This window comes from Bos indicus, chromosome 20 (assembly GCF_029378745.1).
Source record: "Bos indicus isolate NIAB-ARS_2022 breed Sahiwal x Tharparkar chromosome 20, NIAB-ARS_B.indTharparkar_mat_pri_1.0, whole genome shotgun sequence".
Classification (NCBI taxonomy): Eukaryota; Metazoa; Chordata; class Mammalia; order Artiodactyla; family Bovidae; genus Bos; species Bos indicus.
In genome coordinates, this window is record NC_091779.1 from 2,011,384 (window position 1) to 2,154,570 (window position 143,187).

General features: G+C 46.4%; 3 protein-coding genes across 19 annotated transcripts in view; 2 read left to right on the top strand and 1 right to left on the bottom strand.

The window, feature by feature from the left end:
- The first annotated feature begins 23,937 nt into the window (after positions 1–23,937).
- C20H5orf58 (chromosome 20 C5orf58 homolog) lies at positions 23,938–33,279 on the top strand. 5 transcript variants are annotated; one of them, XM_019982746.2, is made up of 4 exons: positions 23,938–24,062; positions 25,074–25,147; positions 26,414–26,507; positions 33,009–33,279. In XM_019982746.2, the coding sequence occupies exons 3-4, from the start codon at positions 26,414–26,416 to the stop codon at positions 33,152–33,154; spliced, it is 240 nt and encodes a 79-aa protein (XP_019838305.2). In that variant the 5' UTR covers positions 23,938–24,062; positions 25,074–25,147; the 3' UTR covers positions 33,155–33,279. The 5 variants fall into 5 exon arrangements, with proteins under 5 accessions (XP_019838305.2, XP_070630601.1, XP_070630598.1 ...); XM_070774497.1 differs by having other exon boundaries at positions 23,985–24,048; XM_070774498.1 differs by lacking the exon at positions 23,938–24,062 and adding an exon at positions 24,157–24,205.
- A 1,634-nt stretch (positions 33,280–34,913) lies between these two features.
- LCP2 (lymphocyte cytosolic protein 2) lies at positions 34,914–82,735 on the bottom strand. Of its 12 annotated transcripts, none has more exons than XM_070774486.1 (21): positions 82,384–82,731; positions 77,530–77,592; positions 72,491–72,537; positions 63,615–63,680; positions 63,224–63,255; positions 62,550–62,641; positions 59,881–60,079; positions 57,810–57,907; positions 54,881–54,947; positions 54,703–54,786; positions 51,086–51,111; positions 50,956–50,975; positions 50,756–50,863; positions 49,361–49,391; positions 47,010–47,022; positions 46,212–46,341; positions 44,712–44,761; positions 41,419–41,510; positions 40,742–40,819; positions 38,369–38,524; positions 34,914–36,211 (listed from the first exon to the last, which is right to left on the bottom strand). In XM_070774486.1, exons 1-21 carry the CDS (start codon positions 82,459–82,461, stop codon positions 36,089–36,091), a joined length of 1,653 nt encoding a protein of 550 aa, XP_070630587.1. In that variant the 5' UTR covers positions 82,462–82,731; the 3' UTR covers positions 34,914–36,088. The 12 variants fall into 12 exon arrangements, with proteins under 12 accessions (XP_070630587.1, XP_070630586.1, XP_070630591.1 ...); XM_070774485.1 differs by having other exon boundaries at positions 54,881–54,950; positions 82,384–82,730; XM_070774490.1 differs by having other exon boundaries at positions 62,604–62,641; positions 82,384–82,729.
- Positions 82,736–138,101: 55,366 nt separating this feature from the next.
- KCNIP1 (potassium voltage-gated channel interacting protein 1) overlaps positions 138,102–143,187 on the top strand; it is a 405,417-nt gene continuing 400,331 nt past the window's right edge. The window contains exon 1 of one of the 2 annotated variants that reach the window (XM_019983082.2): positions 138,102–138,224. Coding sequence is in view for 1 of the 2 variants with exons in the window: in XM_019983080.2 (XP_019838639.2) it covers positions 138,279–138,366 (88 nt within the window). In the remaining variant the exon portion in view is untranslated. The other variant, XM_019983080.2, reaches the window with a different exon arrangement.

Genomic DNA, 143,187 nt, shown 5'->3' on the forward strand with positions numbered 1-143,187 from the left:
TAGGAGTTAAACTCCTTTCTCCCTGATCCTAAAGCCCTACTTTTTGATCATATATATTTGAAGAAATGCTGTTTTTTGAAAAAAAGTTTATTAAGGCATAAGGGGGTGTAGGAAGGTGAAATGAACAACTCTGCCCAAGGGCAAGCAGATAATTCACTAAAATAGTTAGTGATCTTTGAGTTCTGTTGAGCGTGCATTTACTCAGTCATCCAAGAGCCAGACAATGTTTACTGAGCATATACTATGTGCCAGGCAGTTTACTGGAAACCAGGTAGATGATGGACAACTAGTATGATATCACTTGCTTTGTAGGGATGGGATATCACATTCCTAAGCAATGGAACTCCCAGAAAACGCTCCAGTTGGGATCAGGTGCTAGGAAGAAAGAGGAAAAGCAGGTGTCCCAGAAGTACGAGGGCTGCCCTAAGTGAGACTGAGGCATGTTGGGAGGTGTGGCTGAGGAAGCCACGTTTGAGCTGCCCCAGGAGTCCGGAAGCAGAGGCCAAACAGAGAGAGGGTGCAAGAGCTACCAGGCAGAAGATAGAAAACATTGGAAGACTCAAGGCAGGGAAGCAGCTGGGAATGGGAAGGTTGGGAAAAGGGGAAATGGGGAGGAAGGTGAGGCTGGGCAAGGTGGAGGTGGGTGGTCACAGGAAAGCAAGCCAAGTTAAGGGTTGGGCGTGTTAGTCTGGACCAGAGCTTCTCAAACTGGCTGCAGGAAACAAAACGCCGTTCTGTCCCCCGGTCCCCAATATACCAACACTTCTGTAAATTCAAAATTTGAAAAAGCAAAGATAGACACAATTACAACATAAACTTAGGATTCAACAGACTTAGAATTGCTCTGTCATGTTGCTATTTTCTGTACTTGTCTTCTTGTGGGCCAGTTACTGTTTGCAAACTGGTACCCGTCAAAGGCTGTCCTTTGAGAAGCACCACTTACAGCCTCGGGGAGCTACTGTATCTGTTTCTGGAAAGACAAGCAACATTCCTCCAGGGGGCATCGAGGGCAGAGACAGTGCCATGGAGAGCAATCTGACGAGTCTGGGGAATGGCTGAGTATAGGGTAGGTGGGCCAAAGCGCTGAGAAGCGAGGCTGGCAAGAAGACGCAGGTCTTGGAGGCTTTCTCAGCTTTGGTAAAGAGATGAGCAGTAAGAACTTCACTGAGCAGACCCTAAATAGCAGCAGTTGCCACGGTTATTGCTCTTTGAGTGTAGTGAAGTAGACATGGGCAGCTCTCAGTGTAAGAACAGCCATGGTTTGCCCATCTGATTGCCAACCTCAGCATCATCCCTCTACCAAAAGGAGAGAAGGAAGGAAGGGAGGAAGGAAGGGAAGAAGGAAGGAGAGAAAAAGCATCTGATTCGATCAGTACTAAAGTCAAAGGCAGCCATCTATAGTTAGATAAAAAAGAAGAAATGCAATCTTAGAAATGCAATCACTTTAACCAGCAAGATTGGCCCGTACTTGATACCATTTGATGCAATCTCGGGTATTCAAAATATTCATTTAATCATCCCAGGTGTATTAAGAGTTCCTCCAGAAAAGAAAAGAAAATCCTAAATCTAATAGAAATGACTTCCATTTCCAAGCCCTGGGTACAAATGTTTTTCACACTACATTTACAAATGAGAACACTGGGGCACAGGGCAATTCCTTAGAGTCCCGGAATTCACACACCTAAATAAATGGCAGATACGAGATTCCAGCACAGAGCTTGTCCTTGCTCCCAGTTGTCCACACAGCTCTGGGCTCACCCGCACGGCCAGCACAGTGGAGTGGGAGAGGAGGGGCCTGGGGGGCGCCATGGCAGGTCCAAGAGCCCCAGGGTAGGACAGAGAGGGCTGCTGCAGAAATATTCTGTATCACTAACACATTTCCCTTAGCTGGGCCACTGGTGGCCATGGGGTGGGGTTCACAAGCAATGACAAGGAAGCTTTTTAAATGTTGGGTTGGAGTAGAACTAGAAAACAACCTAAACGCCTGCTTTAGGGAAACAGTGAAATGCAAAGGAAAGATGATAGAGAAGGGGTGTAAGGGCTGTAAACCTAGGTTGTTTAAAAATTACCCTGCAGACCTTTCAAAGGAAAATCGGATATTTCCTTAAAATTGCTAGAGTAACACTTCATTGAGCATGCACCTGGTGCCTTACACTGTTTATCTTGTTTGGTTTAATCTTCACCATGACCCTAGGGTGTAGGTTTGAGTAGAGTCTTCCCCTGGCATCCAGGAAGGATTGGTCCCAGAAACCCCTGCAGATACTGAAATCCAAAGATGTTCAAGTTTCTTATTTAAAAAGGTATAGTACAATTGGCCCTCCATAACTGTGGGTTCCACATGTGAATATTCAGAAGGCTGATGGTATTCCCATTATACAGATGAAAAAACTGAACTCCAGGAAAATTAAGTGAGTTAGTTGCTCAGAGTCCCAGAGCTAGTAAATGGAGAATCCCGAATTTGAAAGAGGTTACCAGACTCCAGGGCCTAAACTCTCAAACTCAACATGGCCTGTCTCTCATGCTGATGAGAGACTGTGAGCCTTGGCCAGTGAAGTGGAGGCTAGACTATCCTCGAAAGAAGCTGGGGAAGTCCCTGGATTGCCTCTTGCTGGGAGTGCTGTCACTGTGTGTCTGAAGTGGGAGTCCTCCTTCTGGCACCAAATAAATGGAGGTCCCATGGCGCCTCCTGAACGGCCTTGGATAGATCATCTGGATGGACTCATGGATGAGATTTCCATTTCTTTTCACGTGACTCCTCAAATAGTGTTCAGCCAGACAATGAACATCCCAAGGACAGCAGCTGAAGGCAGATCATGTTCTGCACGGGTGGATTTCCTTTTCTAAAGGGCATTGCCACAGCCCCACAGCCCTATTTGGTGCACATACTCAACTTGGTTGAGAGTGATTTGATCTTGGCACAATGATATCTATGCTCCTGACAGTCAGCATCATGGCCAAGGGAATCATCCAGGACAAATCCTAAGAAGCAATCAGGGTCACCTTTGCTCTCACCTTAAAAAAGACTCTCAGGGGACCTTTCGATGGAGGTGGCCACCAACATTACCCTCAGTTTCAACGAATCATTCCAGAGGTCTCCCTGAAAACTCCCTGCAAAACTGACAGTTGGGCTGAAAAGATGGCCATCGTGATGTTAGGAGAAAATATTTGATAGTAAATCAATAAAGTCTTGGTCTTCTTGAAGCTGATATTGTAGAAGGGAGAAAAACATTAAGAGAGCAAACTGATAATATGTGAAACAGTTACTGATTGTGGTAAATTTGGGGAAGGAAACAAAGTGGAGGATGAGTCAGAGAATAACTGGGAGAGTGAATCAGTCAGAGTCCAGGTGGGAGACACTCAAACTGGGTGAAGGAGGAGAGACAGTTACAAAGACGTGGGCAAGACTGGATGAAGAAGAAGGCTGTGGGATATTGACACCATGGCTAAAACCAGTCTGGCACCACTTCTGTCCACAGCCTGAAGTGGTGCGGGGAGAAGACAGTTGCCAGAACCCAGAAGAAGACATCGTTGGAGAGCGTGATCAATGGAGGTGTGGTCTTTGGAAGCGGAAGTGGCCCCATTGCCTGCGATGGCCCAGCAGAGGGGGCGGGGAGAATAAATAAGACCTGCTATCAGGAACTTCACTTCCAAGATGACTTTCCATGAATGTGAGGCTTGACAAAGGCAGGTTAGGGAGAATAGATGACCAAGCGCAGAGCAGAAATAGCTCACAACTTCACTGTAACCCTGTAATAAACCACTTTCAAGTGCAGTTGCTTGGGAGTCACCTGGGATTTGGCTAATTTAAAAAGTTTTTTGCAAAAACCACTACAATATTGTAAAGTAATTCAGTTCAGTCGCTTAGTCGTGTCTAACTCTTTGGAACCCCATGAATCGCAGCACGCCAGGCCTCCCTGTCCATCACCAACTCCCAGAATTCACTCAGACTCACATCCATCGAGTCAGTGATGCCATCCAGCCATCTCATCCTCTGTCGTCCCCTTCTCCTCCTGCCCCCAATCCCTCCCAGCATCAGAGTCTTTTCCAATGAGTCAACTCTTCGCATCAGGTGGCCAAAGTACTGGAGTTTCAGCTTTAGCATCATTCCTTCCAAAGAACACCCAGGACTGATCTCCTTCAGAATGGACTGGTTGGATCTCCTTGCAGTCCAAGGGACTCTCAAGAGTCTTCTCCAACACCACAGTTCAAAAGCATCAATTCTTCAGCGCTCAGCTTTCTTCACAGTCCAATTCTCACATCCATACATGACCACTGGACAAACTATAGCCTTGACTAGATGGACCTTTGTTGGCAAAGTAATGTCTCTGCTTTTGAATATGCTATCTAGGTTGGTCATAATTTTCCTTCCAAGGAGTAAGCGTCTTTTAATTTCATGGCTGCAGTCACCATTTGCAGTGATTTTGTAATTAGCCTCCAACTAAAATAAATAAATTAAAAAAACAATTTTTTGCATATCACACCAGCAAAGGAACTCTTGTCAAACCATAGGGAGGTGGTCTCTGGACCTTGAACAATGACCTTGGGCAGGCCACTGTATTTCCAGGCCTCAGTTTCCTCATTTGTACATAGAGGGCCGTAGTCTTAATGATCTTTAGGTACCAGGCAAGGCTGTACAGAAGAAGCAGCCCAGGCTTTGAAGCCATGGTAGTATGAGTTCAAGTTTCACTCTACTCCTGGCTAGACAACCTTGGCCACACTGTATATCTGGGCCTCAGCTTTACTGTCTGGCAAACAGGTGTGACAGTGTCTACCCAGGCCAATCATGACGTTTAAATGGAACATGTAAAACCTCCAGTGTTTTGTGCAAAGAATAGGAGCTCCATACATATCTATTGCTGGCCTTCAAGGCAATGTCACAGGGGCCAAGAGAGCAGACTCCAAGGTAGACAGCATCAATTTGAAACCGACTCTACCACTTTCTGCTCCGGGAGCTTGGGCAAATCATTTAATCTTTCTAAGCCTCTGCTTCCACAACTTTTAAAGAGGAAAGAAAAGATCTGCCTGCCCTTATAGGATTGTTGCCAGAATCAAGTGAAATAATGAATGTTTTCTACCTTGAATATCTTCTCCATCACCAATCGGCACCCCTTTAGCTGTAATATTTTGCTGCTGTACATAACATTGCAAAGAGCTTTCCAATATGTTCTATGTGAGATTGTCTCAATATGTTTAGTTCAAACAAAGTTACATGGGGTTGGTTAAATATGGTATCATCAGACTTTTCGATATAGTTAAACTGAACCCATAAGCCTGAAGCTTGCCTTGCTTTGCCCTGGGTGACATGCATCCAAGACAGTGGACAGTGTACTCAGCAAAGACAGCGCCAGAAGAAAAGCCTCTGCATGTGCCTCAGACCCCCAGAGGCCGCCCACCAGCCAGCCTTCCAGCCTCAGTGTATTGTCCTCACTGCTTTTCAGCCCCCTGGCGAGGCACGGCATGAAGCAAAAGCAGCAGTAGCGACTGAGAAGGCAGCTGCTAATTTAAATGAATGGCTTTGGCAAAATGAGCCCCGCTGGAAAGCTCTGGGGGCGATAATGGTGACTTCTGTTCAGAGGCTGGGTCAGGAAGCTTGTTTATTGCACTCTAGGGCCAAGCATTGCTATAGCAATAAATGGCTTAGCAACAGTGTTGAACAGACTGCTTCTTTGAAAGAGTTTTCATAATAGGAATTATTGGGTTCTTTCTGGAAAGGATAACAGAAGGAACTTTTCCTTCCCAAATAGGAGGACATTTGAAGGAAAATTCTTTTTCTAGAGCTACAGAATAGGAGGAGGGAAAAGACTAGTAGACTCTGTGCAAAAATACCAGCAGTATCGTCCTATGAGGAGAAACCACTGGTGATCTGATCTCTTGTTTATCTTTGGGGGCACTTTTCTGAGTCTGCTAGGATAGTTTTGGTTTTATAAGTGGGAAAAATTTACATTAAAAATGATATATTGACTAGGTTAAGACATAAGCCTGGAAATATTAGAAAACCCAGGATTAATATGAGAGACTTTGCTAGTGGCCCCAAAGAGGGTTGACCTGGCCCTGGGGAAGGAAAGGCCCACATAGAACATCACTGACCCCTGGTGTGGGGTTCCCTGGCTTTGACTCTGGGCAAGCATCCCAGGGGTTAGTGCGTGACAGGTTAAGGCTTTGCTGTGGAGAGAATTTGAATCCTACTGTCCTTGGAATGGAGTAAGGGAGCCTAGCTCTCCCTTCATCACCACTTGACTCTGCAGAACATATGGGGCAAGTCTCCTAAGATTAAAACCGTTATTTCATTGCAAAAAGTGGCCATCAAGGAGCAGGGAAAAAAGGCAGTCATCAATGTGTGATACGACAGTTTACCCAGGAAAACACGACTAGAGGGACATAACGTTTGAAAGACGGCCCCATGCTGTGCAGATATTTATTTTTATATTGTGAATTTGATAATTTGTGAAGATCTTAGGATGTTTTTCTCTAAAATGGTTTTTCTGGTGATCAGTGTAATTGTGGGATGGGAGTGGGGTATTGAGGGGGCAGGGAACTTCAGAAGTGAGAAGTCTAAGGCAGTAAAACATTCAGCATGCATTTATTGAGCTCAATTTGTATACTAGGCATTTGCTTTAAGGAGCTCATAGTTATGCAGTAAATATTTAAGCAACAAGAAGGGGCTTCTCTGGTGGCTCAGTGGTAAAGAATCTGTTTGCCAATGCAGGGAATGAGAGTTCTTCTCCCTGGGTCAGGAAGATCCCCCAGAATAGGAAATGGCAACACTCTCCAGTATTCTTGCCTGGGAGATCCCACAGAAAGACAGAGGAGCCTGGCGGGCTATAGTCCATAGGGTCGCAAGAGAGTCATACAGGACTTAGCGACTAAACAACACTAATAAATATGCCGTACTATGTTCATAAACAGTATACATGATGGTGAAGGGTAGCAGAAAATGCCACCCCAAATTACGCCTTTTTGGCATAAGGATTATTTTGAACTGATTATTTTGAGAAACTGCAGACTCAAGAAAAGCTCTTAAACAGAGTAGTAACGCCCTTATGTAAGGACACTAACATTTATATAAAGGATATCTCTATTTGTAGACATCCCCTTCTTTGTACGAGGAAGAGGAAAAAAGTGAAGTCGCTCAGTTGTGTCCGACTCTTTGCAACCCCATGGACTGTAACCCACCAGACTCCCCTGCCCATGAAATTTTTAGGCAACAGTACTAAAGTGGATTGCCATTTCCTTCTCCAGGGGATCCTCCTGACCCAGGGATTGAAGTCGGGTCTCATGCATTGCAGGTAGATGCTTTACCGTCTGAGCCACGAGGAAATCCCAAGGATGACTCTAAATCAGAAAAAACTCTGGTCAATGAGGAAGGCACTGACTTAAGTCTTCAGAGCAAATCTCACTCATATTTACTGTGCCTTTCTTGGGAACCTCCCTTAACCAGCCTCCCCATCTTTCTTTTGTCTTTAGGGTAAGCTAGTATTTAAAGTGGAGGCTTGGGCCATCTCAGGGAGCTATTCAGCCACAGTGTACTATAGCCCACCAGGCTCCTCTGTCCATGGGGATTCTCAGGGCAAGAATACTGATTGGAGTGGGTTGCCATCCCCTCCTCCAGGGGATCTTCCCAACCCAGGGATCAAACCCAGTTCTCCCGCATTGAAGGCAGAATCTTTCACCATCTGAGCCACGAGGAAAGCCCATATACAAGGTATACATGTTGTTAAAAACAAAAGAACTGCTGGGAATGTAAATTGATACAGTCACTATGGAGAACAGTATAGGGATTCCTTAAGAAACTAAAAATAGAACTACCATTTGATCCAGGAATCCCTCTACTGGGAATATACCCTGAGAAAACCATAATTCAAAAAGACACATGTGCTCCAATGTTCATTGCAACACTATTTACAGTAGCCAGGACCTGGAAGCAGCCTGAATGTTCATTGACAGATGAATGGATAAAGAAGATGTGGTATACATATACAATGGAATATTGTTGTTGTTATTCAGTGGCTAAGTCCTGTCTGTTTCTTTGCAACCCCATGGACTGTAGCACACCAGGCTTCCCTGTCCTCCACTATCTCCCGGGGTTTGCTCAAATTCATGTCCATTGAGTTGGTGATGCTATCTAGCCAAATCATCCTCTGCCACCTCCTTCTTTTGCCGTCAATATTTCCCAGCATCAGGGTCAATGGAATATTACTCAGCCATAAAAAGGAACAATATTGGGTTATTTGTGGAGATGTGAATGGACCTAGAGTCTGTCATACAGAGTGAGGTAAGTCAGAAAGACACAAATACCATATGTGTGTGTGTGTTAGTCACTCACTCGTGTCCGACTCTTTGCAATCCCATGGACTGTAGCCTACCAGGCTCCTCTAACCATGGAATTCACCAGGCAAGAACACGGAGTCAGTTGCCATTCCCTTCTCCAGGGAATCTTCCCAATGTGGGGACCGAACATGGGTCTCCTGCATTGCAGGCAGATTCTTTATGATCTGAGCCATTGTACATTAATGCAAATATGTGAAGTCTAGGAAAATGGTACTGAGGAACCTATTTGCAGGGCAGGAATAGAGACAGAGATGTAGAGGACAGACAGGTGGGCGTGGGGGAGATGAGTTGGGAGGTTGGGATTGATGTGTAAAGTAAACACTAGTGGGAACCTGCTGTAAAGCACTAGGAGCTCAGCTCCAGGCTCTGTGGTGCTCTAGGGAGGTGGGGTGGTGGCGGATTTGGTGGGAGAGAGGTCCGAAAGGGCAGTGTTAAAACAAAGAGAACAGCAGACTTAAAATGGAGTTACTTATGCTAAGCCCCAAGTCTCCAGATTGAGACTTAATAAAATCATAGTTTTGATTCCCACGGAAGAGGACTCTTAAACTAGACCGTCAGGAATCACCTGATTGGCACTAGCGGGGTGATCTGCCTGATGGACCCCTGCCAGCACCTACAGGAAAGTAACCGTATGGTAATCAGCCCACTTCTTTACCTAGTATAGCATCCTTGCTCCTGCTCCCTTCTCCCTATAAAAGTCTTTCATCTTGTACAGCTCCTCAGAGCTCCTTTCCATCTGCTGGCTCAGATGCTGCCTGGTTCATGAATTGTTGAATAAAGCCAGTGGAGCTTTAAAATTTACTCAGTTGAATTCTGTTTTCCAACAGTGTTACTATACTTCTGTTTGTTTTTCTCTTGTAATAAAATCTGTCTCTTTATTGTTGTGCTTAGTCGCTCAGTTGTGTACGACTCTTTGCGACCCCATGGACTGTAGCCCATCAGGCTCCTCTGTCCATGGCAATTCTCCAGATAAGAGCTGGGGTGGATTACCATGCCCTCCTCCAGGGGATCTTCCCAATCCAGGGATCGAACCCAGGTGTTCCACATTGCAGACAGAGCCACCAGGGAAGCCCGTCTTTATATTACAGGGAGTTTTAGCCAAGAACTTAGAAGAGTAGAGGGAAAATTCTTTTTCTTCTCCTACAATGACTGAGAACCACCCACAGGTTTGAGTTCATCTTAATCCAGTTCTGCAAACAACCAGCTGTGAGACTGTGAGCCCTTGGCTCAGCTAACAGAAATAAGTCACGTGGCCAGGATTTGAATCCATGCATGTATGATCCCAGCTTCCCTGGTGGTTCAGACTGTAAAGAGTTTGCCTGGTAATGCAGGGAACATGGGTTCACTCTGGGTCTGGAAGATCTCCTGGAGAAGAAAACGACAACCCATTCCAGAATTCTCTCCTGGGAAATCCCAGGGACGAAGGAGCCTGGTGGGTTACAGTCCATGGGGTCACAAAAGAGTCAGATATGACTGAGTGACTTGCACTTTCATGTATGATCCCAGACTTCTGGATTCCTTGAATCTAAAGGAAGGACTTGCTGCTCTCTGGTGTGTGCGCAGGCTCCTCAGCTCCATCTGGTATCTACCTGTCTTGCTCCAACTGCTGTTCTGGCTAGGTATTGTTCCTCCCGCAGCCTTCTGTGTCCCAGAATCCAGACTTTGGGACACTTTGTTTTCTTAGGTCCTCCTTCTTGTCTCCATGTTTAATTTTGTGGGAGCCATGAATTAAACAGGAACCAGATATGATTTATTAATTCCTAACCTACGATCATGCCCAGAGGCTTGTAGGCACATGCTGTACATCACAAAGAATAATAATAACAATAAAAAGGAGTTCTCTGTTGAAAGCTGCCTTAAGGGACATCTGTCAGCCTGTCAGGGACCCCCAGAGAGCCAACTTCCTCCCTCCTTATTCCAGAATAAACTGCAGGAAGAGGAGTCTGTAAGTGACAGGAACTTTGAGGCAGATGGAGAGAAATTCGCAGCTTCATCCACCTTCTCAGCTAGCCATGTCACTTTGACCCTTTTTTTCCTACAAAATAAGGAATTTATATACCAATGTGCCAAGCCCTTTGCATAGATGATCAAATGCAATATTCAAACAACCCAATGAAATAAACACTCAAGCTATCCTCACTTTCTCCAGGAGGACATGAGCATAACTCTAAAATGATAAAAAGGATAACTCTAGAATGCACAGCTTATAAACTGATGAGCAAAGATGGAAGTCCAAAGGCATATGGTTTTGAAGCCTGTGCTTTTTAAACCATACTAGAAGCTTCTAAATCCCTCTTGAAAATCCATTTTGAACATTCTGATCTCTGGAGGTCTTGGAGACCACTCTGCAGCTTGGAGTGGGGACTTCAGGGACTTCAGCTCCCTGGCCAGAGACGGAGGCCAGGTCGTGGAGGTGCAAGCAAGAAACCCCAGCCACTAGACCAGAGGGCCCGGGCTTTTTGGCTTTGCCAAAAAGAATTCCTGCAAAAATGAAAAGTAGTGAAACAAGGAAAGTGTTTATTGGGAGGAAAAGGAGTATAGTATGTGTGGATAGACCACACAAGTGAGCTCAGAGAGAGGGTTCCTATCGCCCCCTCGTGGCAATTGAAGTCACTTACAGGGGGCATTTCTTCTGCGTTTCCTTTGGCCAATCATTTTGATTTGCCTGGTTCACAGTCCATATTTGGTGTATCTCAGGATCCTCCCATGTGAGCACACACATCTCTTAGCCAAGACGGATTCTACCACAACAGCCTGTGTGTAGCCTGGACTAATTAGCATCACTCTCCTTTGACATCCAAGGAGTCTTTCTGCATGTGTGTGGTCAGGGAGGTCTCCTGACTGCGAGAATGAGGAATGTGTGGTCTGGGGAGGGTCCAGCCTGCTCTCCTAATTCTCCTGTTGTTCTCATCTTAGAGTTCTGGTCCACAGGGAATGAATCTCCAGTCGCTTTATCCTGGGAGTGGGGCATCTACCTCCTGCCTCAATCCAACAAAAATCCCAAACCTGTGGTCCTGGGGTAAGAGGGAATTAGGTCAGTGAGAATACATTGCCCTGGCTCCCTTCCACAGGAGACTGATGAAAGTTTCTTATTCACTCCACAAAGTCTCCCTGGCTCCCACTCTGAGCCAGACACTGGACTAATCACTGACAGTCAGGACAAGGCCGAAGCTTCGACAGTCTAGCAGGAAAGAAAAACAAGGAAACAAATACAGCAAGCATTTTAGGGTGTTCTCAAGAAGTTGAAGGTACATTGAGAGTACATAGGGGAGATGAATTTGGGGTGAATAACCCCGAGGGATCTCAGAGACCCTGCAGTGGACTAATAGGCACATGACCCTGCCCACCTCCCAGCTGAGTAATCTCAAGCCCAACACTAAACCTCTCTGAGCCGCAGTTTTCCTCATATGTTAATTGGGGATAATGCTATTTTGCAAGGTTCTAACAATTAAATGAGATAATGCAGACCCTGCCCCTGTTCTTCCCACCATATCTCACTCATCACCAAGTCCATGTAGATTCTACCCCTTAAATGCTCTTTGATTTCATTACCAACTCTCTGCAACCATTTAGAAAAATTTTTTTTTTAAATTTTCTTATTTTTTGGCCTTTCCTCATATAACATGGGCTTCCCAGGTGGCTCAGTGGTAAAGAACGCACCTGCCAATGCAGGAGACCTAAGAGACGTGGGTTCGATCCCTGAGTTGAGAAGATCCCCTGGAGGAGGGCATGGAAACCCACTCTAGTATTCTTGCTTGGAGAATCCAATGGACAGAGGAGCCTGGCGGGCTACAACCATAGGGTCGCAAAGATTCGGGCACGACTAAAGCGACTTAGCACGCACACAGCACACACACACAGCATGTAAGATCTTAGTTCCCCGACAATGGGTCTAACCCGTGCTCCCTGGAGTCAAAGTGCAGAATCATAACCACTGGACCACCAGGGAAGCTCCTCTGCCACCATTTTAAACAAGGTATTACCAACTGTCACATGGACTATCCCACTAACTGGGATATCCTAACTGGACTTCTGAGCCTATTTGTCTCCGCTTTCAACCTGTTCCCCATCATGAAGCCAGGGTCATCTTTCCAAACCACAAATGTGATCCTATCAACCACCATCATTCCAATCCTCTACCTGGGAGCCCTTAGTAGCTTCCCGCAGGTGTCAGGAGAGACGCCATCCCTCCACACAACCTCCATGATCTGGCCTCTGCCCCCTTCTCCCATCTCCTCTTGCCCTAGGCATCCCCTTGCTCCTGGCACTCCAGCCTTGCTGGACATTCCTTCAAACCCTCTCGTGTACTAGGATTGTCTTCTGATCCTGAACATACAGTTGCCTCTGCCTGGAATGTCTTTCTCTCCTTCTGATCTTAGCCCAAGTGTCCCTACCCCAGGGGCATTCTCCCTGAAAGCTGCCTCAACCACATCACACGCCCTACATGACAGTGCCTAATTAAACTGTGCCATTTGTGAATTCTGGTGTGTTTCTTCCTCCAGACTGTGAGCTGTCCGTCTCAGACCAGCAAGAGACCTGTCAGTTTGGGCTCCCACTATATGACTGACACAGAAGAGATACACAGGAAAGATTTGTTGCATGAACAAACACATGATACTCGGTGAGTTTACCAAAGTGTGTTTGGTAAGAAAAAAATGTGTTTCTTTTTCTTTGCTTAAGACTTCTTACACATGCAGTTCAAAAAAGTGGCTCTTGCTTTGTGGTTTGTTTAATAAAGGATCTGTCAAGAGTCCTCAAGAGTGCATACTCCTAGAATTTTCCCCTGTACAAGGGATGGCCAGCAGAGGGCCCCACAGGAGCAATTACTGAAGGCAGGCCAGTGAAAATGGAGCTCGCGGGAGGCAGCAGACCCTGTCCCAAATCTGTCTATCCTCGATCACCAACAGGTTGCACAAGGCAATGGGACTCTGGCCAACCGTGTCCAAAATCCTTTTGATCTAGACTCAAGAAATACAGGAAGACTCAGAGCAAGAGATCGGAGGCCCGTGTAAACCATTTTAACACAGATTCATTCCTTGCTGCTTGTCAGTTTCACGGTGAAGAATTTGTAATCAAGAGCTCGCCCTGTTGGGTAGAATCATGCATGAGTGTTAAGGGAGATCTGCTTTCTTTGGGGGCCACTTTTCACTTGCCAGTCAGTAGTTTTATTTCCATTTTAATTTTCAGAGCATCTGCCCCCCAGCACAGCCTGCGGTTTGGAATTCATGGCTCTGTTGTGTGTTTATGCACTGTGCTTGCTTGTAATTGACAAATTTAAATGCTGGTCGTATTTCATTTATTACAGAGACCCAGGGAAAAATCCTCGGTGAAAACCTAATTACAGCGAAAATGCCACAGGGTAATTGCTGTGAAAGAACTCCTGCAGCAACAGGGCTGAATATTTCATCCACCCATAAAATGATTATGCTGACAAGATTCTGAAAAATAATAAAATCTGTTTAATAAAAAAGAAGCAAAAAATCAGTGTTTTTACACACAAAGTATTAAAACATCCTTCATTTTGGACAGATCCGAAGTCATTTGATTTTTATTCAAATGACGATCCACAGCCAGGAGAGTTCTTTCATAAGAGACAAGTTTCATGATTCTCCCCACACCACACGAGGCTGCTGTGAAGCTTTCAGGCCTGTTGCCTTCTAGAACAACCGTGAGTGTGCTTTTCATTGCTCTCTTGGAACTTTGGTCTATGCACCAGAATGAATCAGAAAGCACACAAAACTGAGAATATTCAGCGTTTAGATTCTGTGGTTCATCCACTGTCTCCTTGGCCACCACAGGAGCTGTCCCTCATTCAGAGGGCTTTAGAAGCCTCAAAGATGTGACTTCTGCTGCCAGAGCTTTGCTGAGGGCCCAGGACACTGGCAGGTATAATGCACACCCTGGTTTCTCTGAGTCTAAGGATACCACTGTAGCAGGCAACTCCTTCATTCAGTCACTGGACAAAGATCGTTTGTGCCCTCACTGTGATCCAGGAATTGTGCTAGGCACAGGCTACAATGAGAAGAGATGAGTAGACAAGAGTAAACAAGATGATAGCTTCTCGCCCTTATAAAAGAGATTCAGCAATAGCAAAAGAGCCCCACCCCAGTGAAACTAAAAACTAAACAGAAACAGAAACTTAAAAAATTAAACTTAAAAAATAAAGTTGCAAATGAAATCAAGTATTACATAGAAACAAATAAGGGCCTGGGAGAGATGGTGGGGTGATATTAGAGGACAGTGATGGCTTCTCTGAACCCTCAAGTATGAAGAGAAACCACCATGGGAGGGTCAGAAGGAAACAACTGCAAAACAGCTGTGGGTATGTTCTAGGAATGAAAGAAGAGTGAGGCAAAGGGAGCCTGGAACTCACATGGGCTTGTAGACCAGGTTAGGAACTCGGTGTTTCTTCCAAAGTGGCCATAGGAGACCACTGGAGGGCTTTGAGCAGGAGATGACATGGTCTCATCGACAGTTAAAAGGTACATCCAGCTGTCGTGTGTAGAGCACGCAGATCCTGGGGGCAAGAGCAGCAGTAGGAAGCCGGTAGGGATGTTACAGCAGGCAGCACAGAGGATGGTGATCTCCAAGACCAGGGCAATGGCAGCAGAGCTAGCAGCAGGGAGTGTTTTTTAGCACAAAATATTACACATAAAAATGTAAATCCAGTAGTTAGAACTCTCCCCCACTGCAGGGTGCAAGGGTTCAATCCACAGTCAAGGAACTAAGGTCCCGCAAGGTGCACCCCCCAAAAAAGTAAATATTAAAGAAAAGAAAATCATGTAAAATCTCAGACTTTGGTACCGGAGTTTGCAAGTAAAACTGGAAGCAGATAACCAAAAAGGCTAGGAAAGAGAAGAAACCAAGACCTAAATTAGGAAGAACCTGAAGCTGGACTATCCATCTCCTTTTTCGTACCTCCAAGAATTAATTAGCAACACTGTGCGTCTCTGTTGGCTGTGTGAGGGGGGCCTTAAGTGGACACGATATATGGCTGAAAACTATATACATACACGTATGTGTATATATAGTTGCTTAGTTGTTGTTTAGTTGCTCCGTCGTGTCTGAGTCTTTGAGACCTCATGGACAGTAGCCCACCAGGCTCCTTTGTCCATGGGGTTTCCCAGGCAAGAATACTGGAGTGGGTTGCCATTTCCTTCTCCAGAATATATATATAATGACTGAATTCTGTCATCAGTACCAAAATAAGTTTCAACTATGATCACACATTTGATATAGGTAAAAGGTATACCTATTGATATAGGTAAAAAATGTTCAGTGAAGCCATAAGTCATATTCCTTGAAATATGGTCCACAGTTCACCCAGATTAAAATTGAAGAGGAGGGATCTAAAATGCAGATATAGGGAGCCCTAAGAATAAATAAGTAAGCTGGAATAAATAAGTAAATGCAAAGAAAATAAATCACCCATAAATCTCACAATTCAGGGATAATCATTAAGATTTAGGCGTTTATTTTCCACACTTTTTCTTAAGCACATACGATGTTGTAGTTCAGTCACTCAGTCGTGTCTGACTCTTTGTGAGCCCATGGACTGCAGCATGCCAGAGTTCCCTGTCCTTCACCATCTCCGAGAGTTTACTCAAACTCATATCCATTGAGTCAATGATGCCATCCAACCATCTCATCCTCTGTTACCTGCTTTTCCTCCTGCCTTCAGTCTTTCCCAGCATCAGGATCTTTCCAATGAGTTGGCTCTTGGCATCAGGTGGCCAAATTATTGGAGCTTCAGCTTCAGCCCTTCCAATGAATAATCAGGGTTATTTCCTTTAGAATTGACTGGTTTGATCTCCTTGCAGTCCAAGGGACTCTCAAGAGTCTTCTCCAACACTGTGGTTTAAAAGCATCAATTCTTCTGCACTCAGCCTTCTTTACAGTTCAACTCTCACATCCATACATGACTACTGGAAAAACCATAGCTTTGACTAGACAGACCTTTGTAGGCAAAGTAATGTCTCTGCTTTTTAATATGCTGTCTAGGTTGGTCTTTGCTTTTCTTCCAAGGAGAAAATCTTTTTTTTTTTTTTCCAACTTTTGGAACACTTTCATCAACAGGATGGAAGTATACAAATGAATTTCAAAATGAAATCCATGCACCCAAGAGGGAGATCTAACATGAGAGTACCTACAGCTCACAATGAGAAGCCAGTCAGATGGAAGAAAGCCAGAGTCCAAAGCAGAGAGTGCTGAGGGATGTGTAAGAGAGGAAGGGCCCTGGGACCGGAATATCAACACGTGCTCAGCTGACATTTTCAACTTCCAGACGCCCCAAGGCCTTAGTTGGTGGTTTGGGACAAACATGGTATTTGGTCACAAAGAGCAGCAGTAGAGATCAGCTGTATCTGGAGTGGGGAGGGAGGTGAGACATCTGGGGAGACTGCAGACAGTCTATGATAAAGCAGACAGAAGTATGAGGGCACGGGCGCTAATAAGGCTCTGTGTCCCCTCACGACAGGCGCCAACCAAACCGCAGCAATGTACTATGAAAAATGACTCAAGTCACTACTTGAGTGGAAGATATGAAGTAGCTACGGGAAACTTCTGCGGGAAAGGTCCAGCTTATATGGAGAAACATACGCATTCAAGCACTGGTCATCTATAGCGCCATGTTCAGAGCTGGTGGAGGAAAGGAGCTCTTTCTGGGTGACTTGCAGAAGGCCATCTTTTCTTCATGGAGAGGACTGAAGCATTCAGCTCTGTACAAAGTTCTGTTAGCCTTCATCTTGTCCTGTTTTGCCTTGTATTTGGAAGCGTCCCTGGGCTCACCGCTGGGATTGCTCCAATCATCAGCCTCAGCTGTGCTCTTGTAATGGCAAAAAACCGGAAGTCTCTCAAATGCTTCACGTGAAAGCGCCTTCGGATAAATGACAGCATCAGTAACCACGCCTTCCACAGATCAGTGAGCAAGTGTCTTTCGATTTCATGGCTGCTGTCGCCATCCACAATGATTTTGGAGCCCAAGAAAATACAATCTGTCACTGTTTCATTGTGGACCCACCTATTTGCCATAAAGTGATGGGACTGGATGCCATAATCTTCGTTTTCTGAATGTTCAGTTTTAAGCAAGCTTTTTCACTCTCCTCTTTCACCTTCATCAAGAGGCTCTTTAATTTCTCTTCACTTTCTGCTGTTAGGGTGGTGTCATCTGCATATCTGAAGTTATTGATATTTCACATATATATTTTTTCATTTAAAATGTGAATATGCACTTAGATTCTATTGTCATTGACTTCATGAACATGATGTATTTTTTTTCATAAAAGCACTCATCTGTCATTTCATGGCTGGCTGATGCAGGTGAGGTGTGGGAGTTGGGGGCAATGCCCAGAGGGAGAAACATCTGATCAGGATCTATGTTTTAATAACAACGGAAGTATTGTTGGGAGATGGAGAGCTGACATAGCAGAATTAGAAACATCTTATTTAAGGACAGAGAAGATTTCCTCTGATTGGAGGATCTCTGAAAATAAATACAACGTGTGTCATGAATATGCCTTTGCTGGATGAAGGCATTTCCTAAAAAGCTGAGTGCAAAGAGTTTTCAGGCAAACAGGCATCGCGAGCAACTGTCAAAAATAGCACCGTGTTGAATATTGACAGCTTTTGTCCATCTGCTTTCCCAAAAACCCAGCCACTTTCCTGCATTGTAAGAATGTTGAAGGGAAGAAGAAGCCAAGTTCTGGCACAGTAAGTGTATGCATTTTTAAATTTTAGACATCAAGTTGGAAAGCCTCAGTATTTTCTTGGCTTCCATACCTACTGAATCTATAGTCCTTCAGACTGTTTGCTTTGCTTTTCAAGGTTGAAGTGTTTTGGACATAAGGTTGCCAGATTTAGCAAATAAAAGTGCATAATTCCCAGTTAAATTTCATTCTTAGATAAATTTTTAATATAATTATCTGCCAAACAATATTCAGGACATACTTACAATAATAAAATTATCTGAAATTGTTTAACTGAAATTCAAATGTAACTGGATGTCCCATATTTTATTGGAAACTCTATTTGGATAACTGCCTATTTCAGAAGAAAATGTTGGCACAGAACTTTAATTTCTTTTTTCCCCGGCTTAATTGAGATATAGTTGCATATAACATTATGTAAGTTTAAAGTGTACAGTGTGATATTTGATACATGTACATATTGTGAATTGGGGGCAGGAGGAGAAGGGGACCACAGAGGATGAGATGGCTGGATGGCATCACCGACTCAATGGACGTGAGTCTGAGTGAACTCCGGGAGTTGGTGATGGACAGGGAGGCCTGGCATGCCTCGATTCATGGGGTCGAAAAGAGTCAGACACGCCTGAGCGACTGAACTGAACTGAACTGATATATTGTGAAATGTCTACCACAATCAGGCTAGTTAGCTCATTCTTCAGTTCCCATGATGACCATTTTGTTGCTGTGATGGGGAGAATGAAAGCTCCACTCTCTTTCAAGTTCACAACGTGGGATTGCTCAGCTATAGTCACCATGCTGTACACTGGGTCCCTGGAACTTAACACTTGTACCTCCTGACCAAATCTTCCCATTTCCCCCACCACTCAGCCTCTGGGAATCACCACTCTACATTCCATTAGATTCCACGTATAAGCGATAGCATATAGTATTCATCTTTCTCTGTCTAAAAGATGAATTATGCTCATTTCACTGAGTATAATATCCTCAAGGTCCATTTCTGCTGTCACAGACAGCAGGATTTTTACATAAAATAATTTCTTAATTAGAAATCAAAATATTTTAGCTAATGCAGTGAGCTTATGTGTATTTTGTTAATAACTTCTTTCTGGTATGCAGCAAAGTGATTCAGCTATATATATATATATATATATATATATATTTCTTTGTTGGAATATAATTGCTTCACAACGTATGTTAGTTTCTGCTATACCAATGTGAATCAGCTATATGTACACATGTGCTAAGTCACTTCAGTCATGTCCGACTCTGCAACCCCATGGTCTATAGCCTGCCAGACTCTCCATGGGATTCTTCAGGCAAGAATACAGGAGTGGGTTGCCATGCCCTTCTGCAATATGTACACACACATCCCAATAACTTCTTTCTAAAGTTTGGAAGGGTTTCTTTCAGAGAAAAGAAAATGACTGTGTCCAATGTAACCTCAGCTGCTTATAGAAGACAGAAGGCAGGAACCCCCTACCTCCACTTTAGACCACCAGAGGCAGAAGCCATGCACTGTCTTCCTTCCTTAATTTGATTGGCCTTGAGGAAAGCATTGGCTCTTCTAATGCACAAGAATGTCCTTGATCTTTTGGACACTGGCCATGCTCCTCGGGTAATGATCTGAGCATGTGCTCATTGCCTGCCACATCTGCATACACAGGAGTTGTATAAAGCAATATTCAGGAAGGAGCTGATGCTCCAGCAGGAAATCAGCCCTCAGAACAGAGACCAGCACTTGTAATCTACAGTGAGCAGGGGGAGGATGGGAATGGGAGCTCTGAGAGCAAGGGGAAGACAGGAGATAATTTACTCAATTTGTTTTCCTAGAAATGAAGACTTTATGTCAAGAATTTGTAATAAAACTAACTGAGGCACTCACACCCGGCTCCATAAAATGCTTAATCACCTTGTTGTTCTGTAACAGCTCTTCTCTTCATGGGGGAATTTGCCAGCTTTTTAATCTCCCTTATTTGATTAACAATAGCATCAACAACAGCAACCTGTGTTGGGTTTCAGTAAACGTTGGATCTACAAACTTATTAAGGAAGATAGATTTATTTTAGGGCCTCATCTATAATGGTCTCAAGCCTTAAGTAGCAGATCATGCTTTTAAAGTTTTGTGTTCTTAGGGGGGAAAAAAAAAGAATCTATAGCTACTTGAGGAGGAAAAGCACATCAGCAGGTAGTCATCATTGTTCCAAGACATTTTTGTGGAGGAACATATATTATTGCAGTCTGAGTCCGGATATCTTTTTTCCTCTTTTAACATTAATTTAAAAGAAACACAAAGCTAATTCTTTTTTTTAAATAAAAGGTTTAATGATGATCTTTTCCCAAGTTTGAACCTACTCATAAGAAGTGATGAGCACTAGGCTGGGTAGAAGGTCTTTAAATTTAATTGAAAGTCCTGTGAACAGAATCCTAGTCCATAGGTATCTGAGCTGAAGCAGGCCCTGCAAACACTCACTGCACCCTGTGAATGAATGGATTCAGTGTGTTTGGGACAATAGGGCCCCAGAGACACCACATCCTACTCAGCACCAGCCCCCATCGCTACTTGATTTTCATCACTGTCGGCCTTAATGCTATCTCAGCCCGCCTATGTTTTTCCCCCTACTTCTTTTAAACACCTTCTTTTCTCCTGCTGTTGTCTTTGTGGAGTTTCCAAACACACATCTGAATTCAGGCAGGTCTGAGGTGAAGTTTTCATTAGCCTGCATCAATTAAGGAGAGGCAAAAAGACACATCCAGGAAGATATTTGTTAAGGTAGTTTTACCCTGAAATTATTATGATCTTCCTTCCTTTTCTTCTTTCCTTTTTGATGTTGAATTATCTCTGCTTGTATAGATCAGTGTAAGTTATTTTTGTTTTATTAATGTCCCTCATTCAAAGGTCACTCCATATTTATATGTTTCTGTGTGTCTGTGTGTGTTTGTGTGTGTGTTCACATTCAATGATCTGTGAAGCCCATGACATTATGGGTCCATGATGTATTTGTTTACATCATGTATCAAGAGATGGTATCCTGGTCTGGGAAACAATTTGGTTCAGCAAAAAGCACAGAAGGTTCTGGAATCTCACAGACAGGATCTGTGCTTGAGACTAAATCTGTTTCTTACAGCCCCTGAGCATGCACTAAGCTCAAGCTTCACTTTCTATACAACCGGGCTGATAACAGCTACCTGAGAGAGTTCCAGAAGATGAAAGCTTCTAACAATGTGCTAAGTTGCCTCAGTCATGTCTGACTCTTTGAGACCCCATGGACTGTAGCCTGCCAGTCTCCTCTGTCGATGGGATTCTCCAGGCAAGAATACTGGGGCGTGTTTCCAGGCCCTCCTCCAGGGGATCTTCCTCACCCAGGGATCAAACCCGAGTCTCTATGTCTCCTGCATTGGCAGATGGGTTCTTTACCACTAGCGCCACCTGGAGAGCCTCTAAAAGAATGTTTATTTTCTGAGCTTCTGTGCCTCTTTGTCCCCCTTTTCACCACTTGGAGAAATAGATCTAAAAATGCTCAGCACACATATCAGAAATAAGAAAATGCAAGACTCTGACACTAGCAAGTGTCCACAGTTAAAATGGTGAGTTAGGGAAGCGTTGGCAGAGAGTTTGAAACTGCAGAACTGGGTAGGGTTAATTCTGGAAAAGGCCTTCCAGGATTAAGTTCTGAAGATACCCATAGCAAGTTGAGGAGAAGACGATGGCACCCCATTCCAGTACTCTTGCCTGGAAAATCCCATGGACGGAGAAGCCTGGTGGGCTACAGTCCATGGGGTCGCCAAGAGTCCGACACAACTGAGCGACTTCACTTTCACTTTTCACTTTCATGTATTGGAGAAGGAAATGGCAACCCACTCCAGTGTTCTTGCCTGGAGAATCCCAGGGATGGGGGAGCCCGGTGGGCTGCTGTCTATGGGGTTGCAGAGTCCGACACGACTGAAGCAACTTAGCAACAGCAGCAGCATAGCAGGTTGAGTATGAAGTCTTTTTTTTTTAAATATAGTTGAAGTTGATTTACAATATTATATTAGTTTCAGATGTACAACATAGGATTCAGTATTGTTACAGATTGTACTCCACTTAAAATTATTACAAAGTAGTGGCTATATTTCTCTGTGCTGTGTTCTTGTTGCTTATTTATTTTATGAATAGTAGTCTGTATCTCGTAGTCCCATCCCCCTATCTTCCCCACCCCTCTCCCCTTTTCCCACTAGTAACCACTCATTTGTTCTCCGTATCTGTGCGTCTGTTGCTGTCCTGTTACATACATTTGTTTGCTTTCTTTTTTAGATTCCACAGAATGGAGAAGTCTTCAGGGATGGATGGTATGTTGGACAGCAGCTAATATTATGTTCAGCAATGTGTGGGACATATACTACCAAGGATCTGAGAGCTGTTTTATATGGTACAGAGGCATTAAACAATGTGTAATCACACTGTTAAGAGTTATTCCCCATCCAACTCTTTCAGTTCTTCTGACTACATCAAGAAGAAAGTCTCAGTGTGTACTAGACTAACTTTAATATTTCTCTAATATTAACACATTTTAACAAAGAGATAAGGCTTCAGGATTAGGGTCATCAAGAAGTAAAATATCTAGATGATTGTTTTATTTACATGGTCTTCATTTTCCCTATTTCCTCTGCTTAAACTTGATGAACTTCAGATTAACTTTTACTCCATACTAAATTATCATACTGAACTCCATGCTATTAAAAAAATTAAGTAATTTAAATGTCAATGAAAGTAAATTTAAAATATTAAAGTAATAAAACAGGTGTTACACAGCTAGGGCAAGCAATGGTAACAGCCCCCCAGTAAGGAGTGATATTTAGAAAACACTGATTGGCATCATCTCTCTCACAAGGAAACAGATGAGGAAACTGAGATTCAGAGAAAAGAAGTTACTCTTTTCCAAGATCGCATAGCTACCTGTCCTTAGGACTGAAGCTCAGAAGCTCAGCCCTTCTACGCCCTTCCTCATCTAACTCTGCACCAGACAGCAAATTCTAGTGTTAAAATGAAGGTGGTGAAAAAACTAAAGTGTTCATTGCACAGTCCCGTCCTATTCTTTGTGACCCCCAAGGACTGCAGCCCACCGTTCCTCTGTCTATGGAATTCTCCAGGCAGGAATACAGGAATAGGTAGCCATTGTTTTCTGCAGGGGATCTGCCTGACCCAGGAATCAAGTCCAGGTCTCCTGCATTGCAGGCAGATGGTTTACCATCTGAGCCTTCAGGTGGGATATAAAATAAAAACAGACTATATGTTGCAAGTTGTTGTGAACCCACTGGTTCAAGAGGCTGCTAAGTACAAATAAGGCAGCTTTAGAGAAGGTGGACTTGTGTAGAATCTGAATCTGAAGTTCATCAAGTCTAAGGCAATTCCTGAGGGCACCAAGAAAAATCTTTGAGTCAACTCAAAGGCAGTGGTGACAGAAATTGCTCTTGGAACCCAGCAGAGATGGCTTGAATCTCGACTTCTCTACTTGGCAAGAGACCAGTGTATACCTCTCAGCTCATCTGCACAGATTTATAAGAGTGATAATAGCTAATATTTATGGAGCACATCATCTGCCAAGCCCAATGTGATGCATTATCTCACTTAACTCTCAAAAGAAGACGGACAGTAGTTATTATTATCTTCATATGATAGCTGAGGACATCTATAGCTATACCAGCACTGGAGTAGAATTTAAACCCAAGAAGTTTCAGTCCAGAGTCTGACCTTAACCACACTCCTATTCCGTGAAAATTAAAGGCAAACAAGAGCTGTAAAGCACCTAGCCCAGCGCCTGGCACACAGTCGGCAAAATGCCTTCTCACCGTCCTCCTCTGCCCACGCAGTAGTGCTAGTCACTTCCTGCCACGCAGCCAGAACTTTCTCTGCAGGGGCCTAGCGTGGGACTACAACTCCCAGGATGCACCAGGAAAAGGACACTGACCAATCATGAAGCCCAATCTCACTTCCTCGGCCCAACTCTCGCTCTCCCCACTTAACAGGGAGAAATTGGTGCGTCCCCACAGGTAGGGGTTGTGGGCTGGCCTGGGTTACTGGGTTTCAAATAATCTTAATCCACCTTTGGTCTGTGTGGTGTAGGTGAAGACTGTTGACCTGTCCAGGCTGCCTCAAGTTGCATCTTCAGCCTGGACCCAGTGCAGTTCGCAAGGTCTCTCAGCCTGTGGCTCCCAAGAGCCCGCTTTCCTCACAGGCACAGTCGTGTGTCGAGTCAAGAAGGGGTGGTTGGCTGGGAGGGTCCGGGCGCGTCTGGTGGTCACGTTGAGTCTGTTTTGCTTTGTTCCGATCTGGTTTGGGAGCCTGAGGGCTGTGGAATCTTCGAGGCTGCCACAGGCGCCATCTTCAGACCCTAGACTGTGGCCCCAGACCTGAGGCTCCTCTGGGGCGTCAGACTAGAAGGAGGGCGTGGCTTTTAGAACGGGAAGAGGATAATGATCCCCCTTTTCGGGGACGGCCTGGCCTCCTGCCTTTGGTCCCGGGATAGTGCCTGACTTGCATTCATGCCTTCAGCCTATGTATGGAGGGCTCCAGGGCTACTGGGCCCCGATCCCGGTCTCCACGTCCCACCTCCTGGAGAAGCCTGCCGGCCTCTCCAGTCTCAGAGTGATGGCCTGACGGAGCTTCCTGGGGAAGGGGTGACCAGCTCTGGCCTCGATCTAGTCCAAAGGGGTCCCCTTGCCACGCTGCCCTTTGACCCCACCTACCTATGGACACCTGAGGGTCCTGGATAACTGAAACCCAGAGTGGGGAGGGTCAACTTTCTTGGTAGTTTCTACTTACCTCAGGGCTTTTACTTCTATTTTTGCGTTCATTTCTTTAAGGTTCTTGAACTGCGCCATCCCCACCCCACCTCCTTTGCTTTTTATCATCTTTACTTTCTCCTTAGACCTGTATATCTGGCTTTGCTATACGCAAGTAAGATAGCTGCCATTTGATTTTGAGCACCTAGGGGCTTGTAGGTGGATGCAAAGTGTATTTTATTCATTGTCTGGAGAGCAAACAATTTATTTCTTTTACAGTGGCTCTGAAGTGAGTGAAATAGGATAAATTTCCTTGACTCAGGAAAAGGCAGGGTCAAAGAATTGATTCCAAGGTTAGTTTGTTCTTTTTTTTTTTTTTTTGACAACCAACATAAGGCATAACTTCCCATACTCTTTATTTCTGAAGTTGTGTGCACTAATTGTGGTTTATTCAAGCTATTTTGAGATATTTGAATGACTAAGGTTAGTTTCTAGTGAATGACCTAGAAACATCTCCATATGTTTATATCTGATACAACTGACTAAACATATGTTTTGTACTATAAAGGAGTAATCTGTTGATTAATGTATCTTAGCTGAATTAAAATGTTCATTGCCCTAACTCCCTAAGCTAAAGTAGAAGTGTCCATGTTGCCATCTTCTTAGTCAAGGAATTATAATTGTCTTATTTTATGCTTTAGTATGTACTTAAATAAATCATATATGGACCCTGTCATTCAAACATAAGTTAGAAAATGATGCTTACATAAATAAAATTAGAGAAGATATTATGAGATTGCTAAATTGTAAGGAAGTTTATGGGCTTCCCCAGTGTTTCAGCAGTAAAGAATCCTCCTGCAACGCAGGAGACCCAGGTTGGATATCTGGAGGGCATGGCAACCCACTCCAGTATCCTTACCTGGAGAATCTGATGGACAGAGGAGCCTGGTAGGATACAGTACTGCTGCTGCTGCGGCTAAGTTGTTTCAGTCATGTCCAACGCTGTGCGACCCCATAGACAGCTGCCCACCAGGCTCCCCCATCCCTGGGATTCTCCAGGCAAGAACACTGGAGTGGGTTGCCATTCCTTCTCCAATGCATGAAAGTGAAAAGTGAAAGTGAAGTCGCTCAGTTGTGTCGGACTCTTCGCGACCCCATGGACTACAGCCTACCAGGCTCCTCTGTCCATGGGATTTTCCAGGCAAGAGTACTGGAATGGGGTGCCATCGCCTTCTCCGAGGATACAGTACACAGAAGGGCAAAGATCAGAAAGGACTGAAGCAACTGAGCACCCAGGCACAAGGTAGTTTTACAAGTGCTGAGGATTTCTGGAATGGGGACATCTGCATTTCCATTGTAAGGGCTCCATTGTATGGATATGGTTTGATTAAAGAAGCAGCCTCATCCTAAGAATTCTGGTTAGAGGTGTTTTCAGTTGGAAAAATAGTAACAAGTTGATGACTTCCTGTGTAAGAATTCTAACCATTTAAAGAAAGTATAATTTCACTAAAATTTTAGTAATAACAGATTTTCTTCTTCCAGAAGTGTTGAAAATTTGAGTGTTTTTCAAGTATACATACATACTTCTGATTTGTACATTGTTTCTCTTTTTGAACCAGATGATTAAGAATAATGTTACTGACCATAAACTAAATGTGGAAGCCATAATTAAAAACATTAACACAATTTCTTTGGAGCTAAAGAAAATGAATGGTAAGTAGGAATCACTGAATTAAAATGTTTGCAAGTCATTGTTATAGAGTAGTCAATTTGTGCTTCTGCTGGGTGTAACTGAATTTTGCCTATTCATTATGATTTCTCTATTTCTTAAGCAATGTTTACAATGTAGTATGAACTCTGAAGATGCATTATGTTTGAGCATTGACCTGAAAGATAGCAGACTTGAATTCTCATCCCTGACATTTTATAAAAAGCTTCAGTTCAGTCACTCAGTCATGTCCGACTCTTTGCGACTCTATGGACTGCAGCATGCCAGGCTTCCCTGTCCATCACCAACTCCTGGGGCTTGCTCAAACTCATGTCCATGGAGTTGGTGCTGCCATCCAACCATTTCATCCTCAGTGGTCCCATTCTCCTCCTTATAGAAACCTTATGATGTCTAACTAACCCCTCTAAATTTACTCCCCATCCTTTCCTTCAACAAACTTACACAGTGATGTCACAGTCTGCAAAATTCAGTATCTTTATCCATTAATCATTATAGTCTCTAAAGTTCCTTCTAAGTCAAAACTTGTAAGTTTGCTTGATTGTGTAAATTGATGATTCTAGTAGGATTAGACCTTATAGATCATGATATTTAATCACTCACCTTACAGAAATAGTCTGTAATTTTATTCCAGGTATGTAGAATTTCTGTGATTGAATATTTCATCTATTCTTGACCAAACATTTCCTGTGTTGGGAAAAACTCTCTCTGTGTTGGAAAACTCTGTTACCAGTCTATTCTATATTAGACAGTTTTTCATCATGGACTAGCTGAAATCTTTTCCCTATTCCTTTCACCCACTGGTCATTTTTCTAACCATGAAAATCACTGAATATGTAGTTATTGTTCTTATGACAACTCTTGATATATGAAGACAGCCTCTGTGTCAGTTAAGAGACCATTCTACAAGTAACAAAATACCAATTTAACATTTATTATGCAATAAAGAAATAATAATAAGATTCAAGGTTGGGCAACCCTAAAGTTAATTCAGGGTTTTAAAGGTTTCATCAGGTATTAGGTTTTCATATTTTCTGCTCTGTTATGTTCACTCTGTTTATCACTTCTCGTGGTCATTACCTGCAGACATGATCATATACAGATGCTCTCTCTGCCTGTGTCTCTTAAATAACCCTTTCTCCAGATCCCTCCAGCACATTTTCCCTTTCCTTTCATTGGCCAGATTTGCACCACATGTATATCCTACAGCAGTTACTACAAGGAGACTAGGACTGCCACAACCAGTTTAGACCAGTCAGGACGTACTGCTGAAACTGGGGAGAGGATCACCTCAAGTGCAATCAAGTTGTGTCCCAGGAAGAAGAGGGAAGTGGCTGTTAGTTAGGCACCAAGTCGGGAGTGCCTGTTATGTTTTTCCATGTATTCTCCTAAGCATTTCCCACATTTATGGCAGAAAGCGAAGAAAACTAAAGACGCTCTTGATGAAAGTGAAAGAGGAGAGTGAAAAAGTTGGCTTAAAACTCAACATTCAGAAAACTAATATCATGGCATCTGGTTCCATCACTTCATGGGAAATAGATGGGGAAACAGTGGAAACAGTGAGAGATTTTATTTTGGGGGGCTCCAAAACCACTGCAGATGGTGACTACAGCCATGAAATTAAAAGATGCTTGCTCTTTGGAAGAAAAGTTATTACCAACCTAGACAGCATATTAAAAAGCAGAGACATTAGTTTGCCAACAAAAGTCCATCTAGTCAAAGCTATGATTTTTCTAGTAGTCATGTATGGATGTGAGAGTTAGACTGTAAAGAAAGCTGAGCGCTGAAGAATTGACACTTTTGAACTGTGGTGTTGGAGAAGACTCTTGAGAGTTCCTTGGACAACAAGGAGATCCAACTAGTCCATCCTAAAGGAAGTCAGTCCTGAATATTCATTGGAAGAACTGATGCTGAAGCTCAAACTCCAATACTTTGGCCACCTGATGCAAAGAACTGACTCATTTGAAAAGATCTTGATGCTGGAAAAGATTGAAGGTGGGAGGAGAAGGAGATGACAGAGGATGAGATGGTTAGATGGCATCACCGACTCAATGGACATGTGTTTGAGTAGACTCCAGGAATTGGTGATGGACAGGGAAGCCTGGCATGCTGCAGTCCATGGGGCCGCAAAGAGTCAGACACTACTGAGCGACTGAACTGACTAAAGCATTTCCCAAGCGCTTCATGGACTGATCCAGGAACACCGCTGTCTCAGGTGATGTTAATAGATATTATAAATGGAATCAGTGAACTGATGATCAAATAATTTTGGGAAGGGCTTTATGCTAGATAATTCTGTCACAAATTCACAGTACATATTAACAGAGGCTGTGAGGAGTCTGATGTAAAGGAATAGGGTTACCTTTGCTTAATTCATCATCTCTCAAAAGCAATCTCAACAGCAAGGATTACCTTTCTGAAATATAAATCTGCTGAAAATGCTCATTGGCTCATCATTGTCTTCAGGACTAAGTCCAGACCTCCTAGAATGGACTATAAGACCTTGAGATCAGACCCTGCCTACCTCTCCTTTCTGCTACCTCATTCTTCATTCCCTACACATTCCAGATTCCAGCCACATTGAACTATCTGCATATCTACACGTTTGCTCTTTTTTTGTGGCTGTGCCTTAATTATTACATGCATCTTCTCCTGAAGTGCCCACTCCACCTCCACAGGCTGCCTCCCTACCTCCACCTCACCAGGTTTGGTTCAGTTCAGTTGCTCAGTCATGTCTGACTCTTTGCGACCCCATGAATTGCCTGGACAGGGAGGCCTGTCCATCACCAACTCCCAGAGTTCACTCAAACGCACGTCCATCGAGTCAGTGATGCCATCCAGCCATCTCATCCTCTGTCATCCCCTTCTCCTCCTGCCCCCAATCCCTCCCAGCATCAGAGTCTTTTCCAATGAGTCAACTCTTCACATGAGGTGGCCAGAGTATTGGAGTTTCAGCTTCAGCATCAGTCCTTCCAAAGAACACCCAAGACTGATCTCCTTTAGAATGGACTGGTTGGATCTCCTTGCAGTCCAAGGACTCTCAAGAGTCTTCTCCAACACCACAGTTAAAGGATCAATTCTTCGGCGCTCAGCTTTCTTCACAGTCCAACTCTCACATCCATACATGACCACTGGAAAAACCATAGCCTTGACTAGACGGACCTTTGTTGGCAAAGTAATGTCTCTGCTTTTGAATATGCTGTCTAGGTTGGTCATAACTTTCCTTCCAAGGAGTAAGCGTCTTTTAATTTCATGGCTGCAGTCACCATCTGCAATGATTTTGGAGCCCCCCAAAATAAAGTCTGACACTGTTTCCACTGTTTCCCCATCTATTTCCCATGAAGTGATGGGGCCAGATGCCATGATCTTCGTTTTCTGAATGTTGAGCTTTAAGCCAACTTTTTCACTCTCCTCTTTCATCAAGAGGCTTTTCAGTTCCTCTTCACTTTCTGCCATAAGGGTGGTGTCATCTGCACATCTGAGGTTATTGATATTTCTCCCGGCAATCTTGATTCCAGCTTGTGCTTCTTCCAGCCCAGCGTTTCTCATGATGTATTCTGCATATAAGTTAAATAAGCAGGGTGACAATACACAGCCTTGACGTACTCCTTTTCCTATTTGGAACCAGTCTGTTGTTCCATGTCCAGTTCTAACTGTTGCTTCCTGACCTGCATATAGGTTTCTCAAGAGGCAGGTCAGGTGGTCTGGTATTCCCATCTCTTTCAGAATTTCCCACAGTTTATTGTGATCCACACAGTCAAAAGCTTTGGCATAGTCAACCAGGTTAACTGCTACTTATTAGTCACAGTTACTTACATTGGAAAACTTTTTTAAGCCAGTATGTCATTTCTTATACTTTTTCATATCACCTATCATACTATATTGTTATTGTATATTTGCTCACTTACCCCATCTCTTAAGGTTATTCCTAGCACTTAACCCAGTGCCTTTATATAATAGGCTTTTGGCCAACATTTATTAAATGAATAATTGATTCTGGATGCTTGCACTCATTTAAAACAATTAGAGAAGCTTCAGATTCTTCTCAAACTAGATTCACTGTTCTAGTTTGGCAATTAGTCTTTCATGAAGTAAAATAGAATAAATATGATCAATGTTTTCCTGAAAAGTTGTGGGATAGGGAGGCAGTGAAGATACAAAGGCCTAATAGAGCCGGACTAGGAAGGTAGACTTCCGGTAAATATGGAAGATTAAACAAACACTCTGTTACCCTCACTTTCTCCCAGAAGTATTAATGTCAATAGCCAACACTTATAGCATTTACCATAATTCAGATACTCTTCCAAGAGCTCTACGTAAATGGACTGAATTGCTATAACAACCTTATGAGGTTGGAAATATTACCATTGACATTTACAGATACAGAAATAGATATAAAGGGATTAACTAACTTTCCCAGAGTTACACAACAGTCTCACAAGTTGAAGGAAATAGTAGTACTAAAAACAAGGGTCTTAAGACAATGTTTAATATTGACTTACAAAATCCATAGCTTTCTTTCCCCACTTGGCTACAAAACATTGGTGGCCAGATTTATACACTCCGGCAGATTTTCCTTTCAGGAATCTGATAAGCCTAAGAGAAAAGACCTAAAGATACTCAGAACTGAGTTTCCTCAACAAAACACCCAGCCAGATCAGCACACAATAATTGCCATGGGAAAGAAATTCTAATTGTCTTTTTGGTACAATAGTCTTAAATATAAGCAGACAACTATGGAAAAAAAGATGTTTGAGGAAAACATCTAATATGAAAAGCAGAGACGGAACCAATAAGTAGATTCAATCAGTGAGGAGAAAAAGATTACAAATGAAAATTAAAAACTCTAAGAAACTATCATTAATATCCACAGAGAAGTAAAAGAAAATGCTACATTTATGAAAAAGGAATAGGATACTATAAAAATATTTGGAGAACAAAATTGAAAGTGTGACAATAGAAATAAACTCTAGAGAAGGGTTGAAAGATTAAGTGAAGAAAATTCCCTTGAGTGCAGAGCAAAAAAACAGATGGACAAGGAAGTCTAATATTCTATAAGTAGAGTGTTGGAAAGAAAGAACACAGACAATGAATGAGGAGGAAGTCATTAAAGAAATAATCTGAGAAAATTTTCCAGAGCTGAAGGATATTTTTTTACAATGAAAGAGCCCAGCACAGTAGATAAAAATAGTCTTATACTAAAATGCAGTACTACAGAATTTCAGAACACTGGAAGAACAAAATGATTCTTAAATCTTTTAAAGAGAAACAATGACTAAGAATTAGACTTGTATGAAATTTGCCCATAGAAAGGCTGGAAGCTAAGAGAAAGCGCAGCACTGCCTTTGGAAATCTGAAGAAAAGTGATGTCCGGCTTAGATTGCTATAGCCAGTCAATCTATTAAGCATTGGTGTAGAGACAGAAACTTTCAGACTTGTACAGTTCCCTACCTTAGAAAGTTACCTTGGTTGTATTCCACCAAAGGAATAGACCAAAAAAAAAAAAACCAGAGAGAGAGAGACATGAGCTTCTGGAAGAGAGATACTCCACACGAGGGAAGGGTGAAGGGAGTCCATTGGATAGTGGTGAAGGGAATTCCCAAGGTGAGAACTGTATGGCTTTCTAGAGAGCTGTCAGTCCAAACTAGAGCTGATGAGAAGGCTCTAGGAGAGGAGAGACTCTCAACAGTAGAGCAGTAAAAGCTCTCGACTATACAGGGAGGAGGTTTACCCAACTGGGGAAATTTGGAATACATCCATGGTAATTAAGCAATGAAAAAAGGAAACAATTATTAACTGTGGTTGGGTGGAAGCTTGCAGGAAGGGAAATGTCCTACAAGACTCAACTGTAAAGAATATGTAATCAAAAAAATTAGACATTAAATACTGGGTTAAGAAAAATTATACTCAAATATATTGGGGGAATAGGGATAAATGGAAAGAGCTATATTTTAATCTTCTGTGGTCAGAAGCAAATACCTAAAATTGAGAAAAAATATAAATATCATTTAGAGATATGGAGGTTAAATACCACCCCTCCCAAAATAAACAAAAATGCAACACACACACACACAACCCACAAAAACAAAATGAGCTCCAAAAACATCAAAAGTGGTTGCCTCTGGGAGATAGGAACTGCTCTTTTTTGTCACATGCTTTATTTGATTCTTTATACTGTATGCATGTGTAGCAGATAAAACTAGTAATTTTAAAAAATACATAAGTTTGCATAAATCAAATTGCAATGTAGTAAAACAGCTGACAGTTTTAGCTAAAGAACCCTTCTAGTAAGCTTCTATATCATGTTTATTTTGCAGTGTATAAATTTGACTCTAAATCAAAATTTGGCACATCTAAATTGTGGTTTAAGCAATAATCACTTAAAAATTAATAATTAGGAAATAGCAACCTAAAGTAATAATAGCTGCCTGCGACATATGTGCTACAATATAGTGTCTCATATTATTAATTTTTTTTCTTTTACACAGAACTCTCCCAGTTACTGCTTTGTGACCTGACCCTACATTTTAGTCATCCTGTGAAGACAGATGACTTAAAGGAAACAGAAAGAAACAGCCCCCACTTTGAAGAGTCTAAAATGCCAGATTTATCCCTTGCTTCTGATAGTTTTTAATCTGATTTTTTATTTATATGTTGTAAATTTGTGACTTTTTATTGTTGAATTAACTCATTTCTAGGAGAATTGAGTTTACTAATATATTCAATTAAAAAAATAAAAATGTGTTGAATTGTAAATAATCATTTCATGCTCTTGTTTTAATGTTCCAAGAAATGGCTAATTTATTTCACCAGTGGCAAGAGTATTACATAGGAAGTTGGCCATGGAGCACTGCTCATCCTATCCTCTATGCTTGAATCTGGCTTAGATTGAAAGAGAGTTACTAAATTATAAATGTATGGGTTTATATTAATCAGGTGTCTCCTGGTAGCAAGTGTCCAAAACAACTCAAACAAATCATTTATTAGGTCATGTGACTTGAAAGTCCATGGTTGGGATAGATTTCAGGGCCTTCACTAATTCATCAGATCTCTCTGCCCTGGTTCTGTTTCTGTGCACTGGTCTATATCCTTTCCTGTTAAAAACTCATCACGTCATGTAACAGGTAGAAGAGAATAGAGGTGGGTGTACAGCATTATCTTTTGGAGACCCCAGAGAAAAGAGGGATCCTTTGTCTTAGCCTCTGTGTTTAACAATCCAGAGAAGGATCTTGACTGGGCCAGCTTCAATTAAGATGGGTTCTGAACAGCTGTGTTTGGGGAGGCTGGGATATAGGCCAGGTCAGTGGAAAAGCAGCAATGCGTGCCTGCTCAGTCACTCAGTTGTGTCCGACTCTTTTTGACCTCCATGGATTGTAGCTCACCAGGCTTCTCTGTCCATGGGATTTCCCAGGCAAGAATACTGAAGTGAGTTGCCATTCCCTCCTCCAGGGTATCTTACCAACCCAGGGATCGGACCTGCGTCTCCTGCATTGGTAGATTCTTAACCACTGAGCCACCTGGGAAACCCTCTAGAGAAAGAAAGGCCCCACCAAAAGAATAGAGTTGCCATGGCCTGAAGCAGGGGAGGAAGAATACTTGTCATAAAAACGTCAGATACTCACAACTCATTTCAGTTATTGCAGTGGAATAGGTTTTCTACCCCTTTCCACCAACAGCAACTTAAAATAATACGCATTTGTTTACCCTAGTGGCTCAGACGATACAGCATCTGCCCGCAATGCGGAAGACCCGGGTTCGATCCCTGGGTAGGAAAGATCCCCTTGAGAAGGAAATGGCAACCCACTCCAATATTCTTGCCTAGAAAATCCCATGGATGGAGGAGCCTGGTGGGCTACAGTCCATGGGGTCGCAAAGAGTCGGACACAACTGAGCGACTTCACTTTCACTTTACCTTGTAAACATTATTCACTACAAGATAGTTGCTTTGAAACCTACTGTGTTGTTGATTTTAGAAACTTTTGAACATTAAGTATAGAATACTGTGAAGCAAGGTGCGAGGTCAGCTCACTCCGTACCAGAACCTGTAGAGTTTTCTATGCTCAATGCCCAGCACCCAGCTCAGTGCACAGAATAAACATGAAATAAATGCTCACTGAATATCCTATTGAATAAACACGTTGTAAATGATGCAGGTTTTTCAGTTTTAGAATTCCTGAGTTCTGGGTCCTGATTTGAGAACTTCTAGTTTGTAAGGATGAAGTTTTGTGAAGCATCTTGTCTATCATCATTGATTAAAAGTCTCCACAGATTCGTTATCTTGGCAAATCATTACTTTTAACTAGATGACTTCCAGTATCTCTTCCAGTGGTCTTTCTAAAAGTTCATGAAAATGAAAGTACAAGATATTATTTGTGGCTTATAAAACTCATGGATAAAACCAAGAAGACAAAAAATTTTATTATTAATACAAGTTGTGAAATAATAACCAAGGCCTCAAAAGGGGAAATTTAAGTGAATGTGAAGTTTTCGTCTTGTGAAATTGCTTACTATTTTTTATTAAATGAGATATGTAAGTTGAAGGAAAGAATTGAATTGCTTTGAAGAATTTATAAAGGCTTTTGGGGAAGGGTGAAGATAATGGCTTTATGACAGATGGCAGGGGGGATAAAAATAGAAGAAAGGTATCTAATTGGAAAGTCTGATTAAACTTTTCCATGTACACATAAATTGCTCTTTCATCTTCCCAGGAAGATGTTGGTAAAAATCACATCACTTGATACTTTTGGAGTTGGGTGGAGGTGGAAGAGATAGGATGAGGATGTCAGATGTGATGAAATTAAATCTGGTGTATTTGATGCCAAAGCCTCATTCTAAATTTAAAATGTTTTCTTTTGGTATTTATAGCTTAAATTTGCTTTAAAACAGGAAAATAATAGTTAAATAATTTTAAAAAGTCAATAAGTTGTTTTAGGAACCAAAAAATGAAGCAGAAGGCAAATTAATTTTAATTCCACGAAGTTATTCCAACATGCATTTATCTTTTTCATAAAAAAAGTATACAAAAATCCCCACCCTCCAGCAAAAACATGAAATAAGAAAGGATGATATCTTTTGAAGCTTCTTAAATTATTGCTGCCAAGAAACTGAATTTTAGTAATTTCAAATTATACATATAAAATTGATGATTGCCTTTGACTGACAAAGGATTGGCTAGTTAAAAAATCAGTTTCATGTGTTACCAAAATCTGTTACCATTTCAGTGTTTCTAAACTTGCCCCAAATTGTTCCTATAGGTGTGCCAACTAATGTACTGGGACATGGGTATTCAAAAATACACATGTTTTTAAAATGAATCATTACAGTGCACTGTTAGACTTCAAGTGTGAACATTATTACTTATGTGCTTTACAAACATTGAAGAAAAATAAATAAATTATGGGATATTTGACAGTCTTCATTCCAAACACTTTCATAAGTGAAAGGACACAACCCTTATGTTCGTGTTGAAGGCGTTCAATTCAGCCCTAGGGGTTTGACCGTTCACCAAGGTTGATCTTCCCACGCTGGGACAGAGGCAGGAGGAAGGTTCGTTTGCTTGGCTAACTTGCTAGGGATAACCTGCAGAGTACGTCAACGTGCACTGGTATCTGGAACCTCGGTTTTTCCCGTCAATAAGCAGAAGCGGCATCTTTCTGAAGTAGTCGATAATATCTGACACAGACAGAAAGTCCTGAAAGATTCAAAATAGGAAGGAAATCAGCATTGGAATGTGTAGCATGAATTTCGCAGTTTTTTTTTTAATCTGCATAATATCCTACCTCTTGTACTGTAAGGATTATCAGTCTATATAAAATTTGGCAAAGATTTTAATGATTTCTGCTGTGGAACTTTGAAAAAAATTCTTCACCAACATTCAACATACTATGGATAAAAGACAAGTATGTATTTATGTATATGTTATTTAACTTCATGTAGGGGGTTATATATATTATATACAGAGAGAGATAGAGGGAGAGTCTAATTATGATAGCTTTACCTTAGGATTGTTGTTTTTTATTTTTTATTCAAGTATAGTTGAGTTATAATGTTGTGTTAGTTTCTGATGTATAACAAAGTGATTAGGATACATGTATACCTTTTTCATATTGTTTTCCATTATGGTTTATCATAGGCTATTGAATATGGGGCCTCATCGTTTATCTCCCTCTTTTTATAAGGACACCAATCATTGGACTTCAGGAAGACTGTTCTACTTGTGACTTGGTTTTGGTTTTTGTGTCCCTCCTTTAAATCGCTAATAATGTTAGGAGATACAAGGGATCAGGAGGTCAGACGGCATCTTTGCTGTCTGAAGATGGTATCTGCAGTATGGCATAACAGTTCCCTCCTGATATCTGCTGTGTTCCCACTGCTACCTCCACACGCACAAGAGCGCTGTAGCGAGTCCCTCTGTGCATTACCTGTATCACCCTTTCCCTGAGGGCCAAACTGAGAAACCCCCATCCGTCCATTTAGAAATGAGTCAGACGTTACCTAGGTACCCCAGACAGAGTTGTGCACTTCCTCCAAGACTACTCTTCTAGGTGCCTCCCTCCAGGGCAACAGCAATGAGAGGTTTGTATTTGTGTGCTTCCACACAAGCCTAGTAGAGATCCTGGAGGGCAGACATCTCTGCTTCTACGGGACCGATGCAGCTCTGCTGCTGCTGCTAAGTCGCTTCAGTCGTGTCCGACTCTGTGCGACCGCATAGACGGCAGCCCATCAGGCTCCCCCGTCCCTGGGATTCTCCAGGAAAAAACACTGGAGTGGGTTCCCATTTCCTTCTCCAATGCATGAAAGTGGAAAGTGAAAGTGAAGTCTCTCAGTCGTGTCCAACTCTTAGCGACCCCATGGACTGCAGCCTACCAGGCTCCTCTGTCCATGGGATTTTCCAGGCAAGAGTACTGGAGTGGGTTCCCATTTCCTTCTCCAATGCATGAAAGTGGAAAGTGAAAGTGAAGTCTCTCAGTCGTGTCCAACTCTTAGCGACCCCATGGACTGCAGCGCACCAGGCTCCCCTGTCCCTGGGATTCTCCAGGCAAGAGTACTGGAGTGGGATGCCATTGCCTTCTCTGATGCAGCTCTACCCACCCCGAACCAGTGATTCAAACATATGACCAAAATCATGTGTTTTTTCTACTGGTTTACATAATCATAACTTAAAAATATTTGGAGTGAAGTAGAAGTTATGGGTAAGTTGTGTTTCCTTCTGGAAATGTTTGATACAGCTGATCCTCCTCCTGGAACTTTGAACTTAAAAAAGCATTAGGTTGAGCCATAGTTTCCTTTGCAAAAAGCAGACCTGAAAGGTTTTCTTTACACGGTTCTCATTACTACCCCAAAAGGGACTAATATACACCTTGGGGAAACAGAGGGAAATGCTTTTGGCAATTTGCACACCTTCACTGGCCTAATCTCCATTTTTAGGGAGAAATGACCCAAGTCATTTTTCCAGATGTTCATTTAAGACACGGCCTTATAAATACACTGTATCCTTACATCAAAATCATGTCACAGAGGTGACTTTAACTCACTTCTGTGTCATAGAAAGGACTTGCCTTTGGCACCATCTAATGATATTTTTAATTTAAACATTTTTTTTAAGTTACGCATGTGATTTTAGACTAGTTGGAATAAAAGATGTAAAAAAGACACTGTGGCAGAGGTAGATACTGCTAACATTTTGTCTCCTTCCAGCAAATGCAGGGTTTCACTAATGCAACTTAACCCTAAAGTTCCCAGGCAGTGTGGACCCCCAAAGAAGGCCACAGCCAGCTTCCGTGCAGGTAAGTGTGCAGAGAGGCACACGCAGAAAACTGGGGGAAGTTTGACAACTTGAAACCCTTACCTCTTTCCCTCGGAGTCCAGTTCCCAACAAGTAAACTTGGCTTTCTTCCTGATAACGGATTTGGATGTTGTAAACTTTATCTTTGTACAACACCATGAGAACGTATGGATTGGATATTGTTTTTTTAGAGCTGTCTCTAACCAGGAAAGTGCCGTCCTAAAAGGATAAATTCTTGTTATTATGGAAGTAGCAAAAGTCAATACTTCTGTTGCCTCTAAGAGCAGCAGACAATCCTCTAGAGATCTTGAAACCTACCAGTTGACAATTTAGTGAACAGTTAGCTCCCCAAACAGCAGTAGTCCCATGTATCATGGATTTCTTGGTTGTCAAGAAGCAGGCAGCAGAGATTAGAGAAATTCCCAAATTTCAAAGAGATCTCTTTGAAGTCTCTCAATGAAAAAGGAATCTCTTTTACAATAATAAAACAAATAATAGATGGTTGAGTGGATACAGGGCCAGCAAAATAAGGACTTTAGTGGTTAACTAAAGATATCTCTTCCTGCTCCTGAAAGTTAATTCTATGCACTTTCTTTCCACGGTCAAAGTCAGAATACACCCAAATACATAAGACATGTACCCATTTTAAAACCTCATGGTGCCCAGATACTGCGTTTCATCATCAAACACCTGAAAAAAACCCAATGTGGATCATCCTTTTTTCCTGATATTTACCAAAATAATGTGGTGATCTGGCCTATACTTTAAAATTTCATTTCATAAATTAGCTACGTAATATTATAATATACTATAAAGATCTAATATTAAAATAGAATGAATTAGGAAGAACTTTAAATTACTCCTTCTTCTGTGTATTGAAATCAGGATGATCAATTTGCAATAATGCCTTTCCTTTGTTCTTTTTTCATTCTAGGTTGAATGAGTAAATTCTAGTCAAAACGTCTTAGACAAATATACCTGTGGATTCATAGCTCTGGCTTCACTTCAGAATTTCAAGTTTTGAAGATTTCCAGAGCCCACATAGCATCCCTAATTAAATTAATTAATTTAATTAATTAATCTGACTAATTAAATCAGAATCTCTCTGGGTAAAATCAGAATTTTTTTTAATGCTCCCCAGGTGATTTAAATGTGCAATCCCCTGGTGGTCCAGTGGTTAAGAATCTGCCTGCCAATGCAGGGCACATGGGTTCAATCCCTGGTCCAGGAAGATCCCACATGCCTTGGAGCAACTAAGCCCATGTGCCACAATTATTGAGCCGGTGCTCTAGAGCTGGGGAGCGACAACTGCGGAGCCTCTGTGCCTGGAGCCTGTGATCCGCGGCAAGAGAAGCCACTGCAGTGAGAAGCCTGCACATCGCAAGGAAGAGCAGCCCCCACTCACCGCAACTAGAGAAAGCCTGAGCAGCAACAAAGCCCCAGCACTGCCAAAAATAAATAATGTTTTTTTAAAGATGGGGAGATGAACACTAATCACTTCATATCATTAAAAAAAAATAAATAAATAAAAGTGCAACCAAGCTTGAGGCTCGAGGACTTTTGTTGTAGTCTCGAGATGTGAAGAATGCGAAAGGTGAAGGATCTTTGATATATAGGTTTAAGATTAGTGTTCAATACCGGAAGACAGGAGATCAGGTTTAAGACCTTTAATATTAAACGACAATTAGAAATTTCTAGGGAAAAGGACAACAAGTTGCTGTTCTCTGTCTCAATATGGGTTCTTCCACGTTGCTATGGATGGCAATTGGGTGTCAAGAGGAAGATACAACTAGTAAGATGTCGGAAATTTGGGGGAAAGAGTTTCCTTTTGATGCTGTGTGATTCCTGTGAAAAGATGGACCATTTTCATTAATAGAATCTCCTAAGATTCCTTCAATCAAATGACTACCTTAATTTAAATTTTTCCCAGGGTCCTAGGAGTCATTGCTATGGACATTAGTAGGTGAGAAGCTGGCACTAATTGGTACCCTTTGGTATAACAGCATGAACAGCACCCAGCAGAATTCCTAGCCCACAATGTATGTTCAGTCTGTCTGACTCTTTGAGACCCCATGACCTGTAGCCCACCAGGCCCTTCTGTCTATGGGAGCTTCCAGGCAAGAATGCTGGAGTGGGTTGCCATTTCCTCCTCCAGGGGATCTTTCTGACCCAGGGATAGAGCCCGAGCCTCTTGTGCCTCCTGCACTGGCAGGCAGATTCTTTACCACTGCATCCCCTGGGTTTTGTTTCATTGCATGATCTATCCAAACTGTAGGAAGACAGGTTGTAAAAATAAAAATCTGTTGTTAGTTGTTAGCAGCTATGAAAAGCAAGCTTGAAGCCAGTATCTAAAGCCCATCACTGGTACTCAGGAAAAATCAGTCCCATTTCTTTTCTCCTATTTATACTTAAAAAAATAAACCTGTAGCACAGTACCTGGTTTATCTTTCTAAGAGCCGCTTCTGCCTCTGTTCGGGTAACATAAGAAACGTACCAGTCTTCATTTAATGAATTCTGAAAATGCAAATTTTTAAAAATGGAATAAATTTTGTAGTTACATAAGTAAGTGAAAAAAAAAAAGCCTCCAAGTAATCATTTCCATAAATCACCACCTCAGTTCCATGAAATTTGAAACACTTGTGTTATTACTTTGAATATAGAATCATTCAGGTGAAGCTAAATAGAAGATATTTTATGTGAACTGCTTTTTATCATATGCTCATTCCCAAGGTAGAGGTGAATAAGCATTCATAGATAATCGAGTCTCTAATCAGGAAAGATTCAGATGTAATAATTTCTTCAGTTTAGAATAATAATATATTTAATGAAAAACACTGGGTTAATGAGCAGTTAAATGACTTATGCTATGTCATAAACTAAGAAATGGATGAAAAATAGAATTATTTTTCTGTTTAATGTGAAACACACATTTGCCATTGGAAGAGGAACATCAAGGAAAAAGAACCTATTTTTCAACTGAATTCTCCTCTCAATATTTTTCACTAAAAAAATTAAGACTAAAAGAAAATAAAAGTATAGGGGAGTATTCAGTGGAAGATTCTGATGATCCATTTGCTGGTGTAGAAATAAAATATGAACATATGCCTTATTACCTCTTCTTCCCCAGGGGATTGTGATCTAGGTTTGCTTGGAACTGGCGAGAAGTTCCTGCCTTCCATTCTGGGAAGTGGTCTGTTGCCGGGGCCTTTGAAAGTATAGCATTTTGAACGTTAATTTACTTGAAGCAATTTTTCACTAGTCATAGCCCATCATTGCCCACCCCCCACAATGCCCTTGCAGTTGTTCCCAGCAATTAACATTTCAAGAAACCACAGCTTCCAAAATAACTTTCACTTGTTCAAAGCCACAAGGGCTGCTCGGGCCCTGTTCCGCAGCCATGCCAGTGAAATTCTGAGACACTACACCACATATTTGATTGGTTGCTTAACTGAGCACCTTACGTATATACCATCAAGTGGTAACAGTGTGGAGGTGAAGATAATTATGTTCTCATTTTCACAAAAAGAAATGTGACTTACCCGAGATGAGGTGAAATTACCTTGAGAATATTCTTAGCTCTCAGAGCCAGCGCTTACTACCTGCTGTTCGTGACCAAATTTCTTACAGAAGCAGAACTGTGAGACTCACACAGAAGGAGGCCCTGACAGTATCTGATCCGTCAGGAAGCCTGTGTCGGAGTCTGCAAATTACCCAGCACTTGTGCCTCCCTTCTCTAATGCTTTGTTTTTCTTGTTGACAGTTCCATGAAATTTTTCAAGAGAATGTGTTTCCTAATCTCAGGAAAGGTTTGATTGTGTTGATTTGCAATTGCTAAGCCTGTCTCTATACGCCAGAACAGCTATTACAGGCTGGTAAATTCCGTGAGTTGAATGTTCTCTTAACAATTCATGCATCATTCGTTTGTTGATTCAACAGATATTTTTTCAGCACTGCTCTGGCCAGGCCCTGAGTAAGGCACCTGTGTACATGACCTTCCATCCTCACAGCAACCCCACAAGGTGGGTATTGTCTTCTTTTTGGATATCATGAAACAAAGGTTCAGAGAGTCTAAACAAATCATGTGTCTTAGTGGCAGGGCCAGAACTTGAACTTGCGATTCCCAAATATGACTGTGCGTAAAAGAGAATTCCAGGGGGACCCTGAATCACCCAGGCTCAAGAATCTGCATTTAGCAAGCACTCCGGGTGGTTCTGCACCAGGTCTGTCACCTCATCTAACACATCTAATACACCACAGAGGGTAAATCGCTGGCCCCAGGGCCCCTGAGAGGGGAGAGTTACTTGAAGTCCAGGTCTTCCTAGTCAGGATTATTCGCGATGCAGATGGGGCTGGCCTGAGCTGCTGATCTTCCTTCTTAAGGCTCCCAGCACCTGAACAGACCTTCCCCATGCTCACCTTTGCAGTGCAACATGCAGACACTTGTATAACGTTTGTTGAGGGAATGAAATCTAGCTATATGAGAAAGTCATGGAATGAAGGTCTATAGGGCATGGCTGTCTTAGAATTGAGGAATTATTCTCTATCTGCATCTGCAGGTCAGCACCACAAAGTCACTATTCATGACAGACAATATATTACTTTTCATTGCCGTCACCCTCCACCCTTAATATCTAGGTCCTCAAGGGAACTGGGACAGGTTTGTGGCCAATATAAAGCACATCCTTTGTCTTCCTGACCTTGGGGCAACCAGTGGGTTAGACTGAGGACCAGGTGTCCTGGCACTCTTAGGAAAAAAGGGATCAATTTTGATTAAGGTAGTAGAATAAGCCCTCTGCATTCATGGCTTCCACATCGGTGAATTCAGCCAACTACAGATTGGTTCAGCCAACGGGTTAGCCAAGTCTGTGGATGTGAAGGGCCAACTGTGCTACATCATTTTATACAAAGAACTTGAACATCCTGGGATTTTGTTATCAGTGGGGGTCCTGGAACCAATCCCCTCTCCTGTATTAAAGGGATAATTATATTCAAAAAAATAATAAAAGCCAACTGTTTATATTAATAATCTCTGTCACCAACTCATAGAAGCAGGGGTCTATGGAATTTACTTTGGGATATACTGCTAGAAGTGAAGTGTCTGAAGCTCAGATGCCTGGACGGACCAGGCAAGGGACCCAAAGTAGTTTTACAAAATGATGAGTTGTGGCCACTGAGGGGTGGGTGGGGGGAGGGCGGGGACTGTGGAAGCCATGTAGTGAATAAGGACACTATATCCTAAAATGTTTAGGAAACATTGAAAATACAGTGGGTTTCACTGGTGTCAGCAGTAGAATCTCATACATATATGGCATGATGTGCCCAAATAAATGTAATAGACATGCTCCTGAAAAAAAGAGTCTACTCTTAAGTTAAAATTTAAACTTATTAGTTTTCTGTTTATAACAATACTAGTGTTCCTGCATGTGTACATGACTACAAAAAAAAAAAAGTGTTTTATTTTTTCCTCACAGAATTTTTAAATCTTAAGTCAACCTTTAAAAATTAGGTAATTTAACATTAAAAGCCATATTTCTATTTTTTCTTGAAATCAGAAAATCTGGTAACACAAGATGTGTTTCCTAGCATGAGAAAAAAAAATTGTTTACTAGAGTTGGGTGACTCTCCATAGTCATTTGACAGTCATTCAACAAACATTTTAAAGTGCTTACCATGTGCTAGTCACTTGCAAGTCTTTAAGGATAAAAAATAAACACAGCTAGTCCTACCGTGTAGGCCTTTGTGTCTGCTTGAAGTGGTCCATGAACCAGCAATACCGCTGGGAACTTGGAACTTGGGAATCACATGGAAACTTGCTAGAAATGCAGAACCTTGGGTCCCATCCAAGACCCACTGATTAGAATCTGCATTTTAACATCGCCCCCAGGTGATTTTCATGCATTTTAAAGTTTGAGGACTCTCTCAAGAAATACTTACCATGGACACCCAAAGGAGGTATTATTAAAAAATACAGGTCTTCAGCCAGACTTACTGTTTCAGAATCCTGCGGGTTGGGGTCCCTTAATCTGTATTTTAAACATGGTCCTCAACTAGCACTCCAGGTTAGATTCATTATAGAAATCAAAACTACAGAGAAAGCTAGCACTGTCCTAAGCATCATATAAAAACAGCAGGGAAGACAAGTTCTGCGTGGGAAGATAAAGGCCACGGCCACCTTCCTGCGGGAGAGTGTGTGTGCGTCTGTGTGGTGGTGGTATTGTTGTGTGGCATATCCTGTCACTACAGCAACCTTTGGTACACTTCAGAAGCAGAAGTGCTGATTAAGGAAGTGCTGAATAAGGAAGTCAGATGCTTTTAGGAAACAACAAAACTTATGCCAAAGGCTTTGGGACATCCGGTCATGACAGCATATTGGCTAGAGTAGGTCACTAGAGCCCGGAGTACAAACCTTGAGAGAAGTATGGTGGCAGGGAGGCACTCTGCGAAAAGTTACTGTTACTGTGGAGGCAAAAAAAGAACAGATTTTAAGTTGGGTTGGGGTTAAGGGGTCAGAGAGGGAGCCTGAACTGGGGAAATGCTGCTTCTCTGGCTCTTCTCACCCCCTCCCTGAAACCACGGGGGCAGGGCAAGGGCAAAAAGAAGGAACTTGTTGAACATACTTCACTCCTGTCTCAGGAAGACCATGCCAGAGTCTAACAAGCTTCTCAAGACAAAAAACAAAAGCAACAGGAGAACGGCATGAAGAGCTTTAAAAGCTCTTTAAAAAGGCAGCAGCAGTCTGAGGACTTGGAGTCTGGAGCACGACTCAAATTCTCTGGGAGAACGCTTCTCTTTCTGTTAGGGAAATATATTCCATGGGCGTGTTGTTTGGGATGTTGAATCCCCAGAGCCTAGTGGTCTACAAGGAGAGGGGAGGGCATGAGAAACAGAGGGCTCGGCAGTGCTACAGCGGACAGTAATTGCATCTGCGGGGACAGTGAGGGAGGAGGGCCAGTGGGAGGCCCTGAAAGCCTGTCTGCTCCACACTGAGCAGCAGTTTCCCCACCCTTTAGGCCAAACTTTCGATAAAGGCCTGCTTTGTTCAGAAAGCTCGTGCGAGTGGTGTTTTGAAAGAATGAAGGATAGGGCGGGGCTCAGGGTGGGATGAGGTGGCATAAGAAAGTGGCAGACGTGGCAGCAGAAGAACAACTGGAAGAATGAGAAGAAGAAGCAGAAAATCAGAGCAAGAGGCACCCGGGGTAAATGAAAAAAATTGAGACTCTTTCCAGATACCTAGCAGAGTGGAAGGATCTTACTGGTGGGTGAGTTTCCTTCCATCCTTAGGGTAGGGACTAGGCCTCTCCCTTTGGATAGTAAAGGAGAAGAGGAGCTGGAAAGGCTGGTGGGTGAAGCCTCGGGGGTGCCGGGAGATAGCCTGAGGGCTTATTTATGAGAAATGCCCTGAGTCTTCCTCCTGTCTGTGCCTCTCTTTCTGGAGAGCCTGCCTCCTCATGGGTCCTGAGAAATACTCCTGCTGCTGAGAAAACAGACCTGCTGGGGACAGAGCCCGTACAGTGAATACTCCACACCTGCCAAGTGCAAGGTGCACTGGAGGGGTATTCCCATCCAAGGAGGGTGAACTCCAAGTAATTAATTGGGCTTCTTGAGTGTTTGTTTGTTTTTAACCTACAGAGTAAAAAACATTCCCTGTTTCCTGCCAGAGTCCATTCTGTCTGGGGCCATGACAGAGCAGGCAATTCTGTACCTTTCTTCTCCCCAAACACAACACAGAAAACAGCAGTGAGTTAATATGTGCATTTGTGCATTCTTTATGCTCAGTTTGGTTTTCTTTCCTAAGACCCAAAATGTTCTGACCCTATGACTGGTGGCTTATTTCTTTCTTCCTCAACCCCAACGTCAGTGGCCCCAGACGTTATGCTAGGTTAGAACTGAATGATTCAGCACACACCTTTCTGAGAAGGCTCCAGACGAGTGAGTTAATGGGAGGGAGTTCTTGGGCGATGGCTTGGTAGATCTTGAAGGGAAGGTGTTGGAGGTCATGGGGAGAGGTGATGGCTGGGGCGGAAGTCTTTGATGTACTTCAGAGGAAAAGAAAAAGGAAAGATTGTCAGAATCCAAGTGTCACAGGAACATATATCCCCAAACTGCTCCCTGGTTAGAAACAGCTAGTGTAAAGGGAGATACAAACATTCAAAAGATGAAATGTCATTAGGAAGAGGTGGGGTGGATGCCCACCCCACAGGGCTTTTCTCGATGGTTTACCACCTCAGAACACAGTTTCAAATGCTGCCATTCTCCATCATTCTTCATAGTACACTTTTTTTTTTCATTTTTGAAGTGTTAACTTGTCAGAAAATTGTCAGTTAGAAATCATATGAATTTCAGAAATGATTCACAAGTTTTTTTTAAATGAAAGACAAATTTTATGCCATGTCATTCATATACAGTTAGTAATCCTTTACCCAATGCTGTCTATCATACTGTATGTATGATTTTCAGTTTTGCTGCACTAGTAAGTATTAATAGTTTGCACTGTTATACATGAACTTAGCAGTTCTTTTTGGTAATCCAGCCAAGTAATTCCATTTTATTATAGTTATACAGTATACCAACTGGCATACATATGCTCAATACTAATTTTACAATGATAATGGATTCTACAGAGTTGCTATACTAACTAATTCCATCTGAACACAGAAAACTAAAGGAAAGGTTACAAGTTGTAAGAAAGTCTTTCTGAACATACCATCATCTTCATCCTGGTAAGGGGAAGAAAAAAAAGATATTAATTTATCATCAAAGCACAATTTCTCAAAGAAAAATGTACTTCTCAATCACAGAAATGCCTCTGTTTTCTTTCTTTAGCAGTTGCGTGTCTCCACAATAAAGGTACTGTGGACAGTAGAACTTGCCAAATAATTTATGATTTCTTAATACAAACAATCATTTAAAGACATTCCAATCTGAAACACTCTTTATATACTTAAAATAGGTTCTGAAGTGTCTAAACAGCCCTAGAGATAATAATAATGATGATATCTACTATGTCTCCCAAGATTCATAGGCAATATTTCATCCAATTCTTCAAGCAACTCTTCAAGAATTTAACATTTTCATTTTACAAATGAAAACACGCTGCCCAAGAAGCACTCCTACCTTGCCAAGGGTTACGGAAATTGATTCACACCTAATCCCTCTGACCCAAAGCCTAACCTTCTCCGGGTCTCGGCTTTGCACTGACCACTCTGGTTCAAAGCACCGTGGCCTTGTCGTTCCTCTGTCGCCAAGTCGTGTCTGACTCTTCACAGCAACCCTGGACTGCAGCAGGCCAGGCTTCCCTGCCCTCACCACCTCCCGGAGTTTGCCCAAGTTTATACAGCCTTATGATTTGAAAACAGCTTCCAAAGAGTGTCCACTTGGTGCAGCACATCTATCTTTAGGACAGCCTTCTGAAATAGATAAGGGAGGGGCTCTATGTTCTACTCCCTAGATAGGAAATGATGTTCAGAGAGGCAAAAATAATTTTGCCATTGACTAGTAGACCAGAATTGTCAACTTGGACTTGTTTTGTTAGGCTCGGACAGTAGCGATGAACGAGCACCTTCCTCAAGTGCTGTTGAGAGGATTAAGTTAGTTACTACTTGTGCCTGGTATGTTTGAGTGCTCGATAAAAGTTTGTTATCCTTAGTCCTACCATTGAGATGAGGCAAGATGGAATAGCCAGACTCACTCATCCAGGTTGGCCAGCTGGGAAGGAATCCTAACAAAGGGCTGCACAGATAGATACACATGGACTTATGGAATCCCCCAAATGAAATTGGTCTTTGACACTCCTGCAACCATGTCTCCTCTGGTCAAGACATAAGATTTCTAGGTTCTCATGACAACAAGTGTCAATCCTTCCAGAGATAAGGATCCTTGGGAATGTGATATTACCCTCATTTTCAACCTTCTCTCCTCTTTGCCCCTGTGGCTCTGAAACCAATCTGCTGTCCTCACTCTTCCCACAGGCTCCATGGGCACTGCCCATGCCTGCCTTAGTCAGGACACTCCTGAGGCTGAAGGCACTGACCTTTGCCTTGGAGGGACTATCCTGTGTCTCCCCATCATTCAATGACCACATTGCTAAGAAGTCACACTTAGCTCTTCAACCCTTATACATCTCTTCCTTCACTTCTCCTCTGTAGCGCATCCTGTGATCATATGCCCCTTAGCACACTGGAGCATATCCATTACATCTTATATCTTAGCACTTCATCTGCATTTTATCTCCATTATATCTCAGCACTTCATTGGAATAAGCGCACCGTTTAGCATAGAGCTACGAAACACCAGGTGCCTATGGACTGAGCCCTTGAGCACGGCACAGGTGTGATGGCCTTCTTTGGGCAGTTTACAGTACAGAGGAAGTCAGGCAGACCTGGATTTCAATCCTGGCTATCTCCCAGCTGTGCAACTTGCAATGAGTATCTTACCCTTCTAAACTTCAATTTCTTGTTAGTGAAAGGGAAACAATGACTCCTCCTAGGGATAGTCAATGCAAAGAAAATGTAACATTGGAATGATTAACTGTCCTGGTCCTCATTTGCCTAAGACTGATGAAGTTCTTGGGACATGAGACTTTCATTGCTAAAACTGAGCAGTCCTAGGCAAACAGTCAGTCAAAAGTAGCTAGGTTGGCAACATGTACACAATATACATTGCATAAATGCTGTTTCCTCTCTTTCTTAGGCCATAGAGGTATTTAAGGGGAAAATAGAGGCTTAAGAGACTTTCTGGGAGGCCAGACTCTGAAACATGCCTTACTTTATCCTCCCTTCTACCTACTCGCCACTCCCCTTGCTCACTACCACCTGGTAATAGGGTTGCAATTAACCCAGCCTCCCTAGGAACCTTCAGAGGGACAGGAGCTAAGCCATGCAATATTCTGTGCAGGAGGGAAAGACGGAGACCCCAAAAGACACCGGTATTCAGGAGCCTACTGTGCATAGGCCTGGCTTCCAGCACTGGACTTCACTGAAGGCTGAGACAGAGCCTCGACCTCTGCAGAGTCTACACTGGTTTCCAAGCATTTACCAAATGACATTCTGTACTTACATTTTCTCTTCTCTCTGGTCCCCGCATATGCCTGAAATGAATCAGGGCAAAGAAAAAGAACTGAGCATAAAGAGTTTCAAAGAATATAAATAGTTCCACTTAATCTAATATCGAGAAATCAAACCCACTGAGCCGTAATAAAATGGGAAGCAAAAAAAAGAAAAAACAAAACCCAAAAAACCCAGCAGAAAAGCAGGGGAGAGGGAGGCTAGAAGACTCAACATTCTGTCATTACTGTGAGCTGAGCTAGGCAAACCTCTGTTCTGTTTTGCAACTGCAGCAAATAATTACATTAAAGAAAAAAGGTTTAGTCAGCAAACTCTTTAGTAGCTATTAAATTTCCCTGAGTGGATGTTTCTCCAAGCAAATAAAAGCATTTGAGGAAACACGCTCCTTTGTTGATGTTTGAGAACAGCCGCCTTGGGGCTCACCCTTGGTGTGAAGGAAAGACAGCTGGGAAAAGCTGCTGCTTTGGTCCCTTTTTCCAGACGCACAAACTGGCCAAGCAGATTTGGTGGTGGTGACCTTAGACCTGTGGTGGGCAGCAGCCTTCATGGGCTCGCGTCGTGTCCTCACAGAGAGGGGCCCGAGGAGGACAGTTTGCTGGCAATTTGCCTCCCGATCAGTGATTCACATGATCTCATCTTGTTGTTTATTTAAAACTTTGCTATTTTGTTCACTATGATATTTTTGGCATTCATTTTGATTTTTTAGAATATACCATTAAAACATTAACTCAGTTGCTGAGGTTTTTACCAGTGCACCCTAGCCCCGGCCCTGATTTCATCCTCACATTAGCCAAGCAAGGATCATAATTTTGAATCCTGGTTGCGCAGATGAGGTTGATGGAAGCCTTGGTTTTCTCCTTAGTAGGGAGCAGAGCTGGGCCTACCCCAGCGATGTTTGTGCCATTTGGTTAATAGGTCCCTGGAGACTGCACAGTAAAGTTAGAAATGTTAGAGCTGACGGGTGCTCTGCCACTATAAAATGTGGTTGAGCGGTGAGGAAGCTGCTCACAGAGACCTACCGAGATGTCCTCTCCACCGCCTGCACGTTACAAAACGGTAGGTGCAGTGCTGCCCCTTGCGGTGGAAGGAAAATTCAACCAAAAATCAGACTGGCTGAGAAGGTCTCCACAAACGGGGCTGTTCCCGTGCTCCAGAGGAACCATCTGTTTATGCCTCTCTGTGCTAATCGCCTTGTCCTGTAAAGTGACCCAGGCTCTCTGCATCCAACCTGAGAAGCCTGAACATCTCTCAAGCCCCGGCAGCAAAATGAGCCCACTCCCACCCAGGAGCACCATGGTCTTGGGTCCCTACGTGGAGCTAACTGATCCAAGGCAGGAGTTCACGTCACCCCTTCTGTGCCACACCCCAAGCAACAGAAGACACTTACCTTGGCACGGGTGGCTTCTTCCCTGGCAGGGGGCTGCCTCTGTCATGCCTTTCCGTGGCTGGCGGTAATGGGGGCTTTTGTATCTTGGGCAAATGCTCCCCAGGAGGCCTGCGGTTTTGAGAGAAAGGATGGATGAGAAACAAACCAGAGTCACACAGCACATGCCCTGTACCCACACAGAGGCACCCAGAGTCACTCACCTTCCCCCTAGGACCGAGGACTGCAAGGCAGGAGAGAAGATACGTGAGTATTCTCAGCACTTTCCACAGAACAAGGACAAGATACAACACGGAGCAGAAACAAACAAAACAAAATAAGGAGAAAACTCACCTTGTCAGAAATCATTGGCTTCCTTCCTGTAAATTACAAACAGCAGATAAGCCTTGCATGTAACAGCTAAGCTTTGAAACGTTTGATGAAACTGAATCCCAGCCCCTAAGAGGGATAATTGGGTTTAAGCATTGAGGGATCATGGGCTTCCCCGGTGGTGTTAGTGGTAAAGAACCTGCCTGCCTATGCAGGAGACCTAAGAGACTCGGGTTCCATTCCTGGGTCAGAAAGATCCCCTGGAGCAGGGAATGGGAACCCACTCCAGTGTTCTTGCCTGGAGAACCCCATGGACAGAGGAATCTGGCAGGCTACAGTCCCTAGGGTCACAAAGAGTCGGGCACAACTGAAGTGACTTAACACACACAACACGTTGAGGAATCATAGGCTTTAGACCTGGAGGGTCCCTTACAAGAGCACCTAACTTTATAGTCTCAGGCAAATTAAGTGACTTCACGCAAGGCTCACGTAGTGCTGTGTACATGCAAGCAGCACCGTGAATTCTGAGCTTCTTTCCAAAATGTTTTAATATAACTGATGCTGAAAAGGATTAATGCCTTCCTGAAATTTTGTGCCTCTTTCATTGGCCAAGAGCTGCTCTGTACAGCCCAAGTTTATTTGCATATCTGAAATAAACTCATTTGCCACGGAGGGGTCAGTCTTCCTTCAGTCCTGTGGCCCACTTGCCATTGCATAAGGTATGGCATTTAGTTCCTGAAAAAAATTTAATTTGGGGTTCAGAGTTTCAGGAGATTCTTCCGGTGGGCTGCAAATCATTTTGCTTTGGCTTTTGTTTTTCTTTCTTTCTTTCCTCCCTCTCTTTCCCTCCCGCCCTCCCTTCCTTTTCTTCTTTTACTTTTCTCTTGTAACAGATGACATGGAGGCTTCCTGAAGAAATGGCAGGTGTACCTGAGAACCGTGCATTGCAAAATCATTCAAAACAATGTATTTTTTCTTCTGTCTGAAGTTCCCAGAGTAATACCCTATGTCTTCAATGTAATAAAAGCATTAGTTAACTGGATTCAGCCAGGTTTACATGCAAATCTTGTATGATTTTGAGCAAGTCACTTAAATTTTTTGAGTCTCAATTTCTTCACCTGTAAAATGGGCATTATGTGTTAAACTGCGTAGATTTGCTCTAAGGATCAGGTGACAATTTATACACAGGGCCAGCAATGACCCTGAGTGGGTGCTGAGAATTGTTAGATAGCTCCTCTTTCTTCCCCTCCATCCACCTCCCAGCTCAGTCAACACCCTGTAACAGTGGAGCTGCATTTTTGAGACACAATTTATTCCTCAAAGACTGAATACATGTCCAGCCCAAAATATGTCCTAAGAATTTTGTCTCACTGTGAAGAGCTGACTACCTGAGTAGTTTGGATGGTATAAAAATGTTCATTACTTATAAAATTTTGGTTTGATATGGAAACCCTACTTTAGAGGGATACCCAGGAAACGGATTTATATCATCAGGCCTGAATAGATTTTCTGAAAAACGTCTGCCGGTTTATGCATATTCCCAGGGCATGTTAGGAGCCTCCTGATAAAAGTCTGAGCATTTTAAGAGGTTAATTCTCCCAAAGCATCATGGATAAGGGGTTCAAGGGTAGAGCTAGTACTGTCAAGAAAAGGTTGTCTTTCAAAAGAAAACTAAATAAAAACAAAAATATTTTAAAAGGGTAACCTTTGTATAGGAAGTGACCCTGGAAGATTTGACATCAGTATTACAATTTTCTGACACTTCGGCTCGTGGTAGGTAAGCAGGGCTGGAGTCTGAAGTCCAGTCTCTGTCTTCGCCTTCATACAATGTGTCCAGCCGTCTGCCACAGGCCATTTTAAACTCGGATAGTTGACATAGCTTGGCATGAACCAGCAGAGCTATGACACAGTTCAGGGAAACTGTAGCAAGCTCAGCACCAAATCCGAGAACTGACATTTTGCTGACAGAAGAGGGGACGGAGGCCACAGAGGCTAAATGCTTTGCTCACTATGTAGCTGAAGAAGGGCTAGGGTGGGGCTGGACTCCAGGTTCCTTATCCCTCAAGGCTCAGAACTCCTTCCCCAGAGCTCCCCGGCAAGGAAAGTCCAGGGTCTCCAACTGCAGCAAGACGTGGTAGAACAGGGCACCCACTTTGAAGTCAGAAAGACTTGGGTTCAAATCCAAGTCGAATTCAAATCCTGCACCTAGTTCTGCAATTTTGGGAAATTAATTCAACCTCTCTGAACCTCAGCTTTATCATCTGCAAAGTGGGGATGATAATGCAGCCCCCTTTGTGGGCATGGGGTGACGACTAGAGACAATGTGGAAGTAGCTCTCCATATCCATGGGCTCCATACCCACGATCTACCCACCTCAGATCAAAAACATTTGGAAAAAATAACTCCAGAAAGGTCTGAAAAGCAAAACTTGAATTTGCCATGCACTGGCAACCATGTATGTGTATTTATATTGTATTTACAACTACATACAGAGCATTTATATTGTATTGGGTATTATGAGTAATCTAGAGACGACTTAAAGTTCATGGAAGGATATACAGAAGTTATATGAAAACACTACACCATTTTATATAAGGGACTTGAGTATCCCTGGATTTTCATATCCACAAGGATCCTGGAACTGGCCCCCCTGGAGACACCCAGAGATGACTATAACTTATTTGTGGTGGCTGAAGCACTTGCCCCATAGTAAGTGCTCAGTACACTGTAGCTAAGTTTTAGAACGGAATTAAAGATAGCTTTAAGTAGAGGTAGCTGCCATCCAAGAATACTCTGAATCCATTCTGGAGGAAAGGACTGTAGTATACCCACAGTTTGGTCAATGATACACACAACAAAAGACAACTCTGACATTTGAATAGCACCTTAGAGTTTCACTAAGTATTTTCTCATTATAGAGCATCCACCTTATAAGTAAGTAGACAGCTCTGAAAAAGCAACGTCCCTCTGGTCAGTGAGCTGCTCAGTTAGCAGCCAAGGCAGCCAACAACAGCTCTCCCTGGCCTTTGCCTCCTAGCCCAGATGCCTGCCCGTCGTCCTTCAGGAGGACCAGGTGATGGGTGTGTGTGCACAGATGGTGCCCGTGGAGAAGCAGGCTCAGCACAGGGCGCAGGACAGGAGCTCTGAGCTTGGGTCTCCACCCCCATCACCTGACATCTGAGTGACCTTGGGAAGCTACCTCTTCGTGTCTCGGTTTCCTTCTCTGTACAGCGAGGATGATTCTGACAGTCCCGTCTCCCTAGGACTGTGGCGACAGTGAAATGAGGCGGTGCCCGTGAACAGCACGCAGTAAGCATGCATTCATGGCGGCCACTTTGTTGCTTTTGTGTCGTTAGTGTCTTGATCGTGTCCAATTCTTTGAGACCCCATTGACCATAGCCCTCCAGGCTCCTCTGTCCATGGGATTTCCCAGGCAAGAATACTGGAGTGGGTAGTCATTCCCTTCTCCAGGGGATCTTCCTGACCCAGGGATGGCACCAAGATCTCCTGCATTGCAGGCAGCTTCTTTACCAGCTGAGTCACCAGTCAGCTACTATTGTTGTTGTTCTTCTTCAGCTGCCAACCCGTGCCCACCTCTTCTTGGCCACTATCACTGAGCGACAAATATGAAAGATACCAACCTAGTGTGAAGGGCTCTCTGTCAAACGGAACTAATGAACGATCTAGGGCTGGTTTCGTGCTTCTGTCTATGGAAGGAGCAGGGACTGGAAGGGAAAGAGACTGAAGTCAATTCACAGAAAAGAGCACTGGGCTGGGGGAGGAGGGCAGGTGGGCAAGAGAGGGTGACCCCACACTCACGCTTGGCCGTTTTGTGGTTTCTACTTCTGCTAGGCTCCTCGTGGTTGGGCTGGGGTGGGGGTAGTGGCTGCTGTAACAGAAAGCCACATGTTAGCAAGCATTTCCAACCCGTCAGTAAGTCCTGAAAGCTTTATACCCCCGAATAGGTCTGAATCTGTTCACTTTTCTCCATCCCATGGACAGGTACACACCTGTCCATTTCTCACGTGAACTGAGCTCCCTGTTCCACATTCTGGGAGAGCATTTTCTGCATGTCACTCCTCTGCCAAGCTTTCTAGTGGCTCCTATGACATTAGGAACAAAACTAAAACCACCATGGCCCGCAAGGCCCTGCCTGGGCTGACTCCTGTCCACCCTCCCACCACCTTTGTGTGCTCCTCTCTCCAGGGCCCACTGGGCTCTCACCCTAAGTACCTTCTGGTGGTTCCTGCAAAATCTCATGCTTGTGCATCTTTGGAATCTCCACACTTGTATCTTCCTCTGCCTGGAATATTCTTTTCCCAGCTCTCACCAGAGCTGTCTCACACTGTCCAGCTCAATGTCACCTCTCCACCCACCATCACCTTCCCTGGTCTCCTGTCTCCCTAACTACACATCACTACGCAAATTACCCTGTTTATGCATCTCTTTACTTGCTGATTATTCATCTCCCCCAACCCAAATGAAAATTTTATGAAAGCAGGGACCTTATTTGTCTTGTTCATGCTCTATTCCCAGAACACTGCTGGGTGCTGCTGCTCAGTAAGTATCCGTAGATTGAATGAATGAAATTCTGAATCCCAAGAGTGAGCTGCAGATTTCCAGAGCAAAACCCATGTGTAGATAAATTCAGCTCCATGAGCTCCCTTTGTAATAAAACTGCAAAAGCAGGAGGAAGTCATCTGTTCTTAGACAGACTGTCCCAGTGGTGGTGTGGTCTGGATTTCGAGCTTTGGGGAAAACGTGTCCTCTGCATCCCTTAGCCCTGACACCTGGCATTCACCACAGCTGTCCGAGTGCTGCGGTCCCTTGTGGAGAGAGCGCATTTCCAGCTGTGGACTCCTGAGCCTGAACTTCTCTGGGTCTCTTTGGATACAAACAGACCTCAGAGATATTGGGGGTTTGGTTCCAGACCACCACAATGAAGCAAAAATCAAAATAAGGCTCAGTTCAGTTCAGTTCAGTCGCTCAGTCGTGTCCAACTCTTTGCCACCCCATGAATCGCAGCACACCAGGCCTCCCTGTCCATCACCAACTCCCAGAGTTCACTCAGACTCACATCCATCGAGTCGGTGATGCCATCCAGCCATCTCATCCTCTGTCGTCCCTTTCTCCTCCTGCCCTCAATCCCTCCCAGTATCAGAGTCTTTTCCAATGAGTCAACATTTTGCATTAGGTGGCCAAAGTACTGGAGTTTCAGCTTTAGCATCATTCCTTCCAAAGAATACCCAGGACCAATCTCCTTTAGAATGGACTGGTTGGATCTCCTTGCAGTCCAAGGGACTCTCAAGAGTCATCTCCAACACCACAGTTCAAAAGCATCAATTCTTTGGCGCTCAGCTTTCTTCACAGTCCAACTCTCATATCCATACATGACTACTGGAAAAACCATAGCCTTGACTAGATGGACCTTTGTTGTCAAAGTAATGTCTCTGCTTTTGAATATGCTATCTAGGTTGGTCATAACTTTCCTAGTAAATGGGAAAGTCATAAATTTCTCTGTGGCAGGATAATCAGACCAACTCAGGACTGAAACACATATAGTATGTGCCCGTTTGTGATGGGCCTTTCCTACTGTGCAATATACATCTGCATTAACCAGACCTCCGCAAGACAGGAGGATATAAACAAATTTGGGGGGGAATGGTCCCTCTCTTCTGATACCACCACTGTGATTTTTAACTTTAGTATTTCTTTCTCATCCTGTCAGGGGGTTGCACTGACCTAAAGGCTTACTCTGCATGCACACCTGACCAAAACAGCTCTGGTGAACTTTGGGTATAATGTTAACTTGTGAGTATGAGACATGAGTCTTTCTCTCAAAAATGTATGAAACTGAACCTCCAGCTCCTGACTGGAGGAGCAGTTCTCAGCACTTCTGAGAGTCTGTCCCCCATGTTAGAATAAAACTATCTTTTAATCTTCTCGGTTTGCTTGCTAATTGGATTTTCATCAACACTAGTCACACATTTTTATTTCCTACTGTATATAAAAGCTACATTTATACTATATTAGAATCTATTAAGTGCGTGATAGTATTATGTGTAATAAAGCAACATACATATTTTAATTGGAAAATATTGCTTAAAAATGCTAAACATCATCTGACCAGGCAGGGTTGTCACAAATCTTCAATTTATTAAAAACACAGGATCTGTGAAGTGCAATAAAGCAAATGCAACAAAACGAGGTGTGCCTGTTACTTAATTGGTCCATGGAATCTGGAACTGTAAGCTTGAAGCAAGAGGACCAGGGGTTTGGTGCCCCTCTCTCCCTGGATTCATCACGTCGCACACTTTGGTCCCAAGCTTTCTGTCCATGGAATTTCAGCTGTTGGCCAGCAGGTGGTGCCAGTCTTTTCTTGAGAGAGAAGGCCTACGACCACCATTCACTTTTTCCTCTTAGATTTTATTTAACAGTTTTCACTTATTTCAAAAGTGGGAGATAATAGCACAATGAATATTAGAAGGAAACTTTTTATTATACAAACAACTTGTATTGTTTATGGTAAAGAGAAAATACCAGTGATAAAAAGCACGATGCTGTGTATAAAAATCACCAGTATTTCACCCCCCACAAAAGCTCACTGTACTTGGGTATGAATTTCCCAGCCTGCATATAATTTTTTCTTACTGGCTGCAGTTGGATAAAGATGTCTACAGTCTGTTCTGTCCACAGAGGAAGTTATTGAGTGGACGTGAGTTAGCATAAGAGAAAGGATGGCGCCTACCTGGTGAATCCGGCCGGCCGTGGGCAAAGGAGGGAGGGAGGGCATCGGCCTTTGTGGGGGCACAGGCGGCTGCTGCACTTTCCCAGTGGCGGGGCGGTCTGTGGAAATAAAGGCGTTCAAATGGAAGGAGAAATTCTGCATCCAGGTGAGTGGGGCCACCGGCCTGGTGTATCGCCAGATGCGTGGCAGAGATGTGCCCACACCTGGGCCCTACAGGGCGGGGCGTCCTTGGCCCCTTGCCTTCTCTGTGCCTGCCCAGTTCGTCTTACTCTTATACTTGGAAGCAACTCTCCCCTCACCTCTAGGGACTGAGTATTTATCAGAGGTTTTGTTGATGAAGGCATTAAAAAAAAAAGCCTCCTGATAATGAACTCAGCTGGTACCATAAGGGAGTGTTTTCATACAAAACTGTAAAGAAGTAGACATACATGCCCCTACACATACAGGCAAGTGTGGGTGCACACACGTGTACACACATGTACGTGACGTGCAGAGCCGCACGCACGGGCACACCCAGCTGCCTGGGGGCAGGGTCAAGTCCCCCGTCATGGCTCACGAAGATCCTGCTCTAGGTCCCTTTCCTTCCCTCACGCGTGCTCTGCATTGTCCTCCCCTCCCACTTCCTCCTTCCTTAAAGGGAGGAGTCAGTCACCAGCTCCGGTTACCAAACCACAGGTTCTGCATAGAAACTCACATTACTCTGATCATCACAGAAGCATCCCCGGGCCAGGCTGACAGACTAACAGTGTTCCGTCTCTGACAGCGAAAGCCCAGGCCAGGACTGTGAGTAATTCCTGCATTTTGTGCCTGACCTATTTTGCCTCACCCAGTCTCAGCCCTGGGGAGGCAACGCTCCTCCACCTGGCCTAACCTCATACCTCACCCACCCTAGCCATCTCTCAGCCCCTCTGACCTTCTTCGAGCCTCAGTGCCTTTGCACGGCCATTTCTATGGCTCAGAGTGCTTTCTCTTTACACCTCTACCCCCACCTAGACAACTCCTGCTCATCCTTTAAATTGAAACTGAAATATCATGCCCTCAGGGAAGCAAGCCCAGACTAGGAATAGCCTCGGCCTCATCTCCCACATGTGTCTTCCTGAGTGTACATCATGGTTTAGTTCAATCATTTTGTTGCCTCACCCACTGAACTATAAACTCTTTCTGTGTGCTCAGAACTGGCGTGTATGGGACACTCAACGACAGTTACTATTTCTTCTCTGGACCTCAGTTTCCCTAAATATGAAACAGGCTTGGTAATTGTCGTCTGTATCATACAGGGTGCTTCAAAACACGATATTCTGACAAAATTTGAAATGACTTTAAAGTTGCCAAGCGTTCTACAGCCTAAAGGATTCGTGGTATGAATTTCCGTGGTGCTGATCATCAACTGTTTGGCTGACTCCTTGATGTTACACAAGTGTACACGCGGCTATTTCCATTACCACCACTGGTAGGATGTGAGCCCTGTGAAGCAAGGGCTGTGTCTTCTTTCCAGATAACTTTGAATTTCAACATTTAAAATGATTCCTGGATCATAGGAGACCAATAATTTTTGTTGAATGGATGAAGGAATAAATGAGCGAGGGAGAAATGTGCTGACAGGAACAGATGGACAATGAAAATCTTAAATACTGTTGAAAGTGTTTAAAGTTATGGTCAAACCACATTCAATACTGTTGCTTTTATCCTGACAATCTGTGGGTAGTAGTGCCACGTCTCATGAATTGGTCCAAGACAGGGAGGAACAGGAAAGCACTTGAGTTCCAAAGGAACACACAGAATAAGCTGTTCCTTCTAAATGCCCTCAAGCAGCACTTCATCCTGATATTAGCCACCACCAGCAATGGTTTGGCTGCAAATCATAAATATTAAACTTCACAGCAAACCTATATGGCCTGTATTATTACTGTCCTATCTCACAGATAAGGAAACTGAGGCCCAGAGAGGTGGAGTCACTTGCCCAAAGCCACACAGCCAGTCAGCTGGCATCAGCACGCAATGCTCTCTGCTGCGTGGGTGTTGGCCTCCCGTGCATCAGTGGGGGCTGGGGGCTGGGCTCCAGGGCCCTTACCTATGTACATGGAGTTGGGGTTGGACAACGGCTTGGCAGGCAGGATGGAGTTCTGCAGAGCTTCCTCATCGTTGGAGGGTGGTGGCTCGTAATCGGCATCATCTTCCAAAGGTGCCTCTTCCTCTTCGTTGGGGGACTCGTAGTCACCGTCGTCCTCCGCGTCTGCATCATCATTGGGACTTTCATAGTCATCTTCTTCCTGCCAGTGTGACGGGGGCAGTGTGGTGTGTAGAGGCTCCTCGGCAGTGGGCGTGCCCACATCTACTCTCTCTCTGCCAAGCCTCACAGTGGTCCTCACTTGGTTCCTCCCACTTTCCAGATGAGGACACTGAGCTCAGGGAGCACAATTCACGTGGCCAGCAAGCTGTTGTCTTAGGACCCAGTCAAGGTCTTCAGACTCCCTAGGCAAGTGCATTTTTTCCCTGTATGTCTTTGCATAGCAGATAAAAGTGGAAGAAATGAGGTGGACACAGCAGTAGAGGGATGGGAGGGCCTGCTGTTTTGAATAAACACATTTTGCACTTCAAGCATCACCAAGAGTTAGACTAAACACTAGGAGCATCCTGGTTAATTGTCAGTTCTCTTCTCGGGGTGCGCGCTCAGTCACTCAGTCGTGTCCGACTCTTTGTGACCCCGTGGACTGGGGCCTGCCATAGGATTGTCCCAGCAAGAATACTGGAGTGGGATAAGTTTCCCTGGAGAGGGGATAAGCTACCCGCTCCAGTATTCTTGGGCTTCCTTAGTGGCTCAGACGGTAAAGAATCTGCCTGCAATGCGGGGGACCTGGGTTCGATCCCTGGGTTGGGAAGATCCCCCGGAGGAGGGCACAGCAACCCACTCCCAGTCTTCTTGCCTGGAGAATCCCCATGGACAGAGGAGCCTGGTAGGCTACAGTCCATGGGGTCAAAAACAGTTGGACTTGACTGGGTGACTAAGCACAGCACAGCACATATATCATATGTGTGTGTGTATACATACATGTATATATATATATTCCTATACATATATATATATATATATTCCTATACATGTATATATTCCAAAGCATATACACATTGGAAGCCAAGATGAGGTTGAGTTCATCTTCCTGAACACAAAAAAGACTTCGTCCTGCCGTCAGTGTCACTGCAGCTCGAGAGCAGAGGATGATGAACAGGAGAGACTTGAGAACCACAGCCTCACACCTCCCCAGGCCTTGCTGACTGCCCCTTGGACCTGCAGGGCCTCCCTACCGTCTCCCAGCCTGCGTACCTAGCCCCATGGCTCCTGACTTTCCACCAGGCCTTTACCTTATCAGCCTTTCTCAACAATAGACTTTTCCTCTTTGCTTCTAGAACAACTAGTTTCTTCAGTGATTCGGCTCGTATATTCCTATGTGTGTTTTTGTTCCAAATCACATTCTGATCTGTGTGTGTGTTCTCCAAGCTATAAAATGGTCATGGGGTCATTTGTCCTTGCCCCCCGAGTGCCCTGTGCAGTGCTGGGCACTTCATGGAAGCCCGAGTGTCGTAGCAGCAGCTGGTGGGGGCTCCCTGTTTAAAGACGAGGTGGAGGAGGCCAGCCTGAGACTGAGCTCACAGGAGGAACTGCATGGCAAGCAGTGGCTAAGATACAGTTTCTATGTGAAAATGTAAATATTTGAGAGGAAACTCTGGTCAATTATCCCTTGGGAACAAAATTAATCTGTTACATTCCTTTGTTCTCATGCAAAAAGCGCAGACTTAACTAGCAGGTTTTTTGGTGGGTTTTTTTTTTTTTTTTTCAAATTCAATGCTTGCTTTTACCAGAATCCCAGTAGAACAGGGGTGTTTAGTGTCTGCTACCTAAAGGCACTAGAGGCAGCCGCTTACCAGAAGGACCCCTGGACTAAGGGTGGGTGAGCTGCATCCTCAGCCTGCCTCTAACCGGTCATGGGGCTCTACATAAGTCACGTCCTGCAGGGAGCTCAGCTGCTTCCTCTGTAAAAAGAACAGACTGGGCTACGAGCCATAACAGAGTTCTTAGCCCAAGTCCGGCTTCAAGTGTGCTGATGATAATATGCAGTTTTCTGGGGAGAAGCTGTACAGAATTCATCAGACTCTCAAAGGGGTCATCATGACCCCCAAGTATACAACCCCATTGGGCCGTCCCATCCCTGAGGTCTTTCGAGGGCGGATAGTTCATTCTGAGCTCCCTTTCCCTCTGTCACTGCTGCTGCTGCTGCTAAGTCGCTTCAGTCGTGTCTGACTCTGTGCGACCCCACAGACGGCAGCCCACTGGGCTCCTCTGTCCCTGGGATTCTCCGGGCAAGAATACTGGAGTGGGTTGCTAATGGGGACTTAAGCCTATGAGAAAAGCTACTTTAAAGCTGCCTTAGTGTAGACCGTGTGAGGAGGGCTTCGGGGGAGGGCCTGCTGTGGGGTGCTGGTGAACAGCGGCGGGTCAGCACCCCGCAGGCCTCAGCCGAGCCCAGCCCGCCATCAGCGCTCGTCACAAGGTGGCTCATGGCCAAGCCTTTCCCCAGGTGTCCTCCACCACCGCTCCTGTGCCCCGAGGGCAAGAGGGCCGGACGAGACCGGCGACCGTGTGGACTGGAAGCCAGAAAGTCACGCTCCGACCGCCACAGAGCACACCTGAGCCCCGCGGGGCTCCGTCAGGGCCTCGCTCCCCGCATCACGCCAGTGCCTCACCACAAAGGACCTCCGGACTCTGCTGTAAGCTGGGAGGACCTGCCCTATACTCACAAAGGACGACCAGCCTCCGTTGTCCTCCTCGTGGCTCTCTGTGGAGGAAGGCAACACCGTTATCAGTGCTGACTGGAGCCACAGAGGGAAGTCGGCCACTCCCCAGCCCGGTGCCCTCCCCGTCCCCCGCCTTCATCCCGCGCAGCCGGGGGTCAGCAACTCAGTGCCAGCTCTCGACTTCCCACCTGAGGGGCTCATTCTACCAGACAGAGGCGGTGGTTCTTAACCTTTCACGTGTGTGAAAGTCACTTGAGAGAGCTTCAAAATATGCAAATTCCCCGGGCCCTATTCTTTGAGCTTCTGATTCTGCAGGAACTGGGAGGGACCCAGGAATCTGCGTTTTAACAAGATGTGGAATTTAGCAGCGGAATAATTGCTTTAAAGACTCAGAAGCAGGAGGACTGGCTGTGCTCGGGTGCTCAGTCAAAACCCAGGTTGTTCCAGGCACCGGCCGAAGAGTCCCTCCCTGTGTCTGTGCAGAGGGCCTCAGTTGGAAGGGGATCATGGCCAGGTGCCTGGCATAGTGATATCTCTCCTCCCCTCCAACTGGACCAGCAGTCAGAAGAACCGAAGAGCCTCCCATCTCCAAAGCAATCGTTTTCACCCCCAGAGACCTTTACCTGTCTCCTCCGGAAACCGCTGGACTTGGGGTCTGCAAAGGCAAGCAACATGGCATTAACGGCCCTACTGACTCGGGGAGATATCCCTCTTAGCCCAGCCCTGCAAGAGGAGCCCCCAGGGGAGGGTATGTCTCACCACCCAGGACTCTTGTCCTTGTTGCTTTGAAACTCGGGCCAGGCTACCCGAAAATTCTGGAAACCGCTGAAGTCACATTGGTGGTACAACTAGGAGCTCATGACTGCCTGCCTTTCTAGGGGAAGCTCCCCTGATGCAGGGGCAGGATGCAGGGCGGATCAAAAATTAAGGCAAAACCACTCCCATTTAGACTTGAGTTTGAAAATTCTTCGCATCTCATTAAACTGACCCTGGACACTTGGCTGCCCCACTCACTTGCGTGTGAAAATGCTCCTTCTCTCTTCATTCTTGTTGATTTCTTGACTTAACTTACTCAGAATCCTACAAGACAAAGGGACAGGTGAGGTGATAAAAGCATTTTCTCTCTCCACCTTCAGCCTTCCTCCCCTGAGTCCTGAAGATTCCCGGTCGGTGTGACCTCAGGCACTTGGACCAACCTTAGCCGGCCTCTTCCTTTGGCCTCCAGCCAGTCCCCTCCCTCTGCGCCCCACTTTCTTGCCACCTCCATCCCCTTGCTCCTGCCCAGGAAGCTCTCGGCATGGGCTCAGCCTCCTGGGGGGCCCTCCGTGGGGACTGGCCGGCTCACACCGGCTCCTCCTCCTCTGAAATTCAGCAGCCTTAAGATCAGGACATGACCGCAGTGTATCTTATTGTGCTGGTATTCGCAGGGCTGAGCTCCCCTGACTCTTGGTTTGACATTCCTGTAGCGATGTCTAACAAGAATCTTCAATCCACCTCTGAGACCTGGAGGAATCGGCTGCTCGTTGCAGAACTCTTGACAAGAGCTTCAGTGCGCTTCTTGGGCCTGAAATCTCCTTCCATCCTCTGTTCCCTCCTTGGTGGCATGGATTCTTATAAACACTTGGTGAAGTATTCCCCATCTAGGCACAGCCTGCAAAGCGGGAGACTCCCTGAATCATCCATGCCCACAGGCCTGCCTTGGCCAGGACCCTCTCATTCCTTGGATGTTGTAAAATAGCAAATCTGTAAACCCCAGGGCAGGAAGGGCAGAGTGGGACGGCAGCTCTGGTATGCCCTCTGCAGTAAACTCTAGCTTCCCTTAGCACCACTGAGGAGACCCAGGGTCCGTCAGCTGACAGGCTACTGTTCCCGTGAGATCTGGGGCAGCTGGAGGAGGCTCAGAGGTGGTCTCACCCTACGTCATTTTACACGTGGGGCCACAGGGGCCCAGAGAGGAAGAGACTGAGCTGCACAGCAGGCCCCTCCCCCAGCGACACGCAGCAGCCTCAGAAGCCAGGCTCCCTCATTTCCAGAGCGCACACTGTCAGCACACCGTGTCAATGCCCCTGATGCCGGAAGCCCCTTGGGAATGGCGCTATGGAGCCTGTTGCCCTCTGGGAAGGACCCAGAGTCCACCCTCCTTCTGCTGCAGTGACTGCAGCAAGGTCACAAGTTTGGTCTAAAACAAAATTGCTAAGTTAGCAAAGTAGTCTTGGCCCCCACCATGTCTTGCTTCCCTCATCATCCCCCAGGCCCCCAATCCCCATCCCCCCACTTCTCCACGTTCCCCGGGAACCTGCTCAGAACCTCTCAACTCATTCAAGTGAGAGGATGTGCTGTGCTGTGCTTAAGTCGCTCAGTCATGTCCAACTCTTTGCAACCCCTCGGACTGTAGCCCACCAGGCTCCTCTGTCTATGGGGATTCTCCAGGCAAGAATACTAGAGTGGATTGCCATACCCTCCTCCAGGGTATCTTCCCAACCCAGGGATAGAACCCAGATCTCCCACATGGCAGGCGGATTCTTTACCATCTGAGCCACCAGAGAAGCCCAAGTGACAGGGTGAACAAACTTAATAAATGAGCTGGGCCATTAGAGGAGAGAGAGAGAGGAGCCTGTAACCCTTCCTCCGATGTCATTGCTGGGATGTCACACGTCACGGGGAGATGCTTTAAAGTGGGGGTGGGGAGCTTCCCAGTGGAAGCTCCAATCACACCACCAGATTGCTTGTTTCTGGTTCCTCTGTCTCCTTTAAGCGGTTGTTCAAGAAGCTGATGAGCGTCCCTCTGCTCCCTCCTCTGACAGAGCATCAGTCAGGGCACCGTCACCCCCATCCCTTCACTCAACAGTGCCCACTCCAGGCTACCTAAGCGCCAGGAGCTCTGCTGGGGTTCAGGGCACCTTGGTGAACAAAACAAAGATCCCTGCTCTCGAGGAGCTTACTTGCTAGGGGAGACGGACAGACGACAAACAGTGAACACTGGAGGAAGTGAAATTCAAGGTGAGAGCTGTGTGGACACGCAGGCAGCAGAGGTGTGGGCTGGGCGAGGGGGCGGGAGTGCAGGAGCGGGGTGCGGTTACAATTGAAAAACCACCCAGCGGGCCTCTGGGAGGAGGTGACATTTCTGCAGGACCTGAAGTAAGGAGTGCTGGGGAGCGGGTCCCCCGCACAGTAAGGGCGGTAAGGGAGGGCACAGGGAGAAGCGGGGTGGCCCTGACTGGCTGGCACAGCTGCTTTGATCCTGAAAAGACCTGCTGCTCTAGGCAACTCCTTATGGTATCTTCAGCAGCCAGGAGGGAGGCTGCTGGGGCTCTAACTGGCGAAGGAAGGAAATGGCAAACCGCAGCCCCACAGAGCTGAGAGCAGCAGGGCCGGAGAGGGGCCGGCAGCCCAGCCTGTCGCAGATGTGGGGCCCCTGGGCCCCCTGCTTTGGGGGCCTCAGAGCAACCCCTCCCCGCAGCTGGGGCCACTGGCTGTGGGGGGCGCGTGCGCAGGGCGGCAGTGCTGGGGACCAGAGCACGAGGTTCTTGCACCTCTGCCTGCAAACTTTCACGGCTGTCCCCCACTCACTCCCACGCCCCAGAGGACCAAGCGACAGTGAGTGGCCGGAGGTGACTCATTCTCCCTCCTTCCCACAAACCCCAGGCCGCACTCAGCCCCAGGAGAGACCGACAGGGCTGGGCCTCGGGTAGACACGGCTCTCTCTGTCTTTAGCCGCAGAAGCGGAGCGGACCTTTCCGCAGGAAGCCAGGTCGTGGCAGCCGAGACCCCTAGCTCGCTGTGTGATGGGGGCAGGCCTCTGACTTCTCAGGTAGAGGCCTCCTCCAGTCATGCTGGATGGTACAGAGGTTGGGAGGGGGGTCCTGCTGAGTGTGACTGCAGCCTCCTGCCCACGGACAGTGCCCACAGCCTGACCTCAGGCCGGGTATTGCCCTCTGTAGTCCTCCTTTCCTCATCAGCGAAACAGGAGGGTTGGCCCTAGCTGGAGAATCCCTGACTGGCTTGACCATAGCCACAAACACTGATGACCAGGCCCACTGGAGACTTAACCCATCAGAGCGTCCAGGAGAGGCTGGGAGCCACTGGATGCAGTCGCAACAAGCACCCCAGAGACATGGGTGGGTCCTATGGGCTGAAAGCTTGTGCAATCACTCCTGTGATCTGCTCTTCTTGGACTTGTTTTTAAAAGAATAAAAATGGAGGAAGCGGAGTGAGGTGAGGGAGCAGAAGCAGAACTCAGGGTCTCTGTCCTGTTGTGGCCCCTGCAGGGCTCTCCCAGGACACGTGCGGCTCCCTTTCCACGGTCCCTGTGTTCTGCCAATGGGGGTGGAGGCTCACAAGTGCGTCTTGAAATCAACTTCGCTGGCCACACAGAAGTAAGAAGGAAACTGGGAAAGAAAGGCAGGCAGGGAGGAAGGGAGGAAGAAGACAGAACAGAACGGAAAGTGTAAGAGCCCACAGTGCGAGTAAGAGTCAATGTTATTTCCCGAACACTCTGTCTTGTTGCCTGTGTGATTGTATGTCTCATGCACAGCTGAAATGTTTTTCTTGCCAAATTTCGCATAATGTGAGCTGTAGATGAGTTTCCCTGTCTCCTAGAGGGCTTGGGGGGACGGGGAGCTGCTCCCTTGACCCCAGTTTCAGAGGCACACTGGCCTGCCCCTCGCCCGGAGGCCCTCCTCCACCCCTCACTCCCTCCCTGCTCTCTGACACCACCCCGACCCCTGTCCCACCTCCCAGCCCACGTTCTCACACCCGATCTGGCTTTCACTTGCATTTCACCTTCCTTTAAAGGAACAAAATTCCTCCTTAAAGGCAAGTCTTCTGTGAACCAAGAGTCAAACCTTCCAAAATTCTGTCCTGTCACCTGAGGAGACAGGGAGAAGCCAGGACATCGGTCTCAAGACTCAGGCCTCCAGGGGCAATCAGGACACATGAGCGGGAAGCAAGAATCTGAGGGTCTCCCACTTCTCAGTCATGCCCTCCCCCTGACAGATTTACAAGTCATATGTTACTTGTGCTCCAGTCATTTTGTGTAGTAGCCAGGAAAAGCTATCCTGTTTTACTAGCAAGGACAGCAGGGCGCTGGGGGAGGTGTTTGTCAAAGGCCCCACGCGGGTTTTTCACTTGGAGCTGAGCGGAAGTTAAGCGCTCTGGGCTCCCACTGAGGAGGAGGAGCGGCAGTCAGTGGGGTGGAGGCACTTTCCGTGTAGGGAGATCGGGGCCCCTGGACAGGGCTTTGGCCAATGAGCGGGAGAGGAGAGGCATATCGGAGAGGCACCTGGCACTGTCCCCAGTCTGCTGGGAGTCGAGCACGTGTCATGAACACAGTGCTGAGTTCAGCTCTGTACCCTCCCTCCATCCTGCCCACCATGCTTTGTATCTTAGGTAGGCGCTGAGCAGATGGGACAGGGAGCTGTCTCTGAGGTTAGGAGACGACGCCTTTTCAGAAGACAGACAAATCAACAGGCACCTGCCTTGTCTCTCTAACTGGATCTTAGCTTTTTTCCATCCTAATTCCACTATGGATGATGGGAACAGTGATCATTGATGTTATAAAGAGAATCATCCAATACCTATCTGTTACCTACATTACCACCACATCCCTGCCCTCTTCTTCTATTTTTTTTAAGTTACACTGTATTATTTTAAACATAAAATTTATAGCATTGGACTTCCCTGGTGGTACATTGGATAAGAGTCTGCCTGCCAGTGTAGGGGACATGGGTTCAATCCCTGCTCTGGGAGGATCCCACATGCTGTGGGCAACTTAATCTCAGGCACCATTAACTACTGAGCCCTTGCACCCTAGAGCCTGTGCTGTGCAACAAGAGAAGCCACAGAAAGTGAGGCCCACACACTGCAACTAGAGGGTACCCCCCCACCCCCACTCAGCATGATTAAAGAAAGCCCTCAAGCAACAACGAAGACCCAGTGCAAAAAGAGCAACAAAAATTTACAACATTAAAAAAAAAAAGACTCCAGATGATCATCAGAAGATTTTCTCTTGTATTCTATCGATTTAACCAGATCATGCTCAGCTCTACCATAGGTGCTAGGCTCAGTCCTCTAAAAGGATGTTAATTGTTTTATTTTAAAACTCTCCTCCATCACATTGTCTGTGACGTCTCTGGGAGAAACTAGGCCTGAGAACACTCTCCCACCAGAAACTGCCTTCTTACAAAATCCATTTAGTACTGACTTTTTAAAGCAAATTTAAGGAAATTGAGATATTCAGAGGAGTGCAATCTTGTACATAAACAATTTCTTTTCTATAGCCCTTTAGGGAAGTGGTCTAGGGTTAATGGACCCGTGTACAAAGGAATGGAACAAATGAGCCCCAAATATCTATACACACAGGCAGCTTATGTGGGCTGCCTCCCACTTACCCACGTACCCAGATACACTGCCCTCTCTGAGTTGCTTCTTTCCTCTCCTGTAGACGAGGAACCTGAGGCTCAGACTTGAGATGGCTTGCCTGAGTCCCACAGCTGGGAGGAGGCAGAGCCTGCTTTAGAACCTGGCTTTGCCTCGCTCCAAAGCCCATGCCTTTGCATGCTTTCATCCTCCCCAGTTAGTAGGATAAAATCATTAGTAAAAACCTGAAATGGTGCTCATTGGGATTTTGCGTAAAATGGCCGGAATAGTTAATGCCTCTTCAGTACATTTTATTGTATCTCCGTTATTTCTTCTCTCTCACGGGTCCTTTGAGACAGGGTCTGTTATTGTCCCCATTTTACAGATGAGGAAGCTGAGGCTCGGGGAACTCTGATAACTTGTCCACAGACTCATAGCTAATGAACGGGAGAATTGGGTCTCAACTAGTCTGATCTCAGAGCCTGCATTTTACTCCCTAAGCTCTCCTGTCTGCCTGTTCAGATCTGAAATAATATCTTTTAAAAGAATGTGCTCATGGAGTTCATGTAACCCATTCCTTCATTTTATACACTTAGAAACTCAGAGTACTCTAGGACTCATCCCAGGCACAGAGCTCACAGAGATATAACTGAAAATTGGTACTTTTCATACCAATGCTCACACTCAGAATCACCTGATCAGGGCTGCCGGACCTTCCCCGGATGCCTTCCCCACCAGTTTGCCTTTCATGCTCCGTGGACAGCTCTCGTGCCTTGCCTTGGGGGGAAAAGCCACTGGAGGGGGACTCTTACTGCAGGCCAAGTTGTTGTTTTAGTTTTTAAATAACTGAAGAAATATCCCACCTCCACCTCACGTTGAACTGCAGACATCAGCTCAGCTTGGCCTTAAGACTGAAAAAATGATCCACCCAGTTGAAAGTGCCTTCCTCATCCCCTTCCTTCTACTGCCCTGATTGAATCCCCTCCTCCCAGCATCTTCCTAGCCACAGCCCTGGGAGAAGCTGCCGTCTCATAGGAATGACCATAGCTGTCATTCCTAACCAGGCTCCATGCCTCCAACTGAGCCCTCCTCTCCATCATCTTTTACACACCCTGGAGAGAATCAACATGCAGGGTTTTACCTCAGTGTTCCCCCTGGTGAACTCACTTCACCAACACTCTCAGACTCATAACAGCTCAAAGCATCCTTCACAATTGTAACCAGTTGCTGTGGTCTTTTTACTGCTCACTCCCCCTCGTACGCCTCAACTGCTCTGACCTACTTGCAGTTCCAATAAACACACTGGTGTCATGCCTTCCCAATATAGTCCCCATTTCTAGAATGTCTTTCAATCGTTTTTCATCTGACCACTCTCAATATATTTCAAGATCCAAGTTAGGTTCCCTTCTTCCCCAAAGTCTTTCCTGATGCCACTTCTTGATTTTAAAACACTGTGTGGATCCAGCTTAACGTGTCTACAGGCTGACTCTGGCCCACCAGCCACCAGTTCTCACTGCTATATGCTAAGTTCTCACCTTGACCTAGAATTGCGGCCTTTTTCTAGGGCATCCCATCTATAATGTCCAATATAATCGTCACCACTGTATCTAGCTATTGAGCCCTTGAAATGTGGCTAGTGCCTCTGAGGGGCTGAATGTTTTATTATTTTTTGAATCTTTATTAGTTATTTGGCTGGACTGGTTCGTAGTTTTGGCACGTGAGATCTTTTAGTGTGGCAGGTAGGATTTTTACATGCAGCATGGGAACTCTTGGTTGTAGCATACAGGATCTCGTCCCCCGACCAGGGATTGAACCCAGGCCCTCTGTATTGGGAGCATGGAGTGTTAGATCACTGGACCACCAGGGAAGTCCCTGAATTTTTAATTTAACTTAGATTTAAATAGCCATTTTGGACTAGGAAAAAAACTCTTAAGATCAATTATTCTTCAACAATAGTGGCCCCTGGAGACAGGCAGTACCAAAGGCAAATCCTTATTCCCTTCTTTTTCTTCACCCTTCCAGATGAGGGAAATCTGAGAGTCATATTTTTCTTATTTGAGCTACTCTGGCAGCTCTACCTAGTCACGAAACTTTTCACCTCCTATTTCATTGACCTACTTCCCTTTCATCGTTGTGAGCCCTAAGACGTTTAGAGCAAGAGAAAGGACCCCAGAGGGCGTCTGGAGTGGAGATCTCAGACTAGGGGCCCCCACACTAAATCTAGCCCATAAGGGTGCTAACTTTGGCATTCACAATATTAAAAAATATTTGAGCAACATTTAAAAATTGAGATATATTGCATAAAACTTATATTTCTAGCTACTTGAAAATTCAAAGATTGGGCATTGAGACTTCCCTGGAGGTACAGTGGTTAAGAATCTGTCTTGCAATGCAGGGGAGGCAAGTTTGATCCCTGATCAGGGATCCCAAATGCCTCGGGGCAACCAAGTCCATACACCGCAACAACTGAGCCCATGCACCTCATCTAGGGAATCCACGCACCACAGCGAAATATCCCACCTGATGCAAGAAAGATCCCGAGTGCTGCAACTAAGACCATATCGTCTTTCTTACAGAAGAAAAATATTTCTCCATGTTCAAGCTTTATTCAAAGCTGATAAATGATTGGACTTTGTATTTTTCAGCCTGGCCCATTTCACACATTTCTACCTGGCTCCTGCAAGCATCTGAGTGTGAGACTTCTGCTGCTGCTGCTGCTGCTAAGTTGCTTCAGTCATGTCCGATTCTGTGCGACCCCATAGATGGCAGCCCACCAGGCTCCCCCATCCCTGGGATTCTCCAGGCAAGAATACTGGAGTGGGTTGCCATTTCCTTCTCCAATGCATGAAAGTGAAAAGGGAAAGTGAAGTCGCTCAGTCGTGTCCGACTCTTAGCGACCCCATGGACTGTAGCCCACCAGGCTCCTCCATCCATGGGATTTTCCAGGCGAGAGTACTGGAGTGGGGTGCCATCGCCTTCTCCTAGAAGGACAGAAAGCAGGGCCCAATATGCACACTGCAACTTCGCGTGTTAGCACCCACATCAGACCTCAGAAACGGCCCCCTTCTCCTCAGAATCCTTCTCAACACGATGCCCGTGGCAGCCACCCAAAATGGTCATTATTGACAGACCAAATGGAGTCCATTGCCAGACTCATCTGGTCCAATGCTCTCATTTTACCGAGGTCCAAAAAACTGAAGCAATTACTGAGTTGGTGGTGAAAACCATGATGACATCTCAGATCTCTTGATTCTGGTGCTATTTTCAAAGGCCAACCCACCCCACTGCGGAGAGAGGAAATGAGAACATGGTCCAGAATCAGGCTGATCTTTGGCAAGAGCAGCCAAATACCAGCTCGACTAGAACTGTTGCTTCTTTTTCTCAACACATTATGTAACTTCTCTTCCCCGAACACTGCTCTTGCCTTCTCTCTTCCTGATTGCTTTCCTATTTTAAGCTGACAGTGACAGAAAAGTAGCTCAGCTTCCCGGGTCTACTCCCCATCCCGCCCCAGTCATCGGGTCAGTACTCACGGCACGCGGAGCTTAGGGAACTTCTGGATGTCGTTCTCTGCCAGGTTCTGAAATGGAGACAGTGGTAGTTACAACCAGCAGGAGGGGCTCCAGGCCAGGTGAGCAGAGTCAGGTGTGAAATGACAGGGGACAGCGGGACTGCAGCCCACGGAAAAGGAGGCCGCATCCACCTGACCGAGCAGGCAGCTTCTAGACGGAGCACTGGAGCCCACGGGCCCGGGACGGCCACATCGGGTCACAGGGAGCCCGAAACTCGGATTTTATGTGGACTTGGCCAAGCTGTAACAGCTTTCCTAGCCTCCCACCCCAGACCTCAGGCCCTCGGCTGCCGTGAAACGGCTGTGAGCAGCCGGCCTGGAGAGGGGGTCCGTGCTCTGCGGCCTCATCACAGCCCAGCTGCCTCCTTCACCTGAGGTGTTGGTAGGATTCTCTAGATGCGAGGAAGCAATAAAGAGGCTGTCCTGAGAGAACCGAGAGGGGAAAGGAGAAAGAGGCTCATGTTTGTAAAGAACTGACTCTGCCTCCTTACAGCACCTTGATTAATCCTCGCATCAGCCCTGTGATGTAGAAACTGTCAGCGTTGTCTCATTTTAGCGAGAAAGTGGGGCCTGGGGGTGTAAGGGGATTTCAGCTTGTAGGCGATGGAGCTGGGGCTAGGACCCTGCTCTCTGGCTTTTGTGGGCTATTTCCTTCCTGCGAGCTTCCTCCTACCATGTCTAAGCCCTTTGGAGCCCTAGTGGCCTGTGTTGGAAGAGAGGAGGGGAGGGAGAGAGAAGAGGGAAGCAAAGAGGGTGGGCACATGCTCCATAGAACCAAAGCTGAGGCAAAGAAGGGCCTCTTTAACTGTCTAATTGAGGCCAGAGGCCCAGCGGTCAGGGTGGGAGCACTGGAGTCGGACAGGCTGGTGTAGAATCTTGGTTCCCTCACTTAGCAGTTCCCTGACTTGGGACAGACACTTAATCTCTCTAGGCCTTGGTTTCCTTCTCTGTATAATGGGAATCTTGATAATATGAACAGCTCCGTGTCAGGGGCCGTGAGGACAGAATGAGATGAAGTGTGTCCTGTGCTTGGCCCAGTGCTTGACAGACCTTTTGAGAGCGATGAATGGGGTTTAGGTGAGCAATTTCTGTCCTGGGGCAGAGCAGCTGGGGTCTGGCTGGCTGTTGGAGGTTAGTTAGTGTCTTTGCTTCTTCCGCTCTGAGCTGGGAGCTGCCTGGCAGGATTTTGGCTGCCTTCTGAGATGAGCTGGGCAAACTTCCCATTAAGCCCAGCTGGCACTGGGGCTGGGGCCTCTTAAAATGTGCTATGGCCTCATCCACTTCAGTTCTTAGGAACAGAGTCTGATCCAGCCCCCATATCAGATCTTGCGACAGGGCTAGGAAGGAGGCTTTGGCAAGAGTCCTGAGACAATCAAGACTTTCATCAAACTTCTTAACTTCTTTTTTTTAGCATCACTGAGCCATGGCATCTATTTCCCTGGAACCACTCCCTTCTTAGGGAAGATACAAAGACTCATGTTAGCAGTGTGGCATGAGGATTGGAGGGCTTGCTGGGAGTGGCCAGAGGGATGCACGCTGAGAACTAGGTGGTGGGCCATTGCCTTCTCTTCTTCTGAGTCAAAGACATAAGCTGAGGGAATTTCAGAAAGCAGGTGAAGGAAAAGGTAAGCATGTGAGTGTGGCCAGAAACACAGAGAAAGGCCTTTGAAACAGGGATAGGAATTGGGAGGAAAGATGGAAGATGGTAAACATGTTTGGGCTTCCCCGATGGCTCAAGCTGCAGAGAATCTGCCTGCAATCCAGGAGATGCAGGTTTCATCCCTGGGTTGGGAAGATCCCCTGTAAGAAGAAATGGCTACCAACTCCAGTATTCTTACCTGGAGAATCCCACGGACAGAGGAGCCCAGCAGGCTATAGACCATGGGGTCACAAAGAATCAGACATGACTGAGCAGCTGAGCACACACAAACACGATGTTTGGAGAATTTTTCTATGTGATGTAACAGTGTAAAACCCCCTCCTCTACCTTCTTCAAAGACCTTCAGCAATGTCTGGAAACTCTGAGTTACTTGTGCAATGACTTGGAGTTAGACTAGTGGCTTTACAGGAATATGATTATGTTCTGAGCATGTTCTTAAGAGGGACAAGAGAGCAAGAAAAGCTGAGAACTGGACCCGGCCTGGAGAGGTGTTTGTAGCAGACACTGTTGCTTGCCTACCCAATATCCACTCTCTTGCTCCCTTACTGATGGGGTCTGGATTTTGTTCAAGGCAGTAAATGTTTCCAGTTCAAAATATTTAACACACTGAATTCTCTTGAATGTGACCAAGGTCACAGGACTCGATTGTGGCCGGTGAGATATAATCTGAAGTCTAACTGAATAAAGCTTTTGGGAAAGTACCCCTGAAAATACAGGGGAATGCAATCCCCATGCACTTTGAGTTTTTCACTCTTTGCCTTCCCCCTCTTCCTCCTTCTTGGAATGCAGATGTAATGCCTGGAGATGCAGTGGCCATCTTATCGCCATTAGGACAGAAGCCACAGAGAGCTTCCATTGGCTGGGTGAGGCCAAGTTCTTGATGACTTCCTTTAGCATCCCTCCAGCCCTGAGTGCCCACTTCTAGACTCCTTGTCACTTGAGAAAGATAAGCCCCTCTTTGGTTAAGCCACTGTGGTTCAGTTTCTCTTTCATGCAGCCGCACACCGTTCTAACTGACACAGCTTCCAAGCACATGGCCTCCTCTTCTTTAGCCTTTTGGGAGCATGGAACCCCCGTTCCCTCACCAGACTTCTCAGTGGAAAACAAAATGCTGGCAGCACAGATTCCAGGGTGCTGCTCACTCCTGCACGGAAGAAAGGGAAAAGGAAGGAGGGAGGGATGGAGGAAAGGATGGAGGAAGGGAGAGGATGGAGAGAAAGGGAGTGCTGGAGGGGCAGGGACAGCTGGGGCCTTCCATTCTCACCCTTAAAGCAGAATGGCTCTGGACATCATAAAGCTGGAAAGGGTGATAGCTGAGAGCTCAGAGCTCAGATCAAAGCCCAGATCATACCCAGAGCATCTGGCATGGAAGGCGGTTTTAGCAGAAGCTGCCAGGGCAGGGCTGGGCTCTGCTCCCTACTCCCCTGGCTCCTTGAGCCCCTTTTTCCACTTCTTGCTGTTCACACAGTAGTGAAAGTGAGCAGCATTCTCTGAGGGCCTGGCATGTCCCAGATATCGGGGTAGAAAAGGCAAAGCTCCTCAACCAAGGCAACAACCCTGTCTCAACAGGCCTGAAGCTCACAAGAGGGGGATGGGGGCACCCCCCCCCCAGAGCTGGGCTGGACTGTCACCCACTATCACTCAGTCCAGTGTGGTCCATTACAGAGAAAGGAACAAGGAGAAGTTCAGAGAGGGCATGTGCTTACTAGAGGTCACCCAGAGCTATGACCAGGACCATCTTCAAGAAAGAGGTCTTACTCCCTTTTGATTCAGCCCTGAGAAGTCTCAGTTCTCAGTTCTAAAAGCATCTTTTAGCTAAAAGCTAAAAGAATGAAATATTCAGATTTAGCGGTAAGTTGCAAGAAGAATAACAATTAAATGCTCAAAGTCTATTGGCTTAAAGCCCAGTGCAAAGAAGTAGCACTGTTCAAAACTCAAGCAGTGTTAAATTAAATTAAATGTATGCTTTAGTCCAGTTACTAGGTGTGTGACAGAATAAATCACAGCACATTTCTGTACATGTTTCTCTAATTGCAATTCAGGTGTAGTTAGAGCCTTCCTGGAGATAACTTTCTGCTATAAAACAAGCTTCTGGGAGGCAGAAATCACATCTTAATCATCTCTACATTCCGAGCACATGGCATGGTCTGGTATATAAAAGGAGCCCAGGAAAGTCCTTGTTAAGTGAATGGCAGGGTGAATGACTGAATGATTTACATGGAACAGTGAACGAAGATGTCTTATATGGCACATGAGAGCAAAGGGAGCATAAGTTTGATCTCAGTGTGAGACTTAAGTACTGCCCGGAAAGGAATAGATGACTGTGTATGGTAGTGAACTCGCCATCAGTGAAGGAATTCAAGAAGCTGTTGGTAGCAGAGATGCAATATAGGAAACGGATTGGTGGAAAACGGATGGGCGGAAAACCAGAGCGTGTGCCCTCTATGGCCCCTTCCACCCCGAAGCCTCATAGCCCAGGTTCCTCAGGGCTGCTCACCAGGTCTTGCCAGGGAACAGTTTGCCTTATCCACTGAGTCCAAATCCAAATTGGGAACATTGACCCTGTGAGACCTTTGAAGGCTTGTTCCTGCTTCATTTTTGAACAATGAAGAAACACAACCAAAAGGGCTGGATCGGTGCAGTCAGAGTCTCCATTACCCGTTGGCAAAAGTGTCACTCCAGGGGAAATGCTTACACCACCTCCCCAGCCACTGCCCAGTGGCTCAAACTCCAATCAGAGCAGCAGCCCCTTCTCTGTAATGGCTTAGTCCTTAATATAGAGCTGCACCTTAGCATTACACTGGAAACTTTTTGCAATATAAAGGAGTAGAGGAAGTCACAGCACATGGGTGTTAATTGCCACAAAACCAATGATGCGAATTTAGTAAAGAGAAAGAGGGACGCAATTGAAATAAGGAGGGTGATTCTACCCTTTATTCTAGTCAGTGAGTATGTTCCCCAGAGTGGCAAATAAGAAAAGAGAATCTTGCATTCTCCCATGTGGCTCTTTTCCCCCTTGAACTTCTCAGAGTATGAGTGCTATTTGAATAGATTTTCAAGAGGCGTATGTGTGTGTGTTAACTGTAATTTGATTCCTACTTACACTTTGACTTCAGAATGTACCTTAGAGTCAGTGAAAGATCTGGGAGGTATTCTACATAGGAGGATCCTGAGAGGTGATGGGAGAGGTCCTCATACAAAACCCTGAAGAAGGCCTTGGGTTGTATGGGATCCTGAAGACAGGCATTGCCCCTGAGCAGCCGCAGAGACAGGGTAGACCACTGGTTAAAGTTACAGAATAGTTTTGGTCATAATGTGTTGAACTAGCAGCCAGCACTCACCAGAAACCGTGGCCCATCGATGTCATATTTCCTCACGACCTTTTCACAGTCCTTGTAGTTTAGCTGAAAAAGAGCAGAGGAGGTGCTGTCAGTGAAGTCAGGTTCATGCCATTGGTTCCCCTTCCTTGCCTGCCCCAGGAGCTCAGCAATTTGTGGTACTTGTGGCTAGCCAGGCTCCCCGCTCCCCTCCCTGTCTATCAGAGGGCCCTATCCTTACATCAGCCCTGCTTTCACTAACTAACCCCTTGGGACTTTTAAAATGGAGAAATTGCCTGTTGAAGGCTTTGAGGCCAACCCCTACAGAAAGAATGCTGCTAGGGCTGGAGGCTGGCCATACACTCCCCCAGCAAACAGCAAAGAGCTGAAAGAAGAAAATAAATAGTACCATCATCTAGTCACCCAAAGACAACCTTGGTGAACATGGCAATGTGTCTCCTTCAGTGGTTTTTCCAAAGCATCTTTCTAAACATAATCAATGTTATCATTCATATTCAATCTCCTTGTCTTGTTTTTTTCTCTTGAAAAATAAAGGCACTGACTCATCTTATTACAAAGTGATTTTGAACATTATTTTAATTTGCTCTATTGCTGAACATTTAGTTATTTCCCCCAAACTACTGCTGTAACAATGATAATTGAAACTTCTAATAATTACGGAATACTTGCCATATGGTAGGCACCATTCTAAGTGTTTAAACCAATTTTAATCATTTAAGCTTCACATTTTTCAAATGGAGAGTCAAAGGCACAGAGAGTCAAGTAACTTATATAAGGTTCTATGGATAGGCAGGTGACAGAGGTGGCAACTGGGCTTCGGAGCAAGGCTTTAATATCTCTATCAGGAATGTTCTCCTTTTAGTTACTAACAGTAAAACTTACAAACGGTAAGTGAACAGACAACAGACTTAAGTGCAGCTTAACCTACAAGATCGAAAAATATCATAGATACTCTTTTGCATAAAATTTTTTCTTCTATTTTAAATAGTCGAAGTTAGAGTCTCAGAATAGACTTACAGCCTCAACGGGAATGATCATTTTTAGAACCTGTTGCTTTCCTAGAGTCACATCAACTGACAGTTGAAGCAGGTGTCTGTTTGACCTAGTCCTCAACAGTGTAAGCATTTACCTTTGAAATATCTCTAAATTTGAGGTTTCTAGCTAGAGAATTTAAGGTAAAATGTTTGTCCTTGAGAATCTCAGCTTCTCCTCACAAGTATGGATTTCACAGTTTGTGGAGGCCTTCTTTTGGTGCAAACTTAAAATTATAACCTTTTCTTATGGCCAAGAAATTGAAAGAGTGAGTGCAATTGTTGTGAACCTCGTGGTGTGACAGAGTAGGGTGAATATTAGAAAGCTCAGAAAAAATGATTTAGTGGTCCTTGGGAAGAAACCAGCTTCTGCATAGCCCCAAACATCCCTTTTATCCATGTTGCAAATGGGTGAAATTGTTCTTGGAATATTCAACTGCCTTTAATTCATCAATTTCACCATCAGCGTTATCAGCTGAATCTCTGATTTTGCAGAGTTCTGACTTGGACTCTAGATAAACAGACAGTCCTGCAGACTGGGGCCTGCCTGGAAGTTTGATTCTGAGTCAGTGATATCTAGGCCTGGGAGTAAGACCTTTTAGCATGCATGTGTGCTCAGTCACTTCAGTAGTATCCTACTCTTTGTGACTCTATGAACTGTAGCTCATCAGGCTCCTCTGTCCATGGGATTTTCCAGGCAAGAATACTGGAAAATCTAGGGGATTTCCTTCTCCAGGGAATCTTCCTGACCCAGGGATCAAACCCATGTCTCCTTCATTGCAGGCAGATCCTTTACCAACTGAGCTCCCAGGGAAGACCTGTCTTTTTAGCATGCTACTGTTACTGCTGCTAAGTCGCTTCAGTCGTGTCCGACTCTGTGCGACCCCATAGACGGCAGCCCACCAGGCTCCCCCATCCCTGGGATTCTCCAGGAAAGAATACTGGAGTGGGTTGCCATTTCCTTCTCCAATGCATGAAAGTGAAAAGTGAAAGTGAAGTCACTCAGTCGTGTCCCACTCTTAGCGACCCCATGGACTGCAGCCTACCAGGCTCCTCCGTCCATGGGATTTTCCAAGCAAGAGTACTGGAGTGGGGTGCCATTTTAGCATATACCCAGATAATTCTTATGAGTGACAAGCTCTGGTTGGTACTGCTCTGAGCAGGTACCTGGTGTTGAGGACAGGACAACTAAGGCCCAGAGAGGGGAAGGGACTGGCTGAAGGTCACACAGTGAACTGGGGACACAGCTACAATTAGAACTCATGGCTCTGATCCAGAGTCTTCTCCATTGCATGGTCCAAGGATCCCTTTATGTTAAGTCAAAAGAAATTAGAGGACTTAAAGAAATAGAAAACATGACCTCAATCCTCGAGGGCTTAAGTTCTGGACAGAGGATGAGCTGCACGTGTCTGAGATAGTAAGACACAAAAGCCCGCTGGTCTGCATGGAGTCCCCAGGCTGGATCCAGTGAATAGAGTAGGAGAAAGAGAAGCTCGAACATGAATCGGCCCCCATCTCTGCTGGAGGCCTCACACATATATCTCCTCTATTTATCCCGATAATCCCATGAGCTAGTCACTATTAGTATCTCTGTTTTACCGACGAGGAAGCCGAGGCACAGAGAGGTATAGTAACTAAGGGAGGGTCAGCAAGCTAGCGGGTGGCAGAGTCAGGATTCAAGCCAAGGTGTGGCTGACTCCAGAGCTGGTTGGGAAGGTGCCTCCAAGGGGCACCTGGCCCCAGCACTTCGTTAGAAAGTAAACCTGCTGGGATTTCCCTGGGGGTCCAGTGGCTGACTCCAAATATAGGGGGCTTGGGTTCACGCCACAACTGAGAGATCCAGCATGTCACAGCACAGATGCTGCATGCCACAACTAAAACCCAGCACAGTCAAATAAAGAAACAAAAACAAGTTAAAAGGAAGAAAAAGAAAACGGCATGCCTAAATCAGAAATGTGACACACTCCTTGATTTAAAAAAAAGAAAGAGAAATTGCATCTGCCAGTAGGACTTTGGTAACCAAGATCCAACCCCAGATGACTCCATGGTCAGTTCACTTAGCGTTTTCTCTCTGGGGGAAGTGAGACGCTCAGTATTTGAAGGGTGTCTCTCTGGGTCTGTAGAAGGGCTAGAACTTCCTAGATCACAAACACCCTTCAGTCTCCTCGTTCCTGCCTTCATGCTGGGAAGGGAACCTGCTCAGTTTCTGTGGACATGATCTGGAGTCTAAGGTCTGTAAGAAAATTCTCTCTTCCCCCAACTCAGGCAGAGAGCATCTATGTGAATCATCCTGACCTGTAGGCCATCTCTCTGTCCTGAACGGAATTTTACCCTTGGATTCTTCAGTTGCTGACCTGGGTTGTGCAATTCTCTTTCCCAGATTGGAGACTAGGCCTCTGGCCCATCAGCCTGTCCCCAGGAGTGCCCTTGCTAATTCTCAATTCTTTCCTCTTTTCTTTATTGATCTAATATGCCACTTCATAGCATCTTAGTAAATCTCACTGTGGCCCTCAGTTATTTGGTCTACATTTAAGAAAAGTATTTAGAATAAATACTTTTGACTCTTTCAAAAGTCAGCTATCTCAACAATCTTTGCACCCACTGTGCTGAAACCTAAGTGTATTATGACTTCCAGTGAGGGAAAAATAACAGAAATGAGATGCACAACAAGCAGCAAATAACAGGATCTGTGGGTTGTGCCTCTATCATGCCACACCCAATTCAACATTTTCACATTTTTCTTAGAGGAGAATAGTTATGACACTAAATACTTTGGTACCATGTAGACCCCAGGTTTGGGTATGTGTTACAGGGAGTCTATCCCATACCAGGAAAAATAGTAAGTTGACTTAGAAAACCTCTAAGCTCATGACTTAGAACCATATCTTCATGATAATCTGGAGTATCCACTGAATTGGATGCCAGCCTCCAGAAATGGGAATGTTAAGAGCTCAGTGGTCCCTCACGAGACATCGTATCCTTTGGACAGTCATAGAGGGTCACATGACTTGGGATCTGCCCGAGCAAGCCTGTGAGCCATGGCCCCACCGGCAGATGACCAAACACAAGGATCCTTGAGCTCCTTCAAGACTAGAAGGCAGGACAGCAACACTCTGGTCTCAGCTCTGCCACAAGCTTGGCCCCTGACCCTTCCCGGCAAATCTTTTCGTTTTCAGGGGCCTCGGTGTCTGAAGGCCTGAGGCTTATGTTATTTCCCAGCCTGCGTCATAAGACCCTCGTGAAGTTCCCATGAGACTCTGTTCTAGGTAAGTGGTTGAACAGCTCTCTTTCAAAGTCACAAGCAATGACTTGCTCAGACACCATCTCCAGCATCGTTCATCACAGTCTTCCACCCTTCCTTTCCTCTCTCCTACCCCGCGAGACTCCATGTTTCCCTTTCGAGCAAGAAGCCTTGATCTCACTAGCAGTTATAGCAGTTCTGAGTCTCAGGGCATGGACTCTGAAACTGGACAGGTGTGACTGGAATCTTGCCTCCATCATATGCAGTCCCTGGGGTTTGGGTCCAGTTAGCTTCCTTGAGCTTATTTTGCAACTGAACCAGCAGGACAGCAATCCTGGAGTGAGTTAGATGCGACCGTGCCTGAAGAGGACAAACTCAAATCCTAGCATGTAGTAGGTACTTGCCCTTTGAGGGCTTCCCTTCTCCCCAGAATGTATTGCCAGAGAGCTCAGTGTTGCTCCATCAACCAGAGAGACTGCACAAGGCTGGAAGCTCCACTGCTGTCTTTCACGCCTCTCGCATTCTGCCTGCACTCCCTCTTCAAGCCTCTGCCCAGCCCCCCAGCCACTAAAGAGCGAGGCTCACCTTTTTGAAATAGTCTGCAAGGGTGTTAGGGTCCCAACTCAGGACCTCAGAGCGAAAGGGCACGTTCTTGAATGCCATGGCTGCTCGCTCAGGATGAAGCTCACCAGCTGAGCACAGGCGCTGCACCCATGGACAGAGAACCCCAAATCCAGAGTCTGGAGGTGTCTTCAGCTCTTCCAACTCCCGGGTACCCTCTGGAAAAGTCTTGTTGGAGCCGCTGTCCTTTCTGTTGTAGCCAGATCCCAGAAAGCAACAGCTTCCTCTGCGAACAAATATGGTCTCTTCTCAGAAAACGACTCAGCAAGTTTCCTTTACCACTTCCTCTGCTGGGCTCTAAATAAGTAAACAAGGAAGCCCAGCTCTGGGGACTAAAGAGGCAGAAAGAGCTACAGGCTGGTAATTCCCCACTGGGCCCCATCTACCCCAGCCCAGTAGGAGGAGCGATGAAGGGAACTTAGACACCCAAGTATGTTTCCATTGAAATCCCTGGCATCCATATGTTTAAACCACATTCCTGCTTGGGTGGGTCTTTGCAGATGAAAAATCGAATTTGACGGTTCACCTAAAATATAGACAATCTCCCACATCAGTGAAGGGGAAGGAACATGACCTTTCAACGCTTTCCAACCACGGCTCAGTTTCTCTCAAGAGCGTAAAGTTGAGCTTCTTTAGCTGCCCCTTATAGTTATTACAAGTGGATCCTCTGAGTCAGTGAGTTGGGATCCAGAACTGAGAAAGGAGCACCACTGGGAAGACCTGGGCTTCGTTTCTTTCTTTCTTTCATCTTCTTCTTCATCTGTTTATTTGGCGGCAGCAGGCCTTGGCTGCAACACACAGGATCTTTAGGTGCGGCACGTGGGCGCTAGTTCCCTGACCAGGGACTGAACCCGGGCCCCTGCTGTGCGAGCGTGAAGTCTTAACCACTGGACCAGCAGGACAATCCCCTGGCTTCATTTCAGATATACCTGTTTCCATGCTGGGCAACCTCAGGCAAAGACTTAAACTCTAGGAAGCTCAGTTTCCATATGTGTAAAACAGGAACAGAAAAATTGCTTCATATGCACATAAAACTTTAGATGCGCTTAACTAGAAAACTTAAGGAAGGAAAAAAATAAAAAATAACAATTGCTACTGATGTTGCCATGTAGTCTAGTCACTGTTGTTCCCCCCAGACATTCTATCTACTATTTATTCGTCCACATTTCTATCTAAAGAGCACATCCCTGGAGACAGCAGATGGGAGTCTGGGTTCTCTCTGTTGGTTTCTCAGACCCTGAGCATCTCCTTGACTGAGGGTGAACCCAGTGTCAAAAGCAAACCTATCCGTGTAACATCACAGGCTCCAAGTTCACCCCTCTAGAGCTCCATAGGCACCCACAAACGACTGTCCTGATGTTTGAGTCTGTTGCATTTACTGAGTTGGCCCCTGAAGTGATGCCTTCCTGAAGCTTTTTCAAAGATCGCTTTGGCCACGCAGTTTCCATCTTATACACAACCTCAGGAGCCCCACCCTCACTGTTACACACCAACCTCGCCAGGTCTTCGTGTAAATGGGATCTGCCCTTTACCCCGGACTAAGCACCTTTATGGAGGTGTCCATGAACCTGAGCTAATGTCATCCTCACCTCCAAGGGCGCCAGAGGCATCAGCTGAGGCAGCCCAGGCCGAGCACTTCCCACAGGCCTGGAACCTCAGTGCTCTCTGCAACTGACCATGCCCTAGAAAGCATGGCCTGCTGCTCAAAAGTTCTACCACGGATGGGAGAGGTCCCCTTACTTTTTAAATCCCCAGAAGAGCAGCAAATGATAAAAAGCCCATTTGAAAAGAGAGGAAGATAGATAAGTGGCTTCCACATAAAGAAGTCAAAGAAGATATCATAGAGTTAGCTGGGATGGAAGCAGGGCCTTGGAAGAGGCAGCTGAGGGAAGGCATTCTGAACCTGTGTGTGATATGTGATGTGGCATAGTATGGAGTGTGTGTGTCTTGGGCTATGGTTCATGAGCAAACAAAACATTCCATACCTGTGCACCTCTGTGGAAAGGAACATTCAAGATCATCCTCAGAAAGAGAAGCAATTTTTAAAATGACATTTACCCATACTCACAAGAATCCAAATCTACAGAAAAGCAGAAGTTGGAATTAACTTACAGCTAAACATGAGGTTCTTTTGAAAGAATTATCCAATGAATGTGGCCAAGATGGACAATCTCTAGACCCATGTAAAAGAGAGACATAGCAGTTAAGAAACCTAGATGACAGTGATGACAACGGGAATCACCAAGAATCACTGTGCCAAGGAGTAGCCTGAGGACTCTGCACCAATTGTGGGCACTGTTATCACTCCTGCTCACAGAAGGGAAAACTCAGGCTCAGGGAGGTAAAACTTCTTGCCACCCTTGCACCCAGCAGGTAGGTGGTGCAGCAGGTCTTGTCTGGAACTGTCTCTGAGTCCAGAGCCCCTGATCTTGACCTCTGTACCACCTCGGACTCTCAGATGTTCCATAAATTGCACAGGGTGGAGCGGAGGTTCAAACCTGGCTGGGTCTCCAGAGCCTATGCAGCGTCCTCTCTATCAGTCTGCCTTCCACGAAAAGCAGGTGAGGCTGGCGACCAGGGCTGGTTAAGAAGAGGACACAGCACTTTCTCTGAGGCAGGTCTTCGGTGCCCCCTTCCCCACAGGGTCATAGACCCATTCCTCAAAAAGGGCAGCTGGGCCAGCAGCACAGGTGACGCAAGGGGAAGTGGGCTGCTTCAGGCTGGAGCCTCCCACTTCCCCAGTCCTCGGTGATTTCCCAACACTCATGAGCTTCACAGCTCCTGTCCCTGGCTGGAGAATTCCAGAAGTTCCAGGGGCGGGGCTAGTTGGCCCCCAAGAGAGGCTCAGGATACCAGAAAGACCAGAGTAACCTGGGGCAGCTCAGCTCACTTGGCCTGGCCTCAAGTTCCACACCTATAAAATGGGCAGTCATGAGAGCAGAGGAGATGCCGGGGCGAGGAAAGCTGGGGCCAGCTCACAGCGGGCTTGACTTCAAGCACAAAGCAGAGCAGAGAACAGGGAGCAGGTAAGGCTAGGTGATGTAGAGCCGTGGCTTGAGGGGTGAACACCCTCTCCCATCTCTCTCTCCTCCAGCCAGAGGGAAAAGCAGAACTCATGAGGGGGTTTTGCTCAAACTGAAAGGTTATGGAGGCCTTCTAAGGCCTTGTAATATCTTTCTCCAGGTTAGGGCGATCGTGAATGGTCTGTGCACAATAACAGCAGGTCATATCAGTACATGGGGATGGGGGCTCTTGGGGTACGGATTTTAAATATACATCCAACAGAGCCTGTGGACAAGAAAGCAAATCTTGCAGGGAGCAACATGTCAGATTATTAGGTCTTAGAAACATAAAGTGGCTATGGGAGCAGTGCACACTGCAACCCAGAGTGGGGGGAGGATCTCCTAACGTGCCCCCTACCCCACCCTGCCCAGTCCAGACTTGAAGCTCTTTTTCCTACTAACCCACAGAAGAATGAGATGAGGAGATAAGTGCCTTTCTTCACAGCTAATTTTAGAAGTGAGAAAAACGCAATTTGCTAGAAGAGGCTTGTGGGTTGCAGCCTGGGGGTGGGGGGCGGGGATGGGCAGGGATAGGAGCTGTCGCTTGGGGACTAGGGGGGAATGGAAACATAGAGACCATGAAGGAGAGCCTGTGTTTAGGAGCCCGTTGACGTATTTAGGAGAGGGACCCACGGAGCTGGAAAGTGGAAGGGAGGACATGCTTATTCAGATGTGATTTGGACAGAGGGCATTGGCTGGGGAAAAGAGACCAAGTGGTGGCCTGTGGCCCAGAGACAGTGGCACCTCGGGGCACTGCGGGCCATGGAGAGACCGCCCTCACAGGGGTTCACTCCAGTTTCACCTCCACTAACCTGTTACGGCCCCATGCATCCCCTGAGGCCAAGGTGAATCTCTCCTGGAAGTTTTCCTTGGGGCCTGTCCATGTTTGTCTACAGTGGGAAGAAGAGCTGTAGCCGTAAGCTCCCAGGGAGGAGCCCATTCTCCGCTCTGCTCTCCCAGGCCACACTGGAAGCACCCTCTGTGTGCAATCCCTCTGGATACTGAGGGCTCCACCCACCCAGGAGGTTCCAACCGGGGGCAGAGGACGGAGTCCTGGCCATTCGGTGGGCTGGCCACCCCCTGCACCATGCAGCCGTACACTAGACAGAGCGGGCCCTGCCTGGGGCGTGTGTGCCGGGAGGGGCAGGCCTGCAGTGGCTGCCCCATGTATAGCGATGCTCCTCCCCACGTTCCCGGAGGCTGGAGCGGGAGTGCGGGGAGCAGCTCAGGCGAGCCCCAGGGCAGCGCTTCTCCAGGCCGCCCTGCGCTTTGTGTCCTGGCGACCACCCCCGTCTGGACAGAGTCACCACCCCCATCCATCCCGGGATACGCAGCAGGAAAGCATGAACCAGTTGCTGCTTGTGAGGTAATGAGCAGCAATAGTTTCCACTTCCTCAGAGCTGACAATTTCATTCTTTTCAAAAAATGTGTATTTTTCATCCTCTCTCTGTGTCTCTCTTTCTCGGTTGTTTTGGCTGAGGTGCGTCAGAATGTGGAAGGTGGGTGGGAGGAAGTGCTTATTTGGACTTCCTGTCAAGCCGGTCTTCCTCATTTGCCCTATATTTCGCTTTGGGCAGCCTATCCCCAGATAGCTCTGCCGCAAAGGGAAACTCCCCAAGTGCCCTCAAGGGTGGGTGGGCTGTGGGCAGACAGCCAGAGAGAGGAAGGCAGGTGTCTCAGCTTGATAAAGGAGAAAAAAACCTTGCCCCCCTCCTCCTCCCCCTCCCCAGGCAAGCTGGAGAAAGGCAATGGAGGAGGGGTAGGGCGTGTGCAAGAAAAGCAAAAGCAATGTTCCCCGAAGCCCCGCAAACATGACTGTGGCCTACTCTAGCCCACCCTCCCAGGGAGAGCTGTGGGCCCTGGAAGAGCATACCCATCCCTACGTGCTCAGTCGCTTCAGCCGTGTTCAACCCTTTATGACCCGATGCACTGTAGCCCTCCAGGCTCCTCCCTCCATGGCGATTCTCCAGGCAAAAATACTGGAGTGGGTTGCCATGTCCTCCTCCAAGGGATCTTCCCAACCCAGAAATCGAACCTACTCTTCTGTCTCTTGCATTGGCAGGTGAGTTCTTGACCATTAGTGCTACCTGGGAAGCTCTACCTGCCCCTAAGATGAAGAGAAGCCCAGAAGCCCAGCATGGATCAAATCTGTTATAGCTCTCAGCACATTTCATCCTCATGAAAGACCTGTGTGTAAGTAGATGAGCAATTTTATAGACCCTGAGAGACCAGAATTCGCGTGCCCAAGTTTCCATGGCGAGTCAGTATGGAGGGCGAGTTCCAACTCAGGGCCAGGCAGATTTCCGTCTGTTCTTCTCTCACAACTTAGCTCTCCAGTCTTGACAAGTCACTTAGCTGTTGGTTTTCACTCTGAATGTTCCTGTCTCATTGTAGCCCTGGTGCTTGCGGCCACCATGCTATTTCTGAAGCCTCTGGTGTTAGCTTCCTTGACCATATCAGTGCCCTGACCACCAGTTTATATCTGACCTTCCAGGTTTTTGACCCAGACAGAGTGCATCTTCCAAATAGGAGAGACACCGTGTTTGGTCTCTTCAGTCCTTTACACCTTCCTATGGGTGAATGTCAGAGTTTCCCATGACTGTGTTCCTAGAGACAACGGATCCCTTAGAAGGAGTGGATTCGGGTTTTGGAGCAAAGAGGATGCATCTAGAAAACAGATAATTTGTCTATCCAACCCTTCTGTGAAACCTCAAGGGTTTGGAGAAAAGAAATTCTAGAATCTTCTTCTATAATACTATGTGATCTATTTGACTGCTCTTTGTAAAAGGAAGATAGGGGCATATATGCCCATTTTACAGATTGTAAGAAAGAGCAGAATGCTTGTCCAAGGCCTCACAGATAACTAGAAGGATTTGAAACCAAACCTGTCTGATGCTACGACTCTTTCCACTGAGAGATGTTGTTTCCAAACATGAAAATTTTACTTGGTGAATAACCAGTATTTATCTAGAAGAGTTTGTGTGTGCATGTGTGTTCAGTCACTCAGTTGTGTCTGACTCTTTGCGACCCTATGAACTGTAGCCCACCAGGCTTCTCTGTCCATGAGATTTCCCAGGCAAGAATACTGGAGTGGGTTGCCATTTCCTACTCCAGGGGATCTTCTCAACCCAGGGTTGGAACCTGCGTCTTCTGCATTTTCTTCATTGATAGGAGGATTCTTAACCCCTGAGCCACCTGGGAAGCCCTAGAACAATGTGTACCAACCATATTCTTTAGGCTATGAAAGAAAGGAATTTTTGTCTTTGAGTTCTCAAATATTTTGTCATTTTGACAGTTTTTGGTGTTTTGCCTTATCCAATACAAACCCTATACAAAATATAATTTTGATCTCAAATTAACTTGAAAATCTCAAAGGATTTGTTCTTTGCTATTATAAAGAGAGAGATGCCAAAATTTATTAGGGTTGAATCAAAAATTATTTAATGTTGAATTGCATGAGAAACATTGTTCAGTTCAGTCGCTCAGTTGTGTCCAACTCTTTGCGACCCCATGAACCACAGCACGCCAGGCCTCCCTGTCCATCACCAACTCCCGGAGTCCACCCAAACCCACGTGCACTGAGTTGGTGATGCTGTCCAACCATCTCATCCTCTGTCGTCCCCTTCTCCTCCTACACTCAATCTTTCCCAGCATCAGGGTCTTTTCAAATGAGTCAGCTCTTCGCATCAGGTGGCCAAAGCACTGGAGTTTCAGCTTCAACATCAGTCCTTCCAATGAACACCCAGGACTGATCTCCTTTAGGATGGACTGGTTGGAACTCCTTGCAGTCCAAGGGACTCTCAAGAGTCTTCTCCAGCACCACAGTTCAAAAGCATCAATTTTTCTGTGCTCAGCCATCTTTATAGTCCAACTCTCACATCCATACATGACCACTGGAAAAACCATAGCCTTGACTAGACGGACCTTTGTCAGCAAAGTAATGGCTCTGCTTTTTAATATGCTATCTAGATTGGTCATAACTTTCCTTCCAAGGAGTGTCTTTTAATTTCATGGCTGCAATCACCATCCGCAGTGACTTTGGAGCCCAAAACAATAAAGTCAACCACTGTTTCCACTGTTTCCCTGTCTATTTCCCATGGAGTGATGGGACCAGATGCCATGATCTTCATTTTCTGAATGTTGAGCTTTAAGCCAAGTTTTTCACTCTCCTCTTTCACTTTCATCAAGAGGCTTTTGAGTTCTTCTTCACTTTCTTCCATAAGAGTGGTGTCATCTGCATATCTGAGGTTACTGATATTTCTCCCGGCAATCTTGATTCCAGCTTGTGCTTCCTCCAACCCAGCATTTCGCATGACGTACTCTGCGTACAAGTTAAATAAGCAGGGTGACAATATACAGTCTTGACATACTCCCTTTCCTATTTGGAACCAGACTGTTGTTCCATGTCCAGTTCTAACTGTTGCTTCCTGACCTGCATACAGGTTTCTCAAGAGGCAGGTCAGGTGGTCTGGTATTCCCATCGCTTTCAGAATTTTCCACAGTTTGTTGTGATCCACACAATCAAAGGCTTTGGCATAGTCAATAAAGTAGAAATAGATGTTTATTTATCTGGAACTCTCACTTTTTCCATGATCCAGCGGATGTTGGCAATTTGGTCTCTGGTTCCTCTGCCTTTTCTAAAACCAACTTGAACATCTGGAAGTTCACAGTTCACATATTGCTGAAGCCTGGCTTGGAGAATTTTGAGCATTACTTTACTAGTGTGTGAGATGAGTGCAATTGTGAGGTAGTTTGAGCATTCTTTGGCATTGCCTTTCTTAGGGATTGGAATGAAAACTGACCTTTTCCAGTCCTGTGGCCACCGCTGAGTTTTCCAAATTTGCTGGCATATTGAGCGCAACACTTTCACAGCATCACTTTTCAGGATTTGAAATAGCTCAACTGGAATTCTATCACCTCCACTAGCTTTGTTCATAGTGATGCTTCCTAAGGCCCACTTGACTTCACATTCCAGGATGTCTGGCTCTAGGTGAGTGATCACACCATCATGATTATCAGGGTCGTGAAGATCTTTTTTGTACAGTTCTTCTGTGTATTCTTGCCACCTCTTATTAATCTCTTCTGCTTCTGTTAGGTCCATACCATTTCTGTCCTTTACTGAGCCCATCTTTGCATGAAATGTTCCCTTGGTATCTCTAAGTTTCTTGAAGAGATCGCTAGTCTTTCCCATGCTATTGTTTTCCTCTATTTCTTTGCACTTATTGCTGAGGAAGGCTTTCTTCTCTCTCCTTGCTATTCTTTGGAACTCTGCATTCAAATGGGCATATCTTTCCTTTTCTGCTTTGCTTTTCACTTCTCTTCTTTTCACAGCTATTTGTAAGGCCTCCCCAGACAGCCATTTTGCTTCTTTGCATTTCTTTTCCATGGGGATGGTCTTGATCCCTGTCTCCTGTACAATGTCACGAACCTCAGTCCATAGTTCATCAGGCACTCTATCTATTAGATCTAGGCCCTTAAATCTATTTCTCACTTCCACTGTATAGTCATAAGGGATTTGATTTAGGTCATACCTGAATGGTCTAGTGGTTTTCTCCACTTTCTTCAATTTCAGTCTGAATTTGGCAATAAGGAGTTCATGATCTGAGCCACAGTCAGTTCCCGGTTTTGTTTTTGCTGACTCTATAGAGCTTCTGCATCTTTGGCTGCAAAGAATATAATCAATCTGATTTCAGAGAAACATTGTTAAATGGGAGATGTTTAACCTTGCATAGGTTGTATTGATATAGGTAAGATGTTTTAGGGAGTGTTTTTTGTTTTTCATTATATCTTCCAGTTTTATTGAGATATGTTTGACATATCTATATAATTTAAGGTATATAGCTCCTTGAAATATGTTAATGCCCCCACTGTCCATGAAATGTCCTCATGTTGCTTTTCCTGATAATAAGCAATAATGTAACTTTATCAGCCATAATTCCACTTGTTATTTTAAAATGTTACAGGCCACGGAAACAATCAAATTTCCTTCTCAGTTTTATTATTTTTATGATAAGCTCTCATTTCATTAGATCTTTAAAAATAAATAAATAATGATTCTTGGTGTATCTACACTTTTCTCTAATTAAAAAAAAAGAAAAAACAGGTTAGCAATGCTAATGGGGGGTTAGTAGCTGCCGCTCACTGACTCCCCTGACAGTGCCCACTGGTAAGGAGACACTCACCTGGATGACAGGCTGGTGGCTCAGGCTGAGTGGGGATGGGATGGGGGCCCAGGAGAGGAGTAAAGTAGGGGAGAGAATGACCAGCCTTCACTCATTTTATCCTGAGACCCTGAAGAAATCTATGTCCCTCTGCTGTGGAGACCCCTGGAGTTGTCCAGCATCTTTGTACTCAAGTCTGGTTCTTAAACCATCCTTTTGAATAATATGAGTTACCCTGTATCCTCCTAATAAACTACCCTATTGCTCAGATAGCACAAAGTTGGGTTCTGTTGCTTGCAGCCTGTCTTAGTTCAGGCTGCTGAAACAAAACACTGCAGACTGGGGGGCTTAAAACCACAGAAATTTTCTCTCACAGTTCTGGGGCCTGGAAGTTCACGATCAAGGCGCCAGCACGATTGTGTTCTGATGCGAGCCCCCTTCCCGGCTCATAACACATGTTCACTATGTCCTCGTGTGGTAGAAGGGGAGAGGAAACTCTCTAGGGTCTCTTTTATCAGGGCACTGATCCTATTTGCAAGAGGTTTTGATCTAAACCTCTCCTAACAGCCCTGTCTTCTAATACCAGCACACTGGGGGTCAGGATTTCAACAAATCAGCTCTGGGGGACAAGACCATTCAGATCATAGCACAACAACAGTAAAAAGTCCATAACTCTTCCAGGGTGCATATGCCATTCCTCTTTCATTTGTCCCCAGAATGTCAAGGGGAAGAAGAAGAGGAGGCCTGGGGTAAGGAAGAGATTGCGGGGTCCAGAGATGGAGAATTCCCGGCTTAGGCTCCAATCAGAGGCATACCATCAACTGGGTGTCTGGCCTTGAGCCCTTTATGGAGTTTCCTCATCTTTGACAGAAGCCGTTAATGCTCAGCGTCTCTCTGGGCAGTCGTGGGGCAAATGCTCGTGCCTTGTGCCTGAACCGTGTCTGGCATAAAGTACAGGTGTCACAGGTTTGTTCCCTTTCTCCAGAAAATTTCTAGAGCTTCTTTTCAGCTCTAACTTTCTATGATGCTCTCAGTCACGGATTAATTTTGTCTGTTTCTCTTGGGAATCAAAACAAAAAAGACAGATGCAGGCAGACCTCAGAGGCATTGTGGGTTTGGTTTCAGACCACCACAATAAATTTCACAATAAAGCAAGTCACGTGAAGTTTTTGGTTTCCTGGGACATATAAAAATTATGTTTACATTTAAACTGTAGTCTTTATGTAAAGTTTAAAAATAAAATAAAATTAAAAAAAAAAAAGAAAGAATGTACATACCTTAATTTTAAAATGTTTTATTGCCAAAAATGCTAACCTGAGACTTCAGTGTGTCATTGTAAGAGCCCAGATCACCATAACAAGTATAATCAAGCTTTGAAATATTATGAGAACTCCCAAAATATGATACAGAGACACGAAGTGAACAAATGCTTTTGGGAAGATGGTACCATTAGATTTGCTCAACACAGGGTTGCCACAAACCTTCAATTAAAAAAATGCAATATCTACAAAGCACAATAAAATGAGATATGCCTATAACATGATATCAAGTATTTATTCTGAAACTTATTTATTCACAGAGATTATTTTAAGTTTATTTTTAACTGGAGGATAATTGCTTTATGATGATGTGTTGTTTCTGTTGTACAGCAACATGAACTGGCTATATGTATACCCATATCCCCTCCTTCGGAACCTCCTTTGCACCCCGAGCCCTACACCATCCCTAGGCCATCAGAGAGCACGGGGCTGCACTCCCGGTGCTACACAGCAGCCTCCCACTAGCTATGGATTTTACACATGGTAGTACACGTATGTCGATGGTACTTATTCATTGGAGGGTGATCATATATGTTGTTGACCAAGCTGGAAGTTTCTGAAAGTGGAAGGGGCCCAGTTAACAATACACTAACACAGCAGGCAAACTTCAGGGCCGCCCCTGGAAAATGGGAACACAGAGGTACTGAGTCACAGAGTTCTCACCAGGTTATACGAACGCTTTGGTCAGTTTGCTCCTATGAGGTCTCATCTGCCCCCATTAAGAAGAATTGTCTACACTTTATTTGTTCTGGCTAATATGACTCTATTTACACTTAGCAAGAAATCAGTCTCCCGTTTGCCACAGGAAGAAGCCCCAAATTAAACTCGGGTGGCAGCATGCTAGAGCGTGTGGCCAGCTGTCTGATACGCCTCTGCAGACCCATATCCTTCCACCCTGTCTAGAACTAGAGGGTCTGCTTTATCTTTAAACCAGGGAGGTTACATAGGTTCACAGTTCTAAATTTAAAGTGTGAAAAGCCAACAGAAGTGACAGGTTCTTGCAAAATAAACTACCCCCCCTCCTCCCCAACCTCCACCACTGTTCTTGTTATCTATTATAGAGTTTCAGGCCCTCTTGCCAGCAGCTTGTACTCCCAGACAACCTAGACAACTTCACGGCCAGAATTCTCCCGAGGGCAGGACCCTCTGACAGAAAGCCCTTGTTCCTGTTTCCGTGGCTTCCTGTGTAAACCTGGGAACTCAGAGGGACTCAAATCTATTCTGGAGTCCTGGTAGAATGATTGTTCTGGACCAGCTCATCTTCCTAAATTTAATCCCTCAAAAGCTTGTAACCATAGACAGTTCTTTCACTCTAAAGGCAGAATTTATAGGAATCAAGACTCAGACTCTGGAATCAAAATAACACTTTTGAATCCCAACTTGTTACACACCAGCTGTGTGAACTTGGGCAACCTAATTTCTCTGTGCCACAATTTTCAGAGGGAAGTGGGGGGAGCCAAATAATGGCATCAACCTCATTAAGTGATTGTGAAGACTCAGTGAAATAAAATGGCAAGCACAGAGTGCAGTCCCTGGCACACCAGAGATGGTGGTTCTTGTTAGCTTTGTTCATTGCTGTGAGCGTATCTGACTCATTTCTCCTTCCTCAAAGACCAGCAATGAGCTGGTGAGTTCCTGAGTTGCATACAACACTGAGCTCCCCTTTCCCATGTCACATGTTGGGTAGGGTCAGTTGCATACACAGCTATGTAATTTTTCTGATATGGACAAACAACAAGAATGGTAACATTGACATCTCCTAAGAATTAAGAAGAGATGCTGCAGGCTCAAAGGCTGAAGAGGCCAGCAGAAAAATGCAGATGAGAGAAGCGAGCTTGGTGGGAAAAACAGTAACTCAAGGCAAGGGTAAACGGTACTTTATTCCGGACATTAGGCAGGTAGGTTATAAGTAGGGGTGGGGACTAGGGCAAACTAGAAGCAGCTGAGTCTAAGCTCATCGCTGCCATACTGTAATGGGAGCCTGGTAGTGTAAGGTTGGGGTCCACTGTTGCTAGATCTTTTTTAAAAAATAAAAAGCAAGATTTATATGTTGCAAAAAAAGGAAACGCAGTCTGTGCTAGGAAAATGCCTAGAAATGCCTACTATGCTAGGCAGAATATAGTCAAGTACCCTTAAAATACTGAGATTATCTTGAAAACTTGGATGGACCCAGTGTAATCACAAGGGTCCTTAGAAGTGGAAGAGGGAGGCAGTCAATGGGAAACATGATCAGTGACTGTAGGAAAAAGACACAGAGAGATGAAACGTTTCTGGTTTTGAAAAATGGAGGAAGGAGGCCACAAGCCAAGGAATATGAGTGGCCTCTAGAACTGGGAAAGGCAAGGAAAAGGATTCTCTCCTAGACTCTTCAGGAAGTAACATAGCCCCCTGCTTAGCCCAGTGAGACCTAAGTCAGACTTTCACCCTCCATCCTGTAAGGTAATGAATTTGTGTTGTTTTAAACCACTGCATTTGTTACAGCAGCAGTAGAAAACTAATACATTAACTAACTTAAAAAAAAAAAACAAAAACAAGTAGGCCCAAGAAATCACATCTGAGGTCTGTTCCAGTGAGCCACTTCTGATTTAGAATCAATGAATGACATAGACTCTTTTAGTGGGAAGAACTCATCGACCTAATTACTGCCCAGAGGTGACCCAGATCACACAGCTACGACTCACACGAAGGATGCTGACTCTTAGAGCAGGATTCCTGGTACCATCGGGGCACTGGTGAAAGGCAAACGAGGTGAGCTGACGTCAGAGAAGCCCTGCCAGTACCGTGTTCACCTGCACGGTGCCCATGTAAACGCACCTGTGCATGGCTGGGAGGAGAGCAAGAAACGGCAGTTTCCGTGGTGTGGGTCACTCTACCTGCTGGTCTCTTCAAGAAAACCAGTAAATGGCCCAGGCTGAGCTCATGAATTCTGACTCCATGCTCTGTATTCGGAACACAAACCCTGTCCAAGAGAAGACTTCCTTCTAGACATGCCCTTTCCCTGCCATTGCTGTCAACTCAGCTGCGACTCCCAGACTGACGTTCCTGTTTCTCAAGCCAGTCACATTTCATTCTTTTCTTTCTTTCTTTTTTTTGGGCACATGTAAGTTCTGAGGCACCATTCTGTTCCCTCAGGAAGATCTGTACTGAGTGAGAACCTGAATGACTATGCCTTCATTCAGCAGCAGCATCTACGGTGCTGGTTTTCTGAGCTCTGGATCCTAGATGCTTCCCATTCAGAGGATGCCTAGGGTTGAACCTCTGGAAAGTGGAGCCAGAGACTCGTCATTATAGAGCAAGGAAGCCCTCCAGAGTCACCACCTGTGGGTGTCCTTTAGTTATGGGAGTTCTGCTTGGACCACAGCGCTCCTTGTGCTGTCCCTGCTCCGGGGAAATGACTCTGAACGCCTCCCCTGGGGCATGTTCTCTTCAGTCTGCCCCAGTCCTCGGTCTCCTTCCCTTTTACACCATCACCCTTCACGCATTTGCTTTGCCTGTCAAGCTCCCCAAAGAGTTTGAGTCTGTGACTCTTGATTTTTATCCAAGTCCTGTATTCAAATCAATCCACTTATTTATTCTTTCAAGAAATATGTATTGAGTGCCTACTATGTGCCAATACATTCTAGATAATGGAGATTCACCAGAAAACAAAGCCTTTAGTTTTATGGGGTCTTATAACAACAGACTGGTTCCAAATAGGAAAAGGAGTACGTCAAGGCTGTATATTGTCATCCTGCTTATTTAACTTCTATGCAGAGTACATCATGAGAAATGCTGGGCTGGAAGAAGCACAAGTTGGAATCAAGATTTCCGGGAGAAATATCAATAACTTCAGATATGCAGATGACACCACCCTTATGGAAGAAAGTGAAGAAGAACTAAAAAGCCTCTTGATGAAAGTGGAGAGTGAAAAAGTTGGCTTAAATCTCAACATTCAGAAAACAAAGATCATGGCATCTGGTCCCATCACTTCATGGGAAATAGATGTGGAAACAGTGGTTGACTTTATTTTTTTGGGCTCCAAAATCACTGGAGATGGTGATTGCTGTCATGAAATTAAAAGATGCTTATTCCTTGGAAGAAAAGTTATGAGCAACCTAGATAGCATATTAAAAAGCAGAGACATTACTTTGCCAACAAAGGTCTGTCTATTCAAGGCTATGATTTTTCCTGTCGTCATGTATGGATGTGAGAGTTGGACTGTGAAGAAAGCTGAGTGCCGAAGAATTGATGCTTTTGAACTGTGGTGTTGGAGAAGACTTTTGAGAGTCCCTTGGACTGCAAGGAGATCCAACCAGTCCATTCTTAAGGAGATCAGCCCTGGGTGTTCTTTGGAAGGAATGATGCTAAAGCTGAAACTCCAGTACTTTGGCCACCTCATGCGAAGAGTTGACTCATTGGAAAAGACCCTGATGCTGGGAGGGATTGGGGGCAGGAGGAGAAGGGGACGACAGAGGATGAGATGGCTGGATGGCATCACTGACTTGATGGACGTGAGTCTGAGTGAACTCCAGGAGTTGGTGATGGACAGGGAGGCCTGGCGTGCTGCGATTCACGGAGTCGCAAAGAATTGGACACGACTGAGCGACTGAACTGAAGATAAGGAAACTGAGGCACAGAGAAACTCCATCTGTGTGTGGGAGAAAAGCATTAGCAAAGGAACAAATAAGGGTCTCTGGGATTCTACTGTCCAGTATGGTAGCCACTAGCCACATGTGGCTGTTTAAATTGAAAGCAAAGTGAAATGAAATAAAATGAAAATTTCAGTTCCTCAGCTACAAGCATTTCAAGCACTCAGCAGTCACACATAGCCAGTGGCTGCCATTTTGGACACAGAACATTTCCATCAGCACCAAGCTTCTTACGGCAGTACTGGTCTAGAGGGTTGTAGTCAATAATGGACACTCCAGGGTTTGAATCCTCTCTGACACTAGGCTCTTTGCAAATCCACAGTTTTTGCATAACCCGTCTTACAAGTCAAGACTCAAAGTTCACCCAAGGGTAAGTGGTGGAGTTGGGCTCAGTCCTAAGGTGTGTCTGCATCTGAGTCCAGAGCTTGTTTTCCTCCCCTCAGACACAATCACTTCTCACTCATTCAGTGCTTTTTTAAAATCGAGCCACACCACATGCCAGCCGCTGTTCTAAGCACCAGGTTGTGATGAACAAGACAAGCTCCAGCCCTGGAAACACAAGTGGGAGAGAAACCAACGAGCAAGAAGCAAACAGTGGACCCAGAGGTCAGTATCAATAGACACAACGCTTGTGGACGCACAAGCCTGTTTGAGAGAGAGAGAGAGCGCAGGACAGGACTTCCTGGCTGGGTGGTTGGGGAAGGTTCCCTCACGCTGATGGATACCAAAGATGTGAAGTAAAGGGAACACGTCTCTGGAAACAGCTCAGGAGGGGCGATGGATCGAGGCAAGCTGTCAGGAGAGTGGAGTGCATGGCTGACCTTGGGGAAATTCACAGACTGGTCTCTCTTTAGCCACTAACCATGTGAAGGCATCTCTGCTCTTCCTCGCCAGCCTTGTTAAGTCATGCATACCCTATTAGGGTTAATGTCAAACAGCATTTCCTCTGTCCTGGTCCCTCTCTTCTCTCAATGCCTGGTTGGGTCTTGTAAAGGGTTTTACTCCTCCTGACACCAAAGGCTGAAGAACCTTAAAACCATAATCACAGCTACTGTAATTAGTGTTGCAATGAGCATTGGATTTGTGGGCACAGCAGGAGAAGGCGAGTGTGGGACAAACTGAGAATGTATCATTGACATATATACTGCTCTCATGTATATATACATGATCATGCATAAAATGGGTTTCCCTGGTGGCTCACACGGTAAAGAATCTGCCTGCAACACAGAAGACCCAGGTTTGATTCCTGGAAGATCCTGGAAGATCCCCTGGAGAAGGGAATGACTACCCACTCTAGTATTCTTGCTTGGAGAATACCATGGACAGACAGCCCGGAGGGCTACAGTCCACAGGGTCACAAAGAGTTGGACATGATTGAGCAACTAACATGTGTAAAACAGAAAGCTAGTGGGAAATTGTTGTATAACACAGGGAACCCAGCCTAGTGCTGCCTCTGTGATGACCTAGAGGGGTGGAGGCAATGGCACCCCACTCCAGTACTCTTGCCTAGAAGAGTATCCCATGGATGGAGGAGCCTGGAAGGCTGCAGTCCATGGGGTCGCTGAGGGTCCCGGACACGACTGAGCGACTTCACTTTCACTTTTCCCTTTCATGCATTGGAGGAGGAAATGGCACCCCACTCCAGTGTTCTTGCCTGGAGAATCCCAGGGACGGGGGAGCCTGGTGGGCTGCCGTCTATGGGGTCGCACAGAGTCGGACACGACTGAAGTGACCTAGCAGCAAAGGGGTGGAGTTGGGGGAAGCGGGAGGCTCAAGAGGGAGGGTGGAGATATATAAAATTATGACTAATTCACGTTGTTGTATGGCAAAAACCAACACTACATTGTAAAGTAATTTTCTTCCAATTAAAAAAAAAAAAGAAGGAAAACAAAAAACAAAGCCACAATCGCAAGGGACCAAATTGCAGTAGCAATAGCTACCTCGAGCTCCCCCTGGTGGCCTTCCGCGAGCTGCACCACTTCGCCGTCTACGGCTCCCTGTGCTTCCGATTCTCCGCCTCCGCCCTACCCCTGCCCACAGCCAAGCTGGCTCCTACTCTCCCTCTTGGTCCCGCCCCGTCATCAGAGACTGGGTCAGACTCGAAGCCTGGCTTTGAGTCTGGTTGCTGTACCCCACATCCCCAGGCTTATTTCCCTTCCTGACTTTTCTTAGGTCTTGTCTGATTATCTGACAAGGGTTCTAGAGCCCCAGCCCCCAACTTCCCCAGAAAGTGACTTCAGAATCACTTCAGATGATTCAGTGGAGGTTGAGAACATTACCCTGTCCCTTCTAGGAGAAAGAGTACAGGACCTGCTCTCCACTTCAGTGCTAAAGGAATGTCAGTGTTAAGCGTTACCTCCTTGGGGAAGATTCCCTGAGCCTCCAAATGTGGGTGAAGGCCCGTCCTCGGTGCTCCCAGGGGGGGCTGCACCCACCCTTCGTGTACCGCCAACCAGGAGGAGCCATCTGACCACTCACCTCTCCCACTGGATGAGGGTCTCCTTGAGGGCAGGTCAATACAGTATCTCAAGAGAGACAGGCTTGCTGGCACAGAGGGGCTTCGTGAGGCCTGACTGGCCCAGACTAAGGCTCTGCGACAGCCTGGCTGGCAAGACCTTGGGAAACCAGAACACAGGTTCGTTCCCCTTTCTCACTGTCCAGCTTGCGGAATCCTTCCAGACCTGGTGCCTCTTCAGCTTGCTTTTTGGTTTCTCCTAAAAAGCACGACTGGCCTCACCATGGCGTGTCAGCCTGGGTTTTTTTCCCCCTCTTTCTTAGCTCTATAGTTCTTCCAGGCTTTTTGGAGCAGTTTAAGCCTACAGCATCACCTTCCCCTGGCACCCAGTAAAAAAAAAAAAAAAAAAAGCACGACTGGGGGACATGTAAGACTCAGCCAGGGCTGGAGGGCTGGAAGCACACGAGTCAAGAGCACCCTCTAATTGCAAGTAGGGAGGTCAGACTTTTCAGGACGTAACTGAAACAGCAAATGCGGATTTTCATATCTCCAGAAGACTCTGAGCACCTCTGTTTAGAATGCCGTGAATCCTCGTCACTGTCTGGAGTGCTGAGTTGGTCAGACGGCAGAGATCTGAGAGATAGCAGGGGCGGGGGCGGGGGGAGCAGACATGATGGTGTCAGAGCCTTGCAACACCCAAATGCATTCAAGTTGTCTATTACCCTCATAGTTTATATGGTTTGAATAAAGTTACGATTTTTCTCTTTCTACAAAGGTAAAACAGTCATTATGGAAACGTTAATAAAACATGAGCAAGAAAAGAGAATAGTAAAAATTGAACACAAAACTTACTATTTTCTTTTTTAAAAATTCTTTTGCAGTGTCAAAATGGGATCACATTCTTCTTAAAATTCTTTACAGTTCACTTCAGTTCAGTCACTCAGTCGTGTCTGATTCCTTGCGACCCCATGAACTGCAGCACGCCAGGGTTCCCTGTCCATCACCAGCTCCCGGAGTTTACTCAAACTCATGTCCATTGAGTCGGTGATGCCACCCAACCATCTCATCCCCTGCTGTCCCCTTCTCCTCCTGCCTTCAATCTTTCCCAGCATGAGGGTCTTTTCCAATGAGTCAGTTCTTCACATCAGGTGGCCAAAGTATTAAGAGTTTCAGCTTCAGCATCAGTCCTTTCAATGAATATTCAGAACTGATTTTCTTTAGGATGGTCTGGTTGGATCTCCTTGCTGTCCAAGGGACTCTAACAGACATCAAGTCCAGACATCAAGAGTCTTCTCCAGCACCACAGTTCAAAAGCATCAATTCTTCAGCGCTCAGCTTTCTTTATAGTCCAACTCTCACATCCATACATGACTACTGGAAAAACCATAGCTTTGACTAGATGGACCTTTGTCAACAAAGTAATGTCTCTGCTTTCTAATATACTGTCTGGTTAGTCATGACTTTTCTTCCAAGGAGCAAGTGTCTTTTAATTTCACGGCTGTAGTCACCATCTGCAGTGATTTTGGAGCCCAAAAAGATAAAGTCTGTCACTGTTTCCAATGCTTCCCCATCTATTTGCCATGAAGTGATGGGACCAGATGCCATGATCTTAGTTTTCTGAATGTTGAGCTTTAAGCCAACTTTTTCACTCTCCTCTTTCACTTTCATCAAGAGGCCCTTTAGTTCCTCTTCGCTTTCTGCCATAAGGGTGGTGTCACCTGCATATCTGAGGTTATTGATATTTCTCCCAGCAATCTTGATTCCAGCTTGTGCTTCATCCAATCCAGCATTTCTCATGATGCACTCTGCATAGAAGTTAAATAAGCAGGGTGACAATATACAGCCGTGATGTATTCCTTTCCTGACTTGGAACCAGTCTGTTGTTCCATATCCAGTTCTAACTGTTCTTGACCTGCATACAGATTTCTCAGGAGGCAGGTCAGGTGGTCTGGTATTCCCATGTCTTTTCCACAGTTTGTTGTGATCCACACAGTCAAAGGCTTTGGCATGGTCAGTAAAACAGAAATAGATGTTTTTCTGGAACTCTCTTGCTCTTTTTTCAATGATCTCATGGATGTTGGCAATTTAATCTCTGGTTCCTCTGCTTTTTCTAAATCCAGCTTGAACACCTGGAAGTTCATGATTCACATACTGTTGAAGCCTGGCTTGGAGAATTTTGAGCATTACTTTACTAGCATGTGAGATGAGAGCAATTGTGAGGTAGTTTGAGCATTATTTGGCATTGCCTTTCTTTGGGATTGGAATGAAAACTGATCTTTCCCAGTCCTGTGGCCACTGCTGAGTTTTCCAAATTATCTGGCATATTGAATATAGCACTTTCACAGCATCATCTTTTAGGATTTGAAATAGCTCAACTGGAATTCCATCACCTTCACTAGCTTTGTTCATAGTGACACTTCTTAAGGCCCACTTGACTTCGCATTCCAGGATATCTGTCTCTAGGTAAGTGATCACACCATCGTGATTATCTGGGTCATGAAGATCTTTTCGATATAGTTTTTCTGTGTATTCTTGCCACCTCTTCTTAATATCTTCTGTTTCTGTTAGGTCCATACCATTTCTGTCCTTTATTGGACAATTCTGTATAATCCCTTTTAAAAAATGTATGCAACATATGGTGAACAACTTTCCTATGGTTGAATGTCTGGAGCAGCTGTTTAAATGGCTGTAGCATGTCCTGGTATATGCAGGTACTAGAATTTATTTCAGTAACTCCCTACAGTTGGATATTTACATTGGTTTCAAATTTCACTATTATAAACAACCCAGAAATGAATCTTCTTTCATCCATGATTATGTCTGCAGGATAAATTACTAGAAGTAGACTTTCCCGGGGTGGCTCAGTGGTAAAGAATCAACCTGCCAATGTGGGAGCCACAGGAGATGCAGGTTCGAGCCCTGGGTTGGGAAATCCCCTGGAGAAGGAACTGGCAACCCACTCCAGTATTCTTGCCAGAATAATCCCATGGACAGAGGAACCTGGTGGGCCATGGTCCATGGGGTCTCAAAAAATTGGACATGACTGAGGCGACGGAGCATATACATGCACATGCCTCTAGGATACATCGCTAGAAGTAGACTCGCCAGGTCAAGGACGTGAGCTGTTTTCATTTTGCTGCATCTCACACCGCTTCTCTCTAGCAAGAAAGCTTTCACTTTGGCTCCAGTTAGCAGGGTGCACGGGTGCATACTGTCATTTTGTGGCATTTTCTCCTGCCAAGCCTGCCTTTGGTGTTCCCTTAACCTATATGATTGAAGTCTATTTCAGCAATTTAGATCGATTTCCCTGGGACCTAAGTCGGTGAAGAGTCTGCCTGCAATGCCCAAGACCTGGGTTCAATCCTTGGGTCGGGAAGATCCCCTGGAGAAGGAAATGGCAACCCACTCCAGTATTCTTGCCTGGAGAATTCCATGGACAGAGGAGCCTGGTGGGCTATAGTCCATGATGTCGAAAAGAGTCCGACACGACTGAGTGACTTTCACTTTCACTTTAATCTATATGGGAAAAGTCCTAGAAGACCCTCAATAATCTGATGTATACCAAGGATGGCAGGTGAGAATATCAGCATCACACTTGGAACCATGAATTTTAAAATGCCCTGATGGTCCTGCCAAGCACATTACAGAGGTTAATAGACTCTAGGGTCACACAGACTTGATTTGAATCCTGATCTTGACTTGGCCAAGATCTTACTAAGATTCCGTTTTCTCTGCTGTGAAATGGAACCACAATATCACGTCTGATGGGGTTTCTTGGGAATTAAATGTAATCAGGTGTGTAAAACCCAGAGCCCAGAGCACCGAGTGAGCGCACATTAGCTAGAACTGTCATTTGATAAGCACAATAATTTGAGCCAATATAGCAACTTGTTACTTAGTTGAGGCCTTTAAGAGGCCTGTTAAACTGAAAATGATTTTCAACCAGCACAACAACCATCCTCATGGGAAAAGATACCTGCATGAGTTAATTTCCTTAAACATTTACTACATTCTGTGCTTTTATAATTCAGGGTTTCTTAACACTCCCTGTGAAATTTTATTTAGCCTAGCAGGCCCCATTTTTATAAAACTTGTTCTAGCAAGCTTTCTCCATGGCAAGAAAAAGTAAACTCAGACTAGGCCACCAGGTCAGAGACTCCCTGAATGGGGACTTGGGGGAAATGCAGATCTTTGGATCTCTCTGAGTCCTCTGGACTAAGATCTTTGGGTAGGTTCCAGGGGTCTGTCCCATTAGCAAACTCCCAGATAATTCTTAAAGCTGACTGGGCCCCAGACTGCAAGCTGGCAGTAAGAATCCTAAAAGGTAACCATAAGTTGGATATTGGGGGACTTCCAGAGAAAAGAATGCCATTTTTGTTTTGCTCTACTAAAAACTCTAACTGAAGCATCATTTCTACTCTATCCAGAAGGAAACATGGTCTAGGGTCTTTTAGCAAGGTTAGCCCTTAGTTTTAAACCTTCTGCTGTGACATTTTATCTTTCTTTCCATCTTAGATCAGACTCTCAGGGGACCCAGGTGGTGGACCTTCTGGTTCACAGTGTTGGCTGGGCGGTAGAGTCCAGAGTTCCATGTCCTTCCTTGAGGACACAGTCATTCTGGAAAGTGTGCTGTTTTCCATCTAAATGTCCTTTGGCAATATAAGTGCCACCTCTAACAGCTAGCCTCAGCGCTGGCTCTATATGCAGAAGCCACGTGTTAAAAACTGCTTTGTTCGTAATTGGTGGCTTGGTCTAGAAAAGAGAAAGCTTTTAAAGAGCAACTCTACTGCACCTTTCAAGTTCTCCCAGGAAGATTACTGGTATTTCACTTTAAGTTAGAGTTCCTCTTTCTCTCTCTCTTTAAAGGTTTTCATATGTTTGCCCAGGCCATCCATGGAATTATTTAATCAGGTACCAGGCACTCTATCAGGTACAAATTAATTTCAAATAATTGAAATTGACCTTGGAAAGGTCAGAGTAAGGATTGTTCCTCTTTTAGCTGTCCAGCATCAGCAGCCTTATTCCAGTTAGCACCATGCACACCCCTTGGGTGGAGTAAAAAATGGCAACCCACCCCAGTATTCTTGCCTGGGAAATCCCATGGACAGAGGAGCCTGGCAGGCTACAGTCCCTGGGGTCACAAAGAGTCAGACATGAATGAGCGACTGAACAGCAGCAGCAGCACATCCCCTGGGGGACGCGCCTGTCATTGCGGCCACGGTCAACGTAGTATGTATTACACGGTAGAACCAAGGGGGTTAACTTTCCCCATCCCTCTCCTCTGTTGATGCAGCCCATCAGACACTCAGTGCCAGGATTTTGAGGTCTGAGCTGGTGATGCAGAGACGTGTATTCACCTGGAACATCTGGAGCACTATCTACGCCTTACCTGGCTCCCGAGGGGGGCCCTGCAGTGTGGGTCCTGCAGCCTGACCCTTCGAGGTCCCGTGGCTGCTGCCCGTGTTCCGAGACTGTTCTTATGCCTTCCGTTTTTTGAGCTCCCAGCCGCCACAGTTCAATGCACACCATTTGTTGTTTAACGTAGAGTCAGTTTCTGCTGCCTGTAACCAAAAACACGGTCTGATCACTAGGGATTTTGGACCCCAGTTTACAGATCAGGAAGTCCAGTTCTGGGTTGTAACTCTTAAGCAAAAAGCTCCCCTCCTTGAACACACACGTATCAAGAAATATCCAGTCGAGGCCATGCCAGGCTGGATCTAGAGTTACAGTATCAAAAAAAGAGTATGTTTTGGTTTGGTTTCCTCACGGAGGCCTGCACACCAGTGTATTTCCTGAGCTGTGCATTCAGTGTGGCCAACTCCAGGCCTACAGAACAGTAGCTTTGTTTTATGCAGAGTTCCACTGGCGTGGCACACAAAGCGATTTGAGTTAGAACATAGATGAATACGGCTTCCCTGGTGGCTCAGCAGTAACGACTCTGCCTGCAATGCAGGAGACCCAGGAGACGCTGGTTGGATCCCTGGGTCAGGAAGATCCCCTAGAGGAGGGTATGGCAACTCACTCCAGTATTCTTGCCTGGAGAGTCCCATGGACGATGGAGCCTGGCAGGTTACAGTCCATAGGGTCTCAAAGAGTCAGACACAACTAAAGCGACTTAGTACACACGCACGCACAGATGAAAACACACATTTGAAATAGATTAGGTTTTGTGCACATGCACACAAGCACAAACATTATTGCCTATTGGAAAAATACAATTAGCTCATCTAAGTCACAATTTCATATGATGTTGCTCAGAAAGAGGAAAAGTTTTTTTGGAGTTAAAAAATTAAATGAATTACCAATGTACTTTCTGACTGTATGAATTCAAATTATTCTAGGTATCTCATATAAGTGGAATCAAGCAGTATTTGTCTACCTCTAACCCATATTGGCTGGAGAAGGGAAAGGCAATCCACTCCAGTGTTCTTGCCTGGAGAATCCCAGGGACAGGGGAGCCTGGTGGGCTATAGTTGGTGGGGTCGCACAGAGTCCGACACAACTGAGCAACTAACACTGCCACACTGCTGCTGCTAATGCACACTGGGGGCTCCCCAGTTGGTGCTACGCTAGTGGTAAAGAACCCACTTGCCAATGCAGGAGACATAAGAGATGCAGGTTCCATCTTTGAGTTGGGAAGATCCCCCGGAGGAGGGCATACAACCCATTCCAATATTCTTGCCTGCAGAATCCTATAGACAGAGGAGCCTGGTGGTCTACAGTCCATGGGGTCACAAAGAGTCAGACACGGCTGAAGCGACAACACAGCACCATGCATACTGGAACGCATTTTTAGGGCTAACTTAATAGGTGCCCTACAAACAGACTGTGTCTTCTTTTTTATGATACGCAGGAGGTTCTCATCAGTTATCTATTTTATACATAGTAGGGTATATATGGTAGAGGCCAGAGGCTGTGGGTGATGATGGGGACGGGGAATGTGGAATTGGTGTTTGATGGGGACAGAGTTTCAGTTCAGGACGGTGAAGAATTCAGGGGACGAATGATGGTGAGGGTCGCACAAGAATGTGAATGTACTTCGAGCCAATGAGCTGTAGAGTTAAATATGGTTAATACAGGGTGTTTTATATTACATGACTTTTACCACAATAAAAACATTTTTAAGAATTGAATTAAAATAAAATGGTAAATAATGAAGAAGTAATTGTGTTTAATCTTAGACAAAACAGCAACAACAAAAAGTCATGATGTCGAGACACGAAGTTCTGAAATTTGAGGCTCTAGTGGAGGGGGAAGCACCTCTAGGGGAGTCTCAGCCCAGATTCTGGACCCTGATGTGTCAGCCCGAGGGAGGCAGCTTCTTGGTACCACTTCTTCCGTTAAGATGGATGATTTTCAAACTTCCGCTTATTATTGGCCATCCATTTTTTTATCTGCAAGTATCAACAAAACCAAGCCTGGGTGAGAGAGATAGGCTTTCTTTATCCAGTGTCTAATGAGCAAATGATAGAGGCAAGTTTTCTGTCTGTACAAAGGGAAGTTCTGGGAAGCCCGTGGACTGGAAATTCAAGACTGGTGTTAACTCGAGGGCATGGGCAAAGCATGTCCTCCTGGCACTGGAGAAGTTCAGATCTGAGCCACCTTCCACTTGTTCATTGCTTTCTTCCAGCATTCGGTGCAAATTTATGACTCACTTCTCAGATGCTGGACACTGTGCTGTAAGCTAGCGTCCCACAGTCAACTATCGCCCAGGGCCTGTCCTCCTGAGTGAGACTGGGCTTCCTCTGTCCCCCAAGGCTTATTGGTGTTGGTGAAGAGGTCCTGGTTTGCGTAAGACCAAAGGAGTGGGAGAGCACTGATCTCTGTGTATCTCGGGAGAGCATGGGAGACAGTGCACAAGCCGACCAGGTATTTGCAAGCCTCACTCATCTAACAATTCACCGGGGCTTAGTCTCCTTATCTGTGAAATGGGACAGTAATATGCACACAGAAAACATGTCGGAAGGGGAAAGGCTTAATAGCATTCACTTGTATGTATATAGCTCATTTTCTTCATCAGTTTACCCATGATAGATATCTAGGTCGTTTCCACTTGTGGCTGTTGTAATAGACGTGAGGATGCAAATTATTCAGCCTTAAAGAAGAGGGAAATCTTGTCACGTACTACAACAGGAATGAAGCTTGAGGACCTTATGCTAAATAAAATAATCCAGTCACAGAAGGATAGATACCTCCTGATTCCCCTGATATGGGGTAAGTAGTCAGGTACTTCTTAGTACAGCAGAAAGTAGGATGGTGGTTGCCAGCGGCTGAGAAGGGGAAATCCGGAGTTACTGTTCCAGGGTTCTAGAGTTTCTGTTACACAGCTGAAACAGTTCCAGAGAGCCGCTGCCCAGCAAAGCACATACACAGCTGAGACTGCTGTCCTAGTCCTGTCCGACTTAGTCCTGTCTGACTAAGTCCTATCCGACTCTTAGTCCTGTCCGACTCTTCGCCACCCCGTGGACTGTAGCCCTCCAGGCTCCTCTGTGCATGGAAATTTCCAGGCAAGAATCCTGGAGTGGGTTCCCATTTCATACTCCAGGGGATCTTCCCAACCCGAGGATCAAACCCGCGTCTTTGTGTCTCCTGCATTGGCAGGCGTATTCTTTATCACTGCGCCTCCTGAGAAGCCCAAACATGAATGTATTGTACTTCTAAAAATTTGTTGAGGATAGATTTCATGTTAAGTTTTCCATCACACTAAAAAAGGTAAAAGGTCTGAGCAAAAAATACTATATATTCTTTATGAATATTTATATTGGTAGTAAGTGTATAAAAGCATGGAAGGATGCCATCTACCAATCTTCTGAAAGCAATTGTTTCTAGGAAGAGAGGGAGAGAAATGAGACTGGGGAGGGGAGGACTTCAGTGTATTTGTAAAGTCTTAATTCTTAAAACAAGAGGATCTGAAGCTAAGGGGGCAAAATATGAATTTATCAAATTGGGGTAAGGGGTACACTGGGATTTATCATTATTTATGGTGTTTGAAATATTTAACAATATTAAGAAAAAGAAAATGCTTATATTATGTTTAAAATATTTAACAATAATAATTAAAAATAAGACTGGGCTCAGCAAAGTGCTTGCCACAGAGAAGAGCTCGAAGAGTGGCGGGCAAATAACAAAGGGAAACGCAAAGCTCGTACAGAGATCCAGAAGAAGCCCAGAAGCGCTTCTAGAAGAACTCAGGCTTTCTTGAAGCTGGGGAAGGGAGCTGGGGCCACAGCACAAGAGCTCTCTGATGCTGAAGGCCAGCTCCAGACCTGGGGACCTGCCCCGCAGGATTATCACGGAGAGAAATGAAGTCCCAGCTCCAGCCCTGAGCTGCTCATTATCAGGGACTGTACAGCAAACAGCTGGAACTCTCTCCTCTGTTGCTGGTAACCATGCAAAGTGGTGCAGCTACTTTGGAAACCAGTTTGGTCTTTTGTAATCAAGTTAAATATTCACTTACCCCGTGAACTAGCATTACCATTCTGAGGTATTTGCCCTAGAGAAGTGAAATGTACACGAAAGTTTACAGCAGTTCTATTCATAATTGTCAAGAAATGGAAATAACCCAAATATCTTCCAACTGGCAAATGGGTACAAGAGGTGGTACATGGACACCGTGGAAAGCCACTCAGCATAGAGAACAATGAACTCTTGATCCATGCAACATGGCATGCATCTCCAGGCTGTCACTTGCAGTGAAAGAAGTCAGTATCAGAAGACGACATACTATGAGACGCCTTACATATAACGTTCTGCAAAAGACAAGAGCACAGTGGTAGAGAACACACCAGTGATTGCCAGGGACTCGGGACTCGGGAGCGGATGACTCTGAAGGGGTAGCAGAAGATGACTTCTTGAGTGTTGGAATCTGTTCCGTATCCTGATTGTGGTGGTCGGTTGGTTATACAAACAAACCTAGACATTAAAACTCATAGAATTCTGCACACCAATTTTGCTATATCTTACTATATCAATCTTACTATATCTTAATTTAAAAAAACAAAACTTTTTAAATGCTGGAAGTAGCAGTATACTCTGCAGGTGGTCAGCCATCAGAGATTGTTTTTTGTTGTTTAGTTGCTCAGTCATGTCTGACTCTCTTTTGTGACCCCTTAGACTGTAGCCCACCAGGCTCCTCTGTCCTTGGGATTTTCCAGGTAAGAATCCTGGAGTAGGTTGCCATTTATTTCTCCAGGGGATCTTCCTGATCCAGCGATCAAACCCACATCTCTTATGTCTCCTGCATTGGCAGGCAAGTTCTCTACCACTAATGCCACTGGGAAGCCCTAACATTGGCACAAAATATCAAATTTGTCATATTTGCAAAATGTGAAGCTGTTGTTTTGTATATATCTTCCAAAACACACCATATTTGTCTTCAACTCCAAGTTCATTTTATGTATTCCTCTACAAATGGATGAATAAAGAGACAGGGAGTATATAGTGGAATACTACTTTAACCACGAGAAGGAAGGAAATCCTGCCATTTTGCAACAATAGGGATGAATCTTGAGGGCATTACTCTAAAAAATAAGTCATGCAGAGAGAGATACAGGTGGTATGATATCCTTTATATGTGGAATCTAAGAAGGCTGAACTCATAAAAGTAGAAAGTAGAATGGTGGAAGAGGGAAATGGGGAGATGTTGGTCAAAGGTCACCAACCCTCAGTTATAAGGTGAATAAATTCTGGAGATCTAATATAAAGCATGGCAATAATGATCAATAATACTGTATTTCCATACTTGAAAACTGCTAACAGAGTAGATTTTAAATATTCTCACCACAAAAAAGAAATAATTAACTAAGGGGACAGAGGTGCTAACTAACCCTGCGTGCTGCTCATTTCACAACATGTAGGCGTATCGAATCGTCACAGTGTACATCTTAAACTTACACATCTTTTTATTAAACTTTTTATTTTATACTAGAGTATAGCTTATTGGCAATGTTGTCATAGTTTCAGGTGGACAGCAAAGGGACTCAGACATACATATGCATGCATCCATTCTCCCCTCAACACCGCTCCCATCCAGGTTGCACATAGCATTGAGCAGGATCCCCTGTGCTATGCAGTAGGTCCCTGTTGCTTACCCATTTTAATATAGCAGTGTGTAAATGTCCCTCCCAAACTCCCTAACTATCCCTTCCCCCCATCCGTCCCCCCAGGGACCATAAGTTTGTTCTCTAAGTCTGTGAGTCTGTTTCTGTTAAACTTACACACTTTTGTATTTCAATAAAACTGGAAAAAATAAATCATAATTCATTTTTTTAAAGAAAATTATCAGGCAATTCCCAGCTGAGGGACACTCTGCCAAGTACCTGATCATTATTCCTCAAACTGTCAAGCTCATCAAATACAAGGGGAGTCTGAGAAACTGTCACAGCCAAGAGGAGCTTAAGGAGTTGTTCAGTCACTCAGTCACATCCAACTCTGCGACCCCATGGACTGCAGGACACCAGGCCTCCCTGTCCATCACCAACTCCTGGAGCTTGCTCAAACTCATGTCCATTGAGTCCATGATGTCATCCAACCATCTCCTCCTCTGTCATCCCCTTCTCCCCCTGTCTTCTATCTTTCCCAGCAACAGGGTCTTTTCAAATGAGTCAGTTCTTTGCATCAGGTGGCCAAAGTATTGGAGCTCCAGCTTCAGCATCAGTCCTTCTAATGAATATTCAGGGTTGATTTCCTTTAGGATGGACTGGTTGGATCTCCTTGCAGTCCAAGGGACTCTCAGAAGTCTCCAACCAGAGTTCAAAAGCATCAGTTCTTCTGTGCTCAGCTTTCTTTATAGTCCAATGCTCACATCCATACGTGACTACTGGAAAAACCACAGTTTTGACTAGGTGGACCTTGCACAAACTTAAGGAGAGAGGACAACAAAATGTAATGTGGGTCTTCCTTTGTGATCCGGTGGTGAGGAACCCATCTGCCAATGCAGGGGACACATGTTCAATCCCTGATCTGGAAAGATTTCACATACTGAGGAGCAGCTAGGCCTGTGAGCCACAACTACTGAAGCCCACGCGCCCTAGAGCTGTGCTGCACAACACAAGAAGCCGCTGCAGTAAGAGGCGGATGCACTGCAACTGGAGAGCAGCCCCCGCTCCCCACAGCTAGAGAAAGGCCATATGCAGCAGCACACCAAACACGACCAGACATGAATAACTGCACACCCAACCCAGCACAACCAAAAATAAACAAGCACATGATTTTAAAAATGTAGTGTGATACCCTGAATGAAATCATAGAGCAGAAAAAAAAAGGATGCCAGGCAAAAACTGAGGAAATCTGACAACAGTGGGTTGCTTCAGCTAATAATACTGTATGGGTTTTAGCTCATTCACTGTGACAAATGCACTCTACTCATACATGATGCTCATACACAGAGGAGACAGTGCCAGGGGCCTCTGAATGGCCATCACAAGCTTTCTCCAAATCTAAAACGTCCTAAAACTTGAAGTTTGTTTAAATAAATAACTTGGAAAAATGTTCACGGTAGAAGCTAGGTGGTGAATAATTTTGGTGTGCAGGGTGAAATTCTTCCAACTTTGTTGTGTGTTTGAAATTACTCCTAATTTTACAAGTTAATGTGTGAGCAGTTCGTTTAAACTGTAGGATAGGACGATCTTGAACTGCTTCAAGCAGCTAGTGAGCAAAGAGTCGTAAATTTAAATGAACTGTATAGCATAAATAAAGATGTGCAAATTACCTCTGAGGCCTCATCCTCACTTGGTGTGCTATGTTCATTGATTTGGATGACTCGATGTAAAGTGATTTATAAAGATATTGATAATGTCCCCATCAACTCTGGTTCCTCCAACCCTGGACCTCCCAGCCTTGGGATTTTAAGATTCTTAATTGCAGCTTCTCCTACATACATGCCCCACAGTTGGAGAGATGCTCTATATTAACACATTTCCGCAGATGACCTAGTATCCTACTTCACAGACGAAAACAGACTATCAGGCATAGCTCCCCACTTCCTGTCCTCCTACCTACAAACTTATTTATAACCTTCCCACCCTCGCCCCTGCCTTCCAGTCTTGAGAGCTGGTTAAGGTTGACTCCTCCCTCTGCCCTCCACCCTCCCTAATTCTTCCACAACAGTCACATTTTCCATCCATGATTTTATTGTTTCCCTAAATCTTCATATCCTCTCTACTGACTCTCTTCACAGACCTCCCTCCAAGTCTGTGAATTTCATCTTTAAACAATGAACTGAGTTCTTCAAAGGCAAAATGAATCAAACACAAAAAAATCTTTCCCCTGCCTCCGTGCCTTTATTTTTCTCATAGTCGGGATTCTCAGGAGGACGCTGTCCACACTTGCCATCTGCACACATGTTCATTCCCAGTGCCCGACACTCACGAAGCCCTCTGCCCAGCTCATTGGTGGATTCCCCAAGGTCCACCCAAGCAGCCTGGCTGTCGGCAGCAGGTGACCCCCAGGACTTAGTGCCCATATGGTGTTCTCCTCCCCCACCCCCGCCACCTTTGTGGCTAATCCTTCTCAGCATCTCTGGCTGGTTCCTCTTTCTCTGATCACCCTGATAAATATCAGAGCTCTGCCTTGACCTTCTTATCATGCCTTAACACACTCTTCCTGCATGATCCAACTCCTCTTAAGGTCTCCATCTCTCTGGTGACACCGACATCTGCACTTCCCCACACAGTACAAAGGGCTGACATGCAACTTCCTTTGAGGACCTACCACATGCTAGCACTGTTTAAGCACTTTCCATACCTTGTCTCCTCTGATCTTTACAACAAGCATAGGAGGGTGGTGCTGTGCTCATCATTCCACTTTATGGAACATGGAGAGATCCAACAGCTGGCCCAAGTTCACACAGCCTTGAACCCCACCTATGCTGCAACCACCACACTACGCTCCTTGAAGAACACCTCCTCCTAGAGCGCCTTCAATTTGCCCCAAAGTCAACATGTCCCAAATGGAAATCATACTCTTTCCCCACCTTGTACTGTTAGAGGAAGCTCCAGACTTGCTTTTACAATTGGGCAGAGAGCAACTCTTTAAGAAAAAGAAAAGCAAATGAAAATAGTGATTACAAAATGAGGTTCAGAGTCTTGAAACTTCAGCCTGGATTTTTCTCAACACGTTTCTGGTGCTGCAGCAGGGCGACTGTTAGACACACATGTCTCATCAGTTCTTCCATGACTTCTCATCATCCTCTGTAAAGTGCAGGTCGCTCAGTCGTGTCCAACTCTGTAACCCCATGGCCTGTACAGTCCATGGAATTCTCCAGGCCAGAATGTTGGAGTGTGTAGGTAGCCTTTCTCTTCCCAGGGGATCTTGCCGACCCAGGGATTGAACCCAGGTCCCCCACGTTGCAGATGGATTCTTTACCAGCTGAGTCACCAGGGACTGATGTCTAAATCCCTCAGTTTAGCGCTTCCCAACTCCGCTTGACGTTGCCAGGCTTACTTCTCACCCTGTTCGCCTTTTGTTCCTTTTTTCAATAATTCTTGAGTACTAAGAATGGACCCAATTCCAATGTGTGTGGTGTGAGGGGTTTTCCCATAACACCAAGCAACACTTGGGCACCATCAGGATGTACGATGTGTGTGCACGTCAAGTCACTCAGGCGTGTCCAACTCTCTGTGACCCCATGGACTGTAGCCCACCAGGCTCCTCTGTCCGTGGGATTCTCCAGGCAAGAGTACTGGAGTGGGCTGCCATTTCCTTCTCCAGGGGATCTTCCCAGCCCAGGGATCCAACCCATGACTCCCACATGTCCTGCATTGCAGGCAGGCTCTTCACTGCTAGAGCCACCGGGGAATCCCAGGGCGTCCGGTAACCCAATTCAGACTCTGACACTGTCTTCCTGAAGGCAGCCTCAGATCCCATAGGTGAAGGGCTCAGTTGCAAGAGACTGCCCACCCCATGCCCCCAGCTTCAGTGGCCAACCTCAAGTTCAGGTTGTCACATGTGCTTCTGACTGGCTGGCTGTAGATCAGCACCCCCTCCTTAGGCTCCAGCAGCTTGCTGGAGTGGCTCATAGAACTCACAGAAACATTTCACTTACTGGATCATCAGTTTATGATAAAAAAGATATACTAGGAACAGCCGGATGGAAGAAAGAACTAAGCAAGATAGGTAACTGAGAAGTACTGTGAAGTCAGTTAACCAAAGTGATGTCACTGAGGTGCTACTTTAGAAGGAATAGTCAGGTTCCCTTACAAGAAGGTGGTATTTGTGTGAAACCCAAATGGTGAGAAAGGAACAGCCAAGCAAAGAGGAGAAGAAAGTCCTGATGTGAACAAACTTGGGTGTTTGAGGAACAGAAAAGAGTAGAAAGAGTAGAGCGAACAGGAAGGAGGCCAGGAGTTGAGGCTCGGGACATCCACAGGGATAAGATCATGCAGCTTCTTTCAGGCCAAGAAGTGACGTCTGGAAATGAGTTAGAGGCACGTGTGACTGAGTGGGTGAAGGGGTGAGTAAACACACAAACACGACACGTCCACACTGTCTCAGGTGTAGTTTGTCTACGGAGGGTCTCTGCCTTGAGCCCTCCTCTGACCACCTGGTTGGTATCAGGTAAGACAACCTTTGTCCTGAGCACCGGGCACATTGCTGTTGGACAAACTGAGGTGGCACCTTGGCCCCACGTCCCATCTTCGAATCAAGGCAGAAGGACAGTGAACAGCCTTGCCCAGAAACAGCCCGGGGCAGCCCAGGGCTAGATGTTACAGCCTAGTCCAGGACTGATTTGATCACCGTCCATCAGGGCTCCTGAGTGAAGAGCAAAGTAATAGATGAGTGTGGAGGGAAGGGCCAGAGACCATGCAAGAACCAGGGAAACCCAGGAAATTTAGCAACAGTCAAAGCCCATCTTGGATCCTCTGGACCTGCTGCATAGCGCAGGGAACTCTACTCAGTATTTTGTAATAACCTATATGGAAACAGAATACATATGAAAGAAAAGCTAGTTGCTCAGCCGTGTCTAATTTTTTGCAATGTCATGGACTGTAGCCCACCAGGTTCCTCTGTCCATGGAATTCTCCAGGCAAGAATACTGGAGAGGGTTGCCACTTCCTACTCCAGGAGACCTTCCCGACCCAGGTATTGAACCCAGGTCCCTGCATATAGGCTCCCCTGGTGGCTCAGATAGTAAAGAACCCTCCTGCCAACGCAGGAGACTCAAGAGACTGGGGTTTGATCCCTGAATCGGGAAGATCCCCTGGAGTAGGAAATGGCAACCCTCTCCAATATTCTTGCCCGGAACATCTCATAGACAGAGGAGGCTTGAGGGCAACAGTCCATGAGGTAGCAAAAGAAGTGGACGTGACTGAAACAACTAGATAACAACGTGTGTGTGTGTGTGTGTGCGTGTAGCTGAATCGCTTTGCTGTATACCTGAAACACTGTAAATCAACTATACCTCAATAATTTTTTTTTTTAATTTTGGATCCTTTCTCAAGCATTTGTTGCTACAAGAATGACCTTGGGCAAGCCTTTTCAGTTTCTGCCTCAGAAACTGCCTCAGTTTCCCCAACGTGACCTGGGGACACAAGTATCATGTCATTGGGTTTGGAGAAACAGTAAATAAGACAGCTTAATGAAATAATAAAGTTTCAACAAACATTATTTTCTCTCTCCCTTTCTTTAGACAAACAAAGACCTCGCTGCCTAAAAGTTAAGCTGTGGCATCAGAAAGTGCCTTTGTTCTTTGCTCCTGTTCTGCCAAAGTGAGAAAATGATCAGAATCATGTGGTGAGTCTTGGTTCCCCATTTTATTTATCCAAGTTGATATTTCCCATTTGCCACAATAGCACAAAAAAAAAAAAAAGAAGAAGAAGAAGAAAGAAGGAAAGAAAGAAAAATCGAAAGTGCTTCACTTCCTCTTCCCTCAAGACCCAACATGACAATCCCAATTGCCCTCCAGAGACCTAGCTGCACATCAAACAAGCAGCAGAGTCTTCAGAAGGCAAGAAGGTGTCTCTCCAAGGCTTGGAAACAGGACAAGAGCTGGGACCCCAGGGGAGCAGGCGTCAGACCAGCCTCCAAGGGCCTCCGAGAGTCCACCTCATACAACACCCTCCCCTGTCCCCACCTCGCATGGGAGCAGATCATTGAACTTCCTAATTTGTTATTGTGGGAGGAATAATTCACATGGCTGAATGAGTTTTCCTTCTCATTTAGTCCTTTTTGTCTTGCTCTTTAAAACAAAGTCCAAACAGATGTGGGCCACACGATCATCTGGGAAGGATGGTTTGATGTTTGGAAGCTGGTTTTCTGAAAGCCCTGGTCCCAGGAAAGTTCAGCAGTGCCACAGCTTGCTAGAAGGCCAACTGCGGACACACACGCACACACACGCCCGCACACACACCCCTCCCCTGGCCCCAGCTCTGCTCCACTCCCCTACCCCCAACCCCAGGAAGCACATTTCTCAACCAGCAGGGCCTGGTATGAGTCACGGGCAATTCCGTTTTCTTTGGGGGCATAAGACCTCCCTCTTGCTCTTGGGGCCACAAGTGGTTGCTGAGAAGGGGGTGTGGTCCTTATCTCGAGGGAAATTCCCGCATCTGTACCGAGGCAGGGGAGAGTACAGTCTCTCTGGTCAACCGTCTGAGAGTCACGGAGGCCCTTGTTCCTGGTAAAGGCCTGTGTTCCTGGTCGAGGGCTGCGGTCTGGGGGACATGCAGATGGTGGGGGAACAGTGCGGGGAAGGAAGGCTAAGGTGACCTGTAGGCTCCTTGGGGGGTCTGCCCATGGTCACGTGATGATGGGGGAGCGGTGTGTATAACTCATGGGATGCATGGTGGGTTAGTCTCTATGTTGTATCCAACTATTGTGACCTCATGAACCGTAGCTGCCAGGCTCTTCCGTCCATGGGGTTTCCCAGGCAAGAATACTAGAGTGGGATTGCCATTTCCTTCTCCAGGGGATCTTCCTGACCCAGGGATCGAACCTGCATCCCCTGTACTGCAGGCAGATTCTTTACCACTGAGCCCCCAGGGAAGCCCTGTGTATACTCACACTTACGTGCAAAGGGAAAAACAGGAGAGGAAGCAGAGGTCATTACTATCTGGCACCACTGCTGGTTTCTGGGGCTTTCAAACTTTCCTTTAGCTGCTGCTGCTTTTGGGGAGGGAATAAAGAAGAAGTCCCACCCGCTCCTCCCTGCACCTCAGTTGACCCATGAGGACGCATGGCCAGGTCCATTGCTCACATGGTGTTCCTCCTTTCCTCAAATCATCTCAGACCAAGCAAAGGGAAGGGCAGTGGCCCTCCCCCAGGGAGCATCACCGTGGCAGGAGCGGAAGAGCCCTGCTAGGAGGACCAGACTCTCCCTACATCCACGAGAGTGGTTCCATGGCTCCTTGGGGTGGGGAAGACGAGTCTTCAGGAAGACTCAGCTCAGGCATCTTCTGTTTCCTGCCCTTTCTCCGGTGGAAATGATGTATCCCGCTTCTTGTCACCCACCCGCGCCTGCCCGCATCCTTGATAGGGACAGGGAGGAGAGAGACAAACCAAGCGAAGCCAGTAAGCCTTAAATCTCACTGGCAAAGATGAAATATTATGCAACTTTTTTTTTAAAAAAAAGAAGCAAAATGATTTGGGGTGTGGGTCTTTTGTTGCTAATGTTCTGTGTTGTGGTTTTTAAGGATGAATGTATGACTGTATCATCTGCGTAACCGAAAATTAACAAAAATTATCATCAAAACAACAAAAGAGAAAGCAGCCATAGGTCTGATTGGCAGCTCTGCCCATGGGTCAGCCCTGCCTGAAGCCCTTTCATCCCAGTCCTCTGAAGGCTGCTGTGGGACATTCTGGTGACCAAAGGGGCCTGCGCCCGTCTCAGGACACAGAGGGCTTCTGTTGACTCTTGACACCCAGTGGGCAGGTGGGAGGGTACAAATCCCAGACAACAAGTTGATGCAAAATGGCACTGCCCAGCCAAACCACAGGAAGAGGAGAAATTCAGTAAACAGAAGACACTTCACTGAACTCAGACGAGGCAAACGCCCACGTCTGAGTCTTAGGTGAAAGGGGAACGTGTCAAGTATGTTTTCTTAGCGAGGATTCATCAGAAAAGAAAACGTTTTACAGCATGCATCCTGGGGAGGGCCATTCTGAGTCCAGAGTCCTGGGCCCTGGTTTCCCCAAGTTCAGCGCTAAGAGTCCACGGTGGCCTCTGCTCTGCCATCCAGGATGCAGTCTCAGAAAGTGGACGAAGGAGGGTTTCCGCTCAGATAACCTGAAACCCAAGCTCGTCGGCCCCTGAATTTAGTGCGGTTTTGCTGTGCTTCCCCCAGCAGAGGGCAGGGCAACATCGCTCTCCTCTCTCCCCTCCCCACCTCCAGGTCCAATCTAGAGAAGGTGAGCAGTAGCAAAACTGTGGCTTTTCTCCAGGGGTGGAAAGGCCAAAAGCCTGATTTCCTTCTGATCCCCCGACTGGCCCAGGAATCACGGAGATCCTGATGTTACTGCTCCGAGCATCAGCGCTGTGGGAGCACGGCGTGTGCACAGGGCTAAAGTCTCTGTCACCCTGGGCTCACCTCTCCCCCTTTGATGGTGAGGCTGGAAAAAACAGCGCGAGGCTTCTCTGAACCCTTTAGGTCCTGTGGCGGACGTTTCCTGCTGAGGTTATGACATCACTGCATGACCTTTCCTCCTTCGGAGAGCAGGGTCCAGGTGTTGTTCCTGGGATGGTCCCTCGAGCTGAAAAGAACAAGTATCAGTGATGGTGTTTACTCCCTAGGAAACGTGCTGTTTCTCAGGAAAACTGCAGAAGCCCCAAATGCATTTGCCGCAGACAAAGCTAGATCAGCAGAACAGGGGTTTGGACTCAGAGGCCAGTTCAGCTCTGCTGTGGGTAGAGAGAGGATGCAGAATGTGGTGTTACAGTTCCTGGGGTTTAGGGAGCTCAGAAACTCCTCTCTTGGCCCTTGCTGCGCCACTCTTAATGGTGCAGAAAACTCTGCCCTGTCCCTGTAAGGACACAGTTTTCCGCAGCCTCAGTTTTTCTGTCATTTTCAGCTTTTCTCTGATGGTGTGAGAGAGGTGGGTGTGACTCCCCGGGGCCTTTCTGCAGCCTCTCCTCCCCCTCCATCACCCGCTCTCTTTCTCCCCTGCTTTCGGCTTGTCCTTTTTCCTCCCGTTCTCCTGTGTCCTCTGTCCTCTCTCTGCCCACCCCAGGCAGGAAGAAGAGCATGCCACTTTCTGGTTAAGAAGTTTTGCTTTGCACAAACACAGCCAGTTTATGATGCTGCCCGTCCCAGCTGGGGACGTGTTTATTTACGTTTAGGAATGTGAGCAGAGAGGCTCAGCTGGGAGTTTCTAAGATCAGAGAAAATGACAGTGATACTTAAAAGTGATGCCCCTGGGGACTCCCCTGGTGGTCCAGTGGTTAAGAGTCTGAGCTTCCTATGCAAGGGAGCGGGTTTGGTCCCTGGTCAAGGAACCAAGATCCCACAAGCTTCACGGCATGGCTTTAAAAAAGGATTTTTTAAAAAGCAATATCGTTGCCAAGGTGCTGAGCTGCTGTTTGATTCAGCCGGCCCCTAAGCTCTGAGTAGAGGGGCTTCTGGAGGGGAGTGTCGGAAAGGAAGAGGGCTAAGCTATCCCTTGATGTCAAGGTTAACTTTCGCGATGTCCCCAGACCAAGTAACAGAGACAGAAGCACAGAGGGAGAGAGGGAGGCGGAGTAAGACAGAGAGAGCCGGGGAGACCAAAACACCAAAGGGCAAAGGGCAAGAAAGAAGAGTGACCATTCTTGAACATGTTTAAAAATCACAAATAATATTTGAAAACAGGGGAAATGTTTTAGTTTTTTCATAACTTATTTTGAAATCTTTTCAAACTTACATTAAAGTTGCAATAATATTAAAAGAAAAACAAAACACAAAATCTCTGTATTCTCATATCCCCATCATACAAATGTCCCAGTTGTTTCTTTAGCACACATGCTTCATCAACCACGGCCTCCTTCATCTTCCCTCCTTCCCTCCCTCCCTCCATCCCTTCCTTCCTTCCTGGACAAGGAAAGAGTTTAAAGGGGATATTTCCATATTTACTAAATGAAAGAGCCCCCGCAGCAGGTGACTGGCAACCAGGGAAGATTCGATAAGAACCAGGACTGAACCGACTGTAAAGCACAGGGAGCTTTATTCTGTGCTCTGTGGTGACCTAAATGGAAAGGAAATTCAAAAAGGAAGGGATAGATGTACAGCTGATTCTGCTGTACAGCAGAAACTAACACAACATTGTAAAGCAAATATACTCCAATAAGCATTTTAAAAAGTTTTAAAAGGACTAGGACCTTGGGCAAGATCCCCAAGCTTTGCTCCTGGCCTACAAGGGAAACTTGCACCCTTACCGCTCTGGGGCACTGGATGGTTGAAATGTACAGTCGGCCCCCCGAGGCTTGTCCTGGAGAGCCAGGTCACGGGTTGGTCTGCCCGGGAGACCAGAGACCCCAACCACTGTTATCCCTGTCCTGCTGACACCCCCTCAGATTAGAGTGACGTGCTGTGTGTGGGGTGGCGGGAACAGCCCAGGGATCGCACAGCCTCCTGCTGGACCCAGGACCTGCCTCTTACAAGATGCTTGTCTAAGTCCCCTAATCTCCGTCAGCCTTGGTTTTCCCATCTGGAGAACGGAGGCATTAATATTCCTTAATGTTATTATAAGAATTGTTAATAATATTAGTACACTTTTGAACAAGGAAACAAGTAATGGTTTTGCTTTGAACCAGCCTTTACTAAGCATTGCACTGGGGCATGTTGTGCATCAACGACCCCAGCTGACCTTCACATCGCCTCTACCAGGTAAGGACCACAGACATTCTGTTTATACGACACTGAGAAAGGAGAAGCCAAAAGTTCCTGCAGACAGGGTGGCCCCAACACCCTTCTCTTTCACAGCCCACGTATCATAGATGACTAAGACACGGCGCTTCCTTCCCTTCCCTACCTGCTCTCTGTTTGGTTTGGCTTTCTGTTTGGACAGGCCCATTCCCTGGAACCGGAGCCCAGCTCTACAGAGCTGCAGAGAAGCAGCTTGGTGGATGTTGGGAAGCTCCCAGTCCCAACTCCATCAGCCAAGAGCTGGCAGAGGCATCCTGGACAGTCATTTTTCCTCTCTGAGGTCTCTGATTCCTCCTCAGAGGAATGGGAGGTGGAGGTGATGTGATGGGTGCTCCTGCCCAGACACAATGTTTCAAGGACCCAGGGATAGGAGGCAGAGTGATCAGTGCAGAGAGAAGCCATAGCTCACAAGACGGGAGAATTCTCCTCCTCTTTCTTAGCCCCACCAAGAACCTCACTCAGACCTATAGACCCTCAGGGCACAGGGCAGGCTGCGGCTGCACCCAGACTTTAGTAGGGGAGAAACAAGGACCACAGAACCTGAAATGTACTTGGATCTGGGATTTAGGCCCCTGGTCCATTGCTGAGAAGACGAATTTTAGATAAAACACATAGGTTGCAAGATCAGACATGTGGGGCTTCAGGTCTGTCTTGTCCTTTCCTCGCTATGTGACCCTGGGCAAATCACTGTCTCTCTGAGCCTTAGTTTCCCTGTCTATAACGTGGGATAGAACTAGTGCTACCTCCAAGGGTGGATGTAACAAAGCAGGGCTTAGAAAGCACGCCAGACCGGACCTCCAGGGTATAGCGAACGCTCATCCATGCTGCTGCTCCTGTGCTTGTGCCAAGAGCCGAGGGGCTGTGCTCCCCAGCTTCCGGTCCCCACTGGACTCACCAGCCACTGCTGCCCATACTGGCTGGGAGCACCATTTGGGCTTCCCGGGTGACTCAGTGGTAAAGAATCCGCCTGCCAATGTAGCAGATACAAAAACCGCAAGTTCGATCCCTGGGTCAGGAAGACCCCCTGGAGTAGGAAATGGCAACCCACTCCAGTATTCTTGCCTGGAGAATCCCATGGACGGAGGAGCCTGGAGGAACACAGTCCATGGGGTCGCTAAGAGTCAGACACGACTGAGCATGCACACGTGCACCATTTGTGAAAAAAAACATTTGAAAAATGAAGGCTCTGCTCTGCTTATGGATTTTCAATTTAAATTACTGAGTCCCTAATTATAATCTCAGCAAGAATGAAAGGGACAAGACCAGCAGGGGTTGTCGAAGACCAATTACTTGGCAATTTTCTTTTTTCCAGTGGAAGCAAGGGGAGGTGGAGGAACAGGACACAGGAGGAGCTGATTCCTTATTCCTCCCCTTAATGTTCTCTGCCCCGTTGGAAAGGCTGGGTGGCTGCCTGGGAGCCAACTCAGTGCTTCTTTGGAGGGCGGCCACTGGAATGGTGTTTGGGGGATGATAGGGGGAGGGGAGCTTGCGGTAGGTGGGGAGTTACCCATAAACTGACATCTCTTTGACATCCTTCTTTCTTGAAAATCTTCCAGAGTCTGCTCTCCCTTCCTGCTTAACAGATAACTCTAGGGAACAAACCTATTTGATAGATCTTTTTTTCAAATTTCCAAAAGCAGAAAGCACACTTGCATAGAATTATCCAGAGTGCTTGTCAAAGATTCAGGACCCAAAGTCTCACCCCAGACCTACAATACCAGCCTCTGTTGCCTATGGGTTGACACTGGCATCTGCACGTGGTTAGTGACCTGGGAGATGCTCAGAGACGCTGAAAGCTAAGATCCACTCCCCGCCCTGCCAGCATGGACTGTAAACTCCTTGAGAGCATCCTGTTTCCCCAAGGCAGCAAGATGCAAGGCTGATACCTGATGACCCGTCATTGCATCCTTGGGCAATTCAGCTCATCATTTCGTGGGTACCTTTGGTCACCGGCTTTAGAAGTAAATGTCATATATGCAGAAAAGGATGGCTGAAGACTTGCTTTGTCGTCTGCACTGAGTGACCCAAACCAGTACATTGCTGTTTGCAGAGTATCCGATCCAGAAGGAGTCTAAGCAAACATTTTTGAGTGTGAAAACAAAGACGCCAGGCCTTAAAATTCTGGTTACACCACCACATACCAGCAAAGCAACTTGTCTCTTGAAGCACCTCCCCAGGCTTCAGCTTCCTCAACTGAAAAAATAAGATAATAACAGAACCATCTCCTGGGAGGATAACTTGAGATTATGTATGCATGCCCATTGGTGCACACACATGCATGCAGAAAAGCGTGTGCCCGATGCACAGTACCTCACAAAGTGTCGGGTGAATATGAATTATGAACTAGCTGCTGTTATTGAAGTCTTCGTGGAGACACACTAAGCCCAGTGCTGAGTGCCACAGCTGGTTCTCTCTTTTAATCCTCACCACGGGGCTTCCCGGGTGGCTCACCTGTAAAGAATATACCTGCAATACAGGAGATGCAAAAGACTCAGGTTCGATACCTGGGCCAGGGAAGATCCCTGGAGGAGGACATAGTAGCCCATTCCAGTATTCTTGCCTGGAGAATCCCAGGACAGAGGAGCCTGAAGGGCTGCAGTCCATGGGGTTGCAAAGCATCGGACACGACCGAGCAGCTGAGCGCACACACACGTGCATCTGGTAAGCAAGTTTTCCTCCCGCTTTACAGAGGAGGGAACTGACACTCAAAGGGACGAAGTCACTGGTGCAGGGCTAAAGAAGTGGCAAGGCTGGAGCTGCTGGTTTATTCATAAAATATTGACTCCTCTGTGTGTGCCAGGCTCTATTCCGGGCACTGGGAGTTTTGTGGTAAACAAGATAGAAGAGGTTCCTGGTACCTTGGCGGTCACATCTATTTAGGGGAGATTTGGAGACAAAATTGTCTGACTTCAGAGCCCACAAGTCTGACCACCACTCATCCTGCCTTCTTGATAGGTGGTGGGTCTTACGATTCTCATTAAGCACACAGCTAAGCCTCTCCCTTCCCCCGTCACTGTGTCTGGGTCCTGGAACTCTGTACTTAGCGGGACTTGCTGAGAAGAGCACCGATCCTGGGGGGCGAAAGCCGACCGAGGGTAGAATACACACCACCAGGTGCAGGGAAGGGGTGTAGTACCTCACAAATTCTGAGTAGAAACAGCACTCATTTTACAGTCAAATCTAGCCTTTGCTGCTTCCTGAAAACATTTTTTCAACGTCTGTTGACATCTCCCCATTACTAGGGGGCAGAGCTGCTCCTCCCCTGAGCCCCTGACTCGTATCTTCCCTGGAGCACCAGGGAAGGTCACCTCTGGCCAGGTGGGCTGCAAGCAAGGAGTAGGAACTTGGGCTCCCTCTAGCAAAACAGTGGGAAACCCACTCTAGGCACAGAGCAGCCTCTGTGTGACTTCCTCAAGCAGGAGCTTCCCTGATAGCCCAGTTGGTAAAGAATCTACCTGTAATGCAGGAGACCCCAGTTCAATTCCTGGGTCGGGAAGATCCACTGGAGAAGTGAAAGGCAACCCTCTCCAGTACTCGGGCCTGGAGAATTCTATGGACCAGTCAATGGGGTTGCAAAGAGTAGCACACGACTGAGCGACTTTCACTTTCACTTTCACTTTCCCCATCAAGAAAACAGTGAGGTTGAGTGAGTCTTGGTCAAAAACAGCCCCTCTAGTGCCAACAAACACAGCAGCAGCTGCTCTCTCTTCTGAGGTTCTTGTCTCTGCACCCAGACTTCCCCCAGCTGTGCGCACACTGATCTCTGGGTTCCAGCCCCATTGTAGCCCTCTTCAGGCTCCCCACCATCCTCTTCGCTACACCAAACAACCACTCCTTCCCTTGTTGGGCAGCTGAGCTGGGCTTGCCCCTGGCCCCTTCCTGCTCACCCTCCTGCTCCCTACCTGCTGGAGGTGGGGAGTAGGGGTGGGTCATAACAGAGGTTGGTCCTGAACCCCATTTCCAGGCTCAGCTTTGCCTCCTAGAAGCCACCCCCATAGTATTTTTGGAGTCACTTAACATCCTAACGATTAGCAAACTTGCAGCCAGAGGCTTGGGCTCAGCTGAGTCAGCACAGGTCCCAACAGCAGTAGGGAGCAGACCCTGGGCAGTGCCACTTCCAATGGGTCACGTGACCTCTCAGGGCTGCAGTCTCCTTGTCTGAAAATTGAAACAAAACGCTGAGGTTAAAAGGGACAAAATAAGGGAAAGCACTTTGGAAAGGATAATAAATGCACAAGCTGATATTAGTATTTCTATGTTTGAAGCCAGGAAATCAGCTGAGATGCCTTATCCTTTAAGATTCCACTGGCTTTTTCTGGATATTCCCCTTCACCAACACCACCTAGGGGGTCCCTTCCACTCTCAAGCTCTCACCATTACGTAGATGTTGGAGGGAGGGGAAGAGATGGGGGAGGGGGAAAGGGAGGGCGGGGTGTTCCCATACACCTGGGCCTCTGAGCGCCTGCAGACCCTGAGCTAGGCCGGCTTAGGGCCCGCTTGGTTTCATGGGTGCCCTGATCCTGTTCCACATTAAATCTATCAGAATTTGCAATTCAATCTTTTCTCTTAATTTTCACTCTTAAAAATTCTGACAAGTCCCGGGTGTGTAGCCAAGGACTGCACAGGAAGCTTAGGGAGACAGAGGAAGTGTGCCTCGTGGCCACAGGCGACTGAAAGGTGAGTTCAGACGTCTCCCTGAACACCCCTCGGCTGTTCCCAATCCCCGGGGCCAGCCTGCATCTGCCTTCTCCTAAGCCTTCTTCAGCTCTCTTCCACCCCCAGTTCAGATCTTTCTTCAGGGACCTAAACCTCCACAAAGGCAATGCCTTCCCTGAGAGGAACGTGGGTGCCAGCTGAGAGGATAAAAGCTTCCTTCTCTCCTCTTCTTGTGTCTGTCTCTGCACTTCCTGTTCACGTGTAAGGGACAGGAAAGAGTGAGGGCCGATACTACTTTAGGGAGGGGTGTGTGGAGGCCACAGAGAGAGGCTCCAAGGCTGCACAGAGCTCCATCCCCATAAGGGGAGGGGTCTCAACTCCTCAAGTCAGAAAATCCAACTTAATTAGGCTTTTTCTCATCGATGTTTGTCCTGAGATGACCTAGCTTACTGACATGTTTGGGGAGGCAGGACCTATACACTTTCCAGCTCAGGCCGAAGCCACAGAAATAAAAGGGCCCTGGAAATGCCTCCAGACCCATTGCATCTGGGCCTTTGTCCTCCTGCTCTGGAACCTCTGAAGCCCAGGGACGCCCAGCTCTCAGACCCTTGGCCAGAGTCAAGGGATGTGAATGGAGCTTATAAGTTAGGCAGTGGGACTCACCGTCATTCCATGTATACATTTTTTCACTGAATACGGTAATCATAGGCTACAGATGGCCTCGTTTTACAGAGTGAGGAATGGAAGAACTGAGACTTAAAAGCTTTCCTTTGTCGAAAGGTGACAGAGCTACGAGGCCCATCACACGATCCTACTCCGCATTCTCAATTTAGAAATGAACTGTTCAGGTATTATTTTATTTACTCCTCACCTGGATATTGCCAATCTGGAAGCTAGTTTACAACCATGTCACAGACAAGGAAAGGGGGCTCAGACAAATGACAAGGTCCACCTCTGCTTTGCTCACTAGAAGGCGAGGGCGATGCCAAACTAGAAGGTGTTGACATTCTGCAGTGGAAAGGTAACCTAGGGGAGAGGGATGGGGTGTGTGTTAAAGGGGCGAGCCCCCCCCTCCCCGCTGTGGGCAAGCGTATGTGCTGGGTGGGGAAAAACAACACCAACCACTCCCGAAAGCCTTCACATCCCCTTTGGCATGCCATTGCTTCCTGCCTTTCCGGGAACATGCCAGCTTGGCACTGAGCTTGAATTCCTCTAAGAGTTGAGTTGCTTTCACCATTTGAGGCTCTGGGCACAGGGACAAGGGTGGTTTTCTGGGATCTGCAGTGAGCATTACCAGAGTATGGGAAACAGCCCCTGCTCAGCACCCCACTGATGCACATGCCCCCCTGTCCGCCGCTTCCCAGGATCCTGCCAGCCCCACTGGGCACAGATGTAATTACCAATATGAAGATGAATCTTTCAAGAGACTCATTTTCTGGTAAATGCCTCTCTTCCACGTTCCCCCATCACTGCCTCTGGATGAGTTTCTAGAAGGACGGGTCTGACTTGTTGCTTGGTTCTGGTCACGTGACCTTTCTGCCTGTTTCCTTGGTGGGTGGCCTGAAGGTAGAAGGAGCCTGGGTATTTGGTCTGGCTGTGGTCTTGCCAGGGTCAACCCCTCTATTCTCCATGGGTGGATCTGAGAGGACAGGACTGTAACTGGTATAGGAGAGGGAGGCAGTCATAGAGGCAAAGGGTACTGGCCACCCACGACTAATTACCTCTTTACTATTTCTGACACCCTCCTTGGTGCCATAGAGGATTTGGGTCATTTGTGATAATATATGGAGTAAAATATAAAATCAAGTGACCCAAAATCTGACAGTGTGGAATTTGGGTTAAAAACACAGGCTCTGCACTCTCATTGAAGGAAGTTAAAGTGTTAGTCACTTAGTCCTGTCTGACTCTCTGCCACCCTATGGACTGTAGCCCCCAGGCTCCTCTGTCCATGGAATTCCTCAGGCAAGAATAGTGGCATGTTGCCATTCCTTTCCCCAGGGGATCTTCCTGACCCAGGGATTGAATCCGAGTCTCCTTCATTGCAGGCAGGTTCTTCGCCATCTGAGCCATTGTTTTTGTCTGTCTGTGCAGGACCCAGGAGTGACCAAGACTATTGTGATTTCAGCACTGAAAGTAGCTGCATTCTCGGAAGTCCCTCAGTCCTCCGAAACCAGGACAGTTAGTCGCCCCCTCCTGTTTAACACCAGAATAGATGCTGATTATGCCTATTTTAAAGATAAGGAAACAGAGGCTCAGGGAGTTGGAATAATTGGCTAAGTGCACACACCTAATGAGTGATTATGGTGAGTTCAAGTCCCATGGGCTCCAAACCCATGTTATCCGTGGGTGCTCTAAACTAGGCAAGATCCCTACCAGACCAAAATTTCCAGCATGTTCTGGTGAATTTATTCAGAAGAGCGTGGCAGCTAGAGAACCCCAAGGAGAGGGAGCTTGTCTCTGTGACCAGTGGGGCCGTGGGGATTCTTCCTTGGCACTGTGGATGGAGCAGAAGAGAACAGACCTGGCCGTGTGTGTGGGAGCTTGCAGGCTGGTGGGGGACGCATATATAACACAGAGGTGGGAAAGGGCAAGTGCCCTAAAGAAGATGTAACCTGCCACCACCGAGTAAAAGAATCAGTGGTGGGAGGGGCGCTTTCCCAATAAAGTTGTTGGAGGGACCTCTGTGCAGAGATGACACGTGAGCAAAACAACTGAATCGGGTGAGAATGATTTTGTGTGAGTACAGTGTTCCAGGCCGAAGAAGCACAGCGCAAACACTCTGAGTCTGAAACATACTTGGCCTGTGTAAGGAACAGCCAGGGAGCCAGTGAAGCTGGAAAGGAGTGAGAGAGGGAGAGGCTGCTGAGAGCTTAACCCTGGACCTTGCAAGGAGGCTACAGGAGGGTTTAGGGTGGAAGAAAGACACGACGGGGGGCTAGAGGTGACAGAGATCACCGTGCCCCCCACCCCAGCCTCTCAGCCACAGCAGCAGTGTCTCCAAAGGCCCCAGTACTGTGGTCCCTCTGGCCAGACGGCTCATCAGGGCTGTCGAAGTGGGGGAGCCCCCCCACCCTTCCCCTATGTCTCTGGCCTGGTAGCTCAGCTCCTCTGGTCCGTCTTCCCAAGTCTCAGCGTCACTTCAGGATCGGAGTCCTTCTGTCGGATCACTGAAGTTCTCAGCACTGCCCAGCACTGTACTGGGACCAGAGGGAGCGTGGAGATTATTCACCGTGCATGTCAGGCATGGGATAGAAAAGCGCACAAGAGAGCCACTCTCCCTGTTCTCTGAGCCGCTTACATGCAGGGAGAGAGGCCGTCATTAAACAAACAGACAGACACACAAAAGACTCCACATCTGTATGCGAATCAATACAGCCGTGCGTCCTAGGAGAGATGAGCTTGGAGAGATAAACAGTGGTGGAATCTCCGAGAGCCTTGAAAGCACTGCTGAACAGTGTGGGTGTGATTTTGAAGGCAATGGGAAGTCATCAGTGGAATGTAAATGAGGGGCTGACTAAGCAGATTCACTGGGAGAAATGGGCCACTTGGAGAGATACTAAGGAAGCAGAAGTGACGTGAACTGGCGACAGCTTAGATGGAGCTGGAGCTGGCATGGATAGAGGGGAAGCTTGAGTAGTGTCCCCCCAAAACTGAGTGTCCACCAGGAACCTCAGGATGTGAATTTATTTGGAAATAGGGTCTTTGCAGATGTAATCAGCTAATTCAAGCTGCACTCATATGGCCTGGGACTATTGACCAGTGACACCTGTCCTTATAAGAAGAGAAAACAGAGACACAGATACATGAAGATCAAGGCCAAGGTGAGGGGGATGTGTCTACAAGCCAAGGACTGGTGGGGAACGTCAGCCGTCACTGGAAGCTGGGAGGAGGCAAGGAGCCTCAGGAAGGAACAATCCTGCCAATAATACAGAGGGGAAAGAGGATGGGGAGAAACCAACGATGACTCCCGCCCTGTGACGTCCGTGTCCTGGGAGGCCATGATGTGGTTTGTTGAGCTAAAGAATATGGGAAAAGCCATCCGGGTTATTTGCAAAAAATAAGATCCAGCGGATCCAGGAAAGTAAGACTAAAGAAGAATCCAGAATCAGCTGCATCTGGACTGGAAGCCCAGCCCCCGAGGCTGCACTGTGTGGAGTTGTGTCCTGCTTTCCTGGGCTCTGGGAGGCAGAGGGGAAGCAGCCGTGAGACTGATGAGCCTGACTTGCGTGGCTATCCGTGGTCAGCCTGGGGCAGCCAGGCTGCACCTGGGATCTTCGGTGTCTAACTGAAGCTAGCTCTTCTCTTTCCATGATTACACACGACAGGGGCCCCAAGTCCAGCTGAGCATAGTGGGCAAGGGTGGAGGAGACAGGGGAAGACAGCACTGGGGCAAGATGTGTCAATGGGGTAGCAAAGGGGTGGCATTTAGTGGCAACAGATGGAGAAGGGGCAACTTCAAGGATCCCCTTGGTCTCTTCCCATCTTTTCCCTAGAAGCCCCTGCAGCTGCACACTCCCCTTCTCCGTTGCAAAACCGTGGTTCCTCCAGTCCCCAACTAGGCCCTGCAGACTAGATAACACAAGAGGCAAATGAGCCTGAGAGACTTCCGGCCAACATCAGAGGAATTTCCATCAACTCTTAGGCATCATTTTCTCATGATGAAAATGGGGAGAGAACAGGAGTCCCACTGAGAACGTGGAGCAACACTCTGAAGACCACACTTGAGCAGAATGGACCTTTCTGAGCCTCGGAGGAAAGAAAAAGTCTGATTTAATTCTAAGGAAATTGCCCTTTTTCCCCACCTGTGTAAGGCTGTATTTAAATGCTAATATTTTTGGCCTGCTGGGATGCTACATTTATTTTCTTCCTAAGCAGCAAGAAAAATCATTTATTTATGAGAATTCTAGCTCCTACCCTCTCTCCTGAGTTCCTCACTTTCATTTCCATCAACGAGCTAGACGCTTCTCTCCCCAAAACAAACAGACTCTGTAACCGTTTCATTTCCCAAAACTCATCCTTTTTGTACATTTCCTGCTATTGTTTCTAGAAATACATGTGGCTTTTGACTCCCTCCCCTTCCCCAGACTCCAGTCAGTCACTAGTTCCCTTGGCTCCACCTCCTCCCCTTGGGTGAGCCATCAAGTCTGCCTGAGACTCCACTTCCCCATCTGTAAAATGGGTATAATAAATCACACTACCAACATCATAAATTTGTGGCAAAACCCAGATAATCCAAATACAACACCCAGCACAGAGAAACAAGTGATTATTGAGGATCCTGACCCCGGTGGAATCTGCTGTCTTCCTCTTAGTGGTTGTTCTATTATGGGCTGTTCAATGACAGTCCTGCTGATTAGAGAAACATACACCGGTCACTAGTTGCTTTATTTTCATGCTCTGAAATTCTCTACCTTATAAATTTGTTTGTTTGTTTATGTTCTAAGCACCCCTCCCCTGCTCTACCTCAAAAGTGCGATTTCCACAAGGGAAGGGATGTAGTCTTATTTGCGGGTACGTCCTCGATGCCTGGCACTTAATGGGGTTCTAGAATTTTAGAAGGGAAGGTACCTGGACTGTGTCAACTGGCTGCTGACCCCCAGCTTCAAGGCTCCCTTCCCTGCCCTGCTGCATGATTCTGGGCTGCACTCTGTAAGTGGCAGGGGGTGTTTATTCCTTCTAGTCTGCTCCTGCTCCCATCCGTGTCCCCAGGCAACAGTACTGTCCGCTGGCGGTGGCAGCTTCCAGAATCCAGAACTCTCCCAGAATGAACCTCATAGCTCCCCCTCAGAGATGCCAGTGCCAGTCAGCTGGCACCCCTTCCTCAAAGGTCTGAGTCTCACCATCACGGAGTGCCTCCTCCAGACTTCCAGGTCCCGAGAACCCCAGCGCTTTCCCTGGTCGCCCCCTACCCCACCCAGCACTAGAGCAGAAGTTGCTTCCTGAAGTTACCACCTCTGCGGTTTCTCACTGGCTCCCTTTGCCCTTCCTGTCCTCCAACACCTGCTGAACACATCTTTATAGGAAATGCTTTCTGTTAAAATAGCTGGTGTGGCTTTTGTCTCCTGGATGCTCTGTGACTGAATCTGTGCCTACTCTCCACCTGGCTCCCACCCCCATGACCAGGGTGGCGGGAATTCCCTCCAGGGCGAAAGTCTCCATTCTGTCTCTGTGATGCCTTCGGGGATGGGGACTTTATGATTTTAATGAAGAGCTGCTTTTTTCTTTTAATAATCAGGCAAACCATGTTTCCTTCACACTGCCATTCGCCTTAATTTTGAACCCTAATGAGACACTAAATAACTTTCTAACAATTTTAAAGTCAAATGGTCTTGACTCAGGATGTCTTTGTGACTATCCACAAGTTACTTTCCCTCTCTGGGCCCATTTCCTCACCTGTAGAATAGGAAATGTAATAGAGTTCTAAGGATCAGCTATGCGGAAAGTGAGTGTTTAGAGTAGTCGCCCCACATGTAGAAGGCACTCAACGAGCCCTGCTGTCATCATTATCATTTTGAGGACAGCCTTTCCACCCTTTAAAGACCGGCATGTTTGTCCTGTCTCAGCCTTGAACTCAGAGAGGTCAGAGCACCTTCCCCAGCCCAGACACCATCTGGAGCCACCGTCCGCCTCTCCTTCCCCCTGGAACTAGCCTGTGAAGATCCCCATAAACAATCTCAGGTGGAGAGATAACTACCTTCCTGAGTTCCTTTGGCTAAGGCACATCTGTAGGGGGAGGCTGACTAATTATAAGCCTGCTGATGGTTTAATTTCCCTGATGCCATCTGAATTCTGTGTGGCCTCTTCTGCTCCTTGTTTGCAGAATAGCGTGTGTTTTGAGCAGAGAAGGATCCTCTCTGTACTCTCCCATCATGAGTTCAATATGGGCACAACCTGCCTTCCTCGGCTGGGGATGTGCTTGGCACACCAAACACCTTGCCCATTTTCCTGGGGATTTTGCTGTGTGGTGTTTTAGATGCTGCTGACCTTCTCTGGGCCTGAGTCATTTATCTAAGATTGAGGAGTCAGATACTTGATGCCTTGCTGTGTTCAGAGGAGGATCTGAAATGCTTAGTGTCTGAGCTACTACTAGGGGAGATTAAGCATCGGCGCCTGGCTCCATGATTCCCAGTGAGCATGAAGCTTCGCCTACAGAGTGAGGAGTTGCTCTAGGGAACAGGGCAGGAGTGGCGGCCCCACCAACAAGAATGGCAGCAGTCGGAGCTTCAATAAGGAACTTTGCCCCTAACAAAGGGGTTTATTATGCCAGAAGCTAAATTAATCACATTGATTTTCATGTAAATCTCCCCCAAACCTTTGGAGGCAAGACTTATTCTTCCCATTTTACAGAAGGAAAAACTGAGGCTCATTGGCTTGCTTGATAATTGCTGAATTGCCGACCTTAGAATCTCATGTCTGTCTTTGTCCTTTGCACTTGCTGTTCCTCAGCCCTAATGGTTGGTTATTACCCCAGGGAGCTTTACATCTGGTTTGGAATCTCTTTTTAAACGTCATTTTAATAGAGAGAAAGCTTCCTTGATGACACCGTAAAGTAGGAGCTTTCTTTTTCTTTGAAGCACTGTCTTATATGTACACACGATGGCTGACCGTGTTCGTCCTCCCACCACGCGAATGGGTACTTAGTGGGCCCAGGACTTGGTGTGTCTTGCCCACCGCTGTATACTCAGCGCCTGGATTGAGGCCATGGTAATAGCATGTTTTCAGTATATACAGGTGTGGAATGAGCAGGTGAGTGATTAAATACCTGGTGCAAAGACCCACCGACTTAACCATCACCTGTCTTTCTTGGAGGACTCATGAGGTACTTGTTTATAAGATTGTCCTGATTCTTCAAACAACAAGTACGGTTGCTTCTTTCCTCCTGTGTGTTCAGAGGTTGGAGTTCCAGATTCCCGAGCTGAAGCAACGTTTCATGTCATTGTAAGTTAGATGCTGCTGACAGCCTTTCAGGAGTCCCTGCTCCAGCAGGATTCCTGGCCAGGTTTCCAGCTGAAAGATCAAGTTCAGGGTCAGCTGATGTCATTAAAGTCACCAGCTTTATTTTTTAATGGTTGGTTGGTTGATTTTTTTTTTTTTTTTGTCTTCTCAGTTTTCAATGTCCTCACCTTCTGTGGGATGGAAGAGAGAAACAGCTGGGCGTAGCTGAGTGTTCCCTGTCCTCTGAAGTGAATTCTCCATCCAGAGGCCAGTACTCTCCTCGGCAAAGCAATCAGATGGGTGCCATATGCTCCTCTAATCTTTCTCTAACTTTTCTTTGGTGCCCAGGTGGTGCTGCCCTCAGCCAGCTCCTTGCCTAGTAGGTGCTGTTCCACCCCCAGCTCTTCTCTCCTTCTTTTCCACACTAACCTGCCCTGCGTCTCCATCTGATCGAAGACTCTGCAAAATGAGCCAGATTCCTTGGATGAATGGTTCTTGACGAGGGCTCCACATCTCATGATGAATCTGCTCCGCTGTTAGGCCCAGAAGGGCACCAGCTGTGTGTGCGTGGTGCGCCTGGGTTAGTGTTTCCTGCATCCTGGGCCCTCAGTGCTTTCTGCATCCTGGCTGCTCAGCTCCACACCACAGACTCTGAGATTGCTAAGTCCTGGATATGTGAGCAAGTGTACAAAAAACTAAGTGCCATTAACATCTCCAGATACCGTACGCATTCTAGTTGGGACCTTCCTCACTTTAAGACACAGAGTGAATAACAAGGCAGTTTCAAGGTCTATGACAAGTGGTCCCCAACCTTTTTGGCACCAGGGACCAGTTTCATGGAAGGCAATTTTTCCATAGGCCGAGGGTCAGGGAAACAGTGTCAGACTTTATTTTGGGGGGGCTCCAAAATCACTGCAGATGGTGACTGCAGCCATGAAATTAAAAGACGCTTACTCTTTGGAAGAAAAGTTATGACCAATCTAGATAGCATATTGAAAAGCAGAGACATTACTTTGCCAACAAAGGTCCGTCTAGTCAAGGCTATGGTTTTTCCAGTGGTCATGTATGGATGTGAGAGTTGGACTGTGAAGGCTGAGCACCGAAGAATTGATGCTTTTGAACTGTAGTGTTGGAGAAGACTCTTGAGAGTCCCTTGGACTGCAAGGAGATCCAACCAGTCCATTCTAAAGGAGATCAGCCCTAGGTGTTCTTTGGAAGGAATGATGCTAAAGCTGAAACTCCAATTCTTTGGCTCATGCGAAGAGTTGACTCATTGGAAAAGACTCTGATGTTGGGAGGGATTGGGGGCAGGAGGAGAAGGGGATGACAGAGGATGAGATGGCTGGATGGCATCACTGACTCAATGGACGTGAGTTTGAGTGAACTCTGGGAGATGGTGATGGACAGGGAGGCCTGGCGTGCTGCGATTCATGGGGTCACAAAGAGTCGGACACGACTGAGCGACTGAACTGAACTGAGGGTCAGGGGGAGTGGTTTCCAGATGATTCAAGTGCATTATATTTATTGTGAACTTCATATCAATTACTATCATAATATGATATATAATGAAATAATTATGCAACTCACCATAGTGCAGAATCAGTGAGAGCCCTGAGCTTGTTTTCCTGGGGGTGATGGGAGACGGTGGCAGCCACTCCCCAGCGCTAGCATCACCACCTCAGCTCCACCCCAGATCATCAGGCATTAGATTCTCCAAACGACCGTGCAACCAAGATCCCTCATGCACACAGTTCATAGGAGGGTTCATGTTTCCGTGAGAATCTAATGCTACAGCTGATCTGACAGGGGGTGGAGCTTAGGCAGTAATGCCAGCAATGGGGAGTGGCTGTAAATACATACGAAGCTCTGCTTGCTTGCCCACCGCTTGCCTCCTGCTGTGCAGGCTGGGTCCTGTCTAAGCCTGGGGGCTGGGAACCCCTGCTCTGTGACATCCAATGCAGGGGCTATTTTCCACCAAGGCTCTTTCCTGCAATGCGTGTGATTCACATTGTCCCAGCAAGTCAGGAGTGAGGGGCACTTGGGTTTGGAGAAAGGCTCTGTGCTACTGGCCTGTCTCTGGAATTTGTTGGTGACTTCGCTGAGGGCTGAGGTTCATTTCAAGATTCACTTTCCCATGACTCACAGAAGATGGAGCTTGAGTTCTGGCATATATGGCGTTTTATCAATGGGTGTTCTCCCTTCTCTGGCTCTTAAGCAATCTAGTTCTCTCAAACATCCCAGAGAAGCAGATAATAGTCAAGCTGATGGCGAGGAAGAGAAAGACATTCTCAAGGCGTGGCTTAGTTCAACTCTAGGTAGATTTTGTATCTGCTATTCAAATGAAACCACAGTGCATTGATGGGTGGTACCCATGGTGGTGGCCCATGCTGCTGCTAAGTCACTTCAGTTGTGTCCGACTCTGTGTGACCCCATAGACGGCAGCCCACCAGGCTGCCCCGTCCCTGGGATTCTCCAGGCAAGAACACTGGAGTGGGTTGCCATTTCCTTCTCCAATTCATGAAAGGGAAAAGTGAAAGTGAAGTCGTTCAGTCGTATCCGACCCTCAGCGACCCCATGGACTTCAGCCTTCCAGGCTCCTCCATCCATGGAGTTTTCCAGGCAAGAGTACTGGAGTGGGGTGCCTGGGAACCCTTTAAATAACCAAGGAAAGTAAAGTGGGGGGGTGTCATGGGGAAGGTTCATGCCATGTCTAGAGCGTGGGATGAGATGTTCCCTTATGTTCTGTCCAATTCACACAGTCTATGGTACTGAACGGCAGCCAGACTTTTTGTTAAGCCATAGTTGGAGTTCGCATTTGCCGACTACCTTGCAGTTTTACTTCTAAGAGTATTGTACTGTAGTCAAATTGTTTGAATTTCAGCCATTCCTCTATGCATCTCTGAGGAATACTTTCTTCATCCAGAAAAGCCCTATTTGCACTCCTCTGCTGCCCTGATGAGAGAGGAGACTCTTACCTGCTCTGCAGGGGTGGGAGCTGGAGCTGAACGGCAGACTTTGGGTGGGCGTGTGTTGGGGGTGTCGGTGAAAAGGCACCTGGAGCCAGGAGGCAGCAAGGGCATGACTTTCCGAGTTGCGGAGGCTGGCAGCCCCTGCTGCTGGCACCAGGGAGCCACACAGCCCAGCTCCCGTGGGGCTCCCCACTTGGCCCGACTTCTCCGTGATGCAAACCAGGCCACTCGGAGGCTGCCTGCAAACTTTCCACTGAGCACTAAGCAGCGATCTCCCGCTCTGGGGGGAGTCTTCCCAGGTCCCAATCAGGCACAGCTCAGAGAATTGATCTATTAGATTAACCAGGAAGGAAAGAGCGGGAGAGCGAGCCGGGAGGCTGTGGAGTGGAGCGTTTTTGCGTAGCAGTCCCCTCCCTTCTGACTTGGGTATTAATTGCTACATTACCACTGCCATGTAAGAAAGACAGTCAGCAAAGCCTGGGAGAGCTCCAGCTCCTCCCTCCCTGCTCTGCTCAGCTTCCCTCTCCTCCTCCATCCCCTCGCAGCGCCCTCTGCCCTGCCGGTGCTGGCCCAGCCTGGCATCTGGAGGTCCTCCCGTGTCGAGGACTTGGGGGGACAGCGGGAGGGGCTTGGCGGGAGGAAGGAAGGGAACAGACACCGTGCCCTGTGGGCTCTCTGGATGCAGAAGCCGGACTCACTGCAGAGGCAGCTGTGCTGTTCCTGGAGCCTCTGGGGTGCATCCATCTCTCAGGATCCGAGCAGGCAGGCTCCAAGTTCCAGGGCACGCAAGGTGGGTGCCTCCCTTCTGGGCGCTGACAACACAACCTGCCTTTCCTCTGCCACCATGAGCGGCTGCTCCAAAAGATGCAAGCTTGGGTTCGTGAAATTTGCCCAGACCATCTTTAAGCTCATCACGGGGACCCTCAGCAAAGGTAGGGAGCCTGGCCTTGACCCGTGTTTTCTATCTTGGTGTGGTCTGGCCGGTCCGAGTGCCTCGGTGCAGTAAGCGTGGCATTTCGGTCCACCTGGGTCTCCGAGGAAGCTGGAGGAGAAACTGGTGGCTGGGTTTCGGGGTTGCTGACAACCTGGGTCCTGGCTCTGAGCAGGCGGGCACCAGGCCAGGGAGCTCAGCGGCTGTAATTGCCCGGAACTTTGGAAATGGATTTGGTGGTGTGTGGCTGATTGGTTACAGGCGGGCAGAGGGACAGGACCCTTCCCAGAGCACTGGAAACGGCTTAGAATGACTAGAGTTTCAAGAAGTTATCCACAGAGGAGTGTTGTGTCTTGTTTATAAAAGAGAGATTTGATGCGGTGGGCTGTGAGTAATTCTGCAGATCAGAGACGCTGGAGGGAGCCAGCAGGAGTGGCTTCGAGGCTGGAATCCATGGTGCACTGGTGAATACAGGATCTATATTAGCTCTGGGTCTGATGTGCTGAGAGCTTTCTCCTCTTGGGTTCCAGGGTCTCGTGTTTCTGGGGTTTTGTTCATCATTTCTTTGCGGTTTGGGGTCCCTTTTCCTTCTGTGTCTCCTACGTAAGCCCATGCCCCAAGAACTGGGGTGGCAGGGAGTCTTCAGGTCTGACTGCCCAGGTAGCCCATGAAGGGTGCTTGTGGGCCACAATCAGGGCTCCTTGTGTGCCATTCAGCCTCAGGACACAGAGGGGTGGCTAACGTCTCTGGGCCATCCCTGTGTCTGGGGCCCCTCATCGCACTCTGTACCAGGGAGTGTGAGGCACTCAGAGACACTCTGGCAAACTTTCTGGAGATAAAATTTGAAGAGAGAGCAGCAGCGTGATGTGACTGCACTGGCTGAAAAAACGTCTTTAAATATTCATGCCCTTCGTTCAGGGGGAAAGAGTCTTGGGGGAAGCAGCGGACAGGGTATTTGGAGAAGGAGCGAGGCCCACAAGCCCTTGATGGGGGTTTTGAAAACGACAGTGAGAGATGATAAAGGCTGTGTATGAGCCTCTCTGATGACCTGGGTCAAGGCTGCCCGGCAGGTCTAGCCTGCTGACATGGTAAGGTGGGTATAGAAGGAAGGGTGGTGAGGTTCTGCTTATTTCTTTTCTCCGCTCCTTTCGCCGCTCCTGTTCTGTCCCCCACTGCACTTGTGAAACAGGTTACTGCCCTTCCTGGAACCCCAGGTGAAATGAAAACTCAAAACTGAGAGTCAGCTGCCAAGCAGAATTCCCAGGGGCTCCAGGCAGGGTGGACTGGGGTGAGGGGAGAGAGCAAAGGGCTCAGAGGATCGCACAGAGCGGCCCCACTCAGTCCTCTGACACGAATGGAGTGCTTTCTTCTCACGCCGGCGATTCTGGCTCTCGCGGGTAACGGGTGGCGAGCGGCATCCTATCCCAGTCTCTGCTTCCCAGAACACGATGGAAAGAGCTTTGGCCTGGACTTAGGCAACCTAGGTCTCAACTCCAGCTTTGTTCCTTACGCAAGTCACAGCCTCTCTGAGCCTCAGTTTCCTTATCTGTAAAATGAACCTAACCCGTCTACCTCCCAGCCTTGTTGCAAGGATCCAGGGAAGCTGAGACACAGGCTCGCTTTACGGGGCATGATGCAGTGACCCCACGTGAAGGAGCCGCCAAGGACTGAGATGGTCATGGGTCTGCAGAGGGGACCCAGACCATCCAGGCTTCCAAATTCTTTCATGTATCTGACTTCAGGCGGGGCTGTACACTCCAGGCAGCATCAGAGCAGGGAGAGATCTCAGAAGGACTTAACGCAGCAAGCAGGGGTGAGTGTGAGCAGGTGAGGCCAGTCAGGGAGAGAGAGGGTGTGCAAAAGAGTGTGTATAGAAGACAGAGGGTGGATGGCTATTTGAATAAATGAGCATGAAGATACTTTCATCTGCATATTTACCTATAATCATTCATTTAACATTTATTGAGACCTGTTCTGTGCCACACTCATAAGACACTGGACACATGGATGAATAAGGCTCAGGCCCTTTGTCAAGAAACGTGCACACTGGTAGGAACACAGACCAAAGACACAAGACGCAGACACCATGGGGACGTCACGCTGGTGCTGAGACGGAGGAAGGCATCAGAGAACAGACGCCCGGGCAGGTGAAGAGCTCCTCTAAAGGCAGCATCTCAACCGAGTCCAGAAGGCACACTGGGGCTGGGCAGCAGAATGAGGTTGGCGCTGGCAGTGGGAGCTCATTGAAGCCTCAGTCTCTGCAGAGCAGCCAGCCGGTGGGTCAGGATGGCCCCCTCTCTCCACTCAGAATTCCAGAGACTGAGATCTGTGTGACACAGAAAGGGCTCGTGGGACCAGCGCTGGGGACCGAGTGGCCGCCTGGACTTCCCTGGACCTGCTTCGTGCCGAGTTTCTGCAGACCCATGTGTGAGGTGACACGGCAGGCACCGGGGCGGCATGCTGCTCCTGGCTCCACAGAGAGCCCTGAGTGGTTACACAGCCCTGGCTCTGTGCCAGGCACATGCTGGGAAACCAGCGTTCTGCCCACCCCAGGTGTTCGGTAAATATTTTTAAAATAAACAACCAAGAAAGCCAAGCCTAGAGCAGGGGAGTGGAGAAAGGTCTTTTTAATGTATAGACCAGCCCTAGGTGAATTTAGAGTAGAGCCTATGTGGACATGTGACATTTGCATCGTGATTTCTGATTTTCATTGTGATTTCACTTATTCATCACACTGAGCCCTAGATTTGTGATAATCCAACCTTTAGAAGAATTTCTCTCTACTCCTTTTGCAACTGAGGAATGTAAGACTCCCAGGGACCTCCAGCTGGTCCTGGGAGCAGCTTACCGTTTCTGCCTGCCTTGGGAATAACTGGGGAACAGGGAGGGCCCACGAATGCCCATGTCCTGGTCACCTCCCTCTGATGTCAGCCCTCCCCAGTCCCAGTGGTCTCAGTGGCTGGTGGCCTAGATTTCTCATGGCTAGATCTCCAGATGTGAACAGATCAGGTCCTCCTCCTTGACATCGATCTTTTCCTTCACAGCTTTGATCACGATATGTGATCTGTCTTTTCTTTTAGGAACACATCAGCTAAAGGCTGTCTTCCTCATTTAAGCTCTATGAGGGCAGGGGCCAGGTGCATTTTTACCCACCACTGTGGCCAGTTAGGCATCCAGGGCCCGGCCCAGAGTGAGTGCACCACCAGTAGGGCTAAATGAGTGAGCAGCGCTACGCGGCACCCTGAGGTGATACCTGGAGTAGCTTGAGTTTCTAGGAAGCACCGTGCACACCTCTGTCCCAGAGGTGCTCAGTCTATGGCCAGAGGGTAAGCCTCCAGCCAGACAAATCATTGAGAACCTTGCCTGAGCTTCTTTGTGTCTTGGGAAGGGCTTTTCAGTTGTCAACAGAGGGGCAGTCGTGTGTGAGTCGTGGGGATGGGCAAGTGTCTGGCAACTTCACTCCTGCCCCTCCGGCTCTACTTTGATTTGCTTTACTTACTGCATTTTATTGATATTTAACAGCAAGTGTCTAACTTAAAAAAAAAAGTTTGAAAGCCGATTATGCAGAGGAAAAGGCAATTTGATGCCAGACTAGTACATCTTGGGCTTTCTGCTGGGGAGCCTCGTGTTCTCTCTGGCCTCAGTTACCTACTCTGTGAAGTGGAATCATAAGTGTCCTCCTTATAAGATTACACAAGATTGTCTGCCTAAAGCTTCCTGCGCAATGGATCTCCCGGAAATGTTCCATGGTGCTCCCGCAGTGGTTAACTGGTACTCTCAGGGCTGCGAGCATCTGACAGCAGGGATGTCTCACTTCCTGCTTGTTTCTTGAGCCCCTGGCACAGACTCTGAGAGCAACTTCTGCTGCTTCCCTTCTCCTGAGCTTTCTCTCCTGTGGCCCACCCAGGGCTGAAACTGACATTTCTTACACCTGACTCCCTGATCAGGAGCCACGAGTGTGCCTCCCAGAGCCAGGCCCTCCCCTGCTCTAAGGAAGATCTTAGCAGAAGCCCAGCTCCCTGCTGGGAGTCCCATAGCTCCAGCCTCGGGGGGACCTGCGTCCTCCTCTTCCTGTGCAGCCGGCCCCGCAGGTCTAGCTCAGAGACTCCAGGACTCGGAGGCAGAAGCTAGAGGTCGTGCAGGCTCCCCTCCGGCTGGGGAGGTTTAAGCCCATTTCCTTCTGCATTTTGTAAACCCATTTGTCGCCCCAGGCGCACATGGCAAAGCAAAGCAGGAGGTAGGAGTCCAATCCGGGAGAGCTTCAGTTGTCCTGACCACCCATGTGGCTGCGGGGTCAAAAGCGGGCCGGTACTGATCTTGTAAGATTTATCTCAAGGACTTTGACCTGGAGCCCCAACTCCCCCTCCTGCCCTGGCCCAGGTCACTTCTCTCTGCACCGCAGGAGCTCAGCTTCAGACCCACTGGAGACAAGCTGTGCCTCTTGCCATCTCTTCACTGCTGTTCATGGGCCTCAAGAAACTGACCTTGAACCTGGGGAGGACTCTGCCCTCGGGCAGGCTGGGCTGGAGTCCCAACCCTGCGGTCCACCAGCTGTGTGAATTTGGGTGAGTTGCAAAACCTCCCCAAACCAAAGTTCCTCCTTGTTCATTGGAGATGATAGCGATATCAACCACGAAAGGCTGTTTTCTCATTTAACAAGGATAATACAAGTCACAGGCTGGCAGCTTGCAGGGAAGGGGGCGACTCTGCACTTGTAGGGAGTTGAGAGCAAGTCCCTCCTGACCCTGGAAGTAGGCATTGCAATCACTTCAAACCATTTTTACAATTTAAGGAGACTGACCTTTAGCTAAGCCAGGTGGCC

Coding starts and splice junctions, on each gene's coding strand:
- C20H5orf58 (XM_019982746.2), top strand. CDS start 26,414: ATGATTAAGAATAATGTTACTGACCATAAACTAAATGTGGAAGCCATA. Junction 26,508..33,008: donor GGAGCTAAAGAAAATGAATG/GTAAGTAGGAAT, acceptor TCTTTTACACAG/AACTCTCCCAGTTACTGCTT.
- LCP2 (XM_070774485.1), bottom strand. CDS start 82,461: ATGGCATTCAAGAACGTGCCCTTTCGCTCTGAGGTCCTGAGTTGGGAC. Junction 63,681..72,490: donor TTCCCTAAGCTCCGCGTGCC/GTGAGTACTGAC, acceptor TTTGTCTTGTAG/GATTCTGAGTAAGTTAAGTC. Junction 57,908..59,880: donor CCCCAACTCCATGTACATAG/GTAAGGGCCCTG, acceptor TTATTTCCACAG/ACCGCCCCGCCACTGGGAAA.